General features: G+C 42.0%; 8 protein-coding genes, 3 long non-coding RNA genes and 3 other non-coding genes across 16 annotated transcripts; 8 read left to right on the top strand and 6 right to left on the bottom strand.

Annotated features, from left to right (window-relative positions):
- Window positions 1–3,294: 3,294 nt before the first annotated feature.
- On the top strand, window positions 3,295–4,845 carry LOC145431311 (uncharacterized). Its single transcript, XR_013911608.1, has 2 exons — window positions 3,295–3,869; window positions 3,965–4,845. It is a non-coding gene; the product is annotated as an uncharacterized LOC145431311 (long non-coding RNA).
- A 6,179-nt stretch (window positions 4,846–11,024) lies between these two features.
- LOC145431499 (complement C1q-like protein 2) lies at window positions 11,025–15,079 on the top strand. Its single transcript, XM_080307383.1, has 5 exons — window positions 11,025–11,320; window positions 11,580–11,633; window positions 12,524–12,577; window positions 13,863–13,997; window positions 14,101–15,079. Exons 1-5 carry the CDS (start codon window positions 11,134–11,136, stop codon window positions 14,379–14,381), a joined length of 711 nt encoding a protein of 236 aa, XP_080163509.1. The 5' UTR covers window positions 11,025–11,133; the 3' UTR covers window positions 14,382–15,079.
- Window positions 15,080–22,198: 7,119 nt separating this feature from the next.
- LOC113030143 (complement C1q-like protein 2) lies at window positions 22,199–26,185 on the top strand. Its single transcript, XM_026181312.2, has 5 exons — window positions 22,199–22,426; window positions 22,686–22,739; window positions 23,630–23,683; window positions 24,969–25,103; window positions 25,207–26,185. Exons 1-5 carry the CDS (start codon window positions 22,240–22,242, stop codon window positions 25,485–25,487), a joined length of 711 nt encoding a protein of 236 aa, XP_026037097.1. The 5' UTR covers window positions 22,199–22,239; the 3' UTR covers window positions 25,488–26,185.
- Window positions 26,186–33,327: 7,142 nt separating this feature from the next.
- LOC113030142 (complement C1q-like protein 2) lies at window positions 33,328–37,275 on the top strand. The gene is made up of 5 exons (XM_026181308.2): window positions 33,328–33,534; window positions 33,794–33,847; window positions 34,738–34,791; window positions 36,060–36,194; window positions 36,298–37,275. Exons 1-5 carry the CDS (start codon window positions 33,348–33,350, stop codon window positions 36,576–36,578), a joined length of 711 nt encoding a protein of 236 aa, XP_026037093.2. The 5' UTR covers window positions 33,328–33,347; the 3' UTR covers window positions 36,579–37,275.
- A 17,454-nt stretch (window positions 37,276–54,729) lies between these two features.
- LOC145431498 (uncharacterized) lies at window positions 54,730–62,640 on the bottom strand. Its single transcript, XR_013911823.1, has 3 exons — window positions 61,887–62,640; window positions 59,141–60,213; window positions 54,730–58,974 (listed from the first exon to the last, which is right to left on the bottom strand). It is a non-coding gene; the product is annotated as an uncharacterized LOC145431498 (long non-coding RNA).
- A 2,786-nt stretch (window positions 62,641–65,426) lies between these two features.
- Window positions 65,427–65,499, top strand: trnav-aac (transfer RNA valine (anticodon AAC)). Its single transcript has one exon. It is a non-coding gene; the product is annotated as a tRNA-Val (tRNA).
- A 1,305-nt stretch (window positions 65,500–66,804) lies between these two features.
- Window positions 66,805–66,877, bottom strand: trnav-cac (transfer RNA valine (anticodon CAC)). Its single transcript has one exon. It is a non-coding gene; the product is annotated as a tRNA-Val (tRNA).
- A 2,275-nt stretch (window positions 66,878–69,152) lies between these two features.
- ncf1 (neutrophil cytosolic factor 1) lies at window positions 69,153–78,216 on the top strand. The gene is made up of 11 exons (XM_026181284.2): window positions 69,153–69,280; window positions 69,455–69,535; window positions 69,637–69,712; window positions 71,643–71,811; window positions 71,892–71,950; window positions 72,415–72,537; window positions 73,877–73,984; window positions 74,073–74,190; window positions 74,711–74,809; window positions 75,483–75,658; window positions 77,061–78,216. Exons 1-11 carry the CDS (start codon window positions 69,209–69,211, stop codon window positions 77,222–77,224), a joined length of 1,245 nt encoding a protein of 414 aa, XP_026037069.1. The 5' UTR covers window positions 69,153–69,208; the 3' UTR covers window positions 77,225–78,216.
- A 1,379-nt stretch (window positions 78,217–79,595) lies between these two features.
- trnaw-cca (transfer RNA tryptophan (anticodon CCA)) lies at window positions 79,596–79,667 on the bottom strand. The gene has a single exon. It is a non-coding gene; the product is annotated as a tRNA-Trp (tRNA).
- Window positions 79,668–81,659: 1,992 nt separating this feature from the next.
- st6gal1 (ST6 beta-galactosamide alpha-2,6-sialyltranferase 1) lies at window positions 81,660–107,487 on the top strand. 3 transcript variants are annotated; one of them, XR_013911821.1, is made up of 10 exons: window positions 81,660–81,948; window positions 82,474–82,558; window positions 93,078–93,284; window positions 94,014–94,376; window positions 94,484–94,748; window positions 96,841–96,938; window positions 97,758–97,859; window positions 99,641–99,815; window positions 102,914–103,427; window positions 103,667–107,487. XR_013911821.1 is itself a non-coding variant. In XM_026181272.2 (9 exons), the coding sequence occupies exons 2-9, from the start codon at window positions 82,547–82,549 to the stop codon at window positions 103,177–103,179; spliced, it is 1,488 nt and encodes a 495-aa protein (XP_026037057.1). In that variant the 5' UTR covers window positions 81,660–81,948; window positions 82,474–82,546; the 3' UTR covers window positions 103,180–107,487. The 3 variants fall into 3 exon arrangements, 2 of the variants coding, with proteins under 2 accessions (XP_026037057.1, XP_026037058.1); XM_026181272.2 differs by having other exon boundaries at window positions 102,914–107,487; XM_026181273.2 differs by lacking the exon at window positions 82,474–82,558 and having other exon boundaries at window positions 102,914–107,487.
- On the bottom strand, window positions 90,947–99,745 carry LOC145431497 (uncharacterized). The gene is made up of 3 exons (XR_013911822.1): window positions 99,617–99,745; window positions 96,847–96,987; window positions 90,947–95,061 (listed from the first exon to the last, which is right to left on the bottom strand). It is a non-coding gene; the product is annotated as an uncharacterized LOC145431497 (long non-coding RNA).
- A 2,606-nt stretch (window positions 107,488–110,093) lies between the features above and the next one.
- Window positions 110,094–116,609, bottom strand: LOC145431496 (complement C1q-like protein 4). The gene is made up of 4 exons (XM_080307382.1): window positions 116,258–116,609; window positions 112,520–112,582; window positions 111,119–111,250; window positions 110,094–111,015 (listed from the first exon to the last, which is right to left on the bottom strand). Exons 1-4 carry the CDS (start codon window positions 116,466–116,468, stop codon window positions 110,738–110,740), a joined length of 684 nt encoding a protein of 227 aa, XP_080163508.1. The 5' UTR covers window positions 116,469–116,609; the 3' UTR covers window positions 110,094–110,737.
- Window positions 116,610–123,172: 6,563 nt separating this feature from the next.
- Window positions 123,173–124,507, top strand: LOC113017285 (uncharacterized; the record flags this gene model as incomplete). Its single annotated transcript, XM_080306943.1, has 1 exon — window positions 123,173–124,507. A coding segment is annotated over one exon (1,281 nt), but the record flags the coding sequence as incomplete, so codon positions are not given.
- A 1,358-nt stretch (window positions 124,508–125,865) lies between these two features.
- On the bottom strand, window positions 125,866–141,982 carry LOC113030973 (complement C1q tumor necrosis factor-related protein 3-like). The gene is made up of 4 exons (XM_026182786.2): window positions 141,578–141,982; window positions 128,328–128,390; window positions 126,932–127,063; window positions 125,866–126,830 (listed from the first exon to the last, which is right to left on the bottom strand). The coding sequence occupies exons 1-4, from the start codon at window positions 141,753–141,755 to the stop codon at window positions 126,553–126,555; spliced, it is 651 nt and encodes a 216-aa protein (XP_026038571.2). The 5' UTR covers window positions 141,756–141,982; the 3' UTR covers window positions 125,866–126,552.
- Window positions 141,983–142,187: the final 205 nt, after the last annotated feature.

Here is a 142,187-nt window from a genome sequence, read left to right as displayed (position 1 = left end):
GTTATGTTCATGTTGATCTACTGTGCCTTTCTGTTCCATGTTTCAGGTCCCTATGTTCTGTCTCCCCGAGTCTGTTAAGTTCACATGTCTTGAGTTCCGTCAGTGTTTCCTGTTTTACTTTCAGTCTGTTCTATGTTAATGTTTCTAGTTTATCTTCCCTTGCCTCGTCCTGCTTAATTACTCTCAGCTGTGCTCTCCTCCTGTGGCTCATTCCCCCTCATTATCCCTCAGTGTATTTAAGCCCCATGTTTCTCTTTGTCAGTGTTGCGTCCTCCCTCATAGCTGTGTGATTTTTCCCTGTGGCTCCTTGTGCTTTAGTTTTCCCAGTTTAGTTTATTTTGTATTGTTTTTCGTGTCCCACTTCACGCCAGCAATAAAGCTGTGTTTTTTGAGTTTACCTTTTGACTCTGTGAGTTTGCGTTTGGGTCCTACTCTTGCCTGCACACAGCCGTATTGTGACACCTTTCCTCATAAGCTTTCTCTTGAGGTCAGTGAACAACACACTTCCCTTCTTCCACCTCTCCACCTCTGAGTTGATTGAGCTTGAGAGGTTCTGCAAAGGAGAATGCATGTAGCATCATACTCAAAAAGACCCGAGGCTGAACTGATTCAACAAATAACTGAGCAAAAGAATGTCATTGTGGGGTACTGTGTGCAGGATTTTGAGTTGAAAATGAGTTTAATTCATTTTTGAATAAGTCTGTAACCAGAGGTGGGAAGTAACAAAGTACAAATACTTCATTACTGTACTTCCTAAATACCTACATTTTCAGGTATCTACTTCATCTGAGTAGTTTTTTTCTGACTACTTTGTACTTTTCCTCCCCAGATTTTTGAAACACGTTTCTGTTCTTTCTACCCCCTAAATATTCAAAATGAAATTGTGACTTTTGCTTTAACCTATTTCAGGGAAGTTGCTATTTTGTCACCATGAACCTCAAAACATCAAACCAATTTGAATCTAAACAGGAACACAGAAAAGGCTTTTGTTTTTGTCACAACACCAGAACACTGCAGGTGTCCATAAGTTGCAGTATTTCTATCACACAAACTGTTTGTGTGCAGTTTGTCTCACAGTGTGTTGCTGCTAAAGGTCCAGCTGCTGTATTTCACATGGCGAGAAAAGAAAGAAAGATTACATCAAGTGCAGCAGAGATTCATATGAATTTTAGCTGATGATGCCGAGATTCTGACTGCATTCCACCTTCAGACTAACTTTATATCGTCTAGAAAAAAGACAGCACAAACAGCATAGTGTCAGTGTAGATTGATGGGGTTTTTTTGGTTTTGATCTACTGCTGAATATTTTTATAGAATCGTTTTTCTGTTTTAGCCTCAGCTATGTTGACATAAAGGCATCTGCTGTGATGCTTACACATTAGATAAAGTCTCGAAAGTGTCAGCTTTCTTTTTATAGTTCTACAAATATGCAAATGTACAGATCTATGATCTGAATTATACTATTGACAGACTGTCTGAGGCTGACAGTTACACAATCATACCAAAACGCTGTCCTGATACTTTCCACTTTCTCTTTTGTATCACACATACTGAGACAATATTCGGGATGAATAACCAAGAAAACAATTTATTCAGTTTAGAGGTTTACACATCATTATAATCACAGAGCCCGCTTCACTTGAATTGTCCACTTGATGGCGCAGTAGAGCAAATGAATCATCACAATGCTTCGAACCATGAGTCGACCAACTGGGTGGAAAGCTTCAGTTCATCATGAGCAGGGGTGCTCACACTTTTTCCGCATGTGAGCTACTTATAAAATGACCAAGTCAAAATGATCTACCCACTACAAAAATCCAAAACATACTTATTTATAAATATATTGAGGATTCTTTATATCTACAATGTATATACATGCATAACCGCAATATCCAATATTTCACAACACAATTAACAATGTAAATTTTTTTTGTCATTACCTGTCATTTTCCGTGAACAGTTCGAAAATGCCGCTCCACATTTCCCTTCTTTGGCATTGCGATGGTAGCCTGGCAGATGAAGCAAACGCACTTCGAAAATGACATCGTGGAAAAAAAAAAGTCCTCCTCCCATTCCGTATGAAAGTGATACGTTTTTGTCTTCTTACTTGGTCCAGCTCCCTCACTCATTTTTAACCCTTTCTTAGGTTTAAGAGAAGAAACCGAGAGCTAAAAATTGGAGTTAACTCGCTGACTAGCTTGTCAGTTTTACTACACTTCGCGCCGCTGTTTGCGCATGCGCAGCGACCTAAGCGTCAGAAAAAATCTGATGTCATCTGACTGGCTTCCCTGTATCAATCAAGTGACGGGATGGATGATAGGCTGGCATCTATTTTTTTTAATGCCATGCGATCTACCAATACTACCTTTGCGATCGACGTATTGAGCACCCCTGATCATGAGGCTTCATCTCACCATCACTAACAAAAACTAAGAATACAAAACACAACTACGCAGACAAAACACAGCAAGATAAAGGTAGATCACGACAATGACAAACTGAAACAAAGGGCTTAAATACATAGAGGGAGCAATCAGGGAATGGACAACAGGAGGGAAGCACAGCTGGGGCAAATCAGAACTGACGAGACCAGGAAGCGTAAACTGAACACACTGAGATAAGACAGAGACCTTCGAAGTAAAACAGGAAACACATAACACAGACTGAACAAAGACACAGACTCACAGGCAGGCACTACAGAGGGAACAGAGACGTGGGACCAGGGCAGACACAGACACTGACTGGACACGGGGATATAGCGGACAGGAGAGACAGCAACTAAGGATTACACAGAGACAAACCATAAGACATGACTCTAACAAAAACCCAAAGACTAGAAATTATAAATAAGATAATAAACTCAAAAACCCTGGGTCAATGACCCAGGCATCCTAACAGTAATGATCTGCTAGAAGGTGTGGGGGGGGCACAGCCCCGTCCTCCAGGGCATGAAGCAGGTATGGAGGAGATCAAAACTCAGTTTCTTTCTTTTTCTTTAATCTGAGTACAATTAAAAACAACAACAACAACAACAACAACAACAACAACAACAACAACAACAACAACAAAAAACAGTTAAACAGTTTGTATTCCCATCTACTGATATTATTTTATTATTATGTTAATAAAGCAGGTTGGTTCAGTTAGCTTTGCACAAAAATAGAAACTTCCTTCAAAGAGATTATTTTACTTTCTTAGCTTGAGTACATTTCAGAGCCTTCACTATTACTTGAGTAAATGAGTTAAATCAGTACTTCAACCTTTACTGGAGTATTCTTCTGTGATTACTTTTACACCAGGGGCCCGTTCTTCGTACGTCGCTTACTACATCCAAGATCAAATGACACATCCAAGATCAAATCATCGCGCTAACCGTGAGCTCGCTAATCCGGTTCCCCGAACACACTTGCTGTTGACGATTACTACAGCTGGACGCAGGAATGTGACATCACTGGGCGTCGTAAAAGGGGCTACGCATCGATAGTAGAAACATTGATCGGCAACCCGCTGATTGGTCGGCGAAAATGTCGAAGGGGCGTGCTCGGTATTTTCCGGCAGCAGAGCAAGAACTCTTGAGTGAGGGATTTCAGGAGTTTCAGAGTTTAATTAAAACGCAAGAGAACACTGCAAAGGCTGCAAAAGCAAGGAGAGAGGGCTGGCAGAAAGTTGCTGACAAATCAAACTCGTAGGTAATTTAATAATAATAATAATAATGGATTGGGTTCATATAGCGCTTTCCAAGGCACCCAAAGCGCTTTACGATACCACTATTCATTCACTCCCACATTCACACACTGGTGGAGGCAGCTACGGTTGTAGCCAGGCTGCCATATCGCGCCATCGGCCCCTCTGGCCAACACCAGTAGGCGGTAGGGTAGATCTATCATATGACACTATATTGTCCAATATCATATGGCATTATATTATATTATAATATGTTATATTATATCCCCTTTCACATTAGAGCCACAACAGGACCCACAAGAACATGGGAACAAGTAAAAGTGGAATACAGGAGTATTCTACAGAATGGTAATATTTATCTCTTAGATTGCTTTGCGTCTCTTGGCAAGGTAATACTGGCCTGTAATACTCTGTTAGTTTGTTCATAACAGCAACCAAGAAAAGGGCAGAGGAAAAAAAGACAGGTGGTGGTCCTGCACCCCCTCGTCAACAAGTTGGTTAAGTAAATAATACCCTCACGGGAATATCGATATCTCTCTATGAGCACACTGTCGCGCTGAGCTAAAGGATCCTGTCTATCCCGCAATATACGCTGAATTCTGAGGACTCTCCTTATCAATCTTGCACCTTCCGCAATGGGCTGCTCGCGTATACGGACAGGGCATGGCTGCGACAGACTTCCCAAATCCACCTTCGCTTTTATAGCCGTGGTCTCTCATCTTGATTACACGAAGTAATTTACAATTACTACTCTGAAATATGAATTACATCTGTAATAATCACATACATGTAATAGAATGTTAATAGTACATTTCCCTTTTTTAGGAAATGACCTGTATGTATCTGTGTGAAATCAATAAAAGGATCAGGTGCTGCATTATCTTTAGTTACATTGATAATATTTATTTATGGTGAAACAGTGGAAAAATATCGCTGTTGCTTTCGTATAAATGAAGCGGACATACCTGCGTGGCCGCGATCTAATCCTGTTTACATAAAGTAAACCTGCTCCCGAGCAGGTTTACGCTTACGACTCTGTTGCTATGACAGCAAGTCCCGGATGAGCTTCGGGGAACCGACTGATCCAGGATCACGCGAAATCGTCAACAATCTAATCCGGCTAACCTACTTAGCGAGGTACGAAGAACGGGCCCCTGGTGTAACAGGATACACAGCTTCCAAATGTTCAGCTTTGGTCATTCCACGTTTTCCATTCCAAGTATTTTCCCAAAATCTTGGGGATCATCAACATATTTTCTGGCAAAACTGAGACGAACCTTTATGTTCCTTTTACTCAGCAGTGGTTTTTGTCGTTGAACTCATGCAGGACATTTTTGCCCAGTCTCTTTGTTGTGGTGAACTCGAACACTGAACTTAACCTCTTGGATGAGTCGTCGCTGCATCCTTGGGGTAATTTCCCAACACTTAACCACTGTTCAAAGGTTTGTCATTTGTGGGTAAATGCTTCTATTTTACACTCAATGCATCAAATTTTAGATATGTATAGTTTATTTTTTCATGGCATATTTATGGAATTGTGTTAAATTAGTGACTGTAATTTTACAGTCTTAGTGTGTGGAAAAAAGAACTTTGTTGAGCTTGAAGTATTCTTTTGATCATTAGAAAATGATCTAATGGGTTGGCTGGAAGACTGTTTACTTAGCCTGGCAGGGCGAAGGACACTGTCTCAGCTGAACTCTGGACACGCACACACACATACACACTGATATGCACACACTCATCCCCCTCCCTTTCCAAACGCCTTCGATGCTTGTTTCCTGCGGGGGAACACGGCGGGTCTGTGCCCAAGCTGGAATGGTAGCGCTGGGCAGGGCGGCTGCTGTGTTTGCTTCGGATTACTCCTCACCCCCCACCCAACCCTGTGGCTTATTATGTCTTTCGTAACGTTGTGCTGTGGACATTTATGTGCTTTTTGTGCAGAGGAGTTTTTTTGCTTCCTGTTCTCATGCTGTCCTACCACGGGAGCCCAGCATGAGAAGGGGTCTCTTTTTTTCCTCTTGTACTTTCCCATTGTAGTGTACATTTCAGTGCTTTTTCTGTAATGCTACCGATCTCCGACTTGTAACCCCATGTGATGTCTGTGTTGTGTGTATAAGGTCGGGGGGGGGGGGGGGTCCCATTTCAATGCAGGGCAACCTGCATGTGGCGAATAAAGCTTGGATTGATTGATTGTTTGATTGAAAAGAAAATATTCTCAGCCATCCCACAAATGTGCCGTTATGTGCAGAAACACTAATAATTACTTCTATTTACTTAGACTCTTTCAAGTTAACTTCAATAATATGTTCCTGTCGGTGTGCTTTTAGAGCCCAATCCCATGAATTAATGCTTCAATTTTGAATTTGAATTTATTTATTTAAAAGGGAAAGTGCAGTTTAACATAGTCCAAGTACAAAGCATGAAACTGATGTAATGCACATAAGTTTATAGCTGTTGCTATAAATTAATGTGATTAATGTATGAACAGGCTGTGTAGATAGGCTTTTAAGGTGGCAAATCTTAAACCCTTATTTAATAGTGCTGGGACCAGTATTTTTACATTGTACTATGCATGCTTCCCTTCGTGAATATTATTAGAAAAAGAAGGGTACATTTTCAGTGCTTGACAAAATTGTATTTGCTCCATTTTGCAACGTGAAGAATCAGCCAACATGAGTGAGCCAACTGATGAAAGAAAAAGAATCTAATTTTCTAAATTTCTTTTTTCAGGACTTAAAAAATTAAAAAGTACCTGCTGACTTTGTGGTTGGCATCAGTTTGTCAAACTCCAGAAGTATGAGGAAGTGTCCTACAGTGGCATCAGTTCCCGTCACCCTTTCACAAACAAATATCCTGCACTTGTTTTCTGTTGTCACAAAACTGAATTTAGGATTTCTGCCCAAAGCTAATAGTGACATTTCGACCCAAACAGCTGTATTTCTTGAGTGTCAGCTTCAGAGCTGCACAACATGTTGATTACCACAGCTCAAATGGAAGAAAGCAGTCCTACATAGTTGTTTCATATGCACACCGAAAGACATATACTGTTAAAAAATGACTCCAAGAAGGCCAAGGTAATGCCATTTAGAACAAGCAGAGAGCATATTCAAGATTTTGGGGGCTGAGTACAATAACTTCAAGTTATTGTATAATTTTTTATCTGAATTTAGAAGCAGGAAATTAGAGGTCACCCAAGTCTTTATATCTTTAAGACATTCCTGCAGTTTAACAAATTTGTATAACTAATTATATTAAAATTACAAAAAATTAAAACTCATTCTTTATTAAATGTGTTTCTTCTATAATTTGTGTGTTCTTTAATAGAAAGCAAGACACCCATGCTCATGCCCATGTTCGGATAACGTTAGGAGGAAATGGTAGAGCGCAACACTGAGAAGAAGTGTAGAAAACAAATCATTTCTAGCCCTCTTTAAAACTCTATTATCAGTTTAGTTAAAAAACATATTTTTGTGTTTTGGTGAAATGAAATTAGTTGTATGAACGCTACCGTATGCTTATTACCACTTAATAAGGCAAGGCAAGGCAAGTTTATTTGTATAGCACAATTCAACAACAAGGTGATTCAAAGTGCTTTACAGAGACATTAGAAACAAGAACAAATAAAAAGCATGATTTAAAATTGATTAAAACAAGCAAATAAACTAACTAACTAATTAACAAACAAACAAACAAACAACAGTATATAAAATCAAAACAGATAAAATCAGAACAGTAGATAAAATCAGTAGTTAAATGTAAGTTTTGAAATTTAAGCTTAAAGTGTGGATTTGGTGCTTTATTCAAATGCAGCTGAGAACAGGTGAGTCTTCAACCTGGATTTAAATAAACTGAGTGTTTCAGCTGATCTGAGGCTTTCTGGGAGTTTGTTCCAGATATAAGGAGCATAAAAGCTGAATGCAGCTTCTCCGTGTCTGGTTCTGACTCTGGGAACTGATAAAAGACCGGATCCAGATGACCTGAGGGATCTGGAAGGTTCATACTGGGTCAGGAGGTCACTGATGTATTTTGGTCCTAAACCATTCAGAGCTTTATAGGCCAGCATCAGAACTTTAAAGTCTATCCTCTGACGGACAGGCAGCCAGTGTAAGGACCTCAGAGCTGGACTGATGTGGTCCACTTTTTTGGTCTTAGTGAGGACTCGAGCAGCAGAGTTCTGAATGAGCTGTAGTTGTCTGACTGATTTTTTAGGTAGACCTGTAAAGATGCTGTTACAGTAATCAAGCCTACTAAAGATGAATGCATGGACTAGTTTTTCCAGGTCCTGTTGAGACATCAGATCTTTTATCCTTGATATATTCTTGAGGTGATAGTAAGCTGACTTTGTTATTGTCTTAATGTGTTTTTCTAAGTTTAGGTCTGCATCCATCACTACACCCAAATTTCTCGCCTGGTTTGTGGTTTTTAGATGTATAGATTGAAGTTCTCTGGTGACCTGTAATCGTTTTTCTTTGGCGCCAAAGACTATTACCTCAGTTTTGTTTTTGTTTAGCTGGAGAAAATTGTGGCACAACCAGTCATTGATTTCCTCAATGCATTTACCAAGAGCCTGTACAGGGCCTCGGTCTCCTGGTGACATTGTGATATATATTTGTGTGTCATCTGCATAGCTGTGATAGTTTATTTTGTTGTTGTTTATAATCTGTGCCAGTGGGAGCATGTAGATGTTAAACAGAAGGGGTCCCAAGATGGAACCTTGGGGAACTCCACATGTGATACTTGTCTGCTCAGATGTGAAGTTACCTATTGATACAAAGTATTTCCTGTTTTCTACGTATGTTTTGAACCAGTTTAGTACAGTTCCTGAAAGACCTGTCCAGTTCTCCAGTCGTTTGAGTAATATGTTGTGGTCAATTGTATCAAATGCTGCACTGAGATCCAGTAAAACTAGGACTGACATTTTTCCACTGTCTGTATTCAGACATATGTCATTAAACACTTTTGTCAGAGCGGTTTCAGTGCTGTGGTTCTGTCTAAAACCTGACTGGAAGGCATCGTAGCAATTATTCTGTTTTAAGAAGTAACTGAGCTGTTGAGAAACTGCTTTTTCAATGATCTTACTTAAAAACGGGAGATTTGAGATCGGCCTGTAGTTGTTCATTTGTGTCTTGTCAAGATTGTCCTTTTTCAGTATAGGTTTTATTACAGCAGTTTTTAGTGATTCTGGAAACACACCTGATAATAAAGAAAAGTTGGCGATCTGTAACAGGTCTGACTCTAAAGTCTTTGAGACCTTTTTGAAAAAACTTGTTGGCAGGACATCTAAACAGCAGGAGGAGGAGTTCAGTTGACCTAAGATGTCCTCCAGGTCTTTGCTGTTAATAGGTTGAAACTGTTTCATGGTGTTTAAACAGTTTTTTGGTGGACACAGTACATATCCTGGATCTGCTGTTGACGTACCAATTGCTTGTCTAATTTTTTGGATTTTTTCAGTGAAGAATTTGGCAAAGTCATTGCAGGCCATGGTCGAATGAAGTTCAGCTGCCACTGACACAGGAGGGTTTGTTAGCCTGTCAACTGTAGAAAATAAGACCCGAGCATTATGGCTGTTTTTAGTGATGATGTCAGAGAAGTAGGACCTCCTTGCATTCCTCAGTTGTAAATTATAATTGTGAAGTTTCTCTTTATAAATGTCATAATGAACCTGGAGGTTTGTTTTTCTCCATCTGCGCTCAGCTTTCCTACACTCTCTTTTTTCATTTTTCACCAGTGTGGAGTTTCTCCATGGAGACTTTTTCCTTCCAGAGATAACCTTCACCTTAATGGGAGCAATAGTGTCCATTATATTTAACATGTTAGCATTGAAGCTATTGACGAGCTCATTGACTGACCCTCTGGGCAGGTCAGGTGTTAATGGGAAGACCTGGTTAAAAATTGCACTACTGTGTTCAGTTATACACCGTTTTGTGATCACTGTTGTTGATATATTTGTGTGGGCTGAGATTTTACTTTCAAAGAAAACACAGTAATGATCAGACAGTAATAAGCAGAAGTTGTATTCCTAATCATAACTGAAAAAGATCACAGGGTAGATTTATAGCCCCTGAGTGTCAGATTAATTATTACTTGACTCACAACCATTTTCTCAGAACAATGTGGTTTTCATGCACATATGTATAGTACATATCCAACTGATATCTCTGTATAAAAACATTACAAAGACCAAAGCTAACCAAGTTCTGCTGGGAAAGAAAGAGAGCTCTACTTTCCCCTTTTACTGGTCTTCTATTCCACATCCTCATGTTTCTTGTATTGTGTCAAGCTTATCAGTTGGCATGATTGTTAGATAATGGTGATATCTTTAAAACACAACAGAGATGAACCAGGAAAACACCGGCTTAGCTGAAAGGAGCTGTTTGATCGGGTTACTTGTTGTTGCGCTGGAGGGAGTGGCTGAAAACTTCATCCTGATTTGCTCTGCTTCAGGTTGTGTTAATTTATTAATTCTTATGGCAGTTTCTGTGGCTGTGATAAGGTCCACTACGGGCAGCTGTAGCTGTCCTGTCTAAAAAGATCTTCATCTATTTTCCCTGACTGTCCTTGGGTTGATGACCCCCCCTGTATTCCAGTTCATTTCCCTGCGACAGCCGACCCTTGTGAGTGTCGCTTGTGTTTTCTGTTTTACTTTGAGAGTCTCGTGTCCTGTGTCCAGTGTTTTGAGCTTTGCTTTCCCCTGTCTCATTATGTCAGATTAGTCCCAGCTGTGTTTCCACCTGTTCCCCATCATACCGTCACAATGCTGTGTTTTTCTCCTCTGTGTTTCTGCTCACTTCCTAGTTCTCAGTTCATGGTTTGTTTTCTAGTTTGAGTTTCTTGTTTCCAGTTTCTCCTTTAGGTTTGTATTTGTCGTGAGTTTTTCCAGCAATAAAGCTGCCGTTTTGAGTTTATTCTTCAGGCCTACATACGGGTCCTCATCCTGCTTGCCATACAACACAACCATGACAGTTATTGCAAAGATACACCAGCCTTAATGCAGAGGATAAGCCATTCAAGTACAGTTGGACTTCCTCATCAACCGCCCCAGGCGTAAACACCTCCAGACCATAGTTTCAAAGCTACAAAAATACAAGGCCACAGACCAAAATATGACTGGGTTTGACCTCACAAGTAATGTAATTAAACAGCACCTTTCAGCTGGTGTTTTATCCGTTCATCTCTTTTGCATTCCTCTTCCTCATTCTCTCAAGATTTCCTCAATCTCCAACAGTCTGAAAAGAGAAACAAAACGTGACCAGCTTCACAAAGTGTAACAAGATGAAAATGTGATATTCATGGTTCATTGATAAAGTCTTTACTTGTGTTGTAGTGAAAGTTTCAGATTTTGCTGTGTCTGTGGGAGGAAGTTTGGAGGAAGTAACCTCCCCATATACACACCTTTGTCTGACATGCTATAAAAAACTCAGTCGGGGTAGCAGAGGACACAATATCACCATGGAGGTCATTGTGTTTTTCTCGCTGTTGCTTTCAGTCTGCACTCTTTCAGCAAATCTGGCTGAAGCAGATAAGTCTTCAAACCAACAACCCTGTCCACAGGACACCCAAGCTGTGCTGAGACAGCTGACCGCCTCAGTGGCTGTGCAGAAAGAGCAGATCACGGTCCTACAGAAAGAGACTCAAGGTACAGTATCATGTCAGGTAGTGAGAGAAGTAACAGCAAAAACAAATTGGCATATGATCCAGTGTTGTGTTAGAGAGATATCAATGTCACTCGTAAATATTCAGAATGACTGAAATGACAAACATTCATGGTTTTGTTTTCTTGTGAAAATAAATATTTTGTATAGAAATGAAATATAAAAGTAAGTACAGAAATTTTGGCCAATCCTTAAAGAAATTGATGGTCCAGGGAAATAAATTTTATTTTGCACTTATTTCAGAACAGACCGCAAAGCTGAAGAGTGAAATTGACCAGCTGAAGCTGCAGTCTACAGGTATTGTGTGGAGATCATCATGGCTCTGATCATTTCTAACTGTTAAAAAAATCTGCAGCTGACACGTTTTTGATGCTAAAATATAAAGGGTGTAAATATTTGACTTAAAACTTGGTGGATCAACATATGTTACTCCTATAAATCTGTCCACCAGGTGGCGCTACTGTGCTAGAAAATCTGTAGTTCATCACAGAGGCAACTTGACCACCAACATTGTCTTTATTTGTGGTAAAGCAGGGAGAGAGCGAGGGCAAATGAGCTGCACTGCAGTCTTTCAGCATACGGGGCAGCTGCGGCTCAGGTGGTAGCAGCTCATCTACCAACTGGAAGGTTGGTGGATCGCTCTCTGGCTCCACATGCTGAAGCTTCTTTGGGCGAGATGCCTCTATCAGAGTGTGTTAGGCAAAGCTCTTAGACAAAGATCAAAAGTATGTGTATGAATACAAGCACATTGTGTGGTCAGCTGAGTAGAAAGGTGCTATGTAAGTATAATCAATACTGGTCACCTGCTCAACCAGCAGAGCTATAGTGGCATGATAACGCCATTGTTTACATACAGTCTAGGGTTCATGTCTCAGTGAAAGAGAGAGGGAAACACAAAGTGGAGAGTTGACAGACTGTGGATAAACATGACAGCGTGAAACTGCACAGATTTCAAATGAGAATCAGTGATGCAGTCAAACAAGTCTGCTTCTTCAACCATTCTCCACCCAGCACCTGTAGGAGGTGTGGTCCTGTGTGAGGTGGAGGATGAGGGGACGTGGGGGAGACCACCGCTCGGTGTAGCATGAACAGAATGAGAGTCACAGTTACTTTCTTACTTACAGATAAAAACATGTGAATCACTGTGTGCTGTCAGTGAGATTGTTTGATCTCTTTGCTTTTTTCAGATGGTGCAGCAAAGCTGAAGACTGAGATTGACGCGCTGAAGCAGGAGCTACAAGGTACTGTGTGGAAATCTTATCTGACTGTGCATTTACTGGCTGTGCAGATGTTTTACTTTTGGCGGATCAACATATGTCAGTGCTATCAATCTATTCATAAAGTGGTGTCACTGTGCTTGAACATTTTTATTTCATTCACAGAAATAACTTTAGTACACACAGTGTTTTTACACATCAAGTACAATTACTGGATCCACTTTTCTGAATTACATTATGAAAAAAGAATTTCTGAGGGACTCTAGGATAAAATTATCAAAAAAGAAATTGAATTCCTGGAGAAATTTACCAAGAAATACATATTGCCTCTGAGTCTTCATATAGTTTTTATATGTATGGACCTCTGTATTTTGGCAATTTTCACTTTTAGCATCTGCTACGGCTGGGGTGTTAAACTTTAAGCCCAGGGGCCAGAATTGACTTGCCGAACACTCCAATCTGACCCCCTGGTCAGCTTAGGAAAATATGAACAAGGCCATAAACTTTTGGACTTTTCACCGTTTCAGTGAGAGTTCTGTATTAGTTATTATCAGGTTTATGGCTTTTCCTACTCATAAAAACCTCTCCATGGTCATTTATACTACGCTGAAGACAAAAAGAACTAGACAAAGAATTAAATGGCAGAAACATCATGTTTTTTCTCTCCTAAAGAAATCTGTCATCACTGAAAAATGAGTTTGCTCTAAGGTTTAAAATACATTGGCACAGATGTAGGGTGAGAGCCACTCAGGGCTGGGATTTAATCCTGACTGACTGTATATTTGTCAGACCTTGATGAAGACTCAGACTTGATACACGTTAGTCTATTTTAATGTTTTATTTTTATATGATCTTGTCAGAAACAGGTGACCCCACGAACTCCTGTTTTGTATTGAACTCGTGTTCACCCTGCTGATGAGCACCTGTTGGATAAGCGTTTAAAGCCATGCACAGTTTCCTTTTTCCTGTTTTTTGAAAACTGAATGACATTAAACTGAGCTTATGTTTTTCTGAAGCACAAACCAAAATGCAACTAAAAGACTGAATAACACAATTTGTTGTCTTGGCAGAAGCTACAAAATAACTTCCTGTCTGATCTAAAGGACGAGTTTAGGATCCTCAAAGTTAGATTTGATCAAATTTCATTTTCAAGTCACAGAGTTTGATTTCTTCTGTGACAGTGAAACGCTTCCAGCTGTCAAACATTTCTTTCATTGGAGATTAAAGTTTTTGTCATGGTCACTTTTTTGGGAAGAGTCTAACTCTACAACAGGAAGTTTAAATAATGACATTTCTCTCTCTCTCTCAGCCACACATGTGGCTTTCTCAGCAGCTGTGCTTCTTCCAGGCACTGGACCATACGTCGGACCCTTTAACACAGAGACCACTCTGGTCTTCAAACATGTTATCACGAACATTGGAAATGCCTACAACCCATCCACAGGTAATAACACTGAATGTCACTTCTCAGCTATGTTGATGTCAGGCTGATGTTCCAGATGTTCTAACAGCTGATTTTCCTTTTAACAAAAACAAATGTCCCACAGGTATTTTCACTGCACCAGTGAGAGGAGTCTACCACTTTGAGTTGCACATGTTTGGACATGGTGGTGTTGCTGTAGGTGCTTATTTGTACAAGAATCAAGGGCTCGTTGTTATTGCATATGAACACCAAACAGCAGCTGGAGAACTGAGTGGCTCTAATGGAGCCTCACTGCTTCTAGAGGTTGGAGATCAGGTGTTTGTGCGTCTCCTCGATGGTAGAAGGATATATGACAATCAAAATCATCACACCACCTTCAGTGGTCATCTGATCTTCACCATGTGAGAGGTGTGACAGCTCCAACACTTCCTGTTTGGCCTGTCCTGTGTGGGCGGAGCTTAGCCATTTTTAGAAGTAAAACAGGAAGTAAATCACCTGCTGGAATCAGTTTCTTGCTCTCTCTCTCTTTCTGGTTGGGTTCTAGTTTTGTGTTTATTTGTTTCTACTGACTCAGATAATTTACTTCTTCTTGTTATCTTTGATTCAAATCAATCCAGTTAAATGCTCAGTGATTCTCTTCTCTTTGTCCTTTCTTTGAGTCGGCTCTTCATAAAGTGCTGCTCCTCCATTAGGTCCTGACTATTTTCTATAAGTTGGTAAACTGCATCGTTTTTTATTGGCTCCACTGTCCTGTGTTGGTCAGTCTGTTATTTTGGTGACTGCTGGCCCACATGTTTGCTTTTAACTGGAGTCTTTCCTGTTAAGTTGAGCAAAATCCAACAGTTCCTCTTTTTCTCTTCTTTGATAATCATGCAAGTGTTTTTCTTAAACTCTTAACAGATGTTAAACTTAATCTGACTATCATGATAAAAATGTAAACAGCTGATTTAGTTTGATATAAAATGTGTGTCAGTGCTGTGGAGGAATGTTTCCTTATTTTTCATCTGAATCCAAATGCAGACACAGATAACTGACTGTAAACTTACTCGGGTTCATTTCTTTAAATTCTTTACTTTCAAAATAAAAGCATCTTTGAACTAGCATTGTTGATTTCTTTTCATGTGTTTTATACATAGAGCAGCAATCAAATCTACACATGCTGGGAGTTACTATCACAGGTGGAAACGCAGAATGAGTCCTGTCCCTGAACAAAAACTAACACACACACATAAAGAGGAGGGAGAAAAAATGGTAGGCCAGCACAGAGAGGATTGGGGGACTATGACAAATCGTGACTTTAATAATAAGGAGAAGAACCCCAGGCTTAAAAAACTTGAGTCATCAATAGCGTTTATCCAAGAGACCCATTTACTCAGAGAGGATGTGGTGAAAGTACGTAGGAGATGGCCAGGCAAAGTGCTAGCATCCTGTTGCCCTTCGCACGCGAGAGGGGTTATGGTGTTAATTCATAATTCAGTGCCTTTCCAAGTAAATAACACTATTTATGATAAAGCTGGCAGATTTTTGGTGGTTCAAGGAACTCCCTTGAAAGAGAATTTCAATTTAGTTAATGTTTATGGCCCTAATGATGATAACCCTTCATTTTTTGAGAATTTATTTCTATTGATAGCTACCCTTCCTGGTAGGATAATATTGGCAGGTGACTTAAATTGTACTCTGGACCCGAAGCTTGACCGCTCATCAGGGATGGACACTTCACACTCTCAAACAAGAAAAAAAATACAACAATATTTGAAAGATCTGAACCTCTGTGATCCATGGAGAATTCAAAACCCCAATCAAAGGGAATTCTCATGTTATTCAGCAGTATTTAAATCCCACTCCCGAATAGATTATTTTTTAATTTCCTCATCTTTGCTACCCAATATAACTAAGTGTATATATGACAGCATTGTGTTGTCAGATCATGCCCCAACCTCACTATTTTATGAGGTAGAACAAGTGAATAGCCGCTCAAACAAGTGGCGCTTGCACCCTAAATGGATACATGATTCTGACTTTATGAAATTTGTAGGAGAACACATTGATCTCTCCTTCTCAATTAATACAATTCAAACAACTGCAGCCGTTAGGTGGGAAGCTTTTAAGGCTGTTAGGTGACGGCTGTGTGAGGACAGGAATAGGACCCAAGATGCAGACTCCGGAGACAGAACTTAAACCAAAACAGCTTTAATGCTGAACGCAAACATCACATAACTAGAAAAAACTCAAAATAAACTAACACCGGTGGATGGGCAAAACACACAGCAAAATAAACGGTAGATTGCGACACAGACACTAAGAAACACAGGGCTTAAATACACAGAGGGAGCAATCAGGGAATGAGTAACAGGAGGGAAACACAGCTGGGACAAATCAGAACTGACGAGACCAAAGAAGCGTAAACTGAACACACTGAGACAAGACAGAGACCTTCAAAGTAAAACAGGAAGCATATAACACAGACTGAACAAAGACACAGACTCACATGCAGGCACTACAAAGGGAACAGAGACGTGGGACCAGGGCAGACACAGACACTGACTGGATGTGGGGATACAGCAGACAGGGAAGACAGCAACTATGGAACACAGACAGAAAACCAGAACACTAAAACTCTAACCAACCCCACCCAGAGAACCTAAACTAAGAATGATCCTAAAACCCATAAAGCAAAGCTAGAATATAATGAAATAACAAAATCAAAGAACCAAAAACACAAAACACTGGGTCAACGACCCAGGGACCCTAACAAAGGCATATATTAGAGGACAAATGATAATTTTCACCAGCTCTAAATTTAACAAATTCAAACAGACAATGAACGAATTAGACAATAAAATTAGAGAATTAGAGAGAGAAATTAACATAGATGATTCAACACAGAACAAACAGGAATTATTGACCCTTAAAGCTAAATACGAGGAACTGTCTATGCTTAAAGCTGAAGATGGTTTAATAAGATTGAAACCGACGTTTTATGATCAGGGTGAAAAGCCGGGTAGACTACTAGCTTGGCAGATAAAGAAACTTGAATCTGACAGAGCCATTAATATAATTAGGAACGATCAAGGGGAATTATCTACAGATCCCACAGAAATTAAAACTCTATTATCAGTTTAGTTAAAAAACATATTTTTGTGTTTTGGTGAAATGAAATTAGTTGTATGAACGCTACCGTATGCTTATTACCACTTAATAAGCAGAAGTTGTATTCCTAATCATAACTGAAAAAGATCACAGGGTAGATTTATAGCCCCTGAGTGTCAGATTAATTATTACTTGACTCACAACCATTTTCTCAGAACAATGTGGTTTTCATGCACATATGTATAGTACATATCCAACTGATATCTCTGTATAAAAACATTACAAAGACCAAAGCTAACCAAGTTCTGCTGGGAAAGAAAGAGAGCTCTACTTTCCCCTTTTACTGGTCTTCTGTTCCACATCCTCATGTTTCTTGTATTGTGTCAAGCTTATCAGTTGGCATGATTGTTAGATAATGGTGATATCTTTAAAAACAACAGAGATGAACCAGGAAAACACCGGCTTAGCTGAAAGGAGCTGTTTGATCGGGTTACTTGTTGTTGCGCTGGAGGGAGTGGCTGAAAACTTCATCCTCATTTGCTCTGCTTCAGGTTGTGTTAATTTATTAATTCTTATGGCAGTTTCTGTGGCTGTGATAAGGTCCACTACGGGCAGCTGTAGCTGTCCTGTCTAAAAAGATCTTCATCTATTTTCCCTGACTGTCCTTGGGTTGATGACCCCCCTGTATTCCAGTTCATTTCCCTGCGACAGCCGACCCTTGTGAGTGTCGCTTGTGTTTTCTGTTTTACTTTGAGAGTCTCGTGTCCTGTGTCCAGTGTTTTGAGCTTTGCTTTCCCCTGTCTCATTATGTCAGATTAGTCCCAGCTGTGTTTCCACCTGTTCCCCATCATACCGTCACAATGCTGTGTTTGTCTCCTCTGTGTTTCTGCTCACTTCCTAGTTCTCAGTTCATGGTTTGTTTTCTAGTTTGAGTTTCTTGTTTCCAGTTTCTCCTTTAGGTTTGTATTTGTCGTGAGTTTTTCCAGCAATAAAGCTGCCGTTTTGAGTTTATTCTTCAGGCCTACATACGGGTCCTCATCCTGCTTGCCATACAACACAACCATGACAGTTATTGCAAAGATACACCAGCCTTAATGCAGAGGATAAGCCATTCAAGTACAGTTGGACTTCCTCATCAACCGCCCCAGGCGTAAACACCTCCAGACCATAGTTTCAAAGCTACAAAAATACAAGGCCACAGACCAAAATATGACTGGGTTTGACCTCACAAGTAATGTAATTAAACAGCACCTTTCAGCTGGTGTTTTATCCGTTCATCTCTTTTGCATTCCTCTTCCTCATTCTCTCAAGATTTCCTCAATCTCCAACAGTCTGAAAAGAGAAACAAAAGGTGACCAGCTTCACAAAATTCAAACTCCAGAAGTATGAGGAAGTGTCCTACAGTGGCCTCAATTCCCGTCACTCCTTCACAAACAAATATCCTGCACTTGTTTTCTGTAGTCACAAAACTGAATTTAGGATTTCTGCCCAAAGCTAATAGTGACATTTCGACCCAAACAGCCCTATTTCTTGAGTGTCAGCTTCAGAGCTGCACAACATGTTGATTACCACAGCTCAAATGGAAGAAAGCAGTCCTACATAGTTGTTTCATATGCACACCGAAAGACATATACTGTTAAAAAATGACTCCAAGAAGGCCAAGGTAATGCCATTTAGAACAAGCAGAGAGCATATTCAAGATTTTGGGGGCTGAGTACAATAACTTCAAGTTATTGTATAATTTTTTATCTGAATTTAGAAGCAGGAAATTAGAGGTCACCCAAGTCTTTATATCTTTAAGACATTCCTGCAGTTTAACAAATTTGTATAACTAATTATATTAAAATGACAAAAAATTAAAACTCATTCTTTATTAAATGTGTTTCTTCTATAATTTGTGTGTTCTTTAATAGAAAGCAAGACACCCATGCTCATGCCCATGTTCGGATAACGTTAGGAGGAAGTGGTAGAGCGCAACACTGAGAAGAAGTGTAGAAAACAAATCATTTCTAGCCCTCTTTAAAACTCTATTATCAGTTTAGTTAAAAAAAACATATTTTTGTGTTTTGGTGAAATGAAATTAGTTGTATGAACGCTACCGTATGCTTATTACCACTTAATAAGCAGAAGTTGTATTCCTAATCATAACTGAAAAAGATCACAGGGTAGATTTATAGCCCCTGAGTGACAGATTAATTATTACTTGACTCACAACCATTTTCTCAGAACAATGTGGTTTTCATGCACATATGTATAGTACATATCCAACTGATACAGTGGGGCAAAAAAGTATTTAGTCAGCCACCGATTGTGCAAGTTCCCCCACTTAAAATGATGACAGAGGTCAGTAATTTGCACCAGAGGTACACTTCAACTGTGAGAGACAGAATGTGAAAAAAAAATCCATGAATCCACCTGGTAGGATTTGTAAAGAATTTATTCGTAAATTAGGGTGGAAAATAAGTATTTGGTCACCTCAAACAAGGAAAATCTCTGGCTCTCACAGACCTGTAACGTCTTCTGTAAGAAGCTTTTCTGTCCCCCACTCGTTACCTGTATGAATGGCACCTGTTTGAACTCATCATCTGTATAAAAGACACCTGTCCACAGCCTCAAACAGTCAGACTCCAAACTCTGCCATGGCCAAGACCAAAGAGCTTTCGAAGGACACCAGGAAAAGTATTGTAGACCTGCACCAGACTGGGAAGAGTGAATCTACAATAGGCAAGCAGCTTGGTGTGAAAAAATCAACTGTGGGAGCAATCATCAGAAAATGGAAGACATACAAGACCACTGATAATCTCCCTCCATCTGGGGCTCCACGCAAGATCTCATCCCGTGGGGTCAAAATGATCATGAGAACGGTGAGCAAAGATCCCAGAACCACACGGGGGGACCTGGTGAATGACCTGCAGAGAGCTGGGACCAAAGTAACAAAGGTCACCATCAGTAACACACTACAACGGCAGGGAATCAAATCCCGCAGTGCCAGACGTGTTCCGCTGCTGAAGCCAGTGCATGTCCAGGCCCGTCTGAAGTTTGCCAGAGAGCACATGGATGATACAGCAGAGGATTGGGAGAATGTCATGTGGTCAGATGAAACCAAAGTAGAACTTTTTGGTATAAACTCAACTGGTCGTGTTTGGAGGAAGAAGAATACTGAGTTGCATCCCAAAAACACCATACCTACTGTGAAGCATGGGGGTGGAAACATCATGCTATGGGGCTGTTTTTCTGCCAAGGGGACAGGACGACTGATCCGTGTTAAGGACAGAATGAATGGGGCCATGTATCGTGAGATTTTGAGCCAAAACCTCCTTCCATCAGTGAGAACTTTGAAGATGAAATGAGGCTGGGTCTTCCAACATGACAATGATCCAAAACACACCGCCCGGGCAACAAAGGAGTGGCTCCATAAGAAGCATTTGAAAGTCCTGGAGTGGCCTAGCCAGTCTCCAGACCTCAACCCCATAGAAAATCTGTGGCGGGAGTTGAAAGTCCGTGTTGCTCGGCGACAGCCCCAAAACATCACTGCTCTCGAGAAGATCTGCATGGAGGAATGGGCCAAAATACCAGCTACTGTGTGTGCAAACCTGGTAAAGACCTATAGTAAACGTTTGACCTCTGTTATTGCCAACAAAGGTTATGTTACAAAGTATTGAGTTGTATTTTTGTTATTGACCAAATACTTATTTTCCACCCTGATTTACCAATAAATTCTTTACAAATCCTACCATGTGGATTCATGGATTTTTTTTTCACATTCTGTCTCTCACAGTTGAAGTGTACCTCTGGTGCAAATTACTGACCTCTGTCATCATTTTAGGTGGGGGAACTTGCACAATCGGTGGCTGACTAAATACTTTTTTGCCCCACTGATATCTCTGTATAAAAACATTACAAAGACCAAAGCTAACCAAGTTCTGCTGGGAAAGAAAGAGAGCTCTACTTTCCCCTTTTACTGGTCTTCTATTCCACATCCTCATGTTTCTTGTATTGTGTCAAGCTTATCAGTTGGCATGATTGTTAGATAATGGTGATATCTTTAAAAACAACAGAGATGAACCAGGAAAACACCGGCTTAGCTGAAAGGAGCTGTTTGATCGGGTTACTTGTTGTTGCGCTGGAGGGAGTGGCTGAAAACTTCATCCTGATTTGCTCTGCTTCAGGTTGTGTTAATTTATTAATTCTTATGGCAGTTTCTGTGGCTGTGATAAGGTCCACTACGGACAGCTGTAGCTGTCCTGTCTAAAAAGATCTTCATCTATTTTCCCTGACTGTCCTTGGGTTGATGACCCCCCTGTATTCCAGTTCATTTCCCTGCGACAGCCGACCCTTGTGAGTGTCGCTTGTGTTTTCTGTTTTACTTTGAGAGTCTCGTGTCCTGTGTCCAGTGTTTTGAGCTTTGCTTTCCCCTGTCTCATTATGTCAGATTAGTCCCAGCTGTGTTTCCACCTGTTCCCCATCATACCGTCACAATGCTGTGTTTGTCTCCTCTGTGTTTCTGCTCACTTCCTAGTTCTCAGTTCATGGTTTGTTTTCTAGTTTGAGTTTCTTGTTTCCAGTTTCTCCTTTAGGTTTGTATTTGTCGTGAGTTTTTCCAGCAATAAAGCTGCCGTTTTGAGTTTATTCTTCAGGCCTACATACGGGTCCTCATCCTGCTTGCCATACAACACAACCATGACAGTTATTGCAAAGATACACCAGCCTTAATGCAGAGGATAAGCCATTCAAGTACAGTTGGACTTCCTCATCAACCGCCCCAGGCGTAAACACCTCCAGACCATAATTTCAAAGCTACAAAAATACAAGGCCACAGACCAAAATATGACTGGGTTTGACCTCACAAGTAATGTAATTAAACAGCACCTTTCAGCTGGTGTTTTATCCGTTCATCTCTTTTGCATTCCTCTTCCTCATTCTCTCAAGATTTCCTCAATCTCCAACAGTCTGAAAAGAGAAACAAAAGGTGACCAGCTTCACAAAGTGTAACAAGATGAAAATGTGATATTCATGGTTCATTGATAAAGTCTTTACTTGTGTTGTAGTGAAAGTTTCAGATTTTGCTGTGTCTGTGGGAGGAAGTTTGGAGGAAGTAACCTCCCCATATACACACCTTTGTCTGACATGCTATAAAAAGCTCAGTCGGAGTAGCAGAGGACACAATATCACCATGGAGGTCATTGTGTTTTTCTCGCTGTTGCTTTCAGTCTGCACTGTTTCAGCAAATCTGGCTGAAGCAGATAAGTCTTCAAACCAACAACCCTGTCCACAGGACACCCAAGCTGTGCTGAGAGAGCTGACCGCCTCAGTGGCTGTGCAGAAAGAGCAGATCACGGTCCTACAGAAAGAGACTCAAGGTACAGTATCATGTCAGGTAGTGAGAGAAGTAACAGCAAAAACAAATTGGCATATGATCCAGTGTTGTGTTAGAGAGATATCAATGTCACTCGTAAATATTCAGAATGACTGAAATGACAAACATTCATGGTTTTGTTTTCTTGTGAAAATAAATATTTTGTATAGAAATGAAATATAAAAGTAAGTACAGAAATTTTGGCCAATCCTTAAAGAAATTGATGGTCCAGGGAAATAAATTTTATTTTGCACTTATTTCAGAACAGACCGCAAAGCTGAAGAGTGAAATTGACCAGCTGAAGCTGCAGTCTACAGGTATTGTGTGGAAATCATCATGGCTCTGATCATTTCTAACTGTTAAAAAAATCTGCAGCTGACACGTTTTTGATGCTAAAATATAAAGGGTGTAAATATTTGACTTAAAACTTGGTGGATCAACATGTGTTACTGCTATAAATCTGTCCACCAGGTGGCGCTACTGTGCTAGAAAATCTGTAGTTCATCACAGAGGCAACTTGACCACCAACATTGTCTTTATTTGTGGTAAAGCAGGGAGAGAGCGAGGGCAAATGAGCTGCACTGCAGTCTTTCAGCATACGGGGCAGCTGTGGCTCAGGTGGTAGCAGCTCATCTACCAACTGGAAGGTTGGTGGATCGCTCTCTGGCTCCACATGCTGAAGCTTCTTTGGGCGACATGCCTCTATCAGAGTGTGTTAGGCAAAGCTCTTAGACAAAGATCAAAAGTATGTGTATGAATACAAGCACATTGTGTGGTCAGCTGAGTAGAAAGGTGCTATGTAAGTATAATCAATACTGGTCACCTGCTCAACCAGCAGAGCTATAGTGGCATGATAACGCCATTGTTTACATACAGTCTAGGGTTCATGTCTCAGTGAAAGAGAGAGGGAAACACGAAGTGGAGAGTTGACAGACTGTGGATAAACATGACAGCGTGAAACTGCACAGATTTCAAATGAGAATCAGTGATGCAGTCAAACAAGTCTGCTTCTTCAACCATTCTCCACCCAGCACCTGTAGGAGGTGTGGTCCTGTGTGAGGTGGAGGATGAGGGGACGTGGGGGAGACCACCGCTCGGTGTAGCATGAACAGAATGAGAGTCACAGTTACTTTCTTACTTACAGATAAAAACATGTGAATCACTGTGTGCTGTCAGTGAGATTGTTTGATCTCTTTGCTTTATTCAGATGGTGCAGCAAAGCTGAAGACTGAGATTGACGCGCTGAAGCAGGAGCTACAAGGTACTGTGTGGAAATCTTATCTGACTGTGCATTTACTGGCTGTGCAGATGTTTTACTTTTGGCGGATCAACATATGTCAGTGCTATCAATCTATTCATAAAGTGGTGTCACTGTGCTTGAACATTTTTATTTCATTCACAGAAATAACTTTAGTACACACAGTGTTTTTACACATCAAGTACAATTACTGGATCCACTTTTCTGAATTACATTATGAAAAAAGAATTTCTGAGGGACTCTAGGATAAAATTATGAAAAAAGAAATTGAATTCCTGGAGAAATTTACCAAGAAATACATATTGCCTCTGAGTCTTCATATAGTTTTTATATGTATGGACCTCTGTATTTTAGTCATTTTCACTTTTAGCATCTGCTACGGCTGGGGTGTTAAACTTTAAGCCCAGGGGCCAGAATTGACTTGCCGAACACTCCAATCTGACCCCCTGGTCAGCTTAGGAAAATATGAACAAGGCCATAAACTTTTGGACTTTTCACCGTTTCAGTGAGAGTTCTGTATTAGTTATTATCAGGTTTATGGCTTTTCCTACTCATAAAAACCTCTCCATGGTCATTTATACTACGCTGAAGACAAAAAGAACTAGACAAAGAATTAAATGGCAGAAACATCATGTTTTTTCTCTCCTAAAGAAATCTGTCATCACTGAAAAATGAGTTTGCTCTAAGGTTTAAAATACATTGGCACAGATGTAGGGTGAGAGCCACTCAGGGCTGGGATTTAATCCTGACTGACTGTATATTTGTCAGACCTTGATGAAGACTCAGACTTGATACACGTTAGTCTATTTTAATGTTTTATTTTTATATGATCTTGTCAGAAACAGGTGACCCCACGAACTCCTGTTTTGTATTGAACTCGTGTTCACCCTGCTGATGAGCACCTGTTGGATAAGCGTTTAAAGCCATGCACAGTTTCCTTTTTCCTGTTTTTTGAAAACTGAATGACATTAAACTGAGCTTATGTTTTTCTGAAGCACAAACCAAAATGCAACTAAAAGACTGAATAACACAATTTGTTGTCTTGGCAGAAGCTACAAAATAACTTCCTGTCTGATCTAAAGGACGAGTTTAGGATCCTCAAAGTTAGATTTGATCAAATTTCATTTTCAAGTCACAGAGTTTGATTTCTTCTGTGACAGTGAAACGCTTCCAGCTGTCAAACATTTCTTTCATTGGAGATTAAAGTTTTTGTCATGGTCACTTTTTTGGGAAGAGTCTAACTCTACAACAGGAAGTTTAAATAATGACATTTCTCTCTCTCTCTCAGCCACACATGTGGCTTTCTCAGCAGCTGTGCTTCTTCCAGGCACTGGACCATACGTCGGACCCTTTAACACAGAGACCACTCTGGTCTTCAAACATGTTATCACGAACATTGGAAATGCCTACAACCCATCCACAGGTAATAACACTGAATGTCACTTCTCAGCTATGTTGATGTCAGGCTGATGTTCCAGATGTTCTAACAGCTGATTTTCCTTTTAACAAAAACAAATGTCCCACAGGTATTTTCACTGCACCAGTGAGAGGAGTCTACCACTTTGAGTTGCACATGTTTGGACATGGTGGTGTTGCTGTAGGTGCTTATTTGTACAAGAATCAAGGGCTCGTTGTTATTGCATATGAACACCAAACAGCAGCTGGAGAACTGAGTGGCTCTAATGGAGCCTCACTGCTTCTAGAGGTTGGAGATCAGGTGTTTGTGCGTCTCCTCGATGGTAGAAGGATATATGACAATCAAAATCATCACACCACCTTCAGTGGTCATCTGATCTTCACCATGTGAGAGGTGTGACAGCTCCAACACTTCCTGTTTGGCCTGTCCTGTGTGGGCGGAGCTTAGCCATTTTTAGAAGTAAAACAGGAAGTAAATCACCTGCTGGAATCAGTTTCTTGCTCTCTCTCTCTTTCTGGTTGGGTTCTAGTTTTGTGTTTATTTGTTTCTACTGACTCAGATAATTTACTTCTTCTTGTTATCTTTGATTCAAATCAATCCAGTTAAATGCTCAGTGATTCTCTTCTCTTTGTCCTTTCTTTGAGTCGGCTCTTCATAAAGTGCTGCTCCTCCATTAGGTCCTGACTATTTTCTATAAGTTGGTAAACTGCATCGTTTTTTATTGGCTCCACTGTCCTGTGTTGGTCAGTCTGTTATTTTGGTGACTGCTGGCCCACATGTTTGCTTTTAACTGGAGTCTTTCCTGTTAAGTTGAGCAAAATCCAACAGTTCCTCTTTTTCTCTTCTTTGATAATCATGCAGGTGTTTTTCTTAAACTCTTAACAGATGTTAAACCTAATCTGACTATCATGATAAAAATGTAAACAGCTGATTTAGTTTGATATAAAATGTGTGTCAGTGCTGTGGAGGAATGTTTCCTTATTTTTCATCTGAATCCAAATGCAGACACAGATAACTGACTGTAAACTTACTCGGGTTCATTTCTTTAAATTCTTTACTTTCAAAATAAAAGCATCTTTGAACTAGCATTGTTGATTTCTTTTCATGTGTTTTATACATAGAGCAGCAATCAAATCTACACATGCTGGGAGTTACTATCACAGGTGGAAACGCAGAATGAGTCCTGTCCCTGAACAAAAACTAACACACACACATAAAGAGGAGGGAGAGAAAATGGTAGGCCAGCACAGAGAGGATTGGGGGACTATGACAAATCGTGACTTTAATAATAAGGAGAAGAACCCCAGGCTTAAACAACTTGAGTCATCAATAGCGTTTATCCAAGAGACCCATTTACTCAGAGAGGATGTGGTGAAAGTACGTAGGAGATGGCCAGGCAAAGTGCTAGCATCCTGTTGCCCTTCGCACGCGAGAGGGGTTATGGTGTTAATTCATAATTCAGTGCCTTTCCAAGTAAATAACACTATTTATGATAAAGCTGGCAGATTTTTGGTGGTTCAAGGAACTCCCTTGAAAGAGAATTTCAATTTAGTTAATGTTTATGGCCCTAATGATGATAACCCTTCATTTTTTGAGAATTTATTTCTATTGATAGCTACCCTTCCTGGTAGGATAATATTGGCAGGTGACTTAAATTGTACTCTGGACCCGAAGCTTGACCGCTCATCAGGGATGGACACTTCACACTCTCAAACAAGAAAAAAAATACAACAATATTTGAAAGATCTGAACCTCTGTGATCCATGGAGAATTCAAAACCCCAATCAAAGGGAATTCTCATGTTATTCAGCAGTATTTAAATCCCACTCCCGAATAGATTATTTTTTAATTTCCTCATCTTTGCTACCCAATATAACTAAGTGTATATATGACAGCATTGTGTTGTCAGATCATGCCCCAACCTCACTATTTTATGAGGTAGAACAAGTGAATAGCCGCTCAAACAAGTGGCGCTTGCACCCTAAATGGATACATGATTCTGACTTTATGAAATTTGTAGGAGAACACATTGATCTCTCCTTCTCAATTAATACAATTCAAACAACTGCAGCCATTAGGTGGGAAGCTTTTAAGGCTGTTAGGTGACGGCTGTGTGAGGACAGGAATAGGACCCAAGATGCAGACTCCGGAGACAGAACTTAAACCAAAACAGCTTTAATGCTGAACGCAAACATCACATAACTAGAAAAAACTCAAAATAAACTAACACCGGTGGATGGGCAAAACACACAGCAAAATAAACGGTAGATTGCGACACAGACACTAAGAAACACAGGGCTTAAATACACAGAGGGAGCAATCAGGGAATGAGTAACAGGAGGGAAACACAGCTGGGACAAATCAGAACTGACGAGACCAAAGAAGCGTAAACTGAACACACTGAGACAAGACAGAGACCTTCAAAGTAAAACAGGAAGCATATAACACAGACTGAACAAAGACACAGACTCACATGCAGGCACTACAAACGGAACAGAGACGTGGGACCAGGGCAGACACAGACACTGACTGGATGTGGGGATACAGCAGACAGGGAAGACAGCAACTATGGAACACAGACAGAAAACCAGAACACTAAAACTCTAACCAACCCCACCCAGAGAACCTAAACTAAGAATGATCCTAAAACCCATAAAGCAAAGCTAGAATATAATGAAATAACAAAATCAAAGAACCAAAAACACAAAACACTGGGTCAACGACCCAGGGACCCTAACAAAGGCATATATTAGAGGACAAATGATAATTTTCACCAGCTCTAAATTTAACAAATTCAAACAGACAATGAACGAATTAGACAATAAAATTAGAGAATTAGAGAGAGAAATTAACATAGATGATTCAACACAGAACAAACAGGAATTATTGACCCTTAAAGCTAAATACGAGGAACTGTCTAAGCTTAAAGCTGAAGATGGTTTAATAAGATTGAAACCGACGTTTTATGATCAGGGTGAAAAGCCGGGTAGACTACTAGCTTGGCAGATAAAGAAACTTGAATCTGACAGAGCCATTAATATAATTAGGAACGATCAAGGGGAATTATCTACAGATCCCACAGAAATTAAAACTCTATTATCAGTTTAGTTAAAAAACATATTTTTGTGTTTTGGTGAAATGAAATTAGTTGTATGAACGCTACCGTATGCTTATTACCACTTAATAAGCAGAAGTTGTATTCCTAATCATAACTGAAAAAGATCACAGGGTAGATTTATAGCCCCTGAGTGTCAGATTAATTATTACTTGACTCACAACCATTTTCTCAGAACAATGTGGTTTTCATGCACATATGTATAGTACATATCCAACTGATATCTCTGTATAAAAACATTACAAAGACCAAAGCTAACCAAGTTCTGCTGGGAAAGAAAGAGAGCTCTACTTTCCCCTTTTACTGGTCTTCTGTTCCACATCCTCATGTTTCTTGTATTGTGTCAAGCTTATCAGTTGGCATGATTGTTAGATAATGGTGATATCTTTAAAAACAACAGAGATGAACCAGGAAAACACCGGCTTAGCTGAAAGGAGCTGTTTGATCGGGTTACTTGTTGTTGCGCTGGAGGGAGTGGCTGAAAACTTCATCCTCATTTGCTCTGCTTCAGGTTGTGTTAATTTATTAATTCTTATGGCAGTTTCTGTGGCTGTGATAAGGTCCACTACGGGCAGCTGTAGCTGTCCTGTCTAAAAAGATCTTCATCTATTTTCCCTGACTGTCCTTGGGTTGATGACCCCCCTGTATTCCAGTTCATTTCCCTGCGACAGCCGACCCTTGTGAGTGTCGCTTGTGTTTTCTGTTTTACTTTGAGAGTCTCGTGTCCTGTGTCCAGTGTTTTGAGCTTTGCTTTCCCCTGTCTCATTATGTCAGATTAGTCCCAGCTGTGTTTCCACCTGTTCCCCATCATACCGTCACAATGCTGTGTTTGTCTCCTCTGTGTTTCTGCTCACTTCCTAGTTCTCAGTTCATGGTTTGTTTTCTAGTTTGAGTTTCTTGTTTCCAGTTTCTCCTTTAGGTTTGTATTTGTCGTGAGTTTTTCCAGCAATAAAGCTGCCGTTTTGAGTTTATTCTTCAGGCCTACATACGGGTCCTCATCCTGCTTGCCATACAACACAACCATGACAGTTATTGCAAAGATACACCAGCCTTAATGCAGAGGATAAGCCATTCAAGTACAGTTGGACTTCCTCATCAACCGCCCCAGGCGTAAACACCTCCAGACCATAGTTTCAAAGCTACAAAAATACAAGGCCACAGACCAAAATATGACTGGGTTTGACCTCACAAGTAATGTAATTAAACAGCACCTTTCAGCTGGTGTTTTATCCGTTCATCTCTTTTGCATTCCTCTTCCTCATTCTCTCAAGATTTCCTCAATCTCCAACAGTCTGAAAAGAGAAACAAAAGGTGACCAGCTTCACAAAATTCAAACTCCAGAAGTATGAGGAAGTGTCCTACAGTGGCCTCAATTCCGGTCACCCTTTCACAAACAAATATCCTGCACTTGTTTTCTGTAGTCACAAAACTGAATTTAGGATTTCTGCCCAAAGCTAATAGTGACATTTCGACCCAAACAGCCCTATTTCTTGAGTGTCAGCTTCAGAGCTGCACAACATGTTGAATACCACAGCTCAAATGGAAGAAAGCAGTCCTACATAGTTGTTTCATATGCACACCGAAAGACATATACTGTTAAAAAATGACTCCAAGAAGGCCAAGGTAATGCCATTTAGAACAAGCAGAGAGCATATTCAAGATTTTGGGGGCTGAGTACAATAACTTCAAGTTATTGTATAATTTTTTATCTGAATTTAGAAGCAGGAAATTAGAGGTCACCCAAGTCTTTATATCTTTAAGACATTCCTGCAGTTTAACAAATTTGTATAACTAATTATATTAAAATGACAAAAAATTAAAACTCATTCTTTATTAAATGTGTTTCTTCTATAATTTGTGTGTTCTTTAATAGAAAGCAAGACACCCATGCTCATGCCCATGTTCGGATAACGTTAGGAGGAAGTGGTAGAGCGCAACACTGAGAAGAAGTGTAGAAAACAAATCATTTCTAGCCCTCTTTAAAACTCTATTATCAGTTTAGTTAAAAAAAACATATTTTTGTGTTTTGGTGAAATGAAATTAGTTGTATGAACGCTACCGTATGCTTATTACCACTTAATAAGCAGAAGTTGTATTCCTAATCATAACTGAAAAAGATCACAGGGTAGATTTATAGCCCCTGAGTGACAGATTAATTATTACTTGACTCACAACCATTTTCTCAGAACAATGTGGTTTTCATGCACATATGTATAGTACATATCCAACTGATACAGTGGGGCAAAAAAGTATTTAGTCAGCCACCGATTGTGCAAGTTCCCCCACTTAAAATGATGACAGAGGTCAGTAATTTGCACCAGAGGTACACTTCAACTGTGAGAGACAGAATGTGAAAAAAAAATCCATGAATCCACATGGTAGGATTTGTAAAGAATTTATTGGTAAATCAGGGTGGAAAATAAGTATTTGGTCACCTCAAACAAGGAAAATCTCTGGCTCTCACAGACCTGTAACGTCTTCTGTAAGAAGCTTTTCTGTCCCCCACTCGTTACCTGTATGAATGGCACCTGTTTGAACTCATCATCTGTATAAAAGACACCTGTCCACAGCCTCAAACAGTCAGACTCCAAACTCTGCCATGGCCAAGACCAAAGAGCTTTCGAAGGACACCAGGAAAAGTATTGTAGACCTGCACCAGACTGGGAAGAGTGAATCTACAATAGGCAAGCAGCTTGGTGTGAAAAAATCAACTGTGGGAGCAATCATCAGAAAATGGAAGACATACAAGACCACTGATAATCTCCCTCCATCTGGGGCTCCACGCAAGATCTCATCCCGTGGGGTCAAAATGATCATGAGAACGGTGAGCAAAGATCCCAGAACCACACGGGGGGACCTGGTGAATGACCTGCAGAGAGCTGGGACCAAAGTAACAAAGGTCACCATCAGTAACACACTACAACGGCAGGGAATCAAATCCCGCAGTGCCAGACGTGTTCCGCTGCTGAAGCCAGTGCATGTCCAGGCCCGTCTGAAGTTTGCCAGAGAGCACATGGATGATACAGCAGAGGATTGGGAGAATGTCATGTGGTCAGATGAAACCAAAGTAGAACTTTTTGGTATAAACTCAACTGGTCGTGTTTGGAGGAAGAAGAATACTGAGTTGCATCCCAAGAACACCATACCTACTGTGAAGCATGGGGGTGGAAACATCATGCTATGGGGCTGTTTTTCTGCCAAGGGGACAGGACGACTGATCCGTGTTAAGGACAGAATGAATGGGGCCATGTATCGTGAGATTTTGAGCCAAAACCTCCTTCCATCAGTGAGAACTTTGAAGATGAAATGAGGCTGGGTCTTCCAACATGACAATGATCCAAAACACACCGCCCGGGCAACAAAGGAGTGGCTCCGTAAGAAGCATTTGAAAGTCCTGGAGTGGCCTAGCCAGTCTCCAGACCTCAACCCCATAGAAAATCTGTGGCGGGAGTTGAAAGTCCGTGTTGCTCGGCGACAGCCCCAAAGCATCACTGCTCTCGAGAAGATCTGCATGGAGGAATGGGCCAAAATACCAGCTACTGTGTGTGCAAACCTGGTAAAGACCTATAGTAAACGTTTGACCTCTGTTATTGCCAACAAAGGTTATGTTACAAAGTATTGAGTTGTATTTTTGTTATTGACCAAATACTTATTTTCCACCCTGATTTACAAATAAATTCTTTACAAATCCTACCATGTGGATTCATGGATATTTTTTTTTCACATTCTGTCTCTCACAGTTGAAGTGTACCTCTGGTGCAAATTACTGACCTCTGTCATCATTTTAGGTGGGGGAACTTGCACAATCGGTGGCTGACTAAATACTTTTTTGCCCCACTGATATCTCTGTATAAAAACATTACAAAGACCAAAGCTAACCAAGTTCTGCTGGGAAAGAAAGAGAGCTCTACTTTCCCCTTTTACTGGTCTTCTGTTCCACATCCTCATGTTTCTTGTATTGTGTCAAGCTTATCAGTTGGCATGATTGTTAGATAATGGTGATATCTTTAAAAACAACAGAGATGAACCAGGAAAACACCGGCTTAGCTGAAAGGAGCTGTTTGATCGGGTTACTTGTTGTTGCGCTGGAGGGAGTGGCTGAAAACTTCATCCTGATTTGCTCTGCTTCAGGTTGTGTTAATTTATTAATTCTTATGGCAGTTTCTGTGGCTGTGATAAGGTCCACTACGGACAGCTGTAGCTGTCCTGTCTAAAAAGATCTTCATCTATTTTCCCTGACTGTCCTTGGGTTGATGACCCCCCTGTATTCCAGTTCATTTCCCTGCGACAGCCGACCCTTGTGAGTGTCGCTTGTGTTTTCTGTTTTACTTTGAGAGTCTCGTGTCCTGTGTCCAGTGTTTTGAGCTTTGCTTTCCCCTGTCTCATTATGTCAGATTAGTCCCAGCTGTGTTTCCACCTGTTCCCCATCATACCGTCACAATGCTGTGTTTGTCTCCTCTGTGTTTCTGCTCACTTCCTAGTTCTCAGTTCATGGTTTGTTTTCTAGTTTGAGTTTCTTGTTTCCAGTTTCTCCTTTAGGTTTGTATTTGTCGTGAGTTTTTCCAGCAATAAAGCTGCCGTTTTGAGTTTATTCTTCAGGCCTACATACGGGTCCTCATCCTGCTTGCCATACAACACAACCATGACAGTTATTGCAAAGATACACCAGCCTTAATGCAGAGGATAAGCCATTCAAGTACAGTTGGACTTCCTCATCAACCGCCCCAGGCGTAAACACCTCCAGACCATAATTTCAAAGCTACAAAAATACAAGGCCACAGACCAAAATATGACTGGGTTTGACCTCACAAGTAATGTAATTAAACAGCACCTTTCAGCTGGTGTTTTATCCGTTCATCTCTTTTGCATTCCTCTTCCTCATTCTCTCAAGATTTCCTCAATCTCCAACAGTCTGAAAAGAGAAACAAAAGGTGACCAGCTTCACAAAGTGTAACAAGATGAAAATGTGATATTCATGGTTCATTGATAAAGTCTTTACTTGTGTTGTAGTGAAAGTTTCAGATTTTGCTGTGTCTGTGGGAGGAAGTTTGGAGGAAGTAACCTCCCCATATACACACCTTTGTCTGACATGCTATAAAAAGCTCAGTCGGAGTAGCAGAGGACACAATATCACCATGGAGGTCATTGTGTTTTTCTCGCTGTTGCTTTCAGTCTGCACTGTTTCAGCAAATCTGGCTGAAGCAGATAAGTCTTCAAACCAACAACCCTGTCCACAGGACACCCAAGCTGTGCTGAGAGAGCTGACCGCCTCAGTGGCTGTGCAGAAAGAGCAGATCACGGTCCTACAGAAAGAGACTCAAGGTACAGTATCATGTCAGGTAGTGAGAGAAGTAACAGCAAAAACAAATTGGCATATGATCCAGTGTTGTGTTAGAGAGATATCAATGTCACTCGTAAATATTCAGAATGACTGAAATGACAAACATTCATGGTTTTGTTTTCTTGTGAAAATAAATATTTTGTATAGAAATGAAATATAAAAGTAAGTACAGAAATTTTGGCCAATCCTTAAAGAAATTGATGGTCCAGGGAAATAAATTTTATTTTGCACTTATTTCAGAACAGACCGCAAAGCTGAAGAGTGAAATTGACCAGCTGAAGCTGCAGTCTACAGGTATTGTGTGGAAATCATCATGGCTCTGATCATTTCTAACTGTTAAAAAAATCTGCAGCTGACACGTTTTTGATGCTAAAATATAAAGGGTGTAAATATTTGACTTAAAACTTGGTGGATCAACATGTGTTACTGCTATAAATCTGTCCACCAGGTGGCGCTACTGTGCTAGAAAATCTGTAGTTCATCACAGAGGCAACTTGACCACCAACATTGTCTTTATTTGTGGTAAAGCAGGGAGAGAGCGAGGGCAAATGAGCTGCACTGCAGTCTTTCAGCATACGGGGCAGCTGTGGCTCAGGTGGTAGCAGCTCATCTACCAACTGGAAGGTTGGTGGATCGCTCTCTGGCTCCACATGCTGAAGCTTCTTTGGGCGACATGCCTCTATCAGAGTGTGTTAGGCAAAGCTCTTAGACAAAGATCAAAAGTATGTGTATGAATACAAGCACATTGTGTGGTCAGCTGAGTAGAAAGGTGCTATGTAAGTATAATCAATACTGGTCACCTGCTCAACCAGCAGAGCTATAGTGGCATGATAACGCCATTGTTTACATACAGTCTAGGGTTCATGTCTCAGTGAAAGAGAGAGGGAAACACGAAGTGGAGAGTTGACAGACTGTGGATAAACATGACAGCGTGAAACTGCACAGATTTCAAATGAGAATCAGTGATGCAGTCAAACAAGTCTGCTTCTTCAACCATTCTCCACCCAGCACCTGTAGGAGGTGTGGTCCTGTGTGAGGTGGAGGATGAGGGGACGTGGGGGAGACCACCGCTCGGTGTAGCATGAACAGAATGAGAGTCACAGTTACTTTCTTACTTACAGATAAAAACATGTGAATCACTGTGTGCTGTCAGTGAGATTGTTTGATCTCTTTGCTTTTTTCAGATGGTGCAGCAAAGCTGAAGACTGAGATTGACGCGCTGAAGCAGGAGCTACAAGGTACTGTGTGGAAATCTTATCTGACTGTGCATTTACTGGCTGTGCAGATGTTTTACTTTTGGTGGATCAACATATGTCAGTGCTATCAATCTATTCATAAAGTGGTGTCACTGTGCTTGAACATTTTTATTTCATTCACAGAAATAACTTTAGTACACACAGTGTTTTTACACATCAAGTACAATTACTGGATCCACTTTTCTGAATTACATTATGAAAAAAGAATTTCTGAGGGACTCTAGGATAAAATTATGAAAAAAGAAATTGAATTCCTGGAGAAATTTACCAAGAAATACATATTGCCTCTGAGTCTTCATATAGTTTTTATATGTATGGACCTCTGTATTTTGGCAATTTTCACTTTTAGCATCTGCTACGGCTGGGGTGTTAAACTTTAAGCCCAGGGGCCAGAATTGACTTGCCGAACACTCCAATCTGACCCCCTGGTCAGCTTAGGAAAATATGAACAAGGCCATAAACTTTTGGACTTTTCACCGTTTCAGTGAGAGTTCTGTATTAGTTATTATCAGGTTTATGGCTTTTCCTACTCATAAAAACCTCTCCATGGTCATTTATACTACGCTGAAGACAAAAAGAACTAGACAAAGAATTAAATGGCAGAAACATCATGTTTTTTCTCTCCTAAAGAAATCTGTCATCACTGAAAAATGAGTTTGCTCTAAGGTTTAAAATACATTGGCACAGATGTAGGGTGAGAGCCACTCAGGGCTGACTGTATATTTGTCAGACCTTGATGAAGACTCAGACTTGATACACGTTAGTCTATTTTAATGTTTTATTTTTATATGATCTTGTCAGAAACAGGTGACCCCACGAACTCCTGTTTTGTATTGAACTCGTGTTCACCCTGCTGATGAGCACCTGTTGGATAAGCGTTTAAAGCCATGCACAGTTTCCTTTTTCCTGTTTTTTGAAAACTGAATGACATTAAACTGAGCTTATGTTTTTCTGAAGCACAAACCAAAATGCAACTAAAAGACTGAATAACACAGTTTGTTGTCTTGGCAGAAGCTACAAAATAACTTCCTGTCTGATCTAAAGGACGAGTTTAGGATCCTCAAAGTTAGATTTGATCAAATTTCATTTTCAAGTCACAGAGTTTGATTTCTTCTGTGACAGTGAAACGCTTCCAGCTGTCAAACATTTCTTTCATTGGAGATTAAAGTTTTTGTCATGGTCACTTTTTTGGGAAGAGTCTAACTCTACAACAGGAAGTTTAAATAATGACATTTCTCTCTCTCTCTCAGCCACACATGTGGCTTTCTCAGCAGCTGTGCTTCTTCCAGGCACTGGACCATACGTCGGACCCTTTAACACAGAGACCACTCTGGTCTTCAAACATGTTATCACGAACATTGGAAATGCCTACAACCCATCCACAGGTAATAACACTGAATGTCACTTCTCAGCTATGTTGATGTCAGGCTGATGTTCCAGATGTTCTAACAGCTGATTTTCCTTTTAACAAAAACAAATGTCCCACAGGTATTTTCACTGCACCAGTGAGAGGAGTCTACCACTTTGAGTTGCACATGTTTGGACATGGTGGTGTTGCTGTAGGTGCTTATTTGTACAAGAATCAAGGGCTCGTTGTTATTGCATATGAACACCAAACAGCAGCTGGAGAACTGAGTGGCTCTAATGGAGCCTCACTGCTTCTAGAGGTTGGAGATCAGGTGTTTGTGCGTCTCCTCGATGGTAGAAGGATATATGACAATCAAAATCATCACACCACCTTCAGTGGTCATCTGATCTTCACCATGTGAGAGGTGTGAAGCTCCAACACTTCCTGTTTGGCCTGTCCTGTGTGGGCGGAGCTTAGCCATTTTTAGAAGTAAAACAGGAAGTAAATCACCTGCTGGAATCAGTTTCTTGCTCTCTCTCTCTTTCTGGTTGGGTTCTAGTTTTGTGTTTATTTGTTTCTACTGACTCAGATAATTTACTTCTTCTTGTTATCTTTGATTCAAATAAATCCAGTTACATGCTCAGTGATTCTCTTCTCTTTGTCCTTTCTTCGAGTCGGCTCTTCATAAAGTGCTGCTCCTCCATTAGGTCCTGACTATTTTCTATAAGTTGGTAAACTGCATCGTTTTTTATTGGCTCCACTGTCCTGTGTTGGTCAGTCTGTTATTTTGGTGACTGCTGGCCCACATGTTTGCTTTTAACTGGAGTCTTTCCTGTTAAGTTGAGCAAAATCCAACAGTTCCTCTTTTTCTCTTCTTTGATAATCATGCAGGTGTTTTTCTTAAACTCTTAACAGATGTTAAACTTAATCTGACTATCATGATAAAACTGTAAACAGCTGATTTAGTTTGATATAAAATGTGTGTCAGTGCTGTGGAGGAATGTTTCCTTATTTTTCATCTGAATCCAAATGCAGACACAGATAACTGACTGTAAACTTACTCGGGTTCATTTCTTTAAATTCTTTACTTTCAAAATAAAAGCATCTTTGAACTAGCATTGTTGATTTCTTTTCATGTGTTTTATACATAGAGCAGCAATCAAATCTACACATGCTGGGAGTTACTATCACAGGTGGAAACGCAGAATGAGTCCTGTCCCTGAACAAAAACTAACACACACACATAAAGAGGAGGGAGAGAAAATGGTAGGCCAGCACAGAGAGGATTGGGGGACTATGACAAATCGTGACTTTAATAATAATAATAAGGAGAAGAACCAATAACATTATTGTATGTTTAATCGTTTTAACAACAACGTTTTCTCAGTTCAATGTCTCTTTTACAGAGAAACAGAAATAAACATTGTTTCTCTTAACATTTTATAGGTTTTCTGATTAGTCAAGCAGGAAAACTTCAACAAGTACATTCTGGTTAAACTTTCCATATGGGATAGGTGGACAGTAAAATCTGGTTATATCATTGGAAAATTCCCCTTTTTTCCAACATTACAAGTTTATCTTAAAGCTGGGATTTCTTCTGGGCCAAAATATTTTTTAATATAATCAATAATAACTGTATTAGATTCTGGAGAATGATGTGAATTCTCTGTAGGATGGTTGTCTTTCTTTTCCCTTTGATTATCTATGAGTCTTTTTAGCTTCTTCTTGATGCCTTCTGTTGGTGATTTCTCAAAGCCTGTATGGCCTGAATGCAACATCAGGGTTTGTTACACTGGACTTTTTCACAAAGGTCATAACACATAACATTTGTGTGGTCTTTGGCGCTCTGTGGATGTCACTTCCTGCAACTTGGTGCTGTTCCCCTCAGTCCTAGAGGCCCTGTTGAGGAGATGTGGGTCAGTGCGAGTGCAGCAAAAGTGCTAAGAAGTGGTTCAAAGCTCATTTGTTTCACTCACAGAATTTTCTCTCGTTTTTTAGCGTTGACTGTCAAGCTTAGCAAAGTATCACTATCCAGAGTTGAGAACAGAAAGCAGTGTTGCAATCTTATGTGACTCTCTGCAGTTTCTCTCCTCTTGTCATCCTTCTAAAACTGCATGCCCACAGACACTGTAACTGCTCCCAGACTACCAAAAATAGGCAAGCAATGAATTACTTATGATTTCTGAGATTTCTTTTTAAAATCTGATTTAGTGCTCATTTCTGAAAAAAATAATTTTAAGCAAATTAAACATTCAAGTACTTGTTGAAAATGACAACCTGTAACGTGCGGTGGAGATGAAGCCAGCCGCAGAGGTGTGCAGGTGGAGAGCGAATGAGCAACAGCTTCTGACTTTCCACAACACTACACATGAGCGGGAGGAGGGAGGTATGCGGTCTTCACACACCCCCGTTCTCTGCTGACCATCGGGCGTGGGGGCTGGGAGGAGGTGTTGGCCGTCCGATTGAGATCTGGGATGCGGGGCCTCCCTGCTGCTGCGGAGCCTGGGGCGGTCTGCTTGCCTCCACCCCGGGATGAAGGGTAACATCTCCTCGGCCTAGGTGCCGTTTCCCCCTCTGGGGCGAGGGTACCTGGACCCGGGGTATAGAGTATGTTTGGGGAGTGTGATTGTGTGTACATGTCCATTTATGTCAGTCCTTACGTTGGGTGAGTGCTGAGTGTTTGTATATGTGAGCATGAGAGTGGGAATGCATGTTTGTGTCTGTGTGTGCCTGTTTGTCTGTGTCTATATATTTCAGGTCGGGTCTTAGACTCCACCTCTCTGGGAACTCCCAGGCCCTCCAAAGTGTGGAGGCCTATCTCCCCTCACCACACTCCCTGCCGGTGACTGATGCCCTCAGGGGTCGGTGCATTGGTGGTTCTTGGTGTCCGGGGCTGGGCGCTTAGGTTTGTACCAGCTCACTCCCGGTGGCTACCTGGCGGGGCCTGGTGCCTGTTGCTCAGTCAGGCCTCTTCTGGGGTGCGGGGGACCCTCGGGCCTCCGGCCTCTGGGCCTGCGGCTCAGTTCACTCTGGCACAGCTGGCTGCCGGCAGAGCCGGCGGGCACGCCAGTGCAGCCCCCTCTGGCTTCTGCTTGGTGGCTACTGGGTGACGCCTCATCTGGGGATCCTCAGCCCTTCCCAGGAGGGTGGCACGGATGCCCCTCCGGTGGTCCTCCTTGGGCTCTCCTGCTCTGGGAGCCTCTGGATGTCTGGGGCCTGGATCTCCTCCATGCCTGCTTCATGCCCTGGGGGACGGGGCTATGGCTCTCTACATCCTCTTGCAGACCATTACATGTGGAAACCTTCTGAATACAAGCGCGCTGATCCACACAGGTGTTCACTGTTCATAGACATAAACAGTGTTGGGTAAGTTACTTTAAATTAGTAACTTAGTTACATTACTAGTTACTTCTATCAAAAGTAACTCAGTTACTTCAAGTTACTCGTTACTTTCAGAGTAACTAGTTACTAGGGAAAGTAACTTTTACTCAGAATTCTCTTGTTAATGTGTTGCTTCCATAACTTTGCCTGTCTTCTAGCTTGCTTACTTGCCACAAGTGCACTGTGCCACCTACCAAACGAAAAAATAATGTGCACATTTCCACGAGAGAAATCCCACGCCTGATTCTATCCTAGCCTGCTTTTTACATCCAACACAAAAACTGCAGTCGTGGTGCTTTCGATTGTACTCAGAACTCGGAAATTCTGCCTTCTGAATAGGAAGATGTAGGCAACACCAGACTGCAGATGAGCTGCATACAGGGCTGGACTGGGACAAATAAATCGTCCCGGGCATTTTGAGTAGAGACTGGCCCGCCATTATAGGAAAAATCATAAAGCCTTTGAATGAAAATAAACACTGTTGTGACAGTGATGTTCACTGTTCTGATGGTATATATGCACCAATCTATCAATTGTTTTTTTTGTAAGACTCAGATAATTATTTTTTTAAAAGCTAGACATTTTAAATGAGAATAAGAAAGAAAAGTATTTCTTTGTGCCCCACCTCTCCCTGTTAATGCCCTACATGGACCCCTGGCAACACTTTGCTAGACCCGCCCCTGCACAGTTACCAGCTGTCAGCTACTTAGAAAAGGATCCTGGTGTTATTTGTCTCTCAGAAACAGTTCATAACTTCCCTTCAACTCATTCATGTCACCTAAAAGGTAAACCTGTTTCTCCATCACCTGTTCAGCTCTGATGATCCAGTAAGGACATCTCCTGGTTTCATCTTCATGTTTCCCTCTCACCACATATCCAAACCGACATCATGACCAGCAGGTTTACAGCTGTGGCTCCAGCAAACATCAGCTGATACTAGAAATTAATATTAAATAAATTCTAACAACAGCTGATCAAGCTTAAACGTGCTGCTGTTGTTTAGCGCGACATCTGCTGGTTTCCTCTTTCTGGCGCAAAGTGGGCGATAAATAAACAAGAGAGACGATCAGCTGATCATTGATCAGTTTCATGATTGAAGTAGAAACAGGAGAGAGAGGGGACAGAATGAGAGAAGAAGAGGCAGCTGTGCAGCGTAAACACAGAGTAACTCCAGCTTTGTGTCTTTTTCATTGTAGCTGAAGTTCGGGACAAACTGTTCCTTTTCACCTCAATACGAAACGCGTAATATTTTCTCTGAATACGAGACGATTCCGTTTTTTACGGGACGGTTGGCAACTCTAATAATTAACCTTATGAACAAAATAAAGTTCAACATCAGTAACATAGCACCACCCAGCTGTATAGAAACTCCGTCATGCTAGCTAGTACGCAGTACGAAAAACTCAGCATAACGAAAATAAACTCCACCTAAACTTGGTTCATATCTGACCCAGACAGACTGCAGGTCATAACTTCTTACCTGAAGTTCAGTTCACCTGACACTCAGACCAGCGGCTGCTTCGGGTCTCTCCTCTTGCCTCCCTTTTCCTTCGTCCACCTGCTGGCTTCCACCACTCGCTAATGTTATTGAATCTGTGGAAGCTCCGCGATAGCCACCACACGAAGTAACGAATAACGAGCCTATCTAAATCCCAGTAACGAGTAACGCGTTCCCGGTTTTGGCATAATAACTAGTTACCGTGCTCGTTACCACAATAATAACGTAGTTACTGTAACGCGTTACTTAATAACGCGTTAGTTCCAACACTGGACATAAACTACACCTTTCTTGGCTGCCACTTCAAAGCACATTGTGCGCTGTCGGTCCTGCGTGCTGCACAACAACATTCAATATCTAGTATTTACTGCTGTTTACACTTAGCTAGATTAATGCGAAGGTGTTGTGTTTAATATGCTGCTTTGGGTTTTTTTGCTTGTTTCCTCTTCTTTTTCTCTCAACAGGTGATCCAGGAGATTTTCTTTTCTGTGCCCTTTCTCACTGTCCTTCTTCCCTTCTGTTTTTCTTTTCCTTCATCTTTCTTCCTCCCTTTCCTATCCCCCAGTCATGTCTGTCCCATCCGTAACAACTGAAAATAAAATAAAATAAATAATAACAACAAAGGTCGATCAAATGGACCGATACGGCAAGGCCGTGATGATCCATTTGGTAAAGTAAATCCATTGGGTCTCCTTGTTGGTCTTCAGACAACAATTCTGACGGCTAAAGAACCAAATGGGACAGGCAAAAAAAAAAAAAAAAAAAAACCACCCAAGTAAGGTGCCTCTCATGGAAGTAGGGGCAAACAGTTTCAGCTCTTTCAAAGGGTGCAAAGCACATGTGGACTTGGGGTCTCTGTAACACAAAAGAGAGTCATACACAACATACTGCAACACGGTGGCACTGTCTGAGCTGTTCAGAGAGTCTGCTTCAATGTCTCTGAGGAGTGGACCTGTGACATGATCATCTAACTGCAGTTGTCTCAATTGTCAGCCAGAATGACAGGGGGCAGAGTATGAATGTCCAGGCTGCCCATGACAGCATGATCTGGTAAAAGATCTGTCAGCCTGTCACTGGTCAGAGGCAAAGGATTGCGTGACAGTGCACCAGGAACTTTGTTTTGTGCACTTTTGTGAAATCAAAGTCCTGCAGGGCCCATATCACAGCAAGGCACTCCTTCTCTGAAGTGCAGTAGGGGAGTTCAGCTTTGTGAAGGGAGCCACTAGCAAAAGCTCGCTTCACTGAGGTTGGCGTATCAAACGCTTTAACCACCCTTACTTTGTCTGGATCGGGTTTAACACCTGATGATGTGATGCGGTACCCAAGGAAGGTGAATTCATCGAGGCAGAATTGGCACTTTTTGAGCTTCAATGACAAGCCAGCAGCCTGGAGTCGGCCCAGCACCTCCTCAAGATCCACTAAGTGCTGTTCAAAGGTAGGTGAGGCGATAACAATGTCATCCAGGTAGACTGTGCATGTTTTGTAATTGAGGCCAGCAAGCACAGAGTTCATAAGTCTCTGAAAAGTTGCAGGTGCTTTGCAGAGCCCAAAGGGCAGCACCCAAAACTGGAAGAGACCGCAGTGAGAGATTATGGCAGTTTTAGGCTTGGAGTCCTCTGCTACAGCAACCTGCCAATAGCCTCGCACTAAGACCAATGTTGAGACAAACTTTCCCCTTGCCAGAAAGTCTAAAGACTCATCTACACGAGGCAGGTGATAAGAGTCTTTTCGGGTAACTTGGTTGAGCCCTCGAAAGTCCACACAAAACCTTGGTTCTGCGGCCGCTCTATTGACAATGACTACAGGAGCTGCCCAAGGGCTTGTGGAAGGTTCAATGATGTTGTCCTTCAACATTTGTTGCACTTGTTCTTCAATCACACGTTTCGTAGTGGGTGACATGCGATAGGGTGGGAGATTGACAGGTGTTGCATCACCAGTCTCTATGGCGAGTTCAGTGAGAGCAGTACGGCCAAGACGACCATCAAACAAGGAGCTAAACTTGCTGAGCAGATTGAGTAAAGCATCCTTGTGGTTCTCCGAGAGACTTGCTTCAGACAGTTTGGCTGTAGTGAACCCTTGCTGAGAGCATTTGAAGCAGTAAGGTTCAGGGTTATAGTTTTCTCTGCCACACGAAGGAGGCTGTGGTCTATGTCGTCCAAGCACTGAGTGAAGCTCATGAGCACGCAGCACCAGGTCCATTACAGAAGTGCCATTAGCGCCATACAGGGCAACTCTGTATTTTTCAAGAGCATGTTTACTAATTAGGTCAATGTGAAATGCACTTCACACACGTACACACACGCACAGTGTTTGTCGCCAGATGCCACGTTTATTTATTGTTTTCATTTGTTATGACCGACCACAGTCTGACAGCTCCGGTCTCAGCTGATTTCCAGCCTCCCCTCCACTCCTCTCCCATCTCACTATAAAAGGGAAGGAAACCATCATCAGTCCAAACGCCATCAGCTGTTCTCACCTGCGTCTCCAGCACCGCCCCGTTGAGCTCACTGCACCACTCCTCCCCTGCAGCCGCGCCCGGGACCACACCTCCGCCACAGTCAATTCTATCTTTTTCAGGTGGAGGGCTTTTCAATTTCTCAAACTCACTCAGCATGTGGGCAACGAAGGTGGGGAGTGGTTCATCCTGAGTCTGAACACGATCCAAAACTCCTCTCAGGATGCATTCTTGGTTGTCAGAGGGCAGGAAAACTGTCTTAAACAGCTGACAGAATTGAGCCCATGATGTGATGTGGGAGCTCAATGCCTTGAACCATTTCCTGGGCTCTTTTGCAAGAAAATGTGGCAGTTCATTTAGCAACTGCCCATCGGTTAGGTTCAATGAGGCTTTGTACGCGCCAACTGCACCTAACCAATCCTCGGGTTGCACTTTATCGTCCCCAGCATACACAGGAGGCTCCAGTTTGGCGTGATGTAAAGCTGCTGCAATCACTCTGGAAGTGCTGCTGAGCTCGAGTGAGTGAGATGGGAGGAAAGGATTTATAGGTTGAAATAGGTTGCTGGGCAGGAATGGGTTGGTATTGTTGGTGGGTTCAGTCTTGTCCCTCGTAGGAACGTGAGGTGTCGATGTGGCCATTGGGAAAACAGGAGACTATGGGATTGCAGGAGGGGGAGAGTTCCCCGTTGTGAGTTGTCACTGCTTTAGTAAGCTCTGCTGTATGTTCAGTGAGTCACATAAACAGTCACTGAGCCTAGTGTTAAAGTGAATTTAGACCCAACACCTAGTCATCTCAGTTCTTAACTCCACCACTTGTTGGCTAAGACTAGGAGTTACATTTTCAACTATCTTGCACATTGGTAATGACGTAAGTTCCATGTCTGAGTCAGAATCGTCTGGGTAGTGTGCCATTGTGGTTTCAAAAAAAAGAAATTAAGCCACTCCAGCCCACAGTGCAATCTTTTATATAACTGTAAAAGAGTCAGTCAGGTCAGACTACAAAGACAAAACTGCAAAAATGTCTGTCAAGACTAAATTTGGAAAAACCACATCTGAAAATGTGGTCCAAATTTGGTCCTCTTCCCAATCCGACGCGGCTTCATCCAGAAGGGCTCCCGCGCTGTCATCGCTGTGGACCAGCTCTACGTGGATGGACAGCTTTACCACAACCCCGGCACAACGGCAGCACATTTAAATCAACAGAATAGAAAGAAGTTTGCTTTACTTTTATAAAACACTTTGTAATGTTTATCACAGTTTTGAGTTCTTTGGTAGTTGGATAAGTGTTCAGTGCTTGAACAATGGAAAAAACACAAACTTTGTCCAAAAACCTCTCATGTTTAACTGTTTTCCACTTTTTCTTTGGTCATTTTAGCCTTTTTGGCCAGGGTGAAGGGAGTATCTGCCATCAAACAAGAAGACAGCCGCATGTAGCTATGATGATGTTTGCTAGTTCACCTTACATGCATTAATGTAATAACGTGGTTAGCCTACTCAACGTAAATTACACACGAACAACATTAAGCTACTCATGCAGAGAAGAACGGCTGCTGCTGCATCATCATCCTCATCATTTCTGCTACACTGGCAGGGCTAGGGGCCAGGACTCTCCTCTTCGTGTTTTTGGGGGATGTTGCTAACTCCGGGTCCGATAACAGGCAAACCAGTGCACAGTGTGAGGTCTCGCAGCAAGCTATCAAATACGCCGCATTTCTCGGCTTTTAAAAAAAACGCTATGCGTCGCCAGGTGTTTCATCGGATTTGAGGCGTTACCTCCTTTGACAGTATCACAGTATCAGCTTAAAGCACTTGTTGCTGCTGAGTTTGCATCTTTTGCTGTGAAGTACAGCCAGACTTTTGACCGCTTCGCCTTGGGCATTTTTAATCTGTAGCTCTGCTCTAAAAGAACGTACGTACCTGGGCCCGCCTACTATCCTCGGAAACGTAAAATGATTGGCTAGAATTCAAAGTGTATGACGTTTCAGGGGAAAAAAGCACCGAAATAAAGCACCGAAATGTGCGCTGCTTTTCGGTCTGGTTACTACCGTTTATGTCAGAACCGGTGCCTGATACCGGTACCCATCCCTACTGAAGACTGTTATGCGCTTCGCTGTCACCAGCTGTGAGAAAGAGTTTTTTTTCCCGAAAGGTCAAGGCCCGCCACTCGCACAATCTGTCTGCGCATGCGCATCCCAACGACTGACCCCCTTGTCACTACCCGATCCGTACCGGAAACCCGATCGGTACCCCGCATGCGCGAAAGGTCGACTTCCGATCGAAGCATTTTACGATAGTTACGGGTCAGAGTATCTGTTAAGATGTTAAGAATAATAAGTATCTCTTAAAATGTTTCCAATAATGAAACATTTCAATATAATGTAGACAAAAACGAAAAATACCGCGCAAGTGCAGGGGTTTTCTTCTTCTTCTGTTTGTTTAATGGCAGGATACTGCCACCTGCTGACCAAGCGAATGAACCCTATTGTAAACTGAATTAGCATAATTTCAAACGTGTGTTAACTTTGATTTAGTGATAGTCGAGTGTGTTTATACTTGTCTGTGTGGAGAGGATTGATTGGAATAATGATGATGATGTCTGCTATCACTTTTAATTGTCAGTAAACACTTCATCTGGCTCATGAATCTTTACGTGACATATTACAAAGTCTGTATTATTAACTCTGTAATTAGGCGCCATTCTTCTTTTACGGCGCTGTTGTTCAATCGGGGAATGCTCTCTGTTGAGGAGAAAAGCGTGAATTTGTTTGTAAACGGATTATCCATTGTTTAAATGTCGCGGGCAGTCGAAAAGGAAGCAGAGCTGTTGAGAAATGGTTCTTTAGGCTTTGGCCCCCACCCCTGCCACCAGTATATTTTTAAGCAAGTATTTCTAACTTTTTTTTGAATATTCAGTTTCCTACCATCTGCTCTCAAAGGGTAATTGCCAGGTATCCCGCCCTCCCCCTTCGCACACATGCACACAAACAAAACACACAGTATAATTCACAGCCTCATTATAGTGAATAAATATTTATGCCATTTACACCATCAAACTTAGATTGCTAAGGATGAAGAACCTTTTGTTCTTTAAAGAACCATTTGTAATAGCTGAAGAACCATCCACAAAATAAAAAGGTTCGATGATGTATGATGGTTCTTTAAAGAACCATGAAGACATCTGAAGAACCATTTAAGAACCATAATTTTTCTGAGAGTAGATGCAAATCTGAATTATCTACAGTTTGTAGTCAGTAACTGTAACCCTCTGTGTGGCAGGCGAAGTCTTTGACGTAGATTCTTGTGGATCAAAAGCAATGATCCATCCTGTCAGAATAAAAGGTGATTCTGCTCACCTCTTCCTCCCACAATTATCATTTATAATATTGCTACATTTATGAAAATCGGAATTAAATACTTCTTTTTTTTCACACCCTCTCCATTAGATGTCCAAATGACAGCACAGCCTCCACTGCCTATTAGTGCCTCTCCATGAGCTGCACACACAGGCTCCATCAAAGCAGGAGGTCTGCTGCATGTCCTGGACCTTTCTCAGTAGACACAGCCCATGAGAGATGCCATTGATAGCCTGCTGATAAAGTACCATGGGCAGAAAGACCTCCTCATGCAGGTGGATGCTGAGTATGCTGCATGTATACAGTGTGCCTCCAGGGATCACAATAGCTTCTTACACACCACCAAACATCACGTCTCACACTATCTGAAGCACCTGGCCAAAAACACCAACTCATCCCTGAACACCAACAAACTCCAGGTAACTCAACAACTGTGGCATCGCCTTACAGAGGACAGTGAAACTGTGCATGTTTCCGTGGTGACCCTTGCACTTGCTCCAGTAAATCCACCCAGTGTTAAGCCTCAGGAGCCTGCTTTCACTGAGGAAGAAATACAGCAAACGGTGAAGAACGTAGTGGCCAAAGAGAAGCAACAAAAACTTCAGCAGCCACTGAAAAACAGGACAATGAGCTGTCTTGGTTGTGGTCAGCCAAAATCATGCTAACCTTTCTCCATCCACTTCTTTACTCAGTGTGGAGAGATGATGTACTTTTGCTGCTCCACAAAAGTTTATCAGACAAGGTCTCATCGATCCTTGAATGCCATTTGCTGAGTTTGCAGTAAAATACTTTTTTCCCGAGAAGTCAAAGCAGCAAAGTCGCATTCAATTCAATTCTATTCTATTTCTACAGCTTCAAATCATAACTGGAGACAGAAGCTGGAACATGTTTGGTCAGGTGTCCTCACACATGCTGTTGAGAGTGGTTATCTTCTCTAATCTTTTTGAGAGAGCTTTGCACATTATTTTAAGGTCAACATTAATGAGGGATATTGGACGATGGCTGGTGGGACATTCAGGGTCTTTGCCTGGTTGTAGCTGGAGTCTGACATTGGCAGAATTCACATTTGGTGGTAGTCTGCCATTCTCCTTGATTTCCTGCAACACTCTGTGGAATACTGATGCCAGAATAGTCTTTGCAAAATTCTGCTGGAAAGCCGTCTGGACCTGGAGCCTTATTATTGGGCATACTTATCAGAGCTCCCTGGAGTTCACCTGGTGTCAGTGCTACGTTGAGTTACGTTGTAAAGAAACTGATCCGTTTCATTTTTGGACGGGTTTATCTGTGGTGAATATAGTTTAAAGTTTTATAGAAATGCCTGTCATATACTGTGTTCCCAGATAAGCCTTTAAAAGCACATATAGTCATTTTTTTAATCTAATTTTTACCTGGTTTGCAAGAAATTGACCGGATTTGTTATAATTTCAAAATTTTGCAAGAAAAATTCTTTGTACTAAGAATTGAGTTTTTCTGAATAATTTCATTTAATTCTAGTCTTGTTTTACGTATTTTGTTCAGTATTTCCTGTTCCTGGCAGGACACGTAGGCTTCTTCTAAGGATTGGATGGTTTCTTCTTTTCATCTGATGTGAATGAAATGATTTTACCTCTCATCACAGCTTTTCCTGCTTCCCAGAGAACAGATGCTGATGTTGCAGGCAGTCTAAATATAAAGCGTACTCTTTTTAATCATATTTCATGACATCCTCATGTTTGAGCAATGATCTATTAAATCTCCAGGTTTTACTTGTCGCAATGACCTTCTTACTTATTAGAATTACAGACGCAGGAGCATGATCACTGACAGCTGTTTTTGTTTTTGTAAAGATCAAAAATGTTCCAGACTAATTCAGACACATGTCGATGCAATGGTTGTCTAGTTATCTCTTTTTTTAACTACACTTTTTTTTTCTCACATCTGACATGACTCAAAGAAGACAATTGTTGTATTTGTTAGTTTTTAGTTTTGTTAGAATAAACATTAATGAAAACACAGATGTCACAGCAGTTCTTTAATCAGAGGATAAAAAGAATGAAGAAACACTAAATTTTAAAAACAGAAGATAATTGAAAATAAACACATTTGTCACCATGTGCATTGTAGTCAAGATTCTGAATATGGAATATTTCAAATTTAAATTGTTGCTCTCCATTGCCATCTATTATTCCATACATCCATTCTCCTCTGCTTACACAGTTCAGGGTTGGTGGGGTGTCACCCTGGAAAGGTCGCCAGTGTGTCAGCTTTAATAAATTCAAGGCTTAGCATCACTGAGTATATTGATTCAATAAAATATCATCAAGCTCAACATCGGCTACACTGGAGCATATTTTAATGAATTTCAGTTTTATGTATATGCTGCCAATTCACAAAAACAATATCCTTCCTTTAAATCCAGAATCAAATTTAAAGTCCTGCTCCTCACATACAAGGTCTTAAATAATCAGGCCCCATCTTATCTTAATGACCTTGTAGTACCATATCACCCTGTTAGAGCACTTCGCTCTCGCTCTGCAGGCCTACTTGTTGTTCCTAGAGTATTTAAAAGTAGAATGGGAGGCAGAGCCTTCAGTTTCCAGGCCCTTCTTCTGTGGAACCAGCTTCCAGTTTGGATTCGGGAGACAGACACTATCTCTACTTTCAAGATTAGGCTTCAAACTTTCCTTTTTGCTAAAGCATATAGTTAGGGCTGGACCAGGTGACCCTGAATCCTCCCTTAGTTGTGCTGCAAGCACCTTCTGGCAACTATTGTTGGGATTTAGTACAATATAAATGAAATTGAATTTAAAGTTTAATTCATTATTTAATTCAATTTATTTAAAAACTCTTTAGCTGTGTTTTAAAACCAAAAAACGAGGAACCAGTTCCCTTTTACATGGCAAAAAGCATATGACCACTGAAAGTGGAGTAGTGATGCTGATCGTCATATATTTTATACTGTGACCACAGACGCATAAAGACCTGATCTCCAGCCTCTAAAATCAACGTCACGCCATTAGAAGAACTTCCAAAAGTAGACTCTTTTTGATCCCATGCTGTAACTACATGCATCCCATTCCTTACTAACACAGTACATAAACCATGTGACGCATCTCCAGGTCCAGCTACGTGAAACTCAAAGTGGTAGGCTCCTCTCACTGGTGCAGCAAAAATACCTGTGGGACATTTGAAAACGGCAGGTTAGACAGAAAATGTTGGAACACCTGTAACCTCAGAACAACATGCACGGAGCAGGAAAGTGACTTTCAGTGTTATTACCGGTGTGTGGGCTGTAGGCATTTCCAACGTTTGTGAACACATTGTTGTAGATCAGAATAGTGTGTGAGTCAAAGGGTCCAATAGTTTGAGATTCTACACTCTTTATAGAGGCAGAGAACGCCACCTGCTGGACTGGGAGAAAAAGAAATTCAATTCAATTTTATTTATATAGCGCCAAATCACAACAAAAGTCACCTCAAGGCGCCCTCAAATGACCAAAGTTATTTTAAACTTATTGTTTTTGAGCCTCTTCAAAACAGAAATACCCACTTTTCAAGGGAAGATGTTTTACAATCAAACACAAACCAACAGTTAAAAACATGTGATTCTGCACCACCCAGTTTCTTAAATATTACATTCAACTAACGTCACATTTGACTGGTAATGTGCATTGAGTGCTGCAGCAGTCAAATCAAATCAAATCAAATTCAAATTTTATTTGTCACATACACAGTAAGATATGCAGTGAAATGCTTAGACAACTGCTCGTGACCTAAAGAAAAAAAAATATGAATAGGAAATAAATATGAAAATTAAAATGAAGGGTAAATTTAACTAGGAAATTTACCCTTCCAAAGTAAGAGAGAGAAGCCTTCTTTCTTTTTCTCTTGTTCATCGTTTGGAGAGTTGTCCTTTGTTTGTCTTTTTTTCAGTTGGGGAGGTTAAGTAGGGAGCGTTAAAAATTTTGCATGCTGGTCTGGAATTGCTCACTGAACTTTGGACTGGATTCCAGAATACAAATATTTAGTGAACTGCGCAACGTACACTGTCCTGACTTCCAAACATTAAAGCTTTGGTGTAAGTACAGATGTGTTACACATGCTTTGCAGATAACCATGCTGTAAAAATGCACATCAATTTTAACAAATCTATGAACGAGAGCCAAAACCTTTTTTAAATAATACCTTGTAGCTGCTGCTTCAACTTTTCAGTCTCAGTCATCTTGCTCTCCAGCTCTCTCAGCTTTGCTTCATGGTCTAAAGAAAAGAAGAGAGTGACCAAGACTTGCTTTTAAATAACATTAAATGTTATTATTTAAATAAAATTTAAATAAAATAAAATGTTATTATTTAAATAAAATTTAAATAACAACAATGATAACATTTAAAACATATATATTGTCCTTTTTGTGAGTTTATTTCCTGTGCTTGTGTCATTGAGTTGCCATTAAATGCCTGGGAGAGTGCTATGATCACACCCTTGGTAACAGGAACAACATCTGCAAGTTTAGGTACTGTATTTATCAAAACGGGCTCTGACCTACGAGATACCAGTGACTGTGTTCGATGGAGTGAAGAAGAGAGTGAAAAACATTTGAAGCAGTGGCTTGGCATCCCTGCTAGCTTAACAGCAGCGAGAATCTAGATCAGATCAGGGCAGCTTCAGCTTTACTCCCATCTGTCTTGGAGGAGTTCAAGTGGGTTGAACACACACACACACACACACACACACACACACACACACAAACTGTGTCCCAAAACGTCGGCTGCATCCTTCGGAGGACCCGGCCTTCGCGGCCTCCTTTGAAGACCGAGAAGGCTGGAAATGCGAGGCTGTGAAATGGGTTTACTTCCTGGGCTTAAGCCCGGGTTGTTTTGTCAGAAGCCCGGGGTCTTTTGGAGTGTAATTTTTTCATAGTTAGATGTCTGGCTGACAACTGTATAAAACAAAAACTACACACAATATTCGAAGCACATAGTGCACACTGTGGGAATTTACAACTGTGCGTCATACCCTGATATTGGTATGATCCGAGCTCAGGCACTAAGCGACTGAGCGAGGGGGCGGGGCAGCTGCTGCCTGCGAGTGCGCTGTTGGAGAAGCGCAGCCAGGCAGACAGAGGAGAGCTTAAGTTCCACCAGGTACCAAAGCAAATCATTCGTACAGTACAAATAATGTAAATATGACGGTGCATCACGAAAGATTGATATGAAACTGATCACTTGACCCATGTTACGTTACTTGCTCTTCAAGTGAATCAACAAACGGCGAAATGAAAAGCCGAACAACAACAATGCTGTTTCTTTAGAGAGTCTCAGCTTACGTGTGTTTATTTCATATTTTCAGTTGTTTCCCTCCACGGCTAAATAAATCAGTAATGCACTGATATACAAGAATGGACATAAGGAGCTTCTTTCAAAGAAAAAACTCAGGTAGATGTTATTTTATATATTATGCTTTGTATGTTGTTCAGTATATTTCTATGCAAAACAAGAGGGGTTTCAGTACACAGCAGGATATTCACAGCTGAAACCAGATATTTACACTTTATGGAAAAACACAAGAACATTTTTTTACTGTACAACATCAATTTAGAGTAAACTTGTTTTGTTTTGGATAAATAAATATTGAAATATCTTTTGAATGAGTTAAATGTCAGAATAAAGAGAGACAGAGAGAGAGAGAGGAACAGAGATGAACAAGAGCAGGTGAGACACACCTGTTAGTCACATGGTTGTTTACCACAAGTATCACCGTATCACAGGTCCTCATGTATCTCGTACCTCGTGTTTCTTTTTAGGTTTGTTATTTTTCAAATTCTATATTTATTAAGTTATGCAGCTTGTTTGCACAACAAGGCTGAATAATTATATAAACTTTTCTCAATCTAAATATTGTACTTTGGTATTATTAAAAAATAAATGTAGTGCAGGTCTATGATGATTTTTAGTGCTGCTATCATCTAGTTCTGATTCTGGTTCTGTCTTGGTTAAGTCCTCAGTAGTCCTGATTTTGAACTGTTGTAGTCCTGTTTTAATTCTGGATCAGTTCTGGGTCTGGTTGAATTGGGGTTTAGTCCTCGTGTCTTGATACAGCCCGACTTTGTTCTGCCTCGCTGCTTAATTAAAAAACGAGTTTAAGGTGTCCTGCACATGTGATATATATTTTTCCCTATATGAAGTCATTCTTTTTTGAACAAAACTCAAAACAGAGCCAATTAATCTTTCAGTCATTTCTACCCCCCAAACCATCCCACATGCATACTATCCTTTAGGGCTAAGCCCCGGGTGTATAAAATGTTGGGCTCCTCTGGTCTGTGCCTTTACTGTTTCCCTCTGAATGACACAACACTTAGCCATGTGCCATAGACTGTAGGTAAAAGATGGACATGCACATACTTGTTCATTCTGATTGGGGATATTGGCAGCTGAAAAACATTTAAAAATCACTCAGTCACGTCAAATCGGTACTGAATCAGTACTCAACATACTGAGTAATGGCAAAATGATGCCACCTTGTGGGCAGATTTATATCACACTGTTTAATCTTCACCCAGAAAGTGTCAAATTGCAAATTTTGAAGCCAACATGATAACTTTATCACACCAACACAGTGAGGGTCCAGCTTTTCAGATCCAATTAAAAATCAAATCACTCAAAAAGATCCTCTGGAAAAGAGTAGAATTCTTAGAGTTTCTTAAACAGGGTCATATAAACAGCATTAATCAGTACAATATAGCGAGACAACATAGCAAAAGTAAACAAGCAACGCGAAGCAAACCCTGGGGTGTAGAGCCTTAAAGCACAAACAGCAAAGACACACTAAAGGACAGACAGTAAAAAAGCAGCATGGGGTATATCTGACCCTCCTTTATATCGGATCAGTGACCCCTCCTCCTGCTGGGTGACTTTCCATCCTTTGTTCTTTGTTGGTCTTTGTTGTTTACCTGATAAGTTTTTTTCTCAATTCTACAAATGTCAATATTATCTCAATTATTGATGTAATATGTTTGTCAATACTATTCCCCAATCAGTTGTTAATTCTACTTGCACCTTGCTCTTTTCTTTTAATCTTACACTTATGAGCACCAGTCAGGTATGCTTGCTAGAAGTAGGCGACTGTCTATGCTAAGAAAGGGGTTTTCTCACCTTCTGGCAGCTGAGAAAACAGAATCCCAGGTGCATCCACCGCAGGCCAGGTTTGTTTACTGTATAGGCTATGAAAGGGCTGGACACAATGTGGGGCGGTACAGATGAACGTCCCAGTGCATGCTCTAGCAGTGCCAAGCTGAATTAACCCTATGTTTGGACTAGTCACCGTTGGCCTTAACACAATCAAAGGTTTGACCTAAAGATGTGGGTCTTATGATTTGAACATGTAGGTTAGATGCACATGATTCCATTAAAAAATATTATAATGTTCTAAATTTAACACTTATGTTTTAAAGATAAGATAAGATAAGATAACCTTTATTAGTCCCACACGTGGGAAATATGTTTTGTCACAGCAGGAAGTGGACAGTGCAAAAGTTATGAGGCAAAAATTAGAATACAATAAGAATAAATACAGTACACAACTGTACAGAATAGAATAAAATAAAATACTATATACAGTAGAATAAAATAAAATAAATATACAATAATATAAAAATAGAATACAAATACAAATACTATATACAACTGAGTAAAAATACAACGATGACAGAAAGGATTATTGCACTTAGTATTAATGCATATGTATGGATGTGTGTGCTTGATCAGTTAAAGTTAAACACTCCAATTATTCCTGTGATAAAAAAAATATTCTGTTTCATAAGAAAACACATAACCATGAATGTTGGTCATTCCTGTTTCTGACCTTCTGGATATTTCTGAAGTCACATTGATGTATGAAACTGTACCTTGATTCTCTCTCTGTAGGACAGTGATCCGCTCTGTCTGCACAGCCAATGAGGCGGTCAGCTCTCTCAGCGCACTCTCACTTTATTTCATCACACGTCTGGAGCGCTGACAGACTGATGGATTTTTCTCTTTCACAACCACAAATTAGTCAATTCTTATTAAGAAGAACAAAAAGTCAAAGATTCTTAGAAAAACTGAAATTAATGAATTTTTTTAAATTTAGGTTTTATCACGTCAAACTCCATGCTGCTGCAGAGTACTTTGTGCTAGAGGAAGGAGATCAGCTGACTATTGTTTTATCTGCTGAGCTGCACTGTTACAAAAAACATCCTAAAACAACGGTAATGTTCCAGCAGCTGGGCGCCAAAATACGACCGTGAAATAACAGAAAATAACTGTCCCATAAAAATACGGTTATTTCCAGTAATGAAAATAGAGTTTGTTGCGCTAATTTGACATGGGATTCTGCCTTTTCCAAGTGCTTTTAGACATTAAATTAGGAACATTTTTACGCGATCAAACAATGAAATTACCTATAAACAAGGTCACTGAATGTGGAAATATGAATCATAATACGTAAATATACAGTTAACCGTTGGTTTGAACAGTAATTGATTGCATGCCCTGGGACAGACTGACAGAGGCGAGGCTGCCACATCTGCCCCTTTGGCCATCACTAGTAGGCGGTAGGTGAAGAGTCCTGACCACGGACACAACGACGAAGAGCGTCCGAGCCGGGGCGCGAACCGGCAATCTTCTGATCACAAGGCGAGCTGCCAACTCTTGAGCCACGAACGACCTAACAAGCAATGATAATAATACTTATGTGATGAAACACAAGCTTATAGGGATCATTTTATATACTTTTCCATAGCATTACATTTGAATTCGATCTTTCAAATAACGGACAGATATTTGTGAGATCATGATACATTTGTGAATGTATTTTAACAATCTAAATATGCATATGCACAGACAGATACATTTAATAATCATGACAATTATGTTGTATTACATTACAGTGATTTAACGTTAATTTACATTCAAAATGTGAAGTCAAAGTCTATTTATGTAACTTTAATGATATTCTACAAGAACAGAACATTACTGTAAAATACCTTCATATTAGGGTTTTTTCCTATGGTCGCAGCGTTACCCGCGACCTTGTTGTTAGTTCACATTCATTGGCCGATGCTCAGCGTCATGTTATTTATATTAATTGCAATTCCTACCTCTACATTTCTTTTTCAAAATATATAATTAGCACAGCGTGTCCGTGCAATGTTTTACACTGTGTCATGCAGAGAAATCTTAACAAAGAAGCTCACAGAGAGAGATTGAGCTTGTTATTTAACCCCAAGCTGGTAGGGGGAGCTCCTTATTAAAACACTTGCCGTGCTACTATGTGCCTCAAGGTTCAACAACAGCACAACAGAAGTCACTCATGGTACAGCACTCTCTCTACAAAACAACAACTGTCAGTGACGCTGCACCACGGCGTAAACACAACATTCAAGATAACAGTTAAAAGTAACGTAACCATAAACAATAAAACAAGAACATCTAAACAGCAGCACGTGTCCCAAGGCATGATGGGAGACATTTCTGAATGTATTTTTACGATCTAAATATGCATATGTACAACAAAATATATTTAACAAACAAGTAAATTGTGTTTTATTACATTTACAGTGATGTTATGTTATTTTACATTTGACGTGTCAGATCACAGTCTACTTATGTAAATGTAATGATATTCTAGAAAACCAGTACACATCTGTAAACTACACAGTAAAATACTTTGACATTACTATTTTTTGGAACAGTGTGGGTATATTCTCCCAGAAGAACTGTTTCAAATAAATATAAATTCAGTGCAGCAGCTTCATATAAGCAGCTTCTATATACACAATACTACTATATACACCTTTAAACTCAAGAGTTTAAAGGTGTATATAGAAGGGTTAGTGTACCTTTGCTCTAACCCAGGGCAAAGGGGATTTGATTCAGTTTCATCGGTTTCATACCAGGTCAGTTATGTAAGTCCCAGTATGTGTGGTATTCAGGGATAGCGTTACAAGTAACGGCGTTACTAACGGCCGTTACTTGTAGTTGCACGGAAGTAGCTGTAAGTAATCTAGACGCTACGGCTTTAAGCAGCTGCGCTCCCACGGACGGTGATCACGAGCACTTTCTGGCACAACACCTGGAGCTCATGGGGCGAAACAATCGCATGAGTGCTGCTGTTTGACTGAGGAAGAATAAAGTAGTCGTGATAAGACAATCACATGACCACTTAAAGACAAAGCAACAAGGTGACATATACCAGTTTATAAACTGTGTTGATCGGCCACGTAAAACCAGAGTCATGATAAACAATATATACGCGGCGTTTTTTCCTCAATAGTTTCGTCACGTTTACTGTCTAAGGACAGCGCAGCGAGCACGCTCTGCTTATGAGCAAACCAAAAACATAAGCGTACGCTCTCTCTCTCTCATGAGATGTGAGAGATTTGTGACGTTTAGCGTGTTTGCAGTGTGTAGTTAATGTGTTGTCTTGTGTAGTTAGTGTGTAGTGTTGTGTAGTTAGTGTGTAGTGTTGTGTAGTTAGTGTGTAGTGTTGTGGATAGTTTTGTGTTGTGTGTCAGAACAATGATGCGACTGCTGTCTCCAGGTAGAAACAGGAGTGATACACCTGCTGCTGTCAGACCTGCAGGTATCAGGCTGTGATGTTTCCTTTATAGTGGACAGAAATATCTGGAGTGGCACAAATAATTTGTGGCATCTTATTGAAGAACAGCTGATTGTTCTGTAAATGGTTATTTAAAAAAGGGTTGAAGGTGTAAATGGATGCAAACAACTTTGTTGTTTGCAAAACTTGTGCATATGGTTTTAAAATTGACAATTTATATTTGCATTTAAAGTTATGAAATATGATCATTAAACATGTTTGTGGTTGTTACAGTAAAAAATATCACTTTTTCTGAGCTCACTCTCCCTCTTCACCGATCAAATCTCGCTGTGGTAGCAGCTTTAACCTATGTGAGTGAAGTTGGCCCCCCACCTTCTTCAAATCCAACTGCCAGAGTGGTACAGCAACAACAACTTGTCCCTGAATGTGGAGAAGACCAACAGCGACTCTACTTCCTCTGCAAACTGAGAAGCACAAGAGATTCAACCCCCATTATGAGCACCTTTTACAGAGGCACAGTTGAGAGTATCCTCACCAGCTGCATCACTGTGTGGTATGACTCCTGCACTGGGTTCTGCAGGAAAAAATGACAATGGGTAGTGAGAGCAGCCGAGAGCATTGTGGGGACCTCTCTTGCCTCCCTCCCCAGGAGATCTACTGCACCTGCCTATCTGGAAGGTCCTCTCCATTACAGGTGACTCCACTCATCCCTTCAACAGCGTCTTCAGTTTGCTGCCATCAGGAAGGATACTGAAGAGCCTCCGGGCCAGAACCAGCAGACTGAGAGACAGCTTCGTCCATTGGGCTGTCAGGATGCTGACCATCTCTGAATCGAGAAGGGGGGCCCAAGGGTACATCTTTCGCCATCCTACAATGCTGTGATTGTAGCCATTCCCCACTTTCTGTGAATGGTACTCATGGCCATTGATCAGTAGGCTTTGATTAGTTGTCATTGATCAATGGTCATAAGAATTTGCATACTAACAATCATGGAACTAACCCCCCAGCACATTGTTCATTCAGTGGCGCTAGTTTCCTTCACTATGCAAATGTACTGTTTATAAGGTTGGAGAAACCTGCAGTCAGCTGAGACTGAAGAAGTCACTTGGATGAGTGACGAAACGTTTCTCCAACTGAAAATGTCCAGATGAACAGAATCAACCTTTTGGGATTTACTTACCTGGATGATTAAGCACGCATCAAGACGTTATTTTATTAAAAATTTTAAAATGTTAGCAGCACAAACAAAAAATTTTGCAGTACAAACCAGCACAAACGTAGCACAAACGTTTGACATCAATTTTGTTTGATTTGGGTAATGTGGGGGGGCTGGTTGACCTCTGATGACCTCTAGAAATTTTTATTAATATCTTTAAAATGATAGCAGCACAAACAAAAATTTCTGCAGCACAAACCAGCACAAACGTTTGATACCACTTTTGTTGGATTTGAAGAAGGTGGGGAGCCAACTTCACTCACATCTTTAAACTCGGTCTGACCCAGGCTGATAGAGGGGGCACAGTCTGGATTGCATTCCAGCATTGTGTAGGCTGTTTTTCTATAAAACACATGAAAAAAATTGGCAAACATTAGCCTGCAAAGCCACAGTGAATAAAGCAGCATAGCGCAACGAATTCAATTCAAATCAATATAAGACTTATTTTTAACCTACATCAACAATTATGTTATGATAAATTACGTAATAACTACAACAGCAGACTGACCTTTGTGGAAATGCTTGGAGCAGACTATGATGTTAGCTGGAGTGTTCTGGGATGTTATATTTGGTCTTTGAATGGCTGCAATCCAGGCCATCCGTCGCCTCTTTGTTACTTCGGAAACATGGCTCGAACAATTTCTCTTCAACGACGTAATCCGATAACAACCGATCTCTTTACCCGTCGGCTTCCCATGGCTGTCATGCGACCGGCTATTGCAGTTAATAATACAACAGCTTCTTGACATTTTTGTGTTTCTTTTTTATCGCTGTGTGACTGTTTTCATGTGAAAGCCTGCGTGCGCTAGTACCGCTTGCCTCTCGTTCCCAGAATCCTTTGCTGTTTTGCCCCTGAATGACGTCACATTTTCAATCTCTATAACATAGCTCACATTAACAGTGCAGTGGATCCTGCTTGTGCCGTGATATTCAGGACTGCAAACCGAGCAGCATCACTGACTTTCAGCTTGTTGTGTTTGTGGATATATGACTGACGTTAATTATCCATAAAACATCACATTCTCTGTAAGATTAAAGTCAACTATTGAACGGCGTATATTTTAAAGTAAAGGCTTTAAAACCAAGTTAGTACAAACATCGCTAATGTCACATAACTTTGCCGACATGTGGCCAACAGTAATGCTTTAATGTTCCTCGTTATTAAACATTTGCACATAAATAAGTGACATAATATTCAGTACTTTCAAAAGTTTACTCTTTGGCCGCCCTGCTTCAGGCATCCGTCGTTTTTTCCCAACAAAAACATCCACACCCACCGCCGCGCTATGAATTGTGGGATATATGGGACCACGAAGTGTACACCAGACCCAGCCTTCAAATTTGGGGAAAGGAGCTCTTACATGGCTATGATGTTCCACAGTTCCAGTTTGAGTGGTTCATTCGTATAGTATTCTGTTGCAGCTGCTAGAGAACGGCATCTTCACTTTTGTAAAAAATGAGCTGAAGAAGAGTCCAGGTGAGCCAGAATGCTCAGAGGGTCTGAGTGAGGATGGTTTGCAGGGTGAGGACGAAGAGCAGAGGAGCAACAGACAGTCATTTCTGAAGATCGCAGTGCAGTTCCTGAGGAGAATGAAGCAGGAGGAGCTGGGTGACCATCTGCAGTACAGTAAGACTATTTCTTGAAACACTTTCTAATGTCTCAAGATATGGACCAACATAATTAAAACACTCTTTCTTTTAAGAAAGACCACAAACAGTCACCCTGTGTGTATTATTAAAACACTTGATACTCTTTGCTTTTATATATTTTTTCTTTTTGGAAACTTCTGCAGCAGTTTGGAATAGCAAACTTAAATCTAGGCTGAAGAAGACATTCCAGCATTTGTTTGAGGGGATTGCTAAAGCAGGAAATCCAGCCCGTCTGAATCAGATGTACACAGATCTCAACATCACACAGGGAGAGACATCAAAGGTCAATGATGAACAAGAGGTCAGACACATTGAAACAGCATCCAGGCAACCAGACAGACCAGAAACAACAATCATACAAGAAGACATCTCTAAAGGCTCACCTGGAAGAGATAAACCAGTCAGAATAGGGATGGCATTGGGAAAACAGTGCTAACACAGAGATCAGGGGGTTCACTGACACCCAGAAGGAGGACTACATCAGGAAGAGATTCAGAGATGACGAGCAGGCCAGCAGAGCTTTTCTCCCACATTAGGATGTCACGAAGCCTCCACATCATGTGCCACATCTCACTGTTCTGCAGCAGTTCTGGGGGATGTATTAAATACTATAGAGAGGGGACAGCTGCCAAAGGCACTGACTGAAATATACATTTACTTCCTCATGGCTCAGGCCAAAGTGATGAAGGTAAAGCATGACAGAGAAGCTGAGGCAGATTCACATTGGAGTCCAGAGAGCAGGAAAACTGGCTTTTGGGCAGCTGCAGAAAGGCAACTTGATCTCCTATGAATCAGATATTCATAGAGGTGTGCTATAAGTACCAGTCCATTTACAAAGGTCTGTTTATTTATGTTGCTTGATGTGTTTGCAGGCTGATTACCGAGGAAGGATGTGCTTCTCTGGCATCAGCTCTGAATTTTAACCCTTCCCATCTGCTGGAGCTGGACCTTAGCTTGGTCCAGTAGACTCAGGAGTGGAACTGCTCTAGGCTGGACTGAAGGATCCACACTGGAGACTGGACAGACTCAGGTACAGGTATATATTTCTGTTTTATTTTAATAATCTATTGGTTCTGTTTCTGCTTTGGCTCTCGGAGGAGGCGGATGCATCTTTCACCCCCTCCTTCCCTGCTTGCTGCATGTCCTTCTCTAGTCTCATCTAACTGTAACCCTGAGAGAGCCTCTCATTCTCACTCTTGTTATCTAAAACCTAAAGAAGAAGAACTGGATTTGATCAACTGGTCCCTTAATGCAATTGAAACTCTCTTCTCGACGAGAAGCCTGGGTTTGGGAGAGGCCGAGTGTCTTGGAGGGACATTCCCTGCTGGATACACGATGGACGGGTGGCAGAAGTGGCACCTCGCGTGCCTAGCCGGACTGTCTATGAAGGACATTGAAGACATCTACCTATTTGGAACCATGATAATGGGCCTCTTGCTGATCGGAGCTGGCTTGGCCCTGGCTTATCGGAAAGTGAAGAAAGTGGTGAATGCTGTTTAAAACCCCACAAGGCCTGTCGTTAATATCGAAAATGTGGGAAGAGCTGCGAGTACTCAGACTGTTCTTACTGAACGCAATATGGGAAAGATCTTGGAGGAACTCACGGCTTTGAAACGGGAGATACACCTGGAGACCAGTGATGGACACGCCAGCTGGAAGCTTGAAGGCCGAGGCTGATAACACTTGAAGGTTGGCGCCGACGAGAACAACAACAATTCTTCCCAGACATACGAGAACGAGAAAGAACTGTCTCTCCTGCCCGTTTCCTCAAGGCCACCTGCGTAGGCTGCGGACTGTTGTTCTCTGCCTAACAGGCTAAATGTCAGGGCTCGGTGTGCGGGCAGGTGGAGATGTGGATCCAAGTGCAGGACTCTCAGACGGAAATATAACTGAAAACTAGTGATGTGACGTTCTGTGTCGAGGCTTCGAAGCTTGTGTCGAGTAATGGAGGGGGCGTTTCCGCGATGCGCGTATCGAGGCTTGCTTCATTTATGGGAGGAGCTGAAAATGATGACGTCCGAAGCCTCGCTGCCCGGCTGTACCACGTGACTGGTTCATGAAGTGGTTCGAACTTTGCCGCGAGATATGACAGCGATACAAACCCCTCAGACTTCATTCAAAATGTGGGTGTTTGATGGAGAGTTGCGGTTAGTGAGAGTTTGGAGACCGTTTGGAGGTTTATGAGAGTGAGGAAAGTCAGGAGAGAATGGAGCCAGCTAAGAAGAGGAGGATGTCCTCCCCTGTGTGGGAACATTTTGATCTTATTCCTCCCAACAAAGTATGTAAATTTCTACAGAAGATGTATTTTCATAATACTGATGGTGCAATACAATTTATGTTGAGCTGTCTTGACTTTTGTACAAGGTGAAGTGTTTGCTATGTGTCAGGGAGCTGGGATATAACAACAGCAACACCTCATCCATGTTTAGGCACTACAGAGCTTTGCATGAGAATAAGAGGAACACCGATTGTGGAGCAAGACCAGGTGAGCCATCAAATGTCGTGATAATATAGCATGCAGTAATGTTACTAAATGATATAACAATATTATACAACTGTAATAAGTTACGTGTGTGATATTTATATTTGTGCTTTGTCTTTATTGTCTTTCCTCAGGAGAACAATCTCAAATAGATGAAGACCTGGTCAGCATGGTGATTGAGGACTCCCAGCCATTTAGCATTGTGGAGGACAAAGGATTCAAAAGATTTGTTAAATCATTAAATCCTAGCTATGTTCTCCCCACTAAAAAGGTCATAAAAGCAGTGAAATGTAGTTTTTACAGAATAAAATGTGAACAGGCAGGAGTGTAGCTGTCCATACCTTAATGTTACAAAAGCACCACCACTGTCCACACCCCAACCACACCTCACCTCACAGTAAATGATCATTTCCATTTTAAGCATTTCCAAATGATCATTTTCCATACTGCCAGTATAAATATACACAGTATACTGCCATCAATACAAAATGCATGTTTTACACACTCCTTTTGTTGTTGACATTTACAGGCTGTGTGCAAAAGGCCACACTCTTCAAATTCATGCCAACTAATATTTTTACGTCCAGTAGGTGTCCTGCTAGAGCAAATGAAGCTTCAAGAAGCTTTGTGCTGGGGTGAACCAATTGGATGAAAAGCTTCAGTGCTTCATGAAGCTTCATCTGCCCATCACTACTGAAAACCACAGCTTTATTGCTGGCACCAACAAAACAGAAACCAAAACATGACAACACTAACTGGAACACACAGGCAGGGTCTGAGGGTACGACGCGACACCGAGCATGGGAAAACACAGGGCTTAAATACACAGGGTAGTAATGAGGGAATGGGCCACAGAAGGGAGACACAGCTGGGGGAGATCAGGGCTAACGAGACGGGGGAGCTAAGCTGCACACACTAACATAAGACAAAGACTTTCACAACAAGAAACAAGAATTACTAAACCAGATGCAGACATGACACTGAGAGACGGACTAGACACTGAACAGAAACTGCAATACACATGAGAACCCAAAACCTAAGAACTGATCCCTCACCAAGAATAACAGAAACAGATCTATAATGATAATAAACAAAGCACCAGAACATCAGAAAACAATCCATAATGCAAAAATAAACCAAAACATAATAAACTCAAAATACCGGGTCCAACGGACCCAGAACCGTGACACTAAAGGACACTTTCTCAGGCTAAACAGGACACAGATCCTGACTCATGCATCTGTTGAGGAAATCTGTTGAGAAATTCATGTCAGCGATCACAGATGTTTTTTAATATATTTTTTATATGATGTTCTTACACTCCTTGAAATTTGTTAAATTTAAGCAGACTTGTCCTTTACTTTATGTGGAATATTAGAGTAGACATCTATGAAACTTGGACCAGACGTGGAATGTGTTGAAAGTTAGACGTCAACTACTAAGGATGATTTTTAAAAAAATTTTGAATATGATGCAACCAGGCTGTCCCAGTGCAATGTGTGCGCGTGCGCAGTCACACATGCAGACTTGCCGTGCACACTCACACACCGCATTGAGACAGCCTGGTTGCTGTTATTCAAAAGAGTTAGTGGTTTATATAATTGCAAAGTGTAATTCATTGCAGTTAACTTTTATTTGTTTAATCGCTTACACAAGTTTTGAGGTGTGGAATAAACTGCAATGGAGTTTGAAAACAAAAAATGTGTGTGCGTGGTTGAAGGATGTGTTGGGGGAAGGTCTTTTAAAACAAAGGTGTGTTTATAGTGTTTTATATTTAATATTCACACTCGGGAGAACAGCTCAGAGATCAGGATCTTGCCCTGGACATGTGACTACAGTCCTTGTGTTTCTGTTTGTTACTTTAAAGTGATCCCTCGGGTATTAAGCAGTTTTCCTTGTTAATAACTGTTTGTCATCAGTGATTTGGAGCTTCATTTTTCTCACTGAATGCATGCTTGCAGTTAAAATTGTATTCTTATCACCTTGTTGCCCTTCTTTGATATTTTTTAATTAGATTATCTACAAAATAGTTAAATAAGGAGGGATCATGTGGAAAAACTGCCCATGATTTATTAAAATACAGAAATAAATTAAACCATCTAGCAATTAACTCAGATGACCCATTATAGAAGAAACAATCCCAGCCATCGAAGCAGTTAGGAGAGGACCCTGCAGAGTCTCGATGAAGATGGAGGCTTGGAGCTCATCACCCTGGTCATTCCACACACCAGAGTGGGGAGGTGGGTTGCATGGCTGAGTGTCTGAAAGACAGAAGACCAGTGAGATGTAAAGCATGCAGTAAAGGCTGATTATCTTGGAGAAGGCAGAAAATGATTGGACCATAGAAATGATCTCAGCACTTGTTTGAGTAGTTTTTTACTAGCAGCTAAACATTTAATTTGGGTATCCAAATTTAAATGATGGTGTGAATTTTAAAAATAGCACCAATAAATAAATAAAAATGCATATTACGAGTTTACAGGAGTTAGTGGGTATTATAGAATATAATAAACATTAAGCTGCCTTTGAAAACGTTGAGTATGCTTATATGCACTGAGTTTTTGTGAAAACAATGTTGATACATTTCGGTTTGGCAGCCCGCGAGAGCCACAAAGTGTGGAAACAGCGCCATAATTTTCCATTAGGTCGTTCAGCATCAGGCGTTTCCGTAGTGTAGTGGTTATCACGTTCGCCTAACACGCGAAAGGTCCCCGGTTCGAAACCGGGCGGAAACACTTATTGCTAGAAGACGCGTTTTTTATAAAACACTGTATTATGTGATGTGTGAAAAGGCTATATTTATAAAATGACGACAAAATGATGATATCTCAATAAAATAATATATTTATTTAATATGTAGTGACAGGTTATGTATAATACAATTATGTATTATGTCATCTTGACATGTCGAGATGACATTAAACTTTTTAAATATGCATGAAAAGAAAACAGAGGTGTCGGTCTACGTGAGTCCACGTCTGTGGATTTGTTACCCTTGGAAGTGTGTTTTTTTAAACCTGTTGTTACTGACCTCGATTTTAAGTTGGACAGACAAATTAGAGCAGTGGTGAAGTTCGGTTTTTATCATTTAAGGTGACTGGCAAGAGCGAAGTTGGTTCTTTCTAGGCAGCGCCTCGAAACAGCGATCTATGCTTTAATTTCTTCCCATCTGCTGTAACTGTACACTGCTATGGTTATATGCTCTCGTAAAAGAGAGCAACCCTGTCCTGGCCTCCCTGCACTGGCTGTCTGTGCCTTTTAGAGTTAATTTTAAAATTCTTATGTTTGTTTTTAAATGTTTTAACAATCTTGCTCCGCCTTACCTCTCTGAGCTTCGTCGTGCCTACACACCCTGTCGGTCTCTTAGGTCAGCTGACCATCTTCTTCTGGAAGTAATGAGATCCAGGAGGAAGCTCAGAGGCCATGGGGCCTTTACTATCGTCGCTCCTAAATTATGGAATAACTTGTCCTTCCACGTTAGAGAGGCCTCTTCACTGTTTTAAAACGCATCTTAAAACCTATTTTTATTCTTTGGCTATTGGCCTCACTGAGACTTAGTTTATCTTGTAATTAAATTAATTATTAACTAACAAATTAAATATGTTACTTTTATTTATTTTTTTCTTTTATTTATATCATATGTAATTTTATTATTTAGTTCCAATGTACAGCACTTTGTGTCAGCTGTGGTTGTTTTACAGTGCTTCATAAATAAAGATGATGATGATGATGAAAGGTCATAGGAAGACCAATGTGAAACTGTATAACCTTATTTATTAAATACTACCTCGCTGCTTATGTACTAAACCTTTCAACGTTGTTAGTACCGGTGTAATATATTTGTGGCCACACGCGTGTTTGTGGGGGCGCTGTTTCTTGCTGTGTGATCAAAATTAAAGTAATTCGTGGACATCACACTGATGTTTTTCTTGTGAAACATGTCGGTACATCCTATTTAGTTTTTTATAACCTACATATGTATGATATTTTTGAATATGAGGAAAAAATCTAGAATAAAAAAGAAAAACAATAAAAAAAGATGTTTCCGCCCGGTTTCGAACCGGGGACCTTTCGCGTGTGAGGCGAACGTGATAACCACTACACTACGGAAACTGCTAGTGTAAGCTGGCGACGTAGCCAAAAATATGTATTACCAAGAAAGAAACAACGTTAACTGCAGTCATTTCTATAGTAGTAAAATTAAACGATCTAAAGTCCAAAGTGCGAGACCTTCTTCGTGTTTTCCAAAGACGACAAACGGGCTGTGAGAGTATTTGCCGGACTCAAAGGAGCTTGCAAAGAAAAGCGTCTGGAATTCTTTAAGTTGCTTGAAGACGTTTCACCTCTCATCCGAGAAGCTTCTTCAGTTCTAAGGTCAAATGGTGGAGAGTCCCAGATATAAACCTAGTGGGAGTTTCCCCCCACAGAGGGACCAAAGAACCCCCTGATGATCCTCTAATCACCTGAGCCAAGGTGTGAAACTGGGTGTGGGTCCCAATCAGCCAGAGTTTCGGGTGCGTTCATTGTGAAACCTGGCCCCACCCTGTCATGTGATTTCCTGAGGTCAGCTGGCCCAGGATGTGAGTGGGCGTTAAGGCGTCTGGGGAGGGATCTCAAAACTGGATTATAGATGGGACACAGCTGGTGTCGTAAACCCCGCCTCTGTTCAAAGATGGTCGCTCACAGTGGACATAAGATAAGATAAGATAAGATAAGATAAGATAAGATAAGATAAGATAAGATAAGATAGAACTTTATTAATCCCTCGGGTGGGTTCCTCTGGGAAATTCGGTTTCCAAAAGCACAGCACCGACAGAAGTTACAGTTACAGAATATTATATATATATATACACACACACACACATATATAAATACAGAGACAAATATAAATAAAATATACGAAGGGGATAAATAGAACAAATAGGAATAAAAATAAAAATACAAGTGAATTGCACATTTCAAGTATTGAGTCTATTGCACCATTGACTATTTACAAAAGTATTGCACAAGGTATTGCACAGTGAGGTGAAGAGGCACTACAGCTTAGTTGTTCCCCCCTCCTTTGTCCTCCTGTTTCCCCTCCCTCTCCCCTCCAGAGAGGAGTTAAACAGTCTGATGGCGTGTGGGACAAAGGAGATAGACATAGATGCTTCTTTAACTCCTCTTTCAAACCATCTGTCCTCTCCGTCCAAAATGTGAACATTGGCATCCTCGAAAGAGTGTCCTTTATCCTTTAGATGCAGATGGACTGCTGAGTCCATCTGCATCATTTGACCTTAGAACTGAAGAAGCTTCTCGGATGAGAGGTGAAACGTCTTCAAGCAACTTAAAGGAGTCCAGACGCTTTTCTTTGCAAGCTCCTTTGACTACGATGACCTGGATGACTGAGAACCTTCACAGACATATTTGCCGGGCTGTGTTGAATATAGATTCTTATACACCGTTTTATATTTATTCTTTATTCTCAGAGTATTAAACCACACCGAGGGGAGAAACAAAAATGAACACATTAATTTAATGTTTATATAAAGGTAATAATCAGATTCTCCCACAGTGTATTCTTGTCTTCCTCTGTGAAATCTCCCACTCGGCTGCCAGCACACTTATCAATAACTGATTGATCAGATGCTGCCAAAACCACCTCTTTCACCTTGGTTCAACTTTGTGTGACCCCCAGTGTTAGGGTAGGCGAAGCCACAGAAACATACCGTGTGTAGCTGATTCAGCCTCAGATGTTGGTCCTGCCTGATCTGAGCGACAGCAATGTGACTGAGGATGTGTCACATGGAGCAGCGACATCAGCCTTTTCCAAATATGACCCCCATTACTGATGAAACAGCCTGAAAATGAGCTCATTCATCTAAATTTATCTCACCGTCACTTATTACCTTCTCACTGTAAACAGAAAAGCGTGGGCAAAGCAGACCCACGTGCCTCTCAGTACGTGACTTCACCCATGTGTGTTTGTTTGTGTTTCTTTCGGATTTGTGGTAGTTCCTCCTGTCCTGTTGCAAGAGCTCTGGCATGTCACAAGTTCATCTGAAAGCCCCCCTGAAAGCCCACACAATCAGCTGCTGGAGTTTGTGTTTCCCTTTCTGGAAGGTTGTGAAAAACAAACGAGGGAAACTTTCAGCATTTCTTCAAAAAAGGTTGGAGCGTGACTCCTTCAGCTTTTACAATAATTCATCCAGCGTTAGTAAATCTGAAAGCACTTGTACTCTGTTTTAGTTTTGTAAGCATAACAAACACAGGCGTTATTCTTAATTATTATCATAAAAATTATATTACAGTTGAGAAGTGAAAGCAGCAGAATTTCCTTCTTTCTGATTGTTGAAATGTTCACAAAGAGGAAGTAAGCCTTGCCGTGGCACACACACAGTATAAAAGCTTCGCGTCTGTTGTCTTTCAGCTCAGTTGGACTCCGCTGGTGTGTTGCTTCTCAGCATGGAGAACATCTACGTCAGGCACTTGGAGCTGCTGGGCTACGAGAAGCGCTTCTTCCCGAGTCAGCACTACGTAAGGCTGCAAACATCTTATTCTGCTGCCCTAAAAAGTCCTAAAAAAAACCGAGTGTAGAATCTTTTTTAACATCACCAACAGCACCGAGTTCAATTCTGAGGGTCGAGAGTCTTTAAACGTCTGATGAACTGTGAAAGTAGCTCCTCTGTTTGTGCCTTTAAATGTGTGCAGGTGTACATGCTGATGGTGAAATGGAGCGACCTCTCAGAGAAGCTCATCTACAGGACGTATCCTGAAATCCACACTTTCCACGTAAGTCCATCTGCACCACGAAATAAAGGCTCTGCTCAGTAACGTTTGGACAAAATAAAGTTCAGTCGTCAGAGCTCAAAAATATTTTGTTTTCATCACAGAAATCTTTGAAGGACATGTTTCCCATCGAGTCCGGTCAAATAGAAAAGAGAGACAGAATCATCCCCTCATTGCCAGGTAAGAAAGAGGAAGCTCTCCTACTGTAGGTAAGTTATTTATATGTAACACTGCAGAGGTCAAAATCAACACCTCAGCAGGTAATCATATGAAACCACGGAGTAGTATTAAAAGAATAATTTCCAGTCGTATCTTTTCTGTGTAAAACCCCTCCGCTTTCAGGAAGCACCTGTGATTATCAGCCTCTTGCGGCCGGGCTCACTTCTGCTTTTCCCCCAAACGCAACACAGCTGAAATCAGCCGGTGTCTAAATGCAGCTCTTGAGCAGCAGTTACAGTGAAATTTAAATACAGGAGAAAAAATACGTTACGAAAAAGAAGAAGTGGGAGAACTGTGATTAATTCTCCCAAGAATATATGGCAACACGAGTCAGAGCAGCGCGTTGCACTGGTGACACAACACACAGGTTACTTTGACTGGTCACAGCGTGCAAAGACAGCAGCTGTGAGACGTGCAGACTTTTAGAGACATTTTAGGGCATTTCCCGTCTGATTTTTGGAAGTTTGGATCCTTTCATTTTAAACAGAAACATGCGAGTCCTCGTTTTCACTGTCATTTTCTGTTCCTCTTCAAAGAAAACAGAACTGCCACCTTACACACCCCTCTTAGGAAACTTTCATTACAAAACAGCTGTTGCGACGTGAAGGACAAGACAAAACTGCATCTGTATAAATATATTTAAATATATCTTGTAAATATATTATGTTTGAGATGCAAAAGTAGGGGAGTCTTTTTTTTTACAGTGCAAATGTTTCGTTTGCTTCCAAACAGCCAAACCTTCTTGTAGTTTAAAGCCATTCTCCAGGTTTTCTGAAGATCTTTCAACATTTTGAACATTGGCTGCTTTCTTACTCAGTTTCAGTCAAGTTCATTAAAGCATAAAACTGCACCTTACTCAAATAAACCACTGATGTGTGTCCACAAAACGGACAGTTTGGCAAAGAACCAATTTTAAATAGGTTCTTTAGGGACCAGCAGTCTGTCTCCAAACACATCGTCTGTTCCCGTTTCTTTAGTCGAATGTATGAAAAATTCAAGAAGATAACACAGGTCAATAGTGTAATATTACGGAGCCCCGCAGGGGACATGGGAGGAAAATCTCGCAAAAGTCCGAGATCTCCGAGTAATCAATTATTACTTAAACCAACGGTTAACTGTATATTTCTGCACATTTACGTATTATGATTCATATTTCCACATTCAGTGACCTTGTTTATAGGTAATTTCATTGTTTGATCGCGTAAAAATGTTCCTAATTTCATGTCTAAAAGCACTTGGAAAAGGCAGAATCCCACGTCAAATTAGCGCAACAAACTCTATTTTCATTACTGGAAATAACCGTATTTTTATGGGACAGTTATTTTCTGTTATTTCACGGTCGTATTTTGGCGCCCCAGCTGCTGGAATATTACCATTGTTTTACAATGTTTTTTTTAACAGTGTATAATATAGTATTTTTGCACTAAGAAGGCGATTCCTAAAGATAGCTGACAACTTGGCACATCTCGTAGCATCCATCCAACCACTCGTGTTTTTCCACCCATCTAATTCAGACAGATGGGTGGAAAAACCCATCTGTCTGCTTAATGCGGCATTAAGCAGCATGGGGGGTGACATTTTATAGTTCAGTAGCCCTGCACGGATGGATGGATGACATCTCTGCTACAGAAAGCATTGACTGAGGCCAAGGCTGGATGTCTCTTTGCAGCCACAGGCTCTGCATCTTTTACACTGACTGTAGATCATCCAAACAGGAAGCTCTTCCTCAGTTATTGCAGGTGCAGAAAATTGAGTGTCATCAGTTTAGCAGTGAAAAGTTGGTAGCATTTACTGAGCATAAAAGAGGACCTAACATGGATCTTTGAACAACAGTTTCCTGTTGTTATAGAAAACATTACCCCAAAGACACAGACTGTGTTTCTGTCCTCAGCTCCTCGGTGGTTATGGGAAAGCGAGAAGTCAAGAGAAACCACGAAGAGCACCCTGGCTGAGTACTGCCAAAAGGTCATCAGCCTGCCGCCTCACATCTCCCGCTGCAAACACCTCTCCAGCTTCTTCAAGGTCCGACCAGAGGATGAAAACCCGCCTGCCCCAAACACGTCAGTACATCACGCACGTCTCTGTTCACGTTACGGCAGTTAAACATAGAACGATGTATAAATGACCCTTTCCTCCTCAGACTGAAAAGAGCCGAGACCTTTTTGGTGTCCAGAGACCAGGCTCGAGACGTGGCGTCCGGTAAGACTCACTCACACTCACAGCCTTCTATTATTCACGTGTTACATTCTGTAATTCATTCAGGACCACTATGGTCAGAAGCAGCAGTTATATTTGGTGTGATGGCAGCCATGTCCTTCTAAAAGGTGAAGGAAAGCACAAGACAGAGCAGACAAAAGATGTGACACTGATTAGATCAGAGACCCTGAAAGGGAGGAGCTGAGGAAAAGGTGGGCTGCAAAGAAACTTGGAGAGACCAACGTGTCTATTTCCTGATCCCACCTCAAGATTGTCCTTCATAACTCTGTTTCTAAACAGACTGTGAGCTCTTTGATCAAATGTTTTAATAAAAACAAAAGTTGGGTGTGATTTGTTTTGGCCACACGGTTACTGGGCACATGTTCAGAAACTGGAAGACATCATCATCCAGATGTTGCAGGTCTTTTTAATGAGACTAAAACAGATTCTTGTGTTTGACTTCTCAGAGATTTCCGCCCCCATCATCTTGGACACCTACAGAGTGATTGCGGACTTCGAAAAGTCGACCAAGTATGAGATCACTCTGCACACCGGTGACCTGGTGGAAATCGTGGAGAAAAATGAGAACGGTGATAAAACAACTGAATCTTTTAGAGTTTATTTGTTATTCTGAATTTTAGAGCCTTCGTCTTTTCCCTGAAATTTTTATTTGCCAGTGATTGTTTTGTTTTGTTTTTTCTATAAACCACATCAGGTGAAAATTAAGACTTGCTATTTGGTTTGCTAGCCCCACCTCTCGAGTGACTAGTGATTTTTACCACACATCTGGTTTTTATATACATTTTAGTTCTGGCCTGCCAAAACTTTGCATGTTTCTTCTGATTCTTCTTTAAAAGGAAGCCTACCAAAGGGCACTTCTTATGAGCAGCACGTCCATCATTTCCTGGTCGTGCTGTCTCTGCAGTAAACGACCATATAAAGAAGTCAGTGCGATGAGTTGATATTAGAGGAAAGCTTTTGACTCACTGGGATTACGCATACATTAGTTACCCACATTCTTTCTTAATTTCAGTAAAAAGAAAAACAACAATAATCAAACATGTCTGCAGGTAAAAAAGACAAAACGTAAAACAGCATAGTACAGAGTTTATAATAAAGGTACAGATTTTAAATCCCTATGTTAGGGGAAATGAAAAGATACAAATACTCTGAATGTTTTTTGTTGTTGTTGATTTACTATTCAGTGATGATAAATTCTAGAGAAACAGGAAGTTGGTGTTACGGCACAGTTAGTCAAGTTTTATGGTGACACTGCCTGAAAAAGAGGAGCTGGGGGGGAGGAGAGGTTGCAAAGTAGCTTGCAGATGCAGAAGGAAAACAAAAGTTTTGCTCTGATTGCGCCTCGAATTGGTTTAAGTAGAGTTTTATGTGATCTGTCTTGATGCATGCTGAATCATCCAGGTAAGTAAATCCCAAAAGGTTGATTCTGTTTATCTGGACGTAACGTTTTCAGTGGGAGAAATGTTTCGTCGCTCATCCAAGAAGTCACTTGGATGAGCAACGAAACATCCTCAGGAAACTTAAGGAAGTCCAAGCTCCTCAGCATGACCCGGATGACTGAAAACCTACACAGACATCTAAATACCACCTTTACCACTCTGACTTTTACTTCAGCTCTTGTTTCCTACTTCTAAATTATGCCACTTTGGTCCAGAATCTGCAGTATTTCCAGTCACAGTATCACACACCGTATATATAAAAGAAGGTCTGAAAGGTGAAGCCAGTGCAGAAGCGTCTTGAATGTGCATTCTTCCTCATGGCCACCGGGGGGGTTATTTTTAAGCCAATAGAAAACAACCCATCTTCTCACTTTAACGCTGACCTCAGTAAACACTTAGCTGAATAATTTATGTTGGTCTCGAATTTCAAGCCTTACTGAGTGACGCTTGATGTTCCTGCTGTGATCAGGTTGGTGGTTCTGCCAGTATGAGTCAAAGCGAGGCTGGATTCCCGCGTCATACCTGGAGCCTCTGGATGGACCGGACGAGGCCGAGGACGTTGAACCCAACTACGAAGGCAAGAAGCTCTGGTTTTAATCCACCGTGGGTTGTGGCACTCTTTCTTTTAGGCACACGTTCATATAAAATGCTGTGTGTCACTGCAGGAGACGAGCACATCACCATCCAGGCCTACAAGGCGGAGCAGGACGACGAGATTTCTTTGGAGGTCGGTGAAACTGTCGAGGTCATCCACAAGCTACTGGACGGGTGGTGGGTCGTAAGGTACGACGAGTCCTTCACTTCAGAGCCCCTTCAGTACATTTAACAGACGCTTGATCTCACAGACTCTGCATTCATAAAAAACACAGATTCAGAGAGGTTTTGTACTTCGACACCGGTCTCAGTTTTTAACATGGAACCACTCTGCTTGTTTCCAGCTCCTGGAGCTTGTCCTCCTAAAAAGACAGCCTACAGCCATAGCTGTGTACCTGAGATGAACATATGAGGGATATCCCCTTTCTGTATGACACCATACAGACTGCACAGACAGTTTATAAAAAATATATTTTTATAAACTGTCTGTGCAGTCTGTATGACACCATACAGACTGCACAGACAGTTTATAAAAAATATATTTTTATACACTCAGCTCAACTCAGAAAGCAGGTTGCCTAATGTGTATTTCTCAGACATGGTGCACTGTAGGGTTATAAAGTTAAAGAAAAGCTGTTGTTTGAGACTAATTCCACATTTGTAAAGTTCATTGAACCTTTTTTTCCTCTTAAACGGCTGTTTTGTACAGGAAAGGAGACGAGACTGGATATTTCCCCTCTTTGTTCCTGTCGAAGGCCGGAAAGAGAGAGAGATTGAACCCGGGTGGGCAGAAGCCACCACCTCGCAGGTCTGTGCCTCATCTTAAAATACATAATGAGCTGGTTTCTGTTGCCAGGTCTGCAGTGCCTCCTCCATTCTCATACTGGCATTTTACTGTGTAACATCAGATTAAAGGGAAGTGAGTTGTGAAAAAACCCTCAGGATGTGATTTCATTTCTCCTTGTTGCTTTGTGGTCCGCTTATGTGCTCATAGAATTAGAAATTCCAGAAAATGCTCTGCAGGAGTTATTTTTGGGTGTCTGGGTCATTTTTCTGCTTTTTAATCTGCCACAGCTGACAGGAAATCAGCAGCTATGTAATAAAAACAGATAATATTACCAATTTTGTGTAATTACAATTTGCAGGTTATGTGACCTTCAGTTACCCCCAGATGCCCATTATGAGTTGGGTTAAAACACTGAGGACTGAGGGATTCAGGTTAAATATTTGATCTCAGCGATGGATACAGGTTGGATAAATGCTAAAATACAGGATACATTAATCCAGGGGACGTTGAACCTTTTGAGTCAAAGGACCAGTTACAGGGGAAGAAATCTTCCAAGAGCCTCAGATTTAATACTAAACTTTTGCAAACTGTTTTCCACCCAAGAAGAAACAAAGTCTATCACCTCACCTTTTTTGCAGCTTGTAGCTGTTCCAAACACTTAACAAACCCACCACCTGTCCTTTATCTCCCTCAGATCGACCATCAGAAATGCCAAGAGCATTCATAACAAGTCTCGCCAGCGGCTCAGCCAGGAAACCTACCGCCGGAACAGCCGCCGCTACTTCCAGCAGAAAGGCAGCCGGCTCAGCGAACCACAGAGGAACTCCAAGAATGCAGCAAAGTCCCCGCTGAAGGAGAGGAAGAACCAGGGTAATGACCACGTGTCCACCACTGTCTTAAAAAGTCTTAAAATCTCTGAAGTAAATAAAAAATACATTTAGCAGTATTCACATGTTTGAACATCTACTCTTTTAAAGTCTTTGAAAAAATGCTAAAAGGTTTTTTTGTTTGTTCTTTCTTTTGTTAAATTAATTGTTTTTCAGTTCGTTCATTTTAGAGGTGTCAAAGCAAATATGCTACTGCAAACAGAAAGCTTTTGAGGCATGGCTGAAACTGATACAGGGGGATGTATGTGGGAAACCGTACGCGATCTGCTCCACATGATGGAAATCGAACTAAAAATGTTCACACACACTGGAAATCTCCCCATATTTGTAATTTTCTCTAACAGGACATCAGTCTGTGCTCCTTTGCATCACTTGCAGGTAATTTGATGTATAAAAACACATCAGAGCCAAACTGAGAGGATTTTTGACTTCCTCGTAATCCCATTTTGCAACAAAATGGTTGGTTTGTTACAACCGAGTTAGATGCGCAACAGAGAGCGCTAACTAGACAGTCCTCAGCCAATAAGAATGAAGGGAATTAAATGGGTAAAACTTCATAAAAACCATGTACAGATCTCAGCCACAGAGAGACCTTTTACCAACACCAAGCCCAGACATACGATTGCATGAGGAAGGTCAAAAGGCATAAAAATCTTTGACAGGTTGAATATGGATTCAAACTTGCTTCATAATACTGGAACATTTTAGTCCCAGGAGGAGGCCAACGATCCACTGAGATGTCCAGCTATCTTTATTAGAACCATCAGAGTAAACCTTAGAGCGTTTTGGTTCCTTCAAAGGCCTGTTTGGGGATTGGAAGCTTGTTTTAGGGTTTAAAGGTAGACTTGAATTCAGGGCGAAGGTTGAGTACATGTTTGTGGTGGTTAAACATCGTGTTAAGAGTCTTGGAAATACATTAATGAACAGTTCTTGTGATACAAATTCGGAATTAGGACGATATTTGACAGGAGCAGAGGTGGAAAGTAATGAAGTACAAATACATATGTTACTGTACTTAAGTAGACTTTTCAGGTATCTGCACTTTACTTGAGTAGTTTGTCTTCCGACTACTTCTTCCCTACATTTTTGAAACAGGCTTGTTTGCTTTAACACATTTGAGACGAGTTATATTATGAAACATGCTGCGAAACAAAGTGACGTACTTCAGCTGTTACTGGAGTATTTTTTAACACTAGTATCTGTACTTCTACTTAACTACAGAATGTCTCTGATAAAGTTGTGCCACCTCTGGACAGGAGTCTCAACCAGACCATTAAAACCAAACAACTGGTGACACTTCTGTTTCAGTTAGTGTGAACTTGGTCTTTAATGTTATTCCTCGAACCCCGGGCTGACCTGCTCGTGTTGCTGTTTCTGACTCACAGATAACATTCCCGAGATGTCCGGCACCAGCTCGGAGAGCGAGCTAAAGAAGGAGGCGCCGGTCATCCCTCCCCGACCCAGCCCAGAGCTCATCTTGGAGCGCTGCACCGACAACACCTGCAAGAAAGTCAGCATCCACAAGTCACCGTCCAGCTCCTCAAGCTAGCACAAAAAAGATTTGACGGAGCAATCCTTACAGAGCCGTTTTGTTAACAAGAGTCCTAGTTTTAGAAGACCTTCATGTTTTGAGTTTTTAGATATATTACAAGGTGTGGATAAAAGGGCTGGAAATGTACTATGATTTTCTAACTGCCATCAAACACATGGAAAGACCAAAAAGCAGCCACGTGTCAGTAAGTTATTCATTGGTTTGTGAACACGTCTTTAATTCAGCCTTTCAAACATTTCCTCACTTCTTAGGACGAAACGTGTTTTTCTGGAATTGTTTTCAGTGGCGTAATAATCCATATTTTCTAGCAGATGGACGGTCAGAGTAAATGACAAGTGTAAAGTTACGTGGTTTGACTTTAGGCAGCAGTACATTTTGTTTCAGAGCTTTATCTTTTAAAGACTCCATGTTTTATATCTTTGGACTACCAGAGCAGCTTTGTATGATTCGAGTCCAAAATAATGCCTGTTTGTCTTACACTGGGCTTGAGCGCAGCTCCTAAGTTACTCCTCTGTCTAACATAAGCTGTTTTAGCTCCTCCTCTTTTAAGCCAGCTTTCTTCTGATTGGCTGCCCCTCACAAACAGGTCTGAATAGCAGGTTGTCTGCTGTAGATGTTAATCTCAAAGATAACACCATTAAATTTTATTATGATTATAAGCAGTATTGAAACTCTGACCCACCTGCACCATTAACATGTAAATTTGGAACTTTGGTGATAAAAGAATAACCGTGTCTTTGGCACATTTTTATTAGTTATCTGGGGGTAAAAATGCTTTGTTTTGTTGTAATTTGTAAGCTTATTTTTAATTTATGCCAAATATCAGCACAAAAAAATGGTTTCGGAATAAGTAAATACCTGCATTTGTGGAGCATCACCTCACCTTTTTATTTGCTTGTTGTCCTATTTAAAGTGTACATGTTACGCGACTCTGACTGTCATACCTCTATTTTTTTTGTAAATTGCTTTATAAAGTATAAAAAACAGTTCGAGGTGTTCACTGGGTAATTTACTTTTATTAGAAAATAAAGGCCATTGCACAGCACATGTGCTTTATGTACATGAAACACTTTATGTAATTTTTGGTGATTCAGTCATCTGTGGTTGCAAATTTTAAAGCCATCCTGATATCTTCTCCCACCAACGATGTGGAGATCCAACTTTTTTAGATCCAGTTAAAATCAAGGTACTCAAACAGATGCTCTGGAAAAATTCCAGAATTCTTGGAACAGAGTTTAATACACCGAATCATATGAACAGCAAGAAAATACATACAAGGTATAGCAAGATAACACATAGCAGAAAGCAAGCAAAGCAAACCCCCGAGGTGTACAGCCTTAAGCACAGACAGCAGAGCAACACAGAGACGGACGCCTCTGGTCCTCTAATATATGGGGACCAGTATCCCCGCCCCCTGCTGCAGCGTAACTTTCCCACCCGTCCTCCAGCCAAACACAGCTGCAGGCTCAGGTAGCAGCCAAGGTCCTGGCCAGAGGCCAGTCAGGACTGGCTACGCTTTTGGCTTTGGCTTTTCACAATAGGTCATGACACGGTAAAACATCGCACATAAATCCTAATTATTAAATCTTACACAGAAAGTGGCATAATCTTATAATATACAATCTTATAACTACATAGGTTACATGCTTAACACTGTGATTCTCATACATTAAAACACTTCAGTTCAAAGTGTGTGTGTGTGTGTGTGTGTGTGTGTGTGTGTGTGTGTGTGTGTGTGTGTGTGTGTGTGTGTGTGTGTGTGTGTGTGTGAGTGTGTGTGTGTGTGTGTGAGTAATTATATTGTATGATATTTTATTGTGATGTGCTCAGGATCTCTGTTACAATGTTACTGTTTTGGTTGTGTTGCATGAAAGACATTGAGTGTGTATTGAGAGAGGTTAGTTACCGGATCTGGAGAGTGAGTTATTCAGGAGAAATTCTCTCCTTACATTAACTGCCCTGTTACTGTACCACCTTAATAAACCATGTCCTTAAGACTCTACATGGAAGTTAAAATATATGTTCAGTGCAGATAAGGTAAGGTAAGGTTTATTTATCAAGTGCTTTTCGTAGACAGGCAGTCACAAAGTGCTGTACACAAAGGTTAAAATAAAGAAAACATTAAGTAATAAAGTAGACAATATAAACAATGCAAATTCAAAACAATTCAACAATTCTATCTATATATAGTGTATATAGTTATATAGGTATAACTATATACATGTCACACAAGTCCACCACACATACTGCCATCATTACGTATTCGCATAATTAGTGACTGTTTCACTTTGAGTTTGTTCGATAAAACCAAAATAATTAACAATTTTGATGTAAAATTATGAAGGGAAAAGAAATTTAAAAAACAGGATGACCCCGACGTGATTTGAACACGCAACCTTCTGATCTGGAGTCAGACGCGCTACCGTTGCGCCACGAGGTCTTGTGTGCAAGCAGTGGGTATATGGTCATATGAATAAGCACCATTCATGCTAAAGTCTTTTTTTAAAATTTATATCACAGTAAAAGACATGTGCTACCGTCATTTGTAGCATCACGAAACAAAAGCGACATAAAGCCGCCGTCATGTGTCGCGTCGCTGTCGTTCTGCAAGGTAAAGCTAGCGAAAGCCGCTAGCGAAGGGCTAACGGCTAAGCGACGCTTAAAAAGCAGGGCTCTAAAGTAGTTAAAAGTGAAGGGGGTTGTTAGCTTTGTGTCGCCGTCAGTGTACCGATATAACAGACAATGAACAGTTCTTCTGCTCGTTGATTAATATTAGCTACTGCACATAACCATCTCATATAACGTATATGTACTGTACTATGAATAGACCTGGTGACACTTGCCTGATATCTGTCCCTGGTGGTCTAGTGGTTAGGATTCGGCGCTCTCACCGCCGCGGCCCGGGTTCGATTCCCGGTCAGGGAACATCGGTTTTATAATATTGCTTTAATTACATGAATTTACAAACTTTTTTTTAAATGAAAAGTGATTCTTTAGTTATTTATGTCAGTATGCACAGCACAAGATTCACTAAAGCAAAGATACTCTCAGGCTGTTGTATCTTTGGTGCATCTTAATGTTCCCTGCAGAGAGATTGCGTGTTCTGGCGTGCTGCATAAGGGCACGACAAGTCATTCAGAATTAATAAAGCGAGAAGAGGAAGTCAGGTGATTAAAACTTCCCTTCAAAATAAAAACGCAGTTTCACATTAGAAACGTCTTTCACCTGTCAGAGGAGCAGGGTCAGCAGGACACCATATGCATTGGATGGGTAACCAATTATGTCACTCTGGTATTCACAAAAATCAACGAATCAATAACTAAAATTGTATAACAGCAGCAATAAAAGTGTAAAAATATCTATCTTAGATTGCAGAAGCAAATTGTCTGCACAGGCTAGGGTGACCAACCGTCCTCTTCTTTTGCACTTGTTGACTTGTAAAAGCATATAAAGACATTTTTTATTTCATAATTCATTAACCACACAGAGAAGGCATTGTCTAAATATGTTAACGTTTTCTTGAAGCAAACAGTATTTTTAAAGTTTTTAACGACTGGTCCAAGTGTCCTTTATGGAAATCAAAATATGGTCACCCGGGCTCATCAGTGTCCTCCTCAGTGATTATTGGTGATATTTTTGTTATCAGTTGTATATCAGCAGAATTCAGCTTAAAGGGGGACAGTGATTTATTGGGGAGCCTGGACCCTTGAGGTCCAGCTATAACCCCAGCACTGTGGGAGAGGAACGTTATGACCTACAAAACTAATGTTTAAGTATGCATGTGACACCAGTGACTGAAGAAGATGTTTCATTTATACAGCAGCCATCCCAAGGCAAGATCAAAGTACAGTTAAAGTAAAGACCCCACAGCACCAGACAGAGAAAACCACAATGATCAGATGATCCCTTAAAGCAGCACTTGGCAAGCACGGGGAAGAAGAGCTTCCCTGTGCCATAACTGCCATAACTGCAGAACCAGCTTCAGATATTGTCATTCATCACTTACATGTTTCAGATCATCAAAAAAATGCAATAAAATTACTTTTAACAAGGCTTGGCTGGATTTTTCCTCTTAATAAAGAAAAACATAAATCGAATTTGTTTCTACTTGGATTAGCTTTGTGTTAAATATATTAAAATGTATTTAATGATCTTAAAAAGTGTGAAAAAAAGAAAAGCAAGGTATTGTCATGTACATCCTCTCTCACTTCTCTAAATCTGTTAAACTGGTAAATCTCTTCTTCAAACTGTCTCACAGTTAATTTTAAGATTATGTTTCTTTCCACAATTTTATGTATGTTCTACTAAACGTGCAATATTATTTTATTTATTTATTTCTAAATTATTTCTGTGAAAGTCTAAAAAGGTGCTATGTAACTTCCATACTAATTTACTTAAATGTATTATTTATGTTTGAAAATCTCACCGGAAATGCGCCGGTCGTGTCAGCGCTAGCTTGTTGCTCGATGCAGCAGCAGGAGCAGCCTGCATGGTGACCGTCACAGAGAAAGACAGTAGAAAAGAGAGGGGCTAAAACGAGAGAGGAGGACTCACCGCTCCCGGCCTCCGCTCATGCATGCGGACAGCGGCCTCGGACCGGACGGACGGACAGCAGGACCGCGAATCACCGGAAACATGGCGGCGGGAACAACAAGCTGCTCGGAGCCTTAGCGTCCACAAATCAGAGGCAGGAGGCGAGCGGAGGAGCATCACCTATGCAGGTCACCTCAGACATCTCTCTCTGTTGATGTGTCTGTGCCGAGCCAATGCCCGGCATGTGCTACTGTATTTACTTTATTCTTGTCAGTCATTAATAATCTTGTGCTCTGCAGCATCATCATTGAACCTCTTATTTTTCACACGTTTTTAAATGTCCTCCTTTCTTCCATCACTCTGATCTTTGCTGTCCAACAGCAGCATCATGTGTCTGTCCTGGTGCCATCGTGAGTGAAGCAGACAGTAAAAGTGCTCCTGAGGCCTTTTAGTCCACAGTGCATTAATGCAGCAGTGATAACAGAACAAAGCAACGTGCTGCACATTTATCAGGAAGCTATCATAAAAACACAGTCTGACACGTTTATTATGAGTCTTTACTAAACTAGACTGCAGCTTAACATTTTATTTTTTGTTCTAACACGTTTGCTCCAGTTTCCTTCATTAAGAGTTTATTTTAGATAAAGTGTGAAAGAAAGAGTGGACTGGATGTGTATGAACCCTGTGTTTACTGTATATATTCCTTTCCACAGAAGCAATGAGGTGAGCGCTGAAAGCAGCATCCTGTTTCAAACCATCAATACGATCAACGCACTAAGACGAGCCATGGCCTACAAGGTAATGTGCTCACTTCGCCCTCTCGGGTCATCTGCAGTGTTTGCTCTGAATCCTCCGAGCGATATAAATCCGTCCTCTCTGAGCCTGTGTTTGAAATCTCAGCCTCTCTGCGCTCAGAAACGTGTGCTTTGTGATGAAGCTGACTCACAGAGTCAGCAGTAGTACCAGCAGCAGATGCTGTGGGTGTCGAGTTTCATTCACACAGCTTCAGCTGCGCTGAGTATCAGTACAAACATCACAGGGGTGGCACAGCAGCTGTTATAGTAAACAGGACGCAGCGCAGCAGCGAGGTGTTTCTTCACAAAGCAAAACCGTTTCTGCGTCTGCAGGATCGATCCATCGACCGTCAAACTGCACAAAAGTTCAGTAACCTTCAAACTATGACTGTAGAAGTACATGAAGATGTTAAGACCTTGATCTATGCCCTTCAAGTTTCATTGGAAGTCTGTCGTACTAATGAAGCTCAAATATGTAACATTAATTAAAAAAGGCCAGATTTCACCGTGCACCCTGTTTCCAACCAGCCGGGAACGTGTGAGGATTTTGCTCATTTAGAGTCAAACCAGTGAGAGCTGCGTTAAACTGCTGCGCCTGTGTTCAGTGAGGATTTCAGGAGATGTGATCTGAGGCGTAAATGTCCCACTGCAGCCGACCAATCAGCTGCTGTGCGCTGTGACGCCGCTGCCAACCTCCCTCAGCGGACGGATTAAAACACGCACCCGCCGGCCTTTTTAATCACGGGTAGTTTATGTGTTCATATCTCCTTGCATGACACACACACACGATTCTGCTCTCTGTGTGAGGAGCAGCTTGATTTTGTGATCTCGTGAAGAGAGAAGAGGCCATTTTGTGTCAGTCTTCACTTCCTGGCATCTTTAAAGAGCCGTTTCAGCTCCAGAGTGAGTATCTTCTCAAAGATGCGTGTGTGTGGGGGGGATTTGTCTTAACATCTTTAATCAGATGCCCTATCACAACATCTGTTTGCAGTCAGCAGCACTAAACTGATGCTGCCTCCGTTCACGGGATCATGTTGGAGGCTGGATAAGCTGGTGACCTGCAGATGGACGAAGCCGCTCGGATGCAAAACGCCTCAGATGCTAAAAACTTTTTATTTAATAAAACCTAAAATGAGCAAATAAGGAAAATCATCAGATTATTATCACCAAATTATTTCACAATAAGAGCGTTTGTGGGAAAGCACCCACTGCTGTGGCGCTGACACCTCCAGCTTGATTTCTAAGTGCGAGTGAATGAAGGCTGTTTCTCGCCGAGCGGCTCGCACTGAAGACACGCTTCATAATTTGAAGTGAACGTGTTGAAACAAAGTGTGAGCACAGACAGATGCTACGTCCACACTAACTCGGATAGATTTAAAACGGTGTTTTCGTCTGAAAGCACTCGGCGTCCACACGGCTGAAAACGCTTACGTTCCAGTCCTGCACATGAAACGCAAAAGCGAGTGAGAATCAAAGAGTTTGATCTGTAGCACGTACAGACTGATAATAACCTTTAATAGGGCTGTCAGAGCTGAGAGCAAACACAGCAACTGCTGCCCTCCGCTGTCGTAGTTTAATTGGTCACATGACTGCATCATATGACTAACACGCGTCATCGTTTTCGAAAGTCTCCGTTTTCGCTGTCCACACTGCGACGTGAAAGCACCGTCTTCAAATGAAAGCGTTTTCCATCTCAGTGTGGACGGACAGAGAGGGCTGACGCAGAGACAGGCAACCATATTCACACCTGATTCAGTTACCAATGAACTGTCACGCGCTGCCACCGGCTGCCGACCTGTCCAGATTTCATTTATTTATTCATAAAGCACGTTTAATAACAACAGGGAGCTGACCAAAGTGCTGCACAGAGTAACAGTTAAACAACGACAGGTAAGAAAATGAAAAGAAAATTAGGATAAAAGAATTGGTAACTCTCACACAGTTTCAAAAGCCAGAGTAAAAAACTATGTTTTAAGATGCGATTTAAAAAGAGTGACAGTTGGGGCCTTTCTAATGTGGAGAGGTAGATCGTTCCACATTTTCGGTGCCATAACCGCAAATGCCCGATCTCCTCTATGAACCATCCTAGACTTACGTAAGGTAAGGAGCAGGTGATCGCTTGATCGAAGGGCTCTAGACGGCGTATACAGCTGCAATAGGTCAGACAAATAGTCCGGTGCCTGGCCAATTAGCACTTTATTAGTCAAAAGTAAGATTTTGAATTTAATTCTAAAACGCACTGAAAGCCAATGAAGGGAATCAAGCACCGGAGTAATATGTTGGTGTTTCTTCACACGAGTCAAGAGGCGAGCTGCAGCAAGTTGGAGCCGGGCTGAGCTGGACTGACTGACACCCACATACAGTGAACTGCAGTGATCCAGCTGAGTTAAAACAAATGCATGAATTGCTTGTTCCAAGTTAATAAAAGATAAAAAAGATCTCACTTTGGATAGGAGCCTTAATTTAAAAAAGGACCGCTGGACAGCTGAATTAATTTGTTTCTCGAATGTAAGTTTGCTATCCAAGAACACCCCCAGGTTTTTTACATGTGTTTTAACAGCACATGTTAGGTTGCATAAGTCCAGATCTGGGGCATTGAAATTACAGCTCGGTCCAAAAATAATTACCTCAGTTTTATCCTCATTGAAGGTAAGAAAATCTGAGGACATCCAGGTTTTAACTTCGTCGAGACATTTGATTCCATGGGCGTGGAGGTGTTTCTATTAAACCGAAGATAAATCTGGGTGTCGTCGGCATATGAGTGAAAGCAGATGTTATGCTTCCTAAAGATTAGGCCTAGGGGCAACATGTAGATTGAAAAAAGCATTGGGCCTAATGTGGAACCCTGCGGGACACCACAAGTAAAAGGAGCTGGGGAAGAAATAAAATCATCAAGGCTCAGGGGAAAAGTCCTGTCGGAGAGGTACGACCTAAACCATTCCAAGCGGATACCTTTGATACCACATTGCTCCAGATCAGAATGCTGTGGTCAGCAGGATCAAAGGCTGCAGTTAAGTCTAGGAGCTGGAGCACAGCTAGGTCTCCTGAGTCAGTGATTAATAAAATATCATTAAGCATTTTTAGGAGGGCAGTTCCTGTGCTGTGGTGGGTTTTGAAGCCCGGCTGGAACTTCTCAAAAATATTATGACTATTTAGAAAGGTTTGTAGCTGCACTGGCTGCACTACAGCGTGCTTGTATCCAGCTGGTACCACTCCAGGGCTGAGACTATTAAAAATAGTTAAAATGTCGGGACCGACTACCTTAATAATCTTTTTTAGAAAATGGGTCGGGACTCCATCTGAAGGGCAGGATGATGTCTTTATGCTATTGCAAAGATCTTCCACCTGGTTAAGACATACAGCCTCAAACTGGTCAAAAGCAGTTGAGGAGGTATATGTTAATGAGACATTATACAGAGATGGGGTAGATGTAGATCGAAGCCTTTCTATCTTATTAATAAAAAAAACTGCAAGAACCTATCGCAAGTTTCAGTGGAGCTATCTATATGGAGAGCGGGGGAGGTATTGAAGACCGAATCAATAACTGAGAAAAGAGAGAGGCCCCCCCCCCCGCGACCCTGAAAAGGACAAGCGGAGGAGAATCCGGTTGTTAAGTGATGACGCGACGAATCCTACTTCCGGGTCTAAAGTAGTCTGTGTTTAATATGGCTTTTGTGTTGTTAACATGTTTAATGTTTTGTATTTTCTTCTATTTAATCTCAAAAAGCTCCTAAAACAGTCAGTGATCACTGTTGACCTCCCTCGGCTTTTATTACCGCTAATCATTTATTTAAGCTCAGTTTTTAAAACCTAGGATGTAACTACAGCCCAGCCCATGCAGCAGTATATGAATGACTAACCTCGTATTGTGGATGGATTATCTCAGTTGTTCTCCTGGCTGAAGTTTGGTCCTTTTACAGCATCCTGCCATGCGATTACATTTGTTCCTGACCACCGAGAACACTCACGTTAACTTTTATCGAGTGGAAAAAAGGTTAGCTTGTTTATATTATGCTAACATAGCTGTGTCGCTAGCGGTCACGTAGCACATCATTATATACCAGCTAGCCAAATTTCAGTAACCCTACAAACATCACTGCTGTTTAGTTTTCTGTCTTCATTTATGTTGGAAGTGATAACAGAGCTGTACGTTTTAATTTGTTTCCAAAACCCCGCAGTCAGGACATGCTATATTGTATTTAGATAGAAGCTAGCGAGCTAACTTCCTGCTAACTTCTAACTCCGTTACCGGTAAATGTCATAAATTCCGTTTTCATGGATGCCTGGATGTTAAACTCAATTGTTACACCTGGTAGAGCAGAACGCTGATCATTTTATTAAAGATGAAAGACTTTAGACAGTTTTTAACTCTCAGTAATGCCACAGTGATCGTTTGATATATGGACCTGCAGCGGAGTTTAGACCCAGACACGGCTAGTGACGTCAGACTGAACAACCGGATAGATGGATAGAAATTTAAGCTGAGGTTATCATGGGTGATGATGTACGACACAGCCTAGGACTGGTTGATATGACCCAAAATTCATATCTCGATATTCTTTAGCTGGATGGCGATATACGATATATATCTCGATATTTTTTTAAAGCCATAAAATAAGAACAAACAGAGAGTTTAGTCACACTGTGTCCCAGATGTCACACAGGCACTTTAATTAACATACAGCGTAGATGTACATGAAAAATTACTCAAAAATAAATGATCAGCATTTATTAAACAATAATGATCCGTAAATAAAAGAAAACAATGTTGTTTTTGTGCATAACAAAGAGCTCACAACTGTGCAGTCAAACTGTAAACTAACAGACGCTGAGCATAATAACAAAGGTTTCACAGCTGCTCTGTTCCCAACTTCTACTGCGTGACTGACAGCCTGGAGTTTGAAATCCTCTTCGTAACCACGGCGCTTACAGGTGCCATTTATGGTCCTTATAAACACACAATACGGTAATATTACGTTGAAGCACAGTACGTATCACTCCGCGAGGCTCCTCGGTAGCCGTAATGCTCCGACAATCCATCAAGCGGTGCGGCTTCGTAGCTGACCAAAGTCGTACTAAAACATTTATTGACAGATTGCTGAGCGCCGTGCACATAAAATCGGTTCGCGGTCATCAAGCACAACCAGAATTCATCCATAAGGTGCGCTGTCAACTTTTGAGAAAATGAAAGGATTCTAGGCTGTGCAGATGGCGTTAGCGCGGTTAGCTCGTTAACACGTTGACGCCGTCCAGCCCCACGCACGGGGCAATGCGCAGTAACTCGTTAACGGAGATTTGCCGTCTCCATCTTGTCGCTGCCTGCAGGTGAAGCGATGGGGGAGGAGGGGGAGTTGTGTTCAGTGAAGGATAGAGGCGAGGTCCAGTAACGTTGCGTAAAGACAAAAGTGGACAAAGAGAGGCAAACCTGCGGCTCCACAAGTATAATTATAACGTAACATAGATATAAAGATATAAAGGATATTGTCACAGCTCATATCTCGCATAAAAATATATCGATATTTTTAAAAAACACAGCCCTGCTTGCCCCAAGACGCCTCCTGCTGGTCATTGGCAGAAGGTTTGCCTGCGTGTGCGTCCTCAACTCTGCTGCTCCACCCACAAATTCATCCTCCTCACTAGTGAGGCGCCGTGTCAGAGGACGTAAGTCAGCTTTTCAATAGTCTAAGATTTGTTACTGAGAAGCACCGTTGCACAAATAATCAGCCAAAGGCAGGTTTTCTTACCTTTTGTCCTGAGTATAGCAACTATTGTGGCTATTTCCTTTTTTTTTGGATGCTATATTTCTTATTTCTTTTTCTAATATTTTCTCTAACAAACAGAAAGCAGCCTTTCAAACGGAACAAGTTTACTGCACACAGCTGTAGTCCCTCGGGCATCGCCTGCCCCTGAGACATCAGAACAGGAAGAAGTTGTCAACACGAAAATAAAATTAAATTTAATAACAATCTCATAATGATGATAATACTGATTTAAAGCATTAACCCGACACTGTCAGAGCACTTTGTGTGCTTTTATTCCTGCATGCTAAGATCAGTGGAACTGATGTAACGCACATCTGATTGGTTATTGTTACGTGTGGTCTGAACAGGATGTTGTGATCAACATTTAGTGCTGCTGAGTCTCAGTCTGCTTGCCGGCGTTATTAGAGGCGCTGAAGAGCTCGTGATTAGACGTGTTGGAACGTCTTTTCAAAAAAGTAAGATGGTTTTTATCTCTTTACTAAAAATCATCATTTCAGGAGATGTTGTTGGTAGACTTGTACTAATTTTGTGTGTGTGTGTGTGTGTGTGTGTGTGTGTGTGTGTGTGTGTGTGTGTGTGTGTGTGTGTGTGTGTGTTAGACCTAATGATTTATCGATAGAGCTGTGCGATATGACCAAAATCTCATATCCCGATATAAGAATTCTATCGTCCGATAACGATATAAATCACACAAATGTAACATTTTCTGTAAACTCTGTGAATCTCTGGCAGCTCGACTTGTGTGAAGTGTTTCCAGCTGCGCGTCGTGTACCTGGAGTCGAGTGTTTTAACCGATGCATGAAACGATACATTTTTAGACATAAGTTGTAACGGCCGCCGTTTCCTTTGTGAGTATTTATTACACGGCGTGCTGCGGGGAAAAGCCTGTTCTAACGTTTGAGTCTAAGGTTTATTTTTTAGCACCTGGCAGCTCTTTTTTTACTTCTCATCCGTAAATAATCTGCTCTTTCACATGATTCAGTTTATTTTGAAAAGTCTCAACAGGATCTTGAGCTTTATTGTGAAAGGTTTATGTGGAAAATAAACAAGCGGACACGCGATGGTTTTACCGTCCTTGTTGCTAACGACAACGCATACAAACAGGCGCTTGTCCGTCCGTAGTGTGGTTATATTAAATATACGAGAAAGAGAGAACTTTAAGAAACTAATATAGCCACGACAGTGACCATCAAAACCATGAAAAAATGTTGCCGTAAACAGTTTATTTTGCGACACCATGAAACAAACGATAGCGTAAAATGAAACGATAGACGTTTTTATATCATCATCTGATATATATCGTTATATCGAACAGCCCCATTTATCGATTTATTTATTAATGATCAAAAAACAACTACACTACACACTAACTACACACAGCAAACACCTTCAGTGTTGCTCACATCTCTAAACTCGCTCTCGCTGTCTTGACCACAGCTTTCTCCTCTTCCTGAGAAACAAACTGTGACGTGTCGCCGTGTAGTTTGTTTGATTGGTTGAAACGGTGCAGGCGGCCTGCTCTGCTGTAAACGAATGACGTATCAGTGGCGGGACTATGACGCAGGATTTGGGATTATTCACTAACTCTGGAATTAATCCTGGATTTTCTGTGCTGCCTGTCGGGTTTATTTTATTAGAGGAGACGCCATAAACTCAAAGTACAAATGTCTTTCAGATTTATTATTCAGTTAAGTGTTTGATAGGGCTGCCACAATTAGTCGACTAGTCACGATTACGTCGACTATCAAAATCGTCGATGACTGATTTAATAGTCGACGCGTCGTTTGAAGCTTTGTAAGATCCCGAAAGACGCAGGAATAAGTAGCAGGATTTAAGAGTGTAATAACGGACTGAAACAGAAGATGGCAGCACTGCATGTACAAGGATGCCAGCTGCTGTTAAACCCCGAAGAAGAAGAAGCTGTGTCCCAGAATTCATAGCGCGGCCCAGCTCAGTTTCCAACAATGGCGGCAGCTAGTTAGTTTTAATGTTACTCTTATTATTCTTTCTGGGTCACAAAATAAACGTTTAACATATTTTCAGGCGAGATGCTGCTGGTGCAATCCCATATGGAAAAGATATTTATAAATCTTATAAAGTTTGTATCTGTCTTGTGTGAAACTTGTATGAAAAGCATATAAGAGTGAAAACAGATATAAGATCCCTTGAAAAATTATATAATGAAACTTGTATGTTTTGGATACTTACTAAAACAACATATGAAAGTAATGAGAAAGTGGCCACTTTCATGAGTAAATCATAGAAGTTTTTACTATTTCTTTTCCATATGGGATAAGCTGTATGTCCAATGGATGATGATCTGATTAGTCGACTAATCGCAAAAATAATCGGTGACTAGTTGACTATCCAAATAATCGTTTGTGGCAGCCCTACTTACAACAACAAGTGTACCCTCAGGAAGATTGCAACAGCAGTCACTGGTGATGTTTAGCAACAGTTTGGCAGCATGGATGAGACGGTCATGTTGATAAAATATTCAAAACCAGAGATATGAATGATTGAGCTCAACAGAAATATGGAAAACTCAGACCTACTAAAAAGGCTGATTAACAGAAGGACTTTCATTCCCTGCAGCAAAGCTCATCTGTAATGAAATACACAAATTATCATTTATCATATCATATATCATTTATTAGTCAACTATAAGTTAAACATTGCTGGTATGGTTCAGTGACTGAATCACTTCTGTTGCAACAAATCAACAGAAACAAAGACAGGGCTAAAATGTCACAGTTGCAGGAACCTGAACGAATTATTTCAAATGAAAAAACAAACTTTTTTGTTCAGTTTAGTTTTAGTTTTAGTCCTACTGACCAATCAGTTATCAGAAAAACAGCCCCTCGACTCCTGAACATCGCTCAGACATCAGAGTGTGGAGAGAGCGAGGCTCTGAAGTCGCTAAAGCTGCGCGGAGCGTCGGCGTGTTACTTCAGACAGCGTGACAGCGGTCAGAAGAGTGAAGTCTGATTATTGGCGTCATGTGACAGAATGTCTGTCTCAGACGTGCAGCGTTTACACTTCTGGACTGTCAGTGTGGTCGTTTTGCTCCACGCCTGCACAAATCAACCACATCGAGGTGAAAGATGGACACAGCTCGATGTTAGCAGACTTTAGTAAACCAGCTCCTCTCTGGTCTTACTGAGCGAAGGCCATGAAGAGGTCACACCCCAAACACGTCCTGTAAAAAAACAAAAACAACAGAGCTTGTTCGTGACTTTCAGCGTGACTCGAGGCGTGCTCGCAAAAGTCTGTGACGAGTCTGACACTGTTGTAAAGACTCACCTTTCAGCACACTCTCTTCACCAGATGCTCCTTTTTTCTTTTCCTGACCTTTGCCTGTGTGTGGTGGTTGCCCTGAGCAACTTCATACTGAGTTATGAATGTTAAACTTCACCACAACCTTCGGTGTCCATCACTTCCAAAGTGTAGCATTTTGAAAGCTGATGGTTCTTCTTTGATGCATGCATCATTTGTAAGCTGCTTCCTCGTGTTTGTCTCTGTGGTGTGAGTGTGAGTGGGCACAATAGTCTCCTTTTACGAGGCTAAATCGCCGTGGTAACTGACACCGAACACATCACCTGGTCAGGAGCTGGTGATGTGCAGAGCGAAGAACCAAGAGTCAACTGGATTGCAGTGTGACTGAAGCATGCATGGAATCATTTGGTGATTTAGAAGATGTGTAAATGTTTTTATAGTCTGATCTGCTGCTGGAAACCTGATCAATCAGAATAATTTCACTTTGATCGGCGACAAGCTGAAGTGATTTCCACGTCTTCTTTTTCAGGCTGTGGCACAGTTAGAAGACTTAACTTCAGGACTTTGTTTCTTTCCACCATCCTTTTTGTATTTTTGGTATCTGGATTGTTTTGAGGACCTTCTGTGTGAACCAGCTTTTTATTAGCACCTCGTGCTTTGGTTGATTTTTATGTTCATCCAGTTTGTTTCTTCTCCCGACCTTTATTAGGTTTTTTTAGCCAAATGTTTTGTTCCACATTTTTATTTGTAGCTCTGTTTTTGTGTGTTGCGTTCTTCTGTCAGTTTAAACTCGTGAGATTCTTCCCAGACGCCTTAACGCCCACTCACATTCTGGGCCATCTGACTTCAGGAAATCACATGATAGGGTGGGGCCAGGTTTCACAATGAGCTTACCCGAAACTCTGGCTGATTGTGACCCACACCCGTTTTCACACCTCGGCTCATGTGGTTAGGTAGAGGATCATCAGGAAACTCCCACTGGGTTTAAATCTGGGACTGTCCACCAGTTGACCCTAGAGCTGAAGAAGCTTCTGGGATGAGAGGTGGAACATCTTCAAGCAACTTAAAGAAGTCCAGACGCTTTTCTTTCCAAGCTCCTTAGACTGCGATGACCTGGATGACTGAGAACCTTCAGACATATTTGTGAACACTAAAAATTTGTTTTATTGTCTCAGGTGACAGAAAAGCATCAGCTACAGTCAGCTGTGAAGATTAGCAGAGATTAACTGAACACATCACCTTGATATTGCTGAGTCTTAATTTCATGTGTGAAATCTCTTAAACAGCACTGACGGAGCCGTTACAGGAAGCTGAGCTCTGTGGGTTCTCATCAGCTGCTGTGATGAAAGCTGAATTCTCCCGATACTGAACATGAAATGTGCCGCACCCTCACCCCGTCTTTTATAAGCTGACCCACAACACAGAGTCCAGGTGAGACACAGCGGCTCTGATGTGTAATACAAACCTTTCATTCTGTCTTTGCAGATACCCGCGGCAGCAATGGACAGAGTCAGCCTGCTGTGGCGTCTGAGGCGGCGGGCTCGCCGCGGCGTGCTCTGCATGACCTTCTTCTGCATCTCCATGGCTCTGCTCTACGCCATCTGTGCTGAAAACAGCGTGCCCGTCACCGACGCCATCTTTGGCGTCCGGGCACGAACCCGCGCGCAGCCTCATGCGCACAATGTCATCAAGGTGCGAAAAGTTTAACCACAACCGGAAACATTTCATTGAATAGTTTCTATTCAACCCACAGCAAAACTACTGCAAGGAAAACAAAGTTTTAAATTCAGGTGAAAAATGAAATTTGGCAAGAAAACAAACAAACACGCACTGTGCAAAAGTCTTGAGCCACCCCTTGTTTCTAGATATTTTGCTTCCAAGCAGCCAGATGTTTTAAAATGTTGTTCCTACACATAAGAACAACTTTTATTAGCAGACTGTCACAAAAACACATCATTTGTTCTCATTTCTTTGGTTAAATATCGAAAAGTCTCAAAGGCAATACTGTGTTCGCACCGACAAGCTGATTCCCAAACTCAGTGAGTGGAGGCCAGAAGAAGACGCAGCAGACCTAAAAACAACTACAGCTGAACAGTATCTGAAAGTCATGTCCTTAGAAGACCTGACACAGAACCACAGAGAAGCATCTGGCACGTCAGTCGGCGCTCTGCTGTTCCCTGAACCAATCAGAAATAGCCTCAAGGCCAAAACCAGGGTTTAGTGGTCCAGCTTTCGTTCTCTCCATCGTCATATTTAAGGTGTTGCAGCTGCGCTCTAGCGAGAGGAAGCTACAGGCTCGATGCTTGAGCTGGTGTCAAGCACCACCTGAAAGTCTGCACCACTTCCTGAGGGGGAAGAAACGAACAGACTTGAGTTATTTTTGGTGAACCACAATAATGTTGATGCTGCTGATTCCCACAGGTGCTGCGAGGTGGAGCCAAGCCCATGTACACGGACCCTCAGAAGCTCCCGGGCGTCATCCCAGGCGACCCTCGCCGTCCGATCCCCATCCTGTCCTCGTCCAACCACAGCCACGAAGCCAGGGATTCGTCGTCGAAGCGGAAACAGCGGGAGCCCCCGGGGTTTTTCAGCCGGCTGCTGCCGCGCCCCTTCACGCGAGCGCTGGAGACCCTGTTCGGGGGCCGGCGGAAGGGCGAGCTGAGCGGCAGAGGCAGCGACGCCGAGTTCTTCGGGCCTAACGGGCTTTTGGGAGAGGTGTGGGACGACGAGATGTCCAGCAGCATGCTGGGGACCAGGATGAAGAAGGTGGTGCAGAACTACCAGGTGAGTCGTGGACCAGTGACGCAGCGTCTACAAGTTACATGCAGGCTAAGTCCAGATTTATATGGACTGACGCGCTCCTCCCTCCATGTTTCTGGTGTTTCTGTCAGGCGATGAACAAATACGGAGTCGAGCTGTCGGGCCCCGGCGGCGTCTCTGGCACGCCGAAGCTGAGCGGTCCCGAGCTTCTCTGCCAACTGAAGGACAAAGTAGAGGTCGCGACTTTGACCCCTGACCTCCAGCCCTTCTCCTTGCTGCCCTGGGCCACCCAGCTGCCTCCGCAGCAGCTGACCTCTGACCTCGGACCCTACAAGAGCTGTGCTGTGGTGTCATCGGCGGGTTCACTGCGCTACTCTGGGCTGGGCAAAGAGATCGGTGAGACATTTAACCCTTTAACCCTTTAAGACCTACCATAGAACCAAGTCCACCAGAGCTTATATTATATTTTTACCTGCTGTGGAGCCATTTTTGGGTGGCGTGCCCGCTCCGATCGGCTGTAAAGGGTTAAAGCCGGTCGGAGCGGGCACGCTCTGTTTTGCGTAACTATTTTTAAATCCCGGTAGCTCTGCAACCACGTGAGCTAGCACAGTAATTTTTTTGCATATGAAACCGGAGGAGTTGTACTTACATCTGATGCCATCAGCTTGTCCTCGGTCACGGTTTCCTTCCACATAAAGCTTTGCAAAAACTGCATAAAAACATAACAAGAACATAATATTCCAGAAACACGCTTTGCCGATCCGATCAGCTGTTCATAACACTTCCTATGTCCATCAGCGCGAACTATCGCATGTCCGCCATGACCTGCCCGAAACCGGAAGTGACGTCATTTTTGCGGAAATGTAGTTTTTTACCATCAGGGCCTCATGAGCCTATACTGGTGTTTTTAAAAGTTATGTTTGACTTTATGACTTTCTGTGTGGTTTCTGGGATGCTGAGGACTCATATTGCACTGCTGGAAATAGTTTATTTTGATGCACATGCTGCTTTTTTTTTGCAAATTTGCATTATAATATTTATTTTCGTTTTTCCTGCAGTGTTTAAAAATTGGTGTATTTCAAAAATAAAACTATGAAGACACTTAAAATTAATTTCCTGTGGTGGGAAACTAGTTTGTGCAACTTTTTTGTATTTACAGTTTTGAGGGATAAGCCTCTTAAATTTCTCTAACTAGAAATATATGTTAAGAAAGCAAAAACAATTTAAATTTTTTTTGTAGTTTATTGCACTTTTTTGCAATTTATGTAATTACTATGCACTTAATGCAGACATATTATTAAAATTTTGGCTATAATGGTTGTATTGATGTATATCAACTTGAAATGCTCCCAGAAATGGCTCCACAGCATGTAAAAATATAATATAAGCTCTGGCGGACTTGGTTCTATGGTAGGTCTTAAAGGGTTAAATGTGGATTTGATGCTTTTGACTCCCAAAGTCTGGGATTTAAAAAGGACACGTCCCTCACATCTGGACAGTCCAGAGGATGAGACGATATTTCTCTGTCGAGAACCTCAGAGCTGCTCTTCTCCTCCCAGCATCAGCAGTGAGCAGCACGCGAAACATAAACAGCACGGTTCAAAGTGAGGTTTGGTGTAAGTGCTGAGCCCTGCTGCTCTCACACAGGATCGTTTTCGCTGTGTGAAAGTTGCAAAGCAAAGTTGCTCTCTGCAGCACATTGTCCCTGAACCACAGATGAAGGATGTGTTTGAGCTGTTTTCTGCAGAAGTCTGGTAGCTCCAGAGTTTCTCACCCAGCATGTCTGCAAACACAGTTTGCTTGGTGCTCTGACTGAAGTGTGAGCTGCGTGCAGCGCCTGTATAACCAACTGCCGTGCTGGTGGGTGGAGGTTTGGTGGTCAGGATCATTTCTCTGTTGCTGGAGGATGATGTGCTGGCTGTTGGCATTAGCCATAAAAGGGTGGAGTGTCCCCTCTAAAGGCCCCTCGAGGCCCCAGGGCAGTCTGGGAACATCTTGCTGTTGCCTCAGAGGAGGCAGGAAGAGGAATGTCTGCTGCCCACACGGCCCGGACAAGCTGCAGGAAACGGGTGAATGGACAGACTGTCCAACTGAGACTAAGCTCCACCACTGTGGGACAGAACAAGTCAGCTGCTCTTTTCTTTTTCTGCTGTTTGTGTCCGAAAACGTGGAGGAGGCACAAAGTTAGTGTGAAAATAGGCTGAAAACACATTTAGGTGACCTCAGACTGCTTTAGATTCACCCAGTGTTCCTGCTGAAGTCAGCTCTTTATGTAATAACTGACTTTATCATCATCTTTTAAATTAAGTGTGTGTGTGTGTGTGTGTGTGTGTGTGTGTGTGTGTGTGTGTGTGTGTGTGTGTGTGTGTGTGTGTGTGTGTGTGTGTGTGTGTGTGTGTGTTCTTGGTTGATGAACAGAAAACGCGTCACTTCAGCGAATCACAAACTTTCACTTCTTCTTAACCGAATTAGTTTTCTCGTTTTTCAGACTCACATGAAGCTGTGCTGCGCTTCAACGCTGCGCCCACCACCGGGTACGAGAAGGACGTCGGGTCCAAAACCACCATCCGCCTCATCAACTCACAGGTGGGCACAGACACAGGTGGTGACAGCTGAGCTGAGAGGAAGTGCTTCACTGCAAACGAGACAGACGTGGTGATAATAAGACGAGAATCCAAAGATCGTCTGCGCGTTGATTGTTAATCTGCGGCCAGTTTTATACGATAATTTTCTCTCTCACACTTATTAACTTGTGTTCTTCTGATTGGTTGCCCCTCATAAGCAAAATATTTCAACAGTAGATCTGATTGAGATCCCCCTCTGTGACATCACAGAGATCCAAGAGGAGAAAAACTGTGTGAAACGAAGCGTTTAGGCTGATTTTGGCCTCATTGTTAGAAACCTGGGTGTCTAATATCAACACAACAATGTGACAGAAATAATGTTAATTGTTTTTATTTTTTAATAACTTTTCCATACAACACATGCAGCTTTGTTATTTAAATCACTTTGTTTAGTGTGTGAGAGCGTTCGGCTCTCCGCCACAGTTTGGAGTAAAGTCGAGTTTGTAACGACGCTGCAGGCGATGGTCGCGCTGAAGAGGTCGAGTTTGCAGATGGGCTGTGGGCGTTTCAGTGCAGAGCAGCTGCCTGTGGCTGTTTTTAGATGCTTTTATGTGAGAACACCTCGCTGTGAGGATCTGCAGAATGCTTCTGAATACGGCAAAGTCAAAACTCGACTGAGTGGATTTGGATTAATCAGTAGAACCAGAGAATTTAGCTGCTCGGTTTTCACAGCTTTTCATTTTTAAAGAGTTTTAAAAGTCATGTTTTATTTATTAAAGCTTGAGAGACGCGGCTCGCTAAGCGACGTGTGTCAGTGTGCTTTTTCTCTGAATCTTTACAGGTGATGGCGTCTGATGACCACCGCTTCCTGTCCAGTTCTCTGTACAGCTCAGGTGTTCTGGTGGCCTGGGACCCCGCCCCCTTCTCTGCAGATCTCACAAAGGTGATGCGTTTGGATTTAAGCTAGAAGCTCTGTCACAACCAGCGTGCGTTTAATAACTTTTGTTAAATTGTTCAAATTAAGTGTAGAATTTTTGTCAAATAAGAGACACATTTATTCAAGTTTTCCTCCTACGGCTCCGTCGGGTGCACATATTCATGCACACGCTTGTATTAATCAGTTTGTGGTTTCTTTGGACATTTGTGGATTTTAGACTAACATGGACGAGCACAGGTAAACATGATGGTGTGTCTGACTGCAAGAATTCTGTTTGGAAAATGTCACGTTTGTGCAAAAACAGTGGAACATACAACATAACTTTGCTGTGCACACAGTCGATACCTGCATCTGTATTTGAGTCTAATAGGCCACGCCCCTAATAAATAAAATGTAAAGCTTTATGACGGGAAGATTCGCTCCAGGGCAAAGCCAAACATTTTAACACGAGTCTGTGGGGACTGGCTCACTGCTGGGACCTCTAGTGGACACTTGAGGGACTGCAGGTTGTGGCTCTTGCGCACTGGCTTCTTTTCAGAATCAGAATCGTCTTTATTGGCCAAGTATATGTGCCGACACATACAAGGCATTTGGTTCCGGTAGATGGAGGCTCTCAAGCACAGCAATGTAAATCTCACACACACACACGTGTCTATATACACACATTACACAAAGCTGTGTAAACCAACTATAAATAACCAATCTAAACTTATATACATAGAATACAGAAATGAGGTGGAATGAATACTACAGAATGTACATAAGGTGCAGTTGCAGTCTGGCAGTGGGAGCAGTGTGACAGGTCAGCTGTTTAGGAGGGAGGTGGCGAGGGGAAAGAAACTGTTCCTGTGTCGGGTGGTCCTGGTCTGCAGGCTTTTCTCAGGAGCTTAAAGGTTGACATGATGAAGTGTTCCCCTCGTGGATGCACAGAGCGTGGAGCCGGTCTGACTCTGCGCTGCAGGGAAACTGAACGAGTCGTCAGTAAATCCAGTTACCAGCAGGAACAACTGCTGGTTCTCCAGCTTCAGAAGCCGTTTCTCTGATGCATAATTCATGTGTTTATCCTGAGAGGACACGTCTACCACTACACAGGATTTCTTCTGCTCTTTGTTTTTATTCCTGGACTCCACTCGAGTAACCTGGCACGATTAAAACCCAGTGGACAAAAGACGTCATTTGTCTTGTGCTGCTCCTTTATGCAGCCCAGCTGGTCTGCTCTGAATGCATCTTGTCTGTTGTCCCTTTAAATGGAGACTCTTTCGTTACTGGAAGCTGCATAAAGGACAACTCTGACATTTAGGCCTCAGTCCAGCAGTGGGACTGAAAGATTTGCACATGAAGGACACTCCAAACAGCGGGGGGGCCCTGGCCCTTCTTTTCCTCTCCGAAGCCGCCGCCCCCTACATTATCTCTGCAGCCTTTATGTGGTAGAAAAGTCATGATCCCGGTGAGATTCTCAGGGTCTGAGCTTTTAAGTTTCTGGTTTATTTGAGCTGCTGTTTTCAGTATTTTTGTGATGTTTGTATTTATGCAGTTTATCAGTTCCTCTCACGTCTTTGTTCCCCTGTTTTCAGTTATGGTTGCTCACTTTCTGTTCTAAAACATCCCTCGGTCACTAACTAGTTAACGTCCTGTTTCTGCAGCCTGCACAGAGCGTCTCCCTGATAACTCAGTCAAAGGGAAGCATCAGTAAAACAAAGACTGAAGCAGCAGGATTGGTGCTGATACTGAATGTATTTTGAGGTGTCAGTTAAAACTCATACCTGTATGCCCCTCCTCCCCCGCAGTGGTTCAACAGGACTGATTACCCCATCTTCGCCCAGTACCAGAGGTACAGGAGGCTCCACCCTCTGCAGCCCTTCTACATCCTGCATCCTCGCTTTGAGTGGCAGATCTGGCAGCGAATACAGGACAACATGGCCGAGCCCATCCAGAAGAACCCGCCCTCCTCCGGCATGCTCGGTATGGTTTTCTCTCACTTCCTGTTTATGCTACAAACTGCCTTCATAACACACGTGGGGCAGAAATCTGAAACAAAACATTTACTGAATACTCGTTAAAATATAAACTCAGAGATCACTAATGTTCAAGTCCTGTGTGCGGTTAGATATCAGATGTTTGTGTCTGCGACCTGATTGGCTGCATTGATCGTGTGTTGTTTGTTTTCTGTAAATGTCTCCTGGTCCAATCACGATCTTCTGAAAGAACGTTTGTGTGACAGCTGCTTATTGGTCCAGGCCGATCCGCTGATCGATGAGGCATCATCCGCCTCACTCCTTTGATCTCTCTGCACCGCCCGTCTCAGCCTTCAGCTTCACCTCAGAGTCTGCGCACCAGGCGAACTCTGCAGGAGCGATAATGAGGCGCCCAGCGATGTGACATTGCCGGCGTGCGCTGTGGGCGGAGAACAGCGAGCATAATAACACAGAACGAAGAAAGACTGAAATCTACTTCAGGAAACTTTGCCCTCTTCATGACGCTGTCGTTAGAGTGTCATGTGACGAACCGACACACGTTTGTTTTTTCCTGGCTTCTTTTTTTGGTACTTTTAATTTATAGAAACGACTCCGCAGGCTGCAGCAAAAACATTTCCTTTGGTTTTAGGGGTGAAACGTCCCTTTAAGGTTGAACGCATATATATACAAACTCCTCTGTGTCTTCTGTCAGTTGTCTTCCTGTTTTATTTTGAAAGTCTGTTCCTCGTGGTGTTTTGAGTGAGTTCCGCCGTACCTGCCGGGAGTCTTTTTACTCCTCGTCCTTCCCCTCAGTCTCAGTTTGGTTTCTTTGTAGCCGAGGACGACTCTTGATTTTCATATTTCTCTCCTCCAACGTCTTCCGTTCATGTCACGAGTTTCACAAATGCAGGATCTGATTTGTAACTGGAGCTCCGCCTCCTTTGGTGTCTGATATTAGAGCCTCAGTTCATTATAAACATCTCTCCTCCAGGATCATCAGACAGGAAGTAGATCTGTTACACAGAGGTGATTATACAGTGGGGCAAAAAAGTATTTAGTCAGCCACCGATTGTGCAAGTTCCCCCACTGAAAATGATGACAGAGGTCAGTAATTTGCACCAGAGGTACACTTCAACTGTGAGAGACAGAATGTGAAAAAGAAATCCATGAATCCACATGGTAGGATTTGTAAAGAATTTATTCGTAAATCAGGGTGGAAAATAAGTATTTGGTCACCTCAAACAAGGAAAATCTCTGGCTCTCACAGACCTGTAACGTCTTCTGTAAGAAGCTTTTCTGTCCCCCACTCGTTACCTGTATGAATGGCACCTGTTTGAACTCATCATCTGTATAAAAGACACCTGTCCACAGCCTCAAACAGTCAGACTCCAAACTCCGCCATGGCCAAGACCAAAGAGCTTTCGAAGGACACCAGGAAAAGTATTGTAGACCTGCACCAGACTGGGAAGAGTGAATCTACAATAGGCAAGCAGCTTGGTGTGAAAAAATCAACTGTGGGAGCAATCATCAGAAAATGGAAGACATACAAGACCACTGATAATCTCCCTCCATCTGGGGCTCCACGCAAGATCTCATCCCGTGGGGTCACAATGATCATGAGAACGGTGAGCAAAGATCCCAGAACCACACGGGGGGACCTGGTGAATGACCTGCAGAGAGCTGGGACCAAAGTAACAAAGGTCACCATCAGTAACACACTACAACGGCAGGGAATCAAATCCCGCAGTGCCAGACGTGTTCCGCTGCTGAAGCCAGTGCATGTCCAGGCCCGTCTGAAGTTTGCCAGAGAGCACATGGATGATACAGCAGAGGATTGGGAGAATGTCCTGTGGTCAGATGAAACCAAAGTAGAACTTTTTGGTATAAACTCAACTCGTCGTGTTTGGAGGAAGAAGAATACTGAGTTGCATCCCAAGAACACCATACCTACTGTGAAGCATGGGGGTGGAAACATCATGCTATGGGGCTGTTTTTCTGCCAAGGGGACAGGACGACTGATCCATGTTAAGGACAGAATGAATGGGGCCATGTATCGTGAGATTTTGAGCCAAAACCTCCTTCCATCAGTGAGAACTTTGAAGATGAAACGAGGCTGGGTCTTCCAACATGACAATGATCCAAAACACACCGCCCGGGCAACAAAGGAGTGGCGCCGTAAGAAGCATTTGAAAGTCCTGGAGTGGCCTAGCCAGTCTCCAGACCTCAACCCCATAGAAAATCTGTGGCGGGAGTTGAAAGTCCGTGTTGCTCGGCAACAGCCCCAAAACATCACTGCTCTCGAGAAGATCTGCATGGAGGAATGGGCCAAAATACCAGCTACTGTGTGTGCAAACCTGGTAAAGACCTATAGTAAACGTTTGACCTCTGTTATTGCCAACAAAGGTTATGTTACAAAGTATTGAGTTGTATTTTTGTTATTGACCAAATACTTATTTTCCACCCAGATTTACGAATAAATTCTTTACAAATCCTACCATGTGGATTCATGGATTTTTTTTTCACATTCTGTCTCTCACAGTTGAAGTGTACCTCTGGTGCAAATTACTGACCTCTGTCATCATTTTAGGTGGGGGAACTTGCACAATCGGTGGCTGACTAAATACTTTTTTGCCCCACTGTATGTAATGAGAAGGTTGTTTCTGCTAACAGACCTGCTCTGGTTCTGCAGCATGTGTGCGGGCCGTGGAGGACGTGAACATGTTGGCGGACCTACAGTGCGTAGGCAGCTGTGCTGTTCGTTACACAACTGAGGACAAAGCTGTGGGCTAGATGAAGAACACATGAAGGCTTCATGTTTGTAGATGTTGCTCCAAAGTGAGGATCAGTCCTAACCAGCGCTGGGCCACATGGGCAGAAATGATATCTTCATATATTTAGTCTGAAAGACGTCTTTGTTTCCAGGATTTCAAAAGAAATCATTTTCACTCAGTTGGGAATATTCTGTGTCAGGTTTCATGTCCTCCTGTGACCTTCTGTGGTTCTGGTTATTCGATTTTATTTGATTTATATAAGCACAACAGAGGAAGCACCAAACTGTCTGAAAAGCTCTGCAAAGTGTCCTCATGCCCTCTGCTTCCTGTCCAGGCACCGTCCTGATGATGTCGCTGTGCGAGGTGGTGCACGTGTACGAGTTCCTGCCGTCCCGGAGGAAGACGGAGCTCTGCCATTACTACCAGCGTTTCTACGACGCCGCCTGCACGCTGGGCGCCTACCACCCGCTGCTGTACGAGAAGAACCTGGTTAAGCGCATGAACCAGGGCTCCGACCGCGACATCTACACCAGCGGACGCGTCACGCTGCCCGGCTTCAGGAAGCTGAACTGCAGCCAGACTGCTGGAGGAGACCGCTGACTGCATCAACGCACAAATCTGAGTCCTGCATGAAGATGAGCCGACGCATGCAAACCTCATCCTCACTACCGAACCACAAAGAGCGCTCTATAAATATTTCATGCTGTTAACACACACTGGAGTCCGACCAGCTCATACATGTGCTGCTGTACACACATCCCTGTGAGGTCATTGACGTGTGATCACTGGATGCTTCTTAGTTGCCCAAATTTTGATGCTCATGTTGACCTTAGAGGATAATTCTGGTGGTTTTCAAGCAATCTCAGTGATTGCCTTTAACTCAGGGGTGGGGAACTCCAGGCCTCAGGGGCCGGCGTCCTGCGGGTTTTAGATCTCACCCTGGGCCAACACACCTGAATCACATGATTAGTTCATTGATAGGCCTCTGGAGAACTTCAAGACATGATGAGGTCATTTAACCACTTAGATCAGCTGTGTTGGATCAAGAACACATAACCTGCAGGACACCGGCCCTCGAGGCCTGGAGTTTCCCACCACTGCTATAACTGCGAGGTGGAGAGCGTACGAGTGAGTGACAGACCACCAAAAATGTCCTCTGATCAAAAAGTGCATATTAATATTTTCCAGGACAGATTCCCTGACATCCAGCCTGTTTTGAGGGGTCCAAAATCATTTCTTCCTGAAGTTAAAAAGCAGATAAAATCCAAAATTTAGCAAACTGGGTCATAAATATCAGTCGTGCGCAGGTCCAGCGACACCGTCTCTGCTTGTGTGTTTGTGTTCTGGTTTCTTGTTCAGGCAGCAGGAGGCCGCTGTGCCTCTGTGTGATTACATACATGATGCTTACACACCTCACTGAACCCGTTTATTGAAGAAGATACTGCCTGCAGATGAGTTTACTTCTAACTTAACCCAAAAGGTCACTTCGTAGGTTTTTTACACACTTTGTGAGTCCTGCCATTTCCAGTAATCTTTTTGTAATCCTCACGTAGTGTAAATATTATGAGAGTATTATAGGAGGAGGGTCTTTACTGTGATATCAGCATTTGATTTTTCTCCAACGTAAAAGCCCCACTCGGTTTATATGGACATGCTAACTGATATTTTATTTGCAGTATTTGTTTCTTCAGTCCGTGACACACTGAGCTCGTGGCAAAAACATGACACAAAATCCAAACTTATACAGGGTGGGCCGTTTCTATGGATACAGCGTAATAACATGGGAATGGTTGGTGATATTAAAGTCCTGTTTGTGGCACATTAGTATATGTGAGGGGGCAAACTCCTCAAGATGGACGGTGGCCATTTAGAAGTCGGCCATCTTGGATACAACGTTTGTTTTTTCAATAGGAAGAGGGCCATGTGACACATCACACTTATTGGTAATGTCACAAGAACAACAATGGTGTGCTTGGTTTCAACGTAACTTTATTCTTTCATGAGTTATTTACAAGTTTCTGACCACTTATAAAATGTGTTCAGTGTGCTGCCCATTGTGTTGGATTGTCAGTGCAACCCTCTTCTCCCAGTCTTCACACACTGATAGCAACACCAAAAGTTGTATCCAAGATGGCCGACTTCTAAATGGCCACCATGGTCACCGCCCATCTTGAGGAGTTTGCCCCCTCACATATACTAATGTGCCACAAACAGGACTTTAGTATCACCAACCATTCCCATGTTATTACGCTGTATCCATATCCCTGTAGTTTAACAGTGTCTGTAACGTGTTGGGGAAAAAATGCACTGTGAACAAAATGAAGTGGACATGTAGCCACGATGAGCTGGTCCTGATGCTTCTAAACAAGAAAGGGAAACTTCTCAGAAGAAGACAACAGCAGGGGGGATGTGCTGGCCTGATCCAGGACTTTATCACGACCGTGGATATTTCAGGATGTTTGAGCTCTTGTTGGCAGAGTGTGGACCTCATCTCAGGGTGCAGAGAAATCATTTAACAGAGCTGATGGTCCCAGAGCAGCATGTAGCTGTGCGTCTGATGTACAACAGTTTTATTTTACTATTTGTGTATTCAGTAACAGTGCACGCTTTGAGCTACAAACGCTTGATGCAGAAGCAGAGTTCTGATTGGTCTGATCAGCTGATTTGAATCGTAAAAATTGAGCATGGCTCGAAAAAATTAATCCACTGAAATCATTGGCTCTGTGTTTTCGAAGAGCAGGTGAGTCTGGCAGTTTCCACCAAAACAGTTAGTTAGTGTGGCTGAGCCTAAACGTACACCGCTGCTTACACTGGTGTAAAACTGTGTTTCACATAAAGTACACGTATTGTTGCTGTTTGCAGACAAACACCCTCCAATTGAACAACCAGCAAACTGGCAACAAACTGAAAAACTGACATTTATGTCTTCCATAAAAAAACGGTTCTTGCTAATGGTACTACCGCAAATCAGAATTGATTCAGAATTATGTGAGGCTTTAGGTTTTTTAGCTAATCTTGAAAATATAAAGTGCAGGTATAGCTAAGGTAGAAGATTACAAATATTACTTTCATATAGTTTACACACAAGCAGTTTCTACCTTATTAACAAGCAGCTAACACTACTAGCATAAAAGACAAGGGGTTGGTAGCGCTGTGTCTTTCTAGAATTATCAAAAATGTTAATTAGTTTATATATAAGGTGAGCATTCTCACTTCAGGACATTTAAGGGCATTTCATTTAATTTGCAGTTCAATATAACATTTTAAAAAGTCACTAAATGTCCAAAACGTCTTCGAGTCTTTAAGCTAATTTAAGCAATTTTAATGCAATATTGAGTATTTTATTTAACAAATTGCATTATAAGAGTTTTATGATCCATATAATGCTCCTTGTGTCATTTGCACTAATTATTGCCTGCTGGTTTGTATTTATGCTGGATTTTGTGCAGAAAATGTTTGGCTTAAATGATTTTAACTTAAGTATGTAAACCGAGTTTTTCTCACTAGCTTTAAGGCTACTGGAGAGTCTGCTGAGTGGTCATTTAGCTTAGTTATCTTACCTATGAACTGATGGCAATTTCTTCTTTACTTTTCTTTACTGTAACATCTGTATGAATGCTCCATTCTCAGTGTTATCACAGTAAAGATCAGCCTCGGGAGGATTTTTGACTTAATCTCTTAATACAGATGAATGTTTAAAACCAGTTTTCCCTAAACTAGTGTTGTAACAACGAGAAAATATCAACAAAATAAATCTCTGAAAAAATAGAGAAAATATCCGCATGGCACTAACGCAGCTCCTTATTTTCAATGCTAACTACAGTTCACTGTACAACGTGTTATTCGCTAGCTTCATATTTTCGTTCTTTGATTCTCGCTACAGTAGCTATGCATGGTTCACAATCTTTATGCAGACCCCCTCCCCCCAACAGCCTACTCTTGTCTGATTGGTCAGGTGGGGTGCAGGTATTCAAACAAATAAATATATATCACATAAAATACAGAAAAGCTAATAGATCCCCTTGAAATATACGACTAGCTGGGCTAGTTAGCATTTATCAGGATGAGGTTAACCGATGGTGATTTTTCCTCTGTTATAATCAGATGTAGCTCAAATTTTATGTAGTATTTCATATACTACGATGTTATATTGTATATGTGAATACATGAAACATGCAAAAGTGGGGAAATCAGCTGTAGCAAACTTAATCGCACCAGCTAGCTTTAATTAGCCACGATGCAGACACATTTTTAGATGCTGTTATTTTATTTTTTCACATAAAACACACTTCTCTGCTGTAACAAGTACAAGTTTAGTAACGTGTAATAAGTGCTTTTTAACTATGATACATGCTAACACAGCTAATTTAATCCTGAAGCAGAACGACTCGGAGCTCGAGCAAAGTCGTCAAGAACAAAAATGACTCTGCTGTTGTGTTCTGGTCACTTCCGTTTCATGCTTACCAAGACTTCATTGTTTAGTCATGAGTCACACACTTGAATAATTGATGTCATTGCATTTCAGAGCAAAGCTATGAGAACATTTCCTCCCTATGCAGTCTTGTCTCTGTGTACATTCATGTGAAGCCTTTTGATATTCTGTTATTTCAGCTTACAGATGCACTTTTTCCTCTGCTTTGCCTTCATCCTCTTCTGTTTCTGGGAGGATTGGTTAAATGTTGTGTACTTAGATTTAATTTCTTTATTTTTTTCTTTGCCGTCTTGTAACTTAATATCAGACTAAAAATGTGCAGAGTTCTAGAAGCATGCAGCTGATCTGTCTTTGAGATGATTTGATTTGTTTGATCCTTTTCTGTGATATTTTCTAATGCTCAGCTCTACCTTCTGTTCCTGTTTGAAATATTTTTTTTAATTAATTGTAAAAAAATAAATATGATAAACTGTAAATTCCAAATGTATTTATTAATTGTTCCTAAAAGATGCACAAGTCTAATTGTTGGCTGACATTTTGTAGACTTGTGAGTGAAATCTGGCTTTGACTCCAGTTCCACAGAGATTTGTACTCGAGCTGCTTTCCACAGTCCAAAGAAGTGCAGGTGAGTGTGATGGGTCAACTGTCTCTCTGTTAGCTCTGCATGTTCAGGTTTACCCCACCTTGAGAGCACATTCTCACTGGTAGAGTTCAGTACGTAATCTACGTTCAGTATAATAATTAATAAGTGCTGTTATTTTCATATCAAAGAAAAAAGTGAACATGTAGATGTTGGGTGCCAGCTCACAAAAGTATATCAAATTTAACCTCGGGTCAGTGGCCCCAGGGCAGCTGTGGCTACAATGTAGCTGCCATCACCAGTGTGTGTGAATGTGTGAATGACTGAATGTAGTGTAAAGTGCTTTGGGGTCCATAGGGACTAAGTAAAGCGCTATACAAATGCAGGCCATTCACCATTTTAACACTTACAGCGGCCTTTTTTTATGTTTGTTTTGCTTTGGTTAATTATAATGTTATAACAACACCGATGTGCTTCAAGTCTTTCAATGTAATACCCCCTCTAGCCACAGTGTGTCGCTGTCTGGTGGCAAATGTGGTTTGTTTATGAAGTGCAATGAATCCAAATGATCAAACAGTGACAGTGTTGCATATGGTCTGGTGTTGTGGTTAATCTCAGTATTGCAGTAGTATGTCATTTTAATGCCTTAGAAATTCAGTAAGAATTTACTTTTCTAATATAAGCCTCTTTCATAAAAGATAATTGTTTTACTGACAAATGAACAGGAGCAGCATGTCAGACAGGAGTTGGGCTTTTTTTAAAAGTTCAATTGGGTTTTAATGAAAAGAACCAGTTATGAAAAAGCAGAAAATATATGATTCTGTTTTTCTAACACTTTCCCAGCTTAGAGTGGATACCTGAAACTATCACATAGGATTCAGGTACACACAGGGTGACACAGACACACCAATTAAATTTAACATGCATGGAAGAAGCCGGAGCAAAACACATTTTGAACTAGGGCTCTTGTATGGGCAGAACTTTGTGCCATCCGAAACTGAATTTGAATAAGTTAAATTTGAATTTGAATTGCTCAGATTGAATCTGAATTGTAACTTGAATAAATGCTTTTTAAAACTGAATTTGAATTAGCCTAATTTGAAATTCAATGTATCGGTTTGTAAATGTTCGTCACTAAATTGAAATTGAATTTTATATTTTGAAAATGAATTCATTTGCTTTGAAACTGTATTTTATCCTTTAAAAATGTAGCTCTCAAATAATTTGTTTCACTTTTCACCATTCAGTTTCAGTCTACTCTGCGCGCCTTAGCATATGCTACCCCGGTGGAGTCAACCAAATGGATGAATCAAGCGGCGATTTACATTTCTCAAGATGTCTTAGGCATTTACCGAATATACAGTGGGATGCAAAAGTTTGGGCAACCTTGTTAATAGTCATAATTTTCCTGTATAAATCGTTGGTTGTGACAATAAAAAATGTCAGTTAAATATATCATGTAGGAGACACACAGTGATGTTTGAGGAGTGAAATGAAGTTTATTGGATTCACAGAAAGTGAAATAATTGTTTAAACAAAATCAGGCAGGTGCATAAATTTGGGCTCCACAAAAAAAGAAATGAAATCAATATTTAGCAGATCCAACTTTTGCAGAAATTCCAGCCTCTAAACGCTTCCAGTAGGTTCCAATGGGAACCTACTGGTTGAAGGTATTTTGGACCATTCCTCTTTACAAAACATCTCTAGGTCATTCAGGTTTGATGGCTTCCGAGCACGGACAGCTCTCTCACACCACAGATCTTCAGTAATATTCAGGTCTGGACTGAGATGAATGTTGCAGAACGTTGTACTTGTTCCTCTGCATGAAAGCCTTAGTGGATTTTGAGCAGTGTTTCGGGTTGTTGTCTTGTTGAAAGATCCAGCCCTGACGCAGCTTCCACTTTGTCACTGATTCCTGGACATTGGTCTCCAGAATCTGCAGATACTGAGTGGAATCCATGTGTCCCTCAACTTTGATAAGATTCCCAGTCCCTGCACTGGCCACACAGCCCACAGCATGATGGAACCACCACCACATTTTACTGTAGGTAGCAGGTGTGTTTCTTGGAATGCTGTGTTCTTTTTCCTCCATGCACAGTAACACACGCCGTTCACACAAGCAGTATATTTCTTTGGTTTTGATGTTAGTGTACTGTCTCTGTCCTGCTGAGAATCTGTATTTCTCATGCAGACCAGGAAATCCCAATCGATCACGTCAGCCTCTGAATGTTCTCTCCATCCAATATTTCCAAAGAAACACTAGAAGCTTCCACAAGATTTTAAGCCAAAGCTCAGAACATAATCAGCTCATGACCAGTTATGTGTTCAGCAGACATTACCGTAGTAATTTAGCCAGTTTCAGCTCGGCGTAGCTCGCTAAACCACTAATCTCACTTCATAGGTCACCCCTCAGGTGTCACTTTACCTGTGATAGTAACTCCCAGCATGTGTAGGTTTGATCTCTGCTCCATGTATGAAACACACATAAAGAAATCCACAGCGTGAGTTCAAAGATGCTTTTATTTTGAAAGTAAAGAATTGAAAGAAATGAACCCGAGTAAGTTTACAGTCAGTTATCTGTCTGCATTTGGAGTAACTAAATCAGCTGTTTACATTTTTATCATGATAGTCAGATTAGGTTTAACATCTGTTAAGAGTTTAAGAAAAACACCTGCATGATTATCAAAGAAGAGAAAAAGAGGAACTGTTGGATTTTGCTCAACTTAACAGGAAAGACTCCAGTTAAAAGCAAACATGTGGGCCAGCAGTCACCAAAATAACAGACTGACCAACACAGGACAGTGGAGCCAATAAAAAACGATGCAGTTTACCAACTTATAGAAAATAGTCAGGATCTAATGGAGGAGCAGCACTTTATGAAGAGCCGACTCAAAGAAAGGACAAAGAGAAGAGAATCACTGAGCATTTAACTGGATTGATTTGAATCAAAGATAACAAGAAGAAGTAAATTATCTGAGTCAGTAGAAACAAATAAACACAAAACTAGAACCCAACCAGAAAGAGAGAGAGAGAGAGCAAGAAACTGATTCCAGCAGGTGATTTACTTCCTGTTTTACTTCTAAAAATGGCTAAGCTCCGCCCACACAGGACAGGCCAAACAGGAAGCGTTGGAGCTGTCACACCTCTCACATGGTGAAGATCAGATGACCACTGAACGTGTTATGATGACTTTGACTGTCAAATATCCTTGCACTAGCCAATAGACGTACAAACACCTGATCTCCAACCTCTAGAAGCAGTGAGACTCCATTAGAGGCGCTCACTGTACCAGATGTTGGATTTTCATATGTAATAGAAATTTGCTCCCCATTCCTCAACAAGAAAGCACCTGCAACAATGTTTCCATGACCAACTATGGTCAAGTCAAAGTGGTAGGCTCCTCTCACTGGTGCAGTGAAAATACCTGTGGGACATTTGTTTTTGTTAAATGGAAAATCAGCTGTTAGAACATCTGGAACATCAGCCTGACATCAACATAGCTGAGAAGTGACATTCAGTGTTATTACCTGTGTTTTTGTTGTAGGCATTTCCAATGTTCGTGATAACATGTTTGAAGATCAGAGTAGTGTGGTCATCAAAGGGTCCAGTATCTCCTTCACCTTGATCCAGCAGAGAGGCTGAGAAAGCCACCTGTTTGACTGAGAGAGAGAGAAAATTCATTTTACACTTCCTGTTTTAGAGTTAGACTCTTCCCATAAAAGTGACCATGACAAAAACTTTAATCTCCAATGAAAGAAATGTTTGACAGCTGAAAGCGTTTCACTGCCACAGAAGAAATCAAACTCTGGATAATCCACATACTGTGTCAGCAGGTGATTAGTTTGAAGCTTTGCCCTCAGATATCATGTGGAAGAAATAAAAAATATTGTTGGTACTAAAGATTTTCAAACACAGTAGCACCACCTTGTGAACAGATTTATAGCACTGATATATGTTGATCCTCCAGAGTTTGTTGGCTTCTGTCTGAAGGTGGCGCTACAGCATAAATACAGCTTCAGATGTTCACAGAAATTGATTTGAGCAGCAGAGATGGATTACATCCTGTAAGCACGCTGCGTTACTGCGTTACTAAAACCGTGACTTTTTGCGAGAATGTCTGATGGCAGTGACGTAAGCGAGTGCGACGTTCGTGACAACAGCTGTCTGCAGATCAACAATGGATCACATATCGAGTGCGGGAGAGAGTATGAGCGTGCAGCGTTTAAAGCGTGGAAGTACTGACCTTACTTTAAGTTTGATTCCATAAAAAGTGACAAAAACATTAGTGTCCATCGTGCGTGGGAAGAAAACTTCTTTTTACAGCGAAAAAATCCCCTAAACTTCCGAGCAAGCACCTATTTGAAAGACTGAGTGTAAACACACAAAACATTTTATTTTATGTGCTGGAATGTGCAGAAAATATGTTTAAATGGTAAACAGATTTCTTCCAGTCAGAGAATGTTGCATATACTTTAATGTTTGCTTGATGCATAAAGTTAAAAGATTAAAACTAATAAAACAAGTTTTAAAAAGATCTATCGCTTTATCACCTATTCAGGTTGTAAATCGTGTTTTTAAAAAGTTACTAAGTAATTAATTACTCTTGAAAATAAGTAATCAGTAAAGTAACGGGATTACTTTTTGGGGAAGTAATCAGTAATTAGTTACTGATTACTTTTTTCAAGTAACTTGACCAACACTGTTGAGCAGCGTTGTGTCTTTAACTGTAACACATTCCAGTCACCTTGTGATGTTGAGCTGATCAGAGCAGGTTTTAGTTTCAGTGTCTAACATTACAACATTCAAACATAAATACTAATCTGGTCAATTTAATATCAGATTTAAGATATAACATTAATTCTAAAATGTAAGAATGTATCAATTATAGAAATCTTGCAACATTTCTCTTTCAGATTCCCACACAGTACCTTGTAACTGCTGCTTCAGCTGGTCGATCTCAGTCTTCTGACTCTCCACCTTTGTTGCTAGTTCTGATAAAATATAATAGAAATAAAAAGAAAAATCTTACTGACAGCACACAGTTATTCACAGGTTTTTATTTGTAAGTAAGAAAGTAACTAAGTAAGAAAGTTGTGGTGATCCTTGGGTGGAGAATGGTTGAAGAAGCAGACTTGTTTGACTGGATCTCTGAACAAACTGATTCTCATTTGAACTCTGTGCAGTTAAACTCTGTCATCTTTATCCACACTAGGGGAGTTTCTAGGTTCTACCTTGCAAGGGATCAATAACAATTTAAAATTTATAATTTACAGTTTTTTTACACACAACCTGTCAAAAGGGGAGGGGCCGGCTGCTTCCAAATAGAGCACATTTCATTCATAACGTTGTAAATCGAATCTGTGAACTAAGGTGTAGGTGTGTTAGGTTTTGTTGTGGTGATCCTCGGGTTGGGGGATGGGTGTTCATACTGGAGTGCAAAATGAAAACCAGTGGAAGATGGACAAGAAAAGGTCAAAGCCGTCAGGTGCTCAGTTTAGAAAAAAGAGAAAAGAGGAGGAGAAACGAGCAAAAGACACAGTGAAGCAGATGTGTGATTGGATAATGGCAGGCAGTGACGGGAATAACGGCGTTACTTTTTTCAGTAACGAGTAATCTAATTACTATTCCTATTGTTACAACGCTGTTACCGTTACTAAGAAGAAAATGCTGTCTGTTACTATTTTTCAACAAACAGACGGTTGAAGCTGTGTTCAGCTTACAGCATCTTATATCAGTTGCACGGAAGTAGCTGTAAGTAATCTGGACGCTACGGCTTTCAGCAGCTGCGCTCCCGCGGTAATCATGATCACTGTCTGGCACAACACCTGGATCTCAGGGGGCAAAACAATCGCACGAGTGCTGCTGTTTGACTGAGGAAGAATAAAGTAGTCGTGGTCAATCACATGACCACTTAAAGACAAAGCAACAAGGTGACATATACCAGTTTATAAACTGTGTGGCCACGTAAAACCAGAGTCATGATAAACAAGATATACGCAGCATTTTTTCCTCAATAGTTTCATGTTTACTGTCTAAGGACAGCGCAACGAGCACGCTCTGCTTATGAGCAAGAAATAAAAAAACAAAACATAAAACAGCCCGTTTGTGTTGGTGGAAAAATGCACCATGTCGACCAATCAAAAAATGATTTGGCAACATGACATTTGGTTGTTTAGGAAGAGGCGGAAGATTTAGGAGAATCAGAATCAGAATCAGAATGGGTTTATTGCCAGATGTTGAGGTTTACAACATTAGGAAATTGCTGCGGTGCTTCAGTGCAAACAATAAGAATTAAAGTGCTATGTAGAAAGAAAGATATGTGCATGAGATATACATGAGATATATACATGAGAATAAGAATTATGAGTGCTACGTAGAAAGATATATACATGAGTGCAGGTGGTGATCAGTGCCAGACATGAAATGATGCAGTGACACAGCGTAGGGTCATGTGTTAGTGGCGGGGACAGTCATGTGGTTATTGTTCATGTGTCCAACAGCAGAGGGGAAGAAACTGTTCTTATGGCGAGAGGTTCTGGTGCGAATGGACCGGAGCCTCCTGCCTGAGGGGAGCAGGTCAAACAGACTGTGTCCAGGGTGAGAAGGGTCAGCTGAGATGACGGCGAGAGAGAGCGAGAGAGAGAAAAAGAGAGAGAGCGAGTTTTGAGATGTGAGAGATTTGTGACGTTTAGCATGTTTGCAGTGTGTAGTTAGTGTGTAGTGTTGTGTGTCAGAACAATGATGCGACTGCTGTCTCCAGGTAGAAACAGGAGTGACACACCTGCTGCTGTCAGACCTGCAGGTATCAGGCTGTGATGTTTCCTTTATAGTGGACAGAAATGTTTGGAGTGGCACAAATAATTTGTGGCATCTTATTGAAGAACAGCTGATTGTTCTGTAAATGGTTATTTAAAAAATCAAGGTAAAAGATAAATGATACAAATAACTTTGCTGTTTGCAAAACTTGTGCATATGATTTTAAAATTGACAATTTATATTTGCATTTAAAGTTATGAAATATGATCATTAAACATGTTTGTGGTTGTTACAGTAAAACATAACTTTTTCTACTCGGATTTTGTGTTTTTTGTCTGATTTTAGATCAATTGTGTTTATACAGTAGTCAAAATGAAAACATAACTGTAAATTCAGACACGCGAGGTTGTGCTGAAAAGAATGAGACCAAACAAGGCAAATAAATCTTTTTAAAGGTGAAATGTGGAGGAAACATCACACGTAGTTAAAAATGGCCGATTATACCCTGGACCCCAGAGGGTTAAACGTTTTTTTTAAACATAATTAATTACTTTTAGAATCTTGTAACTCAGTTACTAACTCAGTTACTTTTTTGAAGAAGTAACTAGTAACTATAATTTATTACTTTTTCAAAGTAACTTGCCCAACACTGATGGCAGGTCATGTATTATGAAACACTCAGAATCAGAATACTTTATTAATGCCTAAGGAAATGATTTGGGTTACATATTCTCCAAGAAGAAATTCTAAAATAGTAACAGTAACAGACTAAACTCCAGACAATACATAATGTTAGCATAAAAGTAGCACTAATATATACAGATCACTCAGTTATAAATATCAAGGATTAACAGACGTGATTATAAATAAATACCAAGAAAACTGACAAGGATATCACAGCGTAGAAAGAAGCACGTGTAAAACGGGAGTAACTATTGCAAAGACCCCACACACACCCGACATGTTCACTCTTCTGCCCTCGGAGGCTCAGAACTATGAAATCCAGAACATCCCGACTCAACAACTCCTCCTTCACTGCTATCCGACTCTTGAACAGCTGAAATATTTTGAACAGTAATAGTAATTTTTGCACATCAGGTCATCTCACATATCAAACCAGCATATTAAGCTCATAGCTCTTTTGCACATAAATCTATTTAACGCATCAATTTTTTTTGGTCTCCACTTATTTATTCCTGCTATTTGTATTTTATCTATTTGTACATATTAACCGGCATCTGTGTGTGGACAGCAGAGAAAAAATTTCATTGCGCAAAGAAATGATTTGCTTTGTACACATGACAATAAACACTTTCAATCCTTAAATCTTTGAATCAGTTAGTGAGCTTCCACCTCCAGGGGGCGCTACATCACAAACACGGACTTTAAATGATGATTAGAAAGTTTGCATCAACACAGAAACTGGTGTTTAAGTAAATGTTGAAGTATTTGGTTTGAAGAGTTTGCCATGAAGAGGAGCCGTGAGCTGTTTCATTATAAACACATTCCAGTCAGTTCCTGATGCTGAGATGAAAAGAGATGTTTTTGGTTCTGCTATAAAATCTTAAGATGTTTTAAAGTTTTATATTTTACAATCAAACATGTAAAAAAAACATTTTAATATCACACATCATTCAGAGGATATATTTACAGCTCCATGATGGCTTCACTACAATCTCTTTGGACTGCAGCTTCAGCTGATCAGTCTCAGTTTTCTGTCTCTTTAAGCTTCTTTACCGGCTCTTTAAAGCATTTTGTTTCATTGCATCATTAATCTCTGAAGACTGCTCCAATATTCCTGTGATAAAAATATTGAGTCTCATAAGAAAACACATAACCATGAATGTTGGTCATTCCTGTTTCTGATGTTCTGGATATTTCTGAAGTCACATTGATGTATGAAACTGTACCTTGATTCTCTCTCTGTAGGACAGTGATCCGCTCATTCTGCACAGCCAATGAGGCGGTCAGCTCTCTCAGCACAGCGTGGATGTCCTGTGGACAGGACTGTTGGACTGCAGTCTCAGTCTGATCTGCTGAAACAGAGCAGACCAGAAGCAAAAGTGGGAGAAACATGATGATCTTCATTCTGTCAACAGAAACCTGCTGTATAACTGTCATCTGTTAATCTGAGAGTTTTATAACGAGGGGAAAAGAGGCGTGAATGAGGAGGTTTCTGCCCCACATGTCCCCTCATCCTCCACCTCACACACTGCAGAGCCGCAGGACCAGAATCAGACTTTGACTGCAGGACTGAACATGTAAACAGCAGGGATGTAGAGATGTTCTCCTTTGAACTCTCTGCAGTTAATTGTGTGCACAGAGTTCATGCATATATAAGATAAGCTGGGACTTATCAGCTAACACCAGCGTTAGCGTCCATGACCCAATCTGATGTTTAACAGCATTTTGAGTTTCCTGGTGCAAAAACCAGGCTTAAAAATATTTACTGGAAGGCTGAAAGGTTGATGCCGTAGATCTTTTAGAAGAACTCACTGACTCAAGGCCTTTTCACACAGGAAGCAGATATTTATTTTAAAACAGTCATAAAAAGATGGAACTATTTTTGAATGCTGGTTTGATCGTGTCAGCTCCACAAACAGAGCAAACGTTTGTTTGTCGAGCTTGTTGAAAGAACCAAAGTACAATTCAACAATACGAAGAACTGCAACACACTGACCTCAGCACCTCTGTGGTTACAGGAAATCAGCTGCATGTCAAACTGACACGAATCACTCAATAAAAAAATCAGAAAAACTGAAATCTTTATTTTTCTGTTGGCTTGAACATTTTAGCTGTGAATTCATAAAGAGAGCAAACATTTGTTTGTCAAGCTCATTAATGTGATAAAAGTCGAGTTTGAAAACACTTCAAGAATAAAAGCCAGAGCACGAGCTAACTTCCTCCCCTCACCCCCAAACAGTTACTGCAGATAGCTGCTCCTCACCAGTGTTGGGTAAGTTACTTTAAAAAAGTAATTAATTACTAATTACTTAATCAATATTGTATTTAAAATACTTATCTAATTACTGTGTCTGAAAAGTAACTTAATTACTAAATAAGTAATTTAACTAAATACTTAAAATCCCAATAAAACCTTGAGTGGGCAAACAATAGAAATTAAACTCTTTAAATAATAAATCTTTTTTTTAAAGACGGAGACTCCACAGCAGCGGTAGCATCTCTTCCACAGTGTCGCCTGCAGTTATTTTTAAGCTCACCTTCAGACGCTTTCTGTGCTGCTGAAGTAAAATCAGGTTTTGCTGCTCAGCAGGAGTTGCCGCGGTGTTATCCATGGATGATGAACAAGGATCACTCAGAAGTGTTCGTCTGTGCTCTGTGTCAGGCGCTTCAGCAGATTACTCGTGCTATTAACAGCCGCCGATAGTTTTTACATATTACTGTAATGTTCTTGTCTGCTTGTTTCAGAAAAGTGAAGAGACGGGAATATGTCCATGTCATAAAACTCGCTTCAGCCGAGTCCGGCAGCTTCTGCTTTAGAATACGACTGTGCTGTCAGTCACACAGTAGAAGTTGGGAACAGAGCAGCTGTGAAACCTTTGTTATTATGCTCAGCGTCTGTTAGTTTACAGTTTGACTGCACAGTTGTGAGCTCTTTGTTATGCACAAAAACAACATTGTTTTCTTTTATTTAGGGATCATTATTATTTAATAAATGCTGATAATTTATTTTTGAGTAATTTTTCATGTGCATCTGCGCTGTATGTGAATAAAAGTGCCTGTGTGACATCTGGGACACAGCTGTGACTAAACTCTCTGTTTGTTCTTACTTTATGGCTTTAGAAAAATATCGAGATATATATCGTATATCGCCATCCAGCTAAAGAATATCGAGATATGAATTTTGGGTCATATCAACCAGTCCCAGTTATATGTTTGTTAAGGGTTTCTCTGTATTGTTGTAGGATCTTTACCTTACAGTATAAAGAACATTGAGACCCCTTAATTAAGCACAAGTTTGTTTGAAGTCTTGAACAAATGAAACAGGAATCCAGAAAAGGGGACAGAAGGTGACACCGAGGAGGGCGGGACCGACAGGAAGTAAAGACAAGACTCATTAATAAACAAAGTAAAACAGGAAGTAACCAACAAACAACGAAGTAAAACCTGAGGAAATGAAAACATGTAACTAAGAAGATAATGAGGGAAGAGATAAGGGAGGGGAAATAAACTGAAAACATAATGTGGAGGAAATAAAACCAACAGAATGCCAAGACTATCATATTTCAGAGTTTATGAAACAACGTAATTCGCCATTAAAAGCGATTAATATAAATGAGTCATGATCTTTGTATTGCAGACATTCTGCTTTGTTGTGTTGAGAGTTGTGTCAGTCACAATTTTAAGTGAGTTTAAATGAAACCTGACAGATTAAATCTGGTGTCTTTCATAAACATGCACACAAACAATATCACAGACATTAATAACTATGTCAAAGAAACCAGCAAAGCTCTCCTCTGCAGCGCTCTGTGCTTCATACTCTATACTGTAGCATAGCAACTTTGCATTTAGGTCTTCTAACTAAAATAAGAAAATGGGAACATAAATAGTGCATCATTGCCAGACCTGCAGACACTCAGCCATGACACCAGTCAGTGAGAAGTGCCAGCTTGATGCCGGATTTCTATGAGCCTGGGCTACATAAACCAAACCATAATCGGGCATGTCATCACATAAACAGTGCCATCTACGCCAGGCCTGGCCCATATCTGGATGACATACCACTCACCATGGCAGAAGGCAGCCAGCAGTTCTGGCTTGACACCAGATCCAGGCCAGACCTTTCTTCTATGTGGGACAGGGATGGAAACTAACATCGCAGCAGAGGACTGGATACCAGCTTGTGCTGTACCTTAGATGGTGAATACAGATACTAATAACCCAGAATATTGACACAGTTCTACATTCTTGCCAAGAGTGTTTACAAACAAGGTGGCACTAAGTATGTGTCAAGTTTTTATAAACTTTGGAATAAGTGTCTGTATATTTTGTGAGTTTTGTCTTTGTTGTTTATTTTTAATGATATAATGACTCATTTTGTCTGAAATCAAATCAAATATGATATAACCACACCTGGACTGGCCACCGGGCCATTTTTCGTTTTTATGGGCCGATGGTTGTTTCTTTTTGTTTTTGTTTTTTGTTTCTTTGTAACGGTATAAACAATGAAAGGTGGTGGAGTGGCCATTCGGCCACGATCGATTCTGGGCTGGACCAATTGCAGCAGAGGAGGTTGAACTTCAGTATAAAGTTTGGTATTGAGGTGAAAAGGAAAGCGATTTGTCCCCTACTTCATCTAGATTGAGAAAAAGACTCATTCTCCCCCCTCCCTCTCCTGTTTCTACTTCAATCATGAAACTGATCAATGATCAGCTGATCAGCTCTCTTGTTTATTTATCGCCCACTTTGCGCCAGAAAGAGGAAACCAGCGGATGTTGCGCTAAACAACAGCAGCACGTTTAAGCTTGATCAGCTGTTGTTAGAATGTATTTAATATTAATTTCTAGTATCAGCTGATATCAGCTGATATCAGCTGTGTAAAAAAATAATATTAGCACACCAGAATACAAAAGTTATTCACTTCTAAGTTCTGATGAACGCTGTCAGCTTGAATCGGTTATTTAGGACACTGAGCACCAGCCCAACACAAGCTGACCTGTTTATCCTGAGCTTAACTATCAGCGTTTTCATGGGACTGAATCACACAAAGTTAGTTTGCTTAGTTTGTTTTGCAGATTTCACTAAATGAAAATACCTAATTTATCCAAACACATCATATACAGATCTAAGCTTTAAACTTTAAGTTTGCCAAGCGTCACCGAGCAGTCATTAAATCTAAGCTCTCTTCTTCCTCTCCTGTCCCCTCTTTCTTATCTTTCTCCAGTTTAAGTTTTAAGTTAGCTCTTTCTTTTCTCTCCCTGTGAAACACAGCAGCTGGACCTTTAGCTGCAACACACTGTGAGACAAACTGCACACAAACAGTTTGTGTGTTTGCTGATGTTTGTTGAGCTGATAGAAACGTTTCTCTCTTTATGTTCGATCCTCTTCTGCAGCACTTGCTAGAAGCAGATACCTCATACAGACACTGGCACTGCTCCCAGTGCCAATAAAATGGGATTTCCTTTGTTATCGGCAATGGAGGCTTTCTTCAAACTGACAGCTTTACTTTGTCTCCTTGACAGGATGTGATGAGTAGCAATGAATCCCTCAGAAACTGGACCTGATATGTGTAGATGTGTCTCACAGAGAGAAAGAGGAAAAGATAACTTAGAATAGTTTAGCTTCATTATGTTTCCATTATTTTGAACCGTTAAAGCAAACATACTCAGAACATTTGTCTTCACGCATGCTCGATCAGCCTGGTAAGAAAATCCTAAAAAATGGATTTGTTAAAAATGTCACTTTGAAGATGAAAGGTTTCTCACACTGATAACACTACGTTCAAATAAACAGAATGTATTTTGGGGGATATTCAGAAAATCTGTGATCATTTTATTTTAAAGAACACAACACAACCTCAACAGTCTGTAATATATATGACTGTAGCATGTTCAGACACAAGACAAGTGGAACTTTTTGTACTGAAGGTTTTGGTGGCATCTCCTGTTTTCATTGTTCGACTTGTGCTTGAGTTTGTTCTTCAGCAGCTCGTTGTGCCCAAAAGATGTGAAAGGATTTCCTCGCCTGTTGTGGCTTTGGATGAACATATGTAGAAAACAGCAGCGGTCCTCAACCCCTGGACCACGGACCAGTACTGGTCTATGAGTGGTTTGATACCGGGCCGCGAGAGTTGAGGCTCAGCTGTGAAATTTATGGTTTTCAGGGTTTTTATCAGTTTTTAATGTTATTTTTTAACCATTTTTATCGTTAACTCAGTTTCCCTGGGTCTTTTCACGTGTCATGAATAAATCTTTTTGATACCTGTACTGGTTTTATTTTTACTTTAAGGCTGGTCCGTGAAAATATTATCAGACATAAACCAGTCTGTTGCACAAAAAAGGTTGGGGACCGCTGACCTACAGCACACACCAACTTCTACACCACACGAATTACAATTACAGGACGTTAAGTGGCTTATTGGTTGTAAGTGTGGGTGTGTTTGAAGGTGAACTTGTAGTTTATGGTAATCAGTCAGTGGGTGAGAGCTGTATAAATATCCAGGCTGTCACTCCGCTCCTCTGACACTCCAGAGTGAAGCTTTCATTTGCCAATCTACACTCTCCTTGGTCTCATCATGGAGATTCATATAAACAGAAGAGGAAAAGAAGAACATTATAAAAAATATATAAATTTAAAGCTTGATGGTTTGAAAGAGGAAGCTCGAGCTTCTGGGTTGGGGAACAGGTACCTTTACAAATATTCCTGAATACCCCAAACCAGAATTTCATGTGTGTCGTCTGAAACACGATACAGGCCGAGAAGCTTTGTATCAAATAAGCAAGGATGGAGGCTTCATGGATCCTTTAAGTGGCTCAGAGGATCCAGACAGACTGTCCCTGGTGTGGTGGAGTCTGGCTGTGGCACCAGAGGAGATCCAGTCAGCTGAGAGGAGGCTCCTGGAGGAGATCTTCCCAAACCGGACCGAGGAGCAGGCCCAGAGGCAGCAGAGCTTCCTGAGGAAGTTTGCCTCGTCTCCAGCCTTCAGTGAGAAGTCCAGGTATGGATCGTACCGCTTCACCTTCACAGTGGAGGAGGTGCTGGAACTCACTGACTGATTAGAAAATACAAAAAACAACTGAATAGAAAACCAGTAAATTTTGTTCAAATAAGAAACTAAAACAGAAAAAGACGGTCAAGAAGCAGAGAGGACTCCGAATACAATAACTAGGTGTGTTTGTTTATGTCAGCTCCTCGGGTTACTGATTTATAGATTTCTTCTAACAAAACTTCTCTTTTTCTGCGCGTCATGCAGGTCTTCAAGACTTCCCTGTACAAACAGGAAGTGATGTATGCTGTGCTGATCCACAGCCGGGATGATGACGAGAACTTCAAACATTATCCCAGACTGCCCGATGATCCGAACAACGTCTGTGCTTACAGAGATGGACGCTTCATCTGGAGACCAGAGGCCATGTGTGAGACACACCGGTGGGAAAAATATTTTCCACCTGTGAGCTTTACCTGCAGCTTCAGTTTCACGTTTCTCTCCCTGAGCTGTGTCAGTGAGGTGTTTTGAAACAGTTTGAAAATCACTGAACTCAATTCTAAATTTTTGCTCTCTTCTCAGGTATGAGTTGATTGAAGACGAGGAGAACGACCTGGCAGTCGTTGTTCCTGTCACGTTCGTGTCCCTGTTCATGTCGCCCTCACCCTCCATGTGAAGAGCGGAGAGGTACCTTCACTGCTCCTCCTGCAGGAACGTTATTTCATATTTAATCATCTTAAAGCTGCAGCTGTTAGTGGCCCTCAGATAACGGCTGGTTTAACTGGTGAAGAGTCCTCAGGTGCTCAGGATCAGTACAAATTCCACACATTTGAACTGGATGTAAAAGGAATCATTAAACACATTTTATTGTAAATAAACATTTTAACTCACTTTTATACTCTAAATTGTAACAAAACACATTTTCTGACCTCTTTGCAGGTTCCTGTGTTAAACTGTCGTTCACCTTTTTCTCTCTGTTCATTTTCTTGTTCAGGTGCTGAAGTTTGATCCTGATGATCTGATAAAGAACCTCTCGTTCTGTGAGCGTGATCAAAGTGTACCCCATCTGCACCTGGCTTTGATAGTTATGAGGACACTCAAAAACTGGTTACTTCTTTGAGCCACTGAAGAGGTTCCCTAACTAACTATAATAATAACTACTGTGGAATCCCGTGAAAGAAAGATCAGTGGCTTTCTTCGTAAGTGGCTGGGACTTCCCCGCAGTCTCACCAGCGCTGCCTTGTATGGGGCAAGCAACAGCGTGCAGTTACTCTTCAGTGGTCTCACAGAAGAGTTCAAGGTGGCTCGCAGACGAGAAGCCCTACAGTACAGAGATTCTAAAGACTGCAAGGTGGCATCAGCAGGTATTGAGGTAAGGACAGGAAGAAAGTGGAAGGCTGAGAAGGCAGTTGAGGTGGCGGAGTCACGCCTAAGGCAGAAAACACTGATGGGGGTCTTAGCAACAGGGGGAGCAGGCTTGAGGTACATCCCAAAGGCCCAGGTCAGCAGGGCACAGGGAAAGGAGAGACACCAGCTACTCCAGGAAGAGGTCCGAGCAGGTGTGGAGGAGGAGCGAGTAAGTAGAGCTGTAGGCCTTAAGTGGCAGGGAGCATGGACAAGGTGGGAGAGCACCTTGCAGTGCAAGGTCACCTGGGCAAACATCATGCAGGCAGACTTCCACCGGATCCAATTCCTAGTGCAGGCAGTATACGACACTCTGCCAAGCCCAGCAAACCTCCATCTGTGGGGAAAGAGCGAGACACCTGCCTGTCCCCTGTGCTCTGGAAGAGGGACCCTAGAACACCTCCTTAGCAGCTGCCCAAGGGCCCTGGCCGATGGTCGGTATCGTTGGCGGCACGACCAGGTGCTCAGAGTAGTTGCTGAAAAGATTGCCTCAGCAATCAGCACCAGCAAGCATCATCATGCTCCAAGGAAGGCAATCTCTTTTATTAAGGCTGGAGAGAAACCCCAGGTGCGCCCACATTTGACAACTGGCCTCCTCAACACAGCTTCTGATTGGCAGCTACAGGCTGACCTGGGTAAACAGCTACAGTTCCCTCAGAACATTGCAAAAACATCACTCCGGTCAGACATGATAATTATTTCTGAGGCCTCAAAACAGCTGATCATGCTGGAACTCACAGTGTCCTGGGAAGAGCGGATTGAGGAGGCCAATGAAAGGAAACGAGGAAAGTACCAGGAACTAGTGCAGGAGTGCAGGGGAAGGGGCTGGAAGACTTTCTATGAACCCATAGAAGTGGGTTGTAGGGGCTTTGCAGGACGATCACTCTGCAAAGTCCTAGGCCGGCTGGGCGTGGCTGGGGCAGCCAAGAAGAGGGCCATCCAGGCTGTGAGTGAAGCGGCAGAGAAAGCCACAAGGTGGCTGTGGATCAAGAGGGCTGATCCGTGGGTAGCTACTGGTACGCAAGTCGGGGCCTGATCACCCCCGACTGGGTCGCCTGGGCGAGGGTGTATGATGTTGTGAGACCCGAAACACCTGATGACCCTAGGATACATCACTGAAGATGCATACCAGTGCATCCAGGAGATGTGTCTTTATAGTGCTCGAGCAGAGTTTTAGAAGTACTGAATCATTTTTTTGAGATTAGCTGAGAAAAAGATAGAAAAAATATCAGCTAATTTAAAATTAGCACAAATGCTAATTATTAATTAGTTTCACACTTTAAGACCATTTAAACAGGTGAGTTGTAAAAAACAAATCAACCCCTCCACACTTTTTATTCCGGAGAAAATGATCAGCAGCCAGGTGGGAAACGCGTTTTTTTTCTCATATAAAGTCAGACATGGGACTCACTGCTGGAGCCTCTAGTGGACATTAGAGGAACTGCAGCTTTGGTGCTTGAGCTTCATCTTTCAGTTCCTGCTCGCTGTAAACATGCCCTCATTTTTCCAAGCTAGGACAGGTGAAGCTAACAGTTTCTCCTCTGTCTTTTCCTCCTCTTCAGAGCTCTAAAGTGGAGAAAAAAGACCCTGACATGATTAAATGGAGTCTGAAGCGAGACAGCAGCTTCAGTTTGAACTCTCTGGGTTCTGCAAACTTTTCTTTTTCCTTATTTTTAAGAGACCAAACATAAAACTTCATGTTGGTGTGGTGAAAGCACCGAAAGCGTGTGAATTTCATGTTTTATATTGCAATCTTTAGTCATGCTGAGGCTGTCTGTGGGGCGATCGTACTTTTATTCTCCTTTTTCTGAGTGAGAGGAGCATCAACATGCTGCCAACAAAGGGAGGTTATAAACAAGGATCAGTCAGGAGGAAGGAACTCAAACTGTTTGACATGATTTTAATAGTTGATTAAAGGTTAATTTAATAAACTTAATAAAGAGAGAATGATTGTCCTCCAATGCAGAGGTCAAACTTTTACCAAAATTTCATCTGTCTGTCTGTGAGCTCGAACTCCTCCCAAACCCATCAATAGAGAGGCAGAGGCAGACTCTCGCTTCGGCCACTGAGTCACAGGATGGTTTTGATCCGCCCAATGAGACGAATTTACAGCCTTCTGATGAGTGAAATGTTTTTGAAATCGACCAAGACAGCTTTGCAGACTCTCCAGAAATACACAAGTACTTACCAGCTGCCCTGCAACTCAGTGTTTCTGGTGCCCTCACCACATTCAGGTGTTTTCCCACTTAAAACATCACTCTTTCAGATATTTTTGATGAGCCCAAAAGCCATTCATTCCCCCCCAAAACTCAACGTAGCTCGCTAAACCACTAATCTCACTTCATAGGTCACCCCTCAGGTGTCACTTTACCTGTGATAGTAACTCCCAGCATGTGTAGGTTTGATCTCTGCTCCACGTATGAAACACACATAAAGAAATCCACAGCGTGAGTTCAATTATGCTTTTATTGTGAAACTAAAGGATAGAAAGAAATGAACCCGAGTAAGTTTACAGTCAGTTATCTGTGTCTGCATTTGGATTCGGATGAAAAATAAGGAAACATTTCAGACACACATTTTTATATCAAATTAAATCAGCTGTTTACATTTTTATCATGATAGTCAGATTAAGTTTAACATCTGTTAAGAGTTGAAGAAAAACACCTGCATGATTATCAAAGAAGAGAAAAAGAGGAACTGTTGGATTTTGCTCAACTTAACAGGAAAGACTCCAGTTAAAAGCAAACATGTGGGCCAGCAGTCACCAAAATAACAGACTGACCAACACAGGACAGTGGAGCCAATAAAAAACGATGCAGTTTACCAACTTATAGAAAATAGTCAGGACCTAATGGAGGAGCAGCACTTTATGAAGAGCTGACTCAAAGAAAGGACAAAGAGAAGAGAATCACTGAGCATTTAACTGGATTGATTTGAATCAAAGATAACAAGAAGAAGTAAATTATCTGAGTCAGTAGAAACAAATAAACACAAAACTAGAACCCAACCAGAAAGAGAGAGAGAGCAAGAAACTGATTCCAGCAGGTGATTTACTTCCTGTTTTACTTCTAAAAATGGCTAAGCTCCGCCCACAGCAGACAGTCTAAACAGGAAGCGTTGGAGCTGTCACACCTCTCACATGGTGAAGATCAGATGACCACTGAAGGTGGTGTGATGATTTTCATTATCACTTATCCTTGAACCAGCCCAGAGACGCACAAACACCTGATCTCCAACCTCTAGAAGCAGTGAGGCTCCATTAGAGGCGCTCACAGAACCAGATGTTGGACTTTCATATGCTATAAATATGTGTTCTCCATTCCTGAATAACACACCACCTGTCTCAGTGTTTCCATATCCATATACTTTCCAGTCAAAGTGGTAGGCTCCTCTCACTGGTGCAGTGAAAATACCTGTGGGACATTTGTTTTTGTCATGTTAAATCACCTGATAGAACATCTGGAACATCAGCCTGACATCAACATAGCTGAGAAGTGACATTCAGTGTTATTACCTGTGTTTTTGTTGTAGGCATTTCCAATGTTTGTGACAACATGTTTGAAGACCAGAGTAATCTGAATGTTAAAGGTTCCAGTATCTCCAGCACCTTGTTCCAGCAGAGAGGCTGAGAAAGCCACCTGTTTGACTGAGACAAAGAGAAATGTCATTATTTTTAACTTTCTGTTAAAAAGTGACCATGACAAAAACTTTAATCTACAATCAAATACATTTTTGACAGCTGAAAGCGTTTCATTGTCACAGAAGAAATCAAACTCTTTATGTTAGAATAAAATTGTTAAATGTTGCCAAGCTGTATGATCAAAGACATTCTTCTGTTTTTATCCCTCTCCCCAGCCTGTTGAATGGGTAATTAGCTATAGTGTTTAACTACAGGCACATCCTATGTGAAGGTTCTGTTTCTGTCCTTATTTAGTGAGGATGTTTACTTCCTGCCATTTATGACCTCACCTGTGTGTGGTGAGACCATTACAGGAATTAAGCCATATACTGGGTGAGGGAAGATGACCCTTTTGTGATCAGCAGGAAGTCACACAGAAACACCCACATTCACACATACTCACTCACGTGCACATACATACAAACAAACACATGCTCACACATACATACAAACAAACACATGCTCACACATACATACACATGGCTACAGGGGCGTGTGTTTGATTCCTGATTATGTAGCATAGTTCATACACACATAATTACCCAGCAGTTGAGTAGAGGTTGTTGGCTTCTGTCTTCAAATACACAGAAATTAGGCCCAGATTTTCTAAAACAGCCTGTGAGTGTAATGGTGAGACAGCACTAATAGGTTTGGTTAGTTTTAGCTGTGTTTTCTGAACACTGGTGCAGTCAGTTCATTACCTCCATTCACTTTAACTCAGTGTTATTTGTGTAGCGCCAAATCATTAAAAAAAAGTTTCCTCAAGGTGTTTTTTATCTTGTAAATTAAAGTCACTACACTAAATGTTAAGTTTACATTAAAAGATGGTTTTTAGATTTGAATATGTGTATAAGTAAAGATCATCCACTCTTAGCTGGAGGTCCTAGTTGACCGATGAATACGTTTAATAGTGATCTCCAAAATCTGAACATTCAGTCTGGCTGTCAGAGAGCTGTTTGGGAGTCTGTTTTAGAAAGGGTGAATGCAGACAGTGTGAAAGAGTGCTCCACTGAAGAAATTTAAGAAAAGTGACATGATCTCAGACACACAAAGTTAATGAGACTGTTTGAAGTCCTGTGGATTAAAGACCCGTAACTGAACAGTCATTTGTACCTGAACAGGTAACTGTGGTTGAGGTTATTGATTCCCTGGACTGAATAAATTTAAACATGTGCCAAAAATATACACATTTTAACATTTCTATAGAGATGATCAGATTTGCACACAATACCTTCTGACTTCAGCTTCAGCTGGTCGATCTCAGTCTTCTGTCTCTCCAGCTTTGCTTCTTGTTCTGAGAAAAACACAAAACAAAGAAAATCTCACTGACAGCACACAGTGATTCACATGTTTTTATCTCTAGTGCTGCTTTGTGATGATTATTTGACTCTGTTGAAGGCAGTGTTGGGTAAGTTACTTTAAAATAGTAACTTAGTTACATTACTAGTTACTTCTCTCAAAAGTAACTCAGTTACTTCAAGTTACTCGTTACTTTCAAAGTAACTAGTTACTAGGGGAAGTAACTTTGGTTTTACTCAGAATTCTCTTGTTAATGTGTTGCTTCCATAACTTTGCCAGTCTTCTAGCTTGCTTACTTGCCACAGTGCACTGTGCCACCTACCAATAGAAAGGAAAAGATAATGTGCACATTTCCACGAGAGAAATCCCACGCCTGGACCGTCATTGACTGCTGCCATGATTCTAGCCTACGTCACAGAGTCATGTGCACCTTTTACATCCAACACAAAAACTGCAGTCGTGGTGCTTTCGATTGTACTCAGAACTCAGAAATTCTGCCTTCTGAATAGGAAGATGTAGGTAACACCAGACTGCAGATGAGCTGCATACAGGGCTGGACTGGGACAGAAAATCGTCCCGGGCATTTTGACTAGAGACTGGCCCACCATTATAGGAAAAATCATAAAGCCTTTGAATGCAAACAAACACTGTTGTGACAGTGATGTTCACTGTTCTGATGGTATATATGCATCAATCTATCAATCGTTTGTTGTTTGTCTGTCTGTGGTGTCACCCTATCTGTTTGTGAATCTGTCTGTTTAGTTCAATGTCTTGTCTGGTTCCATGTGTCTGAGTTTCCTGTTTTATTGTGAAGGTCTGTGTCATATGTGAGTGTGCTCAGTTTACGTTTCCCCTGTCCCGTCAGCTCAGATTCCTCCCAGCTGTGTTGCCCTCCTGTCTCTCATCCCCTGATTACTGGTGTGTGTATTTAAGCCCTGTGTGTTCTCCTGCCTGTTGCCGGTTCGTCTGTGTTACTCGGTGTCCTGCTCGTCTCTCTGCCTCTCATCCCTTTTTGTATCATCTCAGGTTTGTCATTTAGCTTTCCCAGTTCAGGTCTTTAGTTTTGTCTTCCCTCTTGCCTGTTTGCCTTCTCACTCCTGTATAAATAAACTCACCAGCATCTTATCCACTGCCTGCTTCTTGGGTCCTCCTTCTAAATCCACACGGCTCGCCTCGGCAGCCGTGACAGTACGAACCGGCCATTATGGACCCAGCAGCATTCAACCCGCCCAAGGAGCTCCGGGAGGACATTGTTTACTCCGTGGACAAATTAATTAATGCGTCGCTGGAGCACGAGGGGAGAGAATTTCGCCAAGCCGTGGCTAATCGGCTACAGCGCTTGGTTTCTGGTCTCCCCTGGCTGCTCAGCTCACTTCACCCGCTCGCACAGAATTTCATTCTGAATGGACTCCGTCTTCACCCCCCGGCTGCTACCGCCCACCCTGCAACTCATGCTTCACTGCCCGGTCCGACAGAGGATGTTCTGCCCGGCCCGTCAACCCAGCCTTCGAGGGGGAAACGGCGCTCACGCTGCCGACGCTCCTCGCCACAGTCGGACCTGGGGATTTCCGAGCGGCCAGCTGTGGTGAGTGGACAGGACAGTATTATTGGTCTGAACTGTGGGACCGTTTACTCAGGGGTGATGTTCTGTACGGCACAGGACAAAAACTGTTCATGGCCAGAAGCTCAGTTAGCCGCCCGGCCAGAAGCTCAGTTAGCCGCCCGGCCAGAAGCTCAGTTAGCCGCCCGGCCAGAAGCCCAGTTGCCACCTCCGCCACATTCAGCCTCACAATCCATAGCTCAATTACAGTCACAGCCAGACTTATTACAAACCCTGTTACAATCCATGGCCCAGTCAGTAGCCCGGTTGGCAGAAGAATCATTAGCTTTATCCTCAGTTCAGCCTCCTGTTCAGCAGTCACCAGCCCTGCATCCTGTGTCAGTTGCTCCACCACCTGTTCAGCCATCACCTTCACCTACTCCTCCTGTACAGCAAGCCATGTCAGTCCAACCCATAACGGACAGTTCAACAACTTCGTACTCTAAGCAGAGAGACAAACCCAAGAACAATGTCAACATTCCTCAAAGGCTGGCCAGTTCTGAGACTGAGATGCACTCTGGGGCCTCCCCAGAGGCTGGGTTTCAGCCCCCATCAGACTCTGGACCCCTGGAGTTTAAGAAGCCAGCTGAGGACTGCACCCGGCTGTCGCTGCCTGAGCAGGGTCAATGCTCTGCGCAGCTGCAGGCCGCTATGTGCCTGCCAGAGGCCCGTGTGCCTGCTGGTTCTGTTGCGTTCCTGCCAGAGGCCCGTGTGCCTGCTGGTTCTGTTCTGTCCCTGCCAGAGGCCCGTGTGCCTGCTGGTTCTGTTCTGTGTGTGCCAGGGGCTCCAGTGCCCACTGGTTCTGAGACTGTTTTTGCTGGGGGGCCCGAGGAGCCCATCCAGCCTTCTGCCTCTTCAGCTGGGGGGCCCGAGGAGCCCGTCCAGCCATCAGCTGCAGTCTCATCACCAGCTGCAGTCTCATCACCTGCTGCAGCTTCATCACCCTCGCCTGCTGCAGCTTCATCACCCTCGCCTGCTGCAGCTTCATCACCCTCGCCTGCTGCAGCTTCATCGCCTGCTGCGGCTTCATCACCCTCGCCTGCTGCGGCCTCAGAGTCTTCGGCCTCGCCTGGTCCAGCCTCTGCTTCATCCGCTTTGCCTGGTCCAGCCTCTGCTTCATCCGCTTCGCCTGGTCCAGCCTCTGCTTCTGCTTCAGCCTCGCCTGGTCCAGCCTCCGTGTCTTCATCCTCATCATCCTCGCCTGGTCCAGCCTCCGTGTCTTCATCCTCATCATCCTCGTCTGGTCCAGCTTCTGCTTCAGCATCGCCTGGTCCAGCTTCTGCTTCAGCATCGCCTGGTCCAGCTTCGTCTGGTCCAGCCTCCGCTTCGCCTGGGGCTGCAGGGGCCACGCAGCCTTCAGGTCCCCTACTACCACCTCCACATCATCGGTCATCTGCCAGGCCGCTTGTTGGGCATCTCCGCCACCGTGGACGCCCTCCTGAACGCCGCCACTGCCTTCCGCGTGGCCGGCCTCCGGACTTGTTTCCACGCCGCTGTTGGCGTCCGCACGGTCGGCCCCCAGAACTGTTTCCACGCCGCTGTTGGCGTCTGCACGGTCGGCCCCCAGAACTGTTTCCACGCCGCTGTTGGCGTCGGCACGGTCGGCCCCCAGAACTGTTTCCGCGCCACTGCCTACTGCGTGGCCGGCATCCGGACCTGCCCCGCTGCCATGCGTATGGTCAGCCTCCTGAACTTGGGCCTTTTTGGACTCTTGAATTCTAACAACAGCTGATCAAGCTTAAACGTGCTGCTGTTGTTTAGCGCGACATCCGCTGGTTTCCTGTTTCTGGCGCAAAGTGGAAGATCAACAAACAAGAGAGACGATCAGCTGATCATTGATCAGTTTTCATGATTGAAGTAGAAACAGGAGAGGGAAGGGGGAGAATGAAAGAAGAAGAGGCAGCTGTGCAGCAAAGACACAGAATAACTCCAGCTTTGTGCCTTTTTCATTGTAGCTGAATTACGGGACAAACTGTTCCTTTTCACCTCAATAAGAAACGCGTAATATTTTCTCTGAATACCAGACGGGACGGTTGGCAACTCTAATAACTTATGAACAAAATAAAGTTCAACATCATTAACTTCATAGCACTCACCCAGCTCTATAGAAACTCTGTCATGCTAGCTAGCACGCAGTACGGAAAAAGTCAGCACAACGAAAATAAACTCCACCTAAACTTGGTTCATATCTGACCCAGAGAGACTGCAGGTCATAACTTCTTACCTGAAGTTCAGTTCACCTGACACTCTCGTACCAGCGGTCTCTCCTCTTGCCTCCCTTTTCCTTCGTCCACCTGCTGTCTTCCACCACTTGCTAATGTTATTGAATCTGTGGAAGCTCCGCGATAGCCACCACACGAAGTAACGAGTAACGACCCTATCTAAATCCCAGTAACGAGTAACGCGTTCCTGATTTTGGCATAATAACTAGTTACCGTGCTCGTTACCACAATAATAACGTAGTTACTGTAACGCGTTACTTAATAACGCGTTAGTCCCAACACTGGTTGAAGGTGACTGTGTTCATCCTTCCTCCCATGGATCATGACACTGACCACACCACCAATTAAATCCTGATCATCTGGAACACCAGCAAGACACTCTGGACTTACCTAAGAGTATTTTATTCCAGAAAACATGAACTGACCCCAGGTGGTTCCCCATAACCATGGTTATAAAGTTTGTGGATTTTCAGATTACTGAGTTTCTGAGCTTCCTGTTACAGAAAACATGCTCAGTTTCACATGGAGGGTTTAAAAATACAGGGCTTCATCAGTTGCTTCATTAGTTGCTCCCAGGATGTTTATGAATCCTGGTGTAATTCTTTATTAAAGATGCTGCTTTACTTAAACAGCACCCTTCAGCAAACAGAGATTGTTAAAAGTCCGCTTGTTTACTGTACCTGTTTAGACTACGTTACCCCCTACCGGTTTGTAGAGTACGCTTGGGGAGTGTGATCGTGTGTACATCGTCTCTTTATGTCTGTCTCCACGTTGGTTGAGTGTGGAGTGAGTGCATATGAGAGCATGAGGGGGGGAATGGATGTTTGTATCTGTGTGTGCCTGTATGTCTGTGTCTATATGTCAGGTTGGGTATCAGACGCCACCTCTCTGGGGACATCTCAGGCCCTCCAAGGTTTGGAGGCCTATCTCCACCCACCACCACTTCCCCTGCCAGTGGCGGACTCCCTCAGACATCGGTGCGTTGGTGGTTCTTTGTGTCCGGGGGTGGTCTTCCAGGTACACACCGGCTCACTCCTTGGCGGCCACTTATCGGGGCCTGGAGCCTGGGGCTCGCTCGGGCCACTTCGGAGGTGGGGTGCCCCCGGCTTCTCGGCCTGGGGCTCGGTCACTCAGGCGCAGCTGGCTGCCGGCGGAGCTCACGGGCGCGTCACTGCAACTCCCCCTGGCTTCTGCTCCACGGCTGCTGAGTGAGCCCTCATCTGGGACTCTCCTCAGCTCTTTCTGGGACAGTGGCGCAGCTGCCCCTCTGTTGGTCTTCCTTGGTCTCTCGTGTTCTGGGGGCCTCTGGATGTCTGGAGTTTTGATCTCCTCCATACCTGCTTCATGCCCTGGAGGACGGTGCTGTGGCCCCCCCCACACCCTCTAGCAGATCATTACATGAAGGAACCTTTTAAAAAAACCAGCGCGTCCATGCACACAGGTGTACACACGGGTGATCACAAACTACACCCTTTTTGGCTCCTACCTCAAAGCACACTGTGTTCTGTTGATCTTATGTGCTGCACAATAATGTTTAATATTTAGTATTTACTGTCATATTCCCATATATCATTGTGATGTTGTTTATTCTATTACTCTCGTTCTCTTCTGCTTGTTTTCTTTTTTTCTTTCTCAGCAGGTGATCCAGGTGATTGATAGATGCATTTTTTTTTCTGCTCATTCTGTTGGTTTTTGTCTTTTGCCCTTCTCCCCCGTCCCTCTTCTCAGCTGTTTCTCTTTCCCTTTCTCTTTCTCCCCTTCTTTCCCCCAGTCAAGTCTGTCCCGTATTCAGTAAGTGAAAATAAAATAAACAATAAAAGGTGAATCAAATGGACCATTACGGCAAGGCTGGGATGGTCAATTTGGTAAAGTAAATCCGTTGGGCATCTTTCTTTGCCTTTAGACAATAATTCTGATGCAAAAGAGCCAAACGGGACAGGCAAAAAAAAAAAAAAAGACTACGTTACCCATGATGCACCTCGGTATTGTACTTACTTGCATTCCTGTGTGTGTGCTTACCACGTGGTTATTGTAAGATAAGAGTGATGCTTGTTTAGCTTTATCTGTGTTATTTGCTAAGTAAGAAGCTAGTCCAGTTGCTATCGCTAAGATGCGGGTTTTGGGCTACTACAGGCAGCCTTGGTTTCAGCCCATATTTCCTTTAATATATGACTTCCTGTCATATATTAAAGGAAAGCTAGTTGTAGTTGGCTTTAAGTACTTGCTGTGGTTATTATCTGAACTTGAAGAGTTAACAGCAGGCAAAAGACTGTGCAAATGACCTATAACACTGAAAGGTCAAGCAGCAGCATGTATGAATACCACTGATGGAACATGAGCTTTGAATTACAAGCTGGGAACTTAACCAGTGACATGATTGTTTGAAGGCACTGGATGTGATATTTTCCATGCTGGGAGTTAACCTAAAAGAAAAGATTGAAAAGCTCAACAGAGAAGAAACAGAGAAGAAGAAACAGCTGAGTGGGGCCTGCGTTTGCTGGAGATTTGAAGGCCAAACAGGAAACTGTGAGAGGAGGGACATGGACCAGTGAGAGGTCAAGCCGGACGAGGTCGAGTGAGAGCGTACAGGATATAATTGGATTGAAAATGGAGGCTGAACTGGTGGAGGTTTAGAAATGTCCAGAGCATCATAACAGAAAGGTAAAAAAAGAGAGAGAGAGAGAGATAATAACTACATGAATGAATAGAAAACACACATACACAAATTGTTACATGTGAAATTATTTTTGGAGAGAATCAGAAGTGAGATAGTTTGAATCCACAGCTCCACTGCACAGACATAGATTAAACCTGGCTAATAACACACACACATGCAATGAAAGTCAGCTTGCTATCTTTTATTAGTGTTAAAATAGGGTGAATTTAACACACTTAAACCCAGAAGTTGAGGAATAACTCAGGGAAGTTCCACGACAATAGAGTGATTTTTGTGAAAAGGAAAAAGTGATTAAAGCTCAAAGTAGTTTTTAGAATAGTGAATTAGAAGTGCTCTTGGACAGATTGATCAAAACAAGTGATTACTGTAGAAAGAAATAAAAATAATTCAATAATGTGGTAATGTTTAAATATGCATTTCTCTTGTCAGGGTAACTTCCTGAGATATGACTCAGTTTGCAAAGTAGCTGAAATGAGTGGTGACGAAGAAGCTTACTGTCTGGCTGTGTGTCTGAGGCTTCTTATCCGAAGTTTAGAATTTAGTGATGATAGATTGTCATAACATATTTAGAATCAGAATCAGAATACTTTATTGATCCCTGGGGGAAATTATTTTTTGTTACAGTGCTCCATTATAAACCAACATTAAGACAAGACAGACAATACACTAACTAAGAATAGTACAATACATACAGTGGGGCAAAAAAGTATTTAGTCAGCCACCGATTGTGCAAGTTCCTCCACTTAAAATGATGACAGAGGTCAGTAATTTGCACCAGAGGTACACTTCAACTGTGAGAGACAGAATGTGAAAAAAAAATCCATGAATTCACATGGTAGGATTTGTAAAGAATTTATTCGTAAATCAGGGTGGAAAATAAGTATTTGGTCACCTCAAACAAGGAAAATCTCTGGCTCTCACAGACCTGTAACGTCTTCTGTAAGAAGCTTTTCTGTCCCCCACTCGTTACCTGTATGAATGGCACCTGTTTGAACTCATCATCTGTATAAAAGACACCTGTCCACAGCCTCAAACAGTCAGACTCCAAACTCCGCCATGGCCAAGACCAAAGAGCTTTCGAAGGACACCAGGAAAAGTATTGTAGACCTGCACCAGACTGGGAAGAGTGAATCTACAATAGGCAAGCAGCTTGGTGTGAAAAAATCAACTGTGGGAGCAATCATCAGCAAATGGAAGACATACAAGACCACTGATAATCTCCCTCGATCTGGGGCTCCACGCAAGATCTCATCCCGTGGGGTCAAAATGATCATGAGAACGGTGAGCAAAGATCCCAGAACCACACGGGGGGACCTGGTGAATGACCTGCAGAGAGCTGGGACCAAAGTAACAAAGGTCACCATCAGTAACACACTACAACGGCAGGGAATCAAATCCCGCAGTGCCAGACGTGTTCCGCTGCTGAAGCCAGTGCATGTCCAGGCCCGTCTGAAGTTTGCCAGAGAGCACATGGATGATACAGCAGAGGATTGGGAGAATGTCATGTGGTCAGATGAAACCAAAGTAGAACTTTTTGGTATAAACTCAACTCGTCGTGTTTGGAGGAAGAAGAATACTGAGTTGCATCCCAAGAACACCATACCTACTGTGAAGCATGGGGGTGGAAACATCATGCTATGGGGCTGTTTTTCTGCCAAGGGGACAGGACGACTGATCTGTGTCAAGGACAGAATGAATGGGGCCATGTATCGTGAGATTTTGAGCCAAAACCTCCTTCCATCAGTGAGAACTTTGAAGATGAAACGAGGCTGGGTCTTCCAACATGACAAGGATCCAAAACACACCGCCCGGGCAACAAAGGAGTGGCTCCGTAAGAAGCATTTGAAAGTCCTGGAGTGGCCTAGCCAGTCTCCAGACCTCAACCCCATAGAAAATCTGTGGCGGGAGTTGAAAGTCCGTGTTGCTCGGCGACAGCCCCAAAACATCACTGCTCTCGAGAAGATCTGCATGGAGGAATGGGCCAAAATACCAGCTACTGTGTGTGCAAACCTGGTAAAGACCTATAGTAAATGTTTGACCTCTGTTATTGCCAACAAAGGTTATGTTACAAAGTATTGAGTTGTATTTTTGTTATTGACCAAATACTTATTTTCCACCCTGATTTACGAATAAATTCTTTACAAATCCTACCATGTGGATTCATGGATTTTTTTTTTCACATTCTGTCTCTCACAGTTGAAGTGTACCTCTGGTGCAAATTACTGACCTCTGTCATCATTTTAGGTGGGGGAACTTGCACAATCGGTGGCTGACTAAATACTTTTTTGCCCCACTGTACATATATATACATACATACATACATAAGTCACTCATAAATAAATAGCTGAACAAGAAACATGTGTAGCTGTAGCAGCAAACAGTGTGTTAAGTGGATGCGTTGTACAGGGAGCCACAGGCAGGAAAGATTTCCTGTGTCGTTCAGTGGTGCATCATGGGTAATCTCAGTCTCTCACTGAACGAGCTCCTGTGACTGACCAGCATGTCATGGAGTGGATGGGAGGTGTTATCCAACATTGTCTTTATCTTGGACAGCATCCGCCTCTCCGACACCACCTTGAGGGAGTCCAGCTCCATCCCCACAACATTGCTGGCCTTACGGATCAGTTTATTAAGTCTGTTGGCATCTGCGACCCTCAGCCTGCTCCCCCAGCATGCAACAGCATAGAGGATCGCACTGGCCACAACTGACTCATAGAAAATCCTGAGCATTTTCTGGCAGATGTTGAAGGACCTCAGTCGCCTCAAAAAATAGAGACGACTCTGGCCCTTCCTGTAAAGTGCTGTGGTGTTTTTAGCCCTCATCTCATCTCATCATCCCTGCTGATGCATCCAACCACCGCAGAGTCATCAGAAAACTTCTGAAGATGGCAGGTCTCTGTGCAGTGGCTGAAGTCTGTGGTGTAGAGGGTGAAGAGGAAGGGGGAGAGGACAGTCCCCTGTGGTGCCCCTGTGTTGCTGATCACCTTGTCAGACACACACTGTGGGAGACGTACATATTGTGGTCTTCCTGTCAGGTAATCAACAATCCAGGACACCAGAGAAGCATCCACCTGCATCGCTGCTAACTTATCACCCAGGAGGGTCGGCCTGATGGTGTTGAAAGCACTGAAAAAGTCAAAAAACACGACCCTCACAGTGCTCGCCGGCTGGTCCAGATGGGTGTAGACACGATTGAGCAGGTAGATGATGGCGTCCTCTGTTCCGAGACGAGGCTGATAAGCGAACTGAAGGGGATCCAGATGTGGTCTTACTATGGGTCGCAGCTGGTCCAGGATGAGCCTTTCCAGGGTCTTCATGATGTGAGAGGTCAGTGCCACGGGCCTGTAATCCTGGGGGCCACTGGGACGAGGCGTCTTTGGTACAGGGACGAGGCATGATGTCTTCCACATCACCGGGACCCTCTGCAGACTCAGACTCAGCATAAACAGTTTATGAAAGACTCCACACAGCTGGGGGGCACGGCACAGGTCTTGAGGACAAGGGGACTCACTCCGTCTGGTCCAGCAGACTTGCCTGAGTGAAGTCTCCTCATTTGCATCTCAACCTGGTATTGAGTGAAGGTGATGGGTGGGGGAGGGGTGTCAGGAATCTCACAGGAGGCAACATGTGAAGAGAGAGGCTGGCACAGTGGTGTGGCTCTGGGTTCCAGGCCGGTACCATGCCGGCAAGAGAAAGGGGATGCTTTGCTTTGCTTTGCTTTGCTTTGCTTTGCTTTGCTTTGCTTTGCTTTGCTTTGAGCCGGAGCAGGAGGAGGAGAGAGAACGGAGGGGAGACTGAAGGTTCACATAAGAGTGTGGAGCTGAAATCCTGCTAATTTCGGGTTGCTGATGTTTGCTTTAAAAAAAAAAAAAAAAAAAAAAAATTCTGTGTTATTGACTGGGTTTAGATTATTGTATCACATTATATTGTTGGGGAAATGCCAAATGCTAAAGGGGAGAAAATGTTTGATATAACTCAGGTTACTATTAACAAAAGCAGGCCACTGTAGAAGTCAATTAAATTTTATAGAAGAAAAACAGGTAGAACCAAAGCAAAATTTAGGAATTATATAGGGGATTGGTAGACTTGTTACATTAAAATGTAAGTTATGGAATAACAAAGACTGGTACCAGTGACCGAGGTTTTTCCATTTAAAATAGTAAATTATTAAATGAATTAAAAGGAAAACAATTGGTAAGGGTCTGTGATACTAGCTGCCACTGGAGAGAAACAGGAGCAAAGTAAGGAAAGCAAACTCATTTTGGTCAGCTCTGATAAATTCAAATTAAAAGTACCATGACACTCAGAGGATCAATGTGAAATTAAAATACGGGAAATTTTCCATGAAGCACATGACTGATAACTGTTCTGATTTAAGTTTTCTGTCTTATAACACAGATTGGATCATAAGGGGGGGAAACTGAGTATGAAATGTGAAATTCAGGTTAACACACAGGTTTTGTTTCTTGGAAGTTCCAAGGATGCAGGCTCTTGCTGGAGCCAGGAGTTCAAAAGATTTGACTCGTGTGGTGCGGTGACTCCCAAGCTAGGCGAGTGGCTCCAGCAGATCCCGGGAAAAACATCGGAGATCTCTGTCCAGAAGAGCGCAGTCCTGGGAACAGCTAAGATACTGCGCAGGACCCTCAAGCTCCCAGGCCTCTGGTAGAGGACCCGAGCTTGAAGGATAAACCGCCCGCAGGGGCGTGCTGGGTGTTTTTATATATATATATATATATATATATATATATATATATATATATATATATATATATATATATATATATATATATATATATATATATATATATATATATATATGTGTGTGTGTATATATATATGTATATATGCGTTCTTGATGTCATGTTCTGTGTGAGGATGCTCTCCACAGCGCCTGTATAGAAAATCCTGAGGATCTTTGGAGAGACCCTTCCTCAGTTGTCGTAGGTGATACAGGCGCTGCCTAGCCTTTTTGGTCTGGACCTGAATGTGGGCAGCCCATGTCAGGTCTGAGGAGATGTGGACACCGAGATACTTGAAGGACTGCACCCTCTCCACTGGAGCTCCATTGATGATAATGGGCTTGTAGTCTCTGTGCTGACTCCTTCTGAAGTCCACCACCAGCTCCTTGGTCTTGCTGACGTTCAGCTGGAGGTGGTTGTCCTGGCACCACGATGCCAGATTCTTCACTTCATCCATGTAGGCCGCCTCATCGTTGTTGGAGATGGCACCCAACACCACTGTGTCGTCAGCAAACTTCACAATGGTGTTGGAGCCATGGGTGGCCACACAGTCTGAAGTGTAGAGGGAGTAGAGCAGTGGCGAGAGGACACATCCCTGAGGTACTCCTGTGTTGATTCGGTAAATGCCCAAGACAACTTGAGAAATGTAAATCACCGCTTGATTCATTCATTTGGTTGACTTGTTTTGGAAAACTGGACCGTAAACAATATCACACCGGCAGTGTTGGGAAGGTTACTTTTAAAATGTATTCCATTACAGATTACAGATTACATGCCCCAAAATGTATTCTGTAACGTATTCCGTTACGTTACTCAATGACAGTAACATATTCTGAATACTTTGGATTACTTAATATATTATCGTGCTTTTTACAACAACATGAATGTACTATTGCTGTGTGATTTATTACTATTACTGAAGGTCCGCGACTCCGAACTGTAGTAAAGGGACCTCTGACTAATACGGCGGGGTCCCTGTCGGCTCGTAGCCGAAAAATAGCTTTACTTTGTTGTGTGGGTCAATTTTTCTTCCGAGAGACAGAAAGAGAAAGGCTGCTCCAACAGAACTTATTGTTTTGGAGGAAAACACGAACACGGTGTACAGTCGAGTCTTAATAGCTTACTTACAACTGGGCTCGTCAGGCTCTCTTCTTGGCTGAAGTGGTTATTATTATATTTACATGCTTCCAGCTCCCGTTTTTCCTCGATGACAACTCGTACCTTTCCACTCCCCTTTTTCTCCCTCCTCGCGCTCACAGACACATAACGTGTATGGCAGTCCATTCTCCCTGCAGCACGGACTACACTGCCCATGATGCTGCATTCTTTAGAGCTATGCTTGTAGCATTCTGCCTGTTAGCTTAGCACAACAACAACAACAAAAGGCGCTCTCTCACCCAGGAAACACGCAGAGAGAGAGAGCGTCGCCCTGTAACCATGGCAACCGTAGCGCTGCCGGCTGGAACAACAGAACGTAGCTGTCAAACAAACCCAAACAGTCCTGACCCGCGACAAAATGAAACAGGAAAGTACCGCAGTGTAATCCATTTATTTCAACAAAGTAACTGTATTCTGAATACCACCTTTTTAAACGGTAACTGTAACGGAATACAGTTACTCATATTTTGTATTTTAAATACGTAACGGCGGTACATGTATTCCGTTACTCCCCAACACTGCACACCGGAAACGAGCGCTCTACAGGAGTTTCCCCACCGGACATAGCATATGCTAACGTGCACATAGTCTATTATCCTCAAATATTAATTATAATAATAATAACTTTATAAAGCACATTTCAAGAAAACCAAGTACACTTTACAAAAGAGTTTAAATGGATGTTTGTCATTCCTCATGTCTGTCATTCTGAATATCGATGAAGTGATATTGATATGTCTGTACCACAACAGTGGATCTTATTCACTACCTGACATGATACTGTACCTTGAGTCTGTTTTTCCAGGAATGCCATCCTCACTTTCTGATCAGCCACTGAGGCGGTCAGTTCTCTCAGCGCAGCGTGGATGTCCTGTGTCCTGGACTGTTGGACTGCAGTCTCAGTCTGATGTGCTGACACAGAGCAGACCAGAAGCAAAAGTGGGAGAAACATGATGATCTTCATTCAGTCAGCAGAAACCTGCTGTATAACTGTCATCTGTTAATCTGAGAGTTTTATAACGAGGGGAAAAGAGGCGTGAATGGGGAGGTTTCTGCCCCACATGTCCCCTCATCCTCCACCTCACACACTGCAGAGCCACAGGACCAGAATCAGACTTTGACTGCAGGACTGAACATGTAAACAGCAGAAATGTAGAGATGTTCTCCTTTGAACTCTCTGCAGTTAACTGTGTGCACAGAGTTCATGCATATATACATGCGGAGCTGGGACTTATCAGCTAACACCAGCGTTAGCGTCCATGACCCACTCTGATGTTTAACAGCATTCTGAGTTTCCTGGTGCAAAAACCAGGCTTAAAAATATTTACTGGAAGGCTGAAAGGTTGATGCCGTAGAAGAACTCACTGACTCAAGGCCTTTTCACACAGGAAGCAGA

This window comes from Astatotilapia calliptera, chromosome 10 (assembly GCF_964374335.1).
Source record: "Astatotilapia calliptera chromosome 10, fAstCal68.1, whole genome shotgun sequence".
Lineage (NCBI taxonomy): Eukaryota > Metazoa > Chordata > Actinopteri > Cichliformes > Cichlidae > Astatotilapia > Astatotilapia calliptera.
The sequence above is the reverse complement of the archived record's forward strand: the minus strand, read 5'-3'. Positions and strand labels throughout refer to the sequence as shown.

Coding starts and splice junctions, on each gene's coding strand:
- LOC145431499 (XM_080307383.1), top strand. CDS start 11,134: ATGGAGGTCATTGTGTTTTTCTCGCTGTTGCTTTCAGTCTGCACTCTT. Junction 11,321..11,579: donor CCTACAGAAAGAGACTCAAG/GTACAGTATCAT, acceptor CACTTATTTCAG/AACAGACCGCAAAGCTGAAG. Junction 11,634..12,523: donor GCTGAAGCTGCAGTCTACAG/GTATTGTGTGGA, acceptor TGCTTTTTTCAG/ATGGTGCAGCAAAGCTGAAG.
- LOC113030143 (XM_026181312.2), top strand. CDS start 22,240: ATGGAGGTCATTGTGTTTTTCTCGCTGTTGCTTTCAGTCTGCACTGTT. Junction 22,427..22,685: donor CCTACAGAAAGAGACTCAAG/GTACAGTATCAT, acceptor CACTTATTTCAG/AACAGACCGCAAAGCTGAAG. Junction 23,684..24,968: donor GCTGAAGCAGGAGCTACAAG/GTACTGTGTGGA, acceptor TCTCTCTCTCAG/CCACACATGTGGCTTTCTCA.
- LOC113030142 (XM_026181308.2), top strand. CDS start 33,348: ATGGAGGTCATTGTGTTTTTCTCGCTGTTGCTTTCAGTCTGCACTGTT. Junction 33,848..34,737: donor GCTGAAGCTGCAGTCTACAG/GTATTGTGTGGA, acceptor TGCTTTTTTCAG/ATGGTGCAGCAAAGCTGAAG. Junction 36,195..36,297: donor TGCCTACAACCCATCCACAG/GTAATAACACTG, acceptor AATGTCCCACAG/GTATTTTCACTGCACCAGTG.
- ncf1 (XM_026181284.2), top strand. CDS start 69,209: ATGGAGAACATCTACGTCAGGCACTTGGAGCTGCTGGGCTACGAGAAG. Junction 71,812..71,891: donor AACCCGCCTGCCCCAAACAC/GTCAGTACATCA, acceptor TTTCCTCCTCAG/ACTGAAAAGAGCCGAGACCT. Junction 71,951..72,414: donor GGCTCGAGACGTGGCGTCCG/GTAAGACTCACT, acceptor TTGACTTCTCAG/AGATTTCCGCCCCCATCATC.
- st6gal1 (XM_026181272.2), top strand. Junction 96,939..97,757: donor TCCGCCTCATCAACTCACAG/GTGGGCACAGAC, acceptor GAATCTTTACAG/GTGATGGCGTCTGATGACCA. Junction 99,816..102,913: donor GCCCTCCTCCGGCATGCTCG/GTATGGTTTTCT, acceptor CTTCCTGTCCAG/GCACCGTCCTGATGATGTCG.
- LOC145431496 (XM_080307382.1), bottom strand. CDS start 116,468: ATGACAGTTATACAGCAGGTTTCTGTTGACAGAATGAAGATCATCATG. Junction 112,583..116,257: donor CCTACAGAGAGAGAATCAAG/GTACAGTTTCAT, acceptor ATATTTTATCAG/AACTAGCAACAAAGGTGGAG. Junction 111,016..111,118: donor TGCCTACAACAAAAACACAG/GTAATAACACTG, acceptor AATGTCCCACAG/GTATTTTCACTGCACCAGTG.
- LOC113030973 (XM_026182786.2), bottom strand. CDS start 141,755: ATGAAGATCATCATGTTTCTCCCACTTTTGCTTCTGGTCTGCTCTGTG. Junction 127,064..128,327: donor GCTGAAGCTGAAGTCAGAAG/GTATTGTGTGCA, acceptor TCTTTGTCTCAG/TCAAACAGGTGGCTTTCTCA. Junction 126,831..126,931: donor TGCCTACAACAAAAACACAG/GTAATAACACTG, acceptor AATGTCCCACAG/GTATTTTCACTGCACCAGTG.